Genomic DNA, 144179 nt, shown 5'->3' on the forward strand with positions numbered 1-144179 from the left:
TCTCTCTTTATGAAGCTGAAATTCTGCTCTTTTAAATGAAGTCATTTATATAAAAAGCAACTATTCTCAGTTGATGTAATCTGTATGAAGAGAGAGAGATGTCAGTATTTTCCCTTTCACCTCATTACAGCGAATGACGTGCTAATGTGACCCCGCCCACTGAGAGCGCGTGCTATTCAAACACTAATGTGAAGCAAGCCATGAAAACGCCCGCATCGATAAAAACATACAGTTTATTACAGATCTAACCTTGTCCTAACCTTTCGTCTTGCTGCGCAGTGAGGAGATCCTGGAAAAATGTTACCTTACAGTTTCGTTTTGAGGAGCACGGATTCAGCTGATGCAGTAAGTCATTTATTATATGTGCTTTGTTCTAATCGCGTTATTGAATAGTGTCTGTAAACTCAACAAAGACGCATTTAAATATCAAATGCGCGTCTTATAGGAAGGAATTCACAGACGCGCGCGCCGTGCGTTAATTTACTTTCGCTTACATTGGAACAAGAATCTCATGTGGCATCCTTACATTAGTGAGATAACATTAGTTATGTATAAACAAAAAGAGTGTTTAAATGTGATTCGGGTGTGTGAACGAACGTTCATTTAGTTAGACTGTTAGAGTTAGTTTCTTCCCATATTATTTTCTTTTCAAGATGTTTTAAACTCTAATTCTGAACCAATTCTACATGGCCCATTTGACCAGGATTTTTTTCCAGGTATGACTAAAAATGAGTTTTTGACTTTCATTTATTATTTGATTTTATACACACACACACACACACACACACACACACACACACACACACACACACACACACACACACACACATATATATATATATATATATATGAAGAGTTCAGATGCAAAAGCCTCTAAGTGCCATTTGAAATTCTACTAGAATGGTCATTTTTATCAAGCTTGTATATATTATATAAGTTCAGTAATTTCACTTAAATTGCAATGAAGACTACCTATTAATTGTCATTTAAGTGAAATTACTGAACTTAAATATACAAACGTGATAAAAATGATCAGAAGAATTTCAAATGGCACTTAGAGGCTTTTGCATCTGAACTTCACATATATATATATATATATATATATATATATATATATATATGTGTCTTTGTCTCTCTCAGGTGAGAGTTATATTATTAATGAATGGGTTGGCCTGTTCACGACCATTCGCATATTTCCTTGGCAAAAAAAAAAAAAATGTTTTTCACAATATAACCCAATTCACAGTTTTATGTGAACGATAAGGAGAATGATTTTTTTTAGATCATTGTGAAGAAAAAACCCTAGGCAACAACATCCATTAGTCAAAAGTCTTGTGGACGCATATTTCGTTTGTGTTCTGTGGCCTTATTTCAGAAACTTTCATTTTTAGTTTTTACAATAACCACACATAGCCTAAACAATATTCTCTCAAAAATACAAACATGTACAAACATGTTGCCCATACATCGCCCTGTTTCTGCTAAATATAGTGTAATTTCACCTGTGCCATTAATATGTTTATGAGCAGCTGAAAAAAAAACACAGATGTCAGGGCATGTCAGAACCTCTCAATGACCCCAAATACACCTTGGTCCCCAGGGGGTTAATAATAGATGACATCATCATATTAGAATGTTTTCTGAAGGATCATCGAAGACGTAATGATGCTGAAAATTCAGCCTTTTAAATTGTTATAATATTTCCCCATATCACTGTTTTACTTTTTTGCAAATGCCTCGCACAGGAATTGAATGAGAAATATTGTGATGTGTTTGTTCCCAGAAGAAAACTCAAGGCGACAATCGAGGCATTTGAGGGTTTCAGAAACAGCACTTACTAATATAGAAAATCCCTTTGGAGTGATTTTGTACTTTGCAGACCTTTTTCATTCTCAAACAGCAACATTACACACTAAAGATATAACAGTAGTTAAATGGTGATGCAGGAAGTGTTCCTTCACAGTCACAGTAGTTGGCAGTCCTGTGCTGATGCATAGTCTTTTGAAATGACTGGAACAAAGAAGGCAGTGGTCAGTGATGTGTCTGGCTTATATAGGGTCTAGTTGGCTTTAGTTTGTAGTCTGGGATGATGCCGGCAGCGGTCTGTGAAGTGTTCATCACTGTATGGCTTGTGTAGGCTGTAGTTTGCAGTTGTCGCTCAGCAACAGATGAGGTGGGAGTGGGATACGAAGCTGGACCGAATCAAACTCTCATTCACTTCTGGCTCAGATCTGTTATCTAACGCCCACTGTTCACGATCCAATCAATTCAATCAAGTCTCTTGTTGAATATTCTGTTTCGCTTGGAAATACAGCACGTTATGAAAGTCAAATTGGGTTGTGAATGCCGCTTCATGTTGACTTTAAAGTAGCCGGGTTAAGTTGTCAGCTAAAGTCTTATGTGTGATTAGGTGAAATCAGGTAGTATTGGCATTGCCATGATCCAATCATTTCCTGCTGTCTGTCATTCCAATTGTATCAGTTCTGCAGCAGTCTTGAGTTCTTTGCAAATCTCTGATGGCAGATCTGTAGTGAGTAAGCGCTGCCGTCCTATTGCCAAGCTGATGAATTTGCCACACAATTCTCTTTTTGATGTCGAGTGAGGACGATCTGCCATGTTGGAGAAAGTATGAAAATCCTGGCAATCCCATTTTATACCTCTTTTCATAATCCTCCAGATTTGAATACTCTCATCCTCTGTTTATGAAATTCACCTCGTAGCTCTCGCACTTGCTCTCTTCTCTTCACGGATGATGTTATTGACAATTTCGACGTGTCTCCCTCATCAGACACATCTGCCAAAATAATTAAACACTTAGTGATGCAGACACTAAATAAAGCATAAACGCAAATGTTCTCGAAGCAAAACTAAACATAATGACAGATAGGGAGTCTTCTTGCTTTGAAGATCGCAAATGAACTATTGCTGTGTTTTAATGGTGCTTGCTATTAGGAAAGCATTTCTATTACTGTTGCTCATCTGGAACAAGTCTATGTCTTTAAGTGTTGCACTTCAGCAGGTAACTTGATGCACTTGTGTCACACATGAATTATACAAATCCGGCAGCTTTTTGAAGTGAAGGGTGCTATTACATGGATGAATTATGCATTCTGAATTATAATGTAAACCTGATGGACAATAAAATGGCTGAAAGAAAAAAAAAGAAACTACATGATAAAAACAAACTATAAAAAAGAAAAGAAAAAGAATGCATCTACATAGTATAGTATAGTATAGTATAGTATATAGACTGAATGAATGATTCAATTACGCCCTCATAAATACTTCACTTGTTTCGTTACTGGATGAATCAGCATTTTTTTTTTAACAAATCTCTTGAATAATTCAATGACAAATCATTTTTTTTAACAGCGACATGTAATCATTATTTGAAGCATTACGTTACTTTCAATCATTGTCATTTTGAAATGAGATTGCGTATGTTTTTTAGGGCTGTGACTATTAATTGCGATTAATCGCATCCAAAATAAAAGTTTGTGTTTACATAAAATATGTGTGTGTGTGGTGTGTATAATTTATTTGTATAGATAAATACACACATATGCATGTATATATTTAAGAAAAAATGTGTTATTAATATGTCAAATATTTATATTTATGTATAATATTAATTTTGTATAAATATATATTAAGTATATGCAAATATTTCTTAAATATATACATGCATGTGTGTGTATTTATATTGACCATTTTGCAAGATGTACACAACACTGGTCCAGAAACACTTCTTGTTTCAGTTTGTAACTGTTTTCTTTATTTCACATGTAAAGAAAACATCTTAAAGATGTTTGTTTAACTTTTTGATTCAGTTTTTTATGTTTTGTTGGTTGTACTTTATCCCAGCTTTCATGTAGTGTTAAAAAACTAAAAACAGGAAGTGCTTCTGGACCAGTGTTGTTTACATCTCGCAAAATGGTCCATATACAAAATAATTTTACAGACTACACACGTCACACATATATTATGTAAACACAAACTTTTATTTTGGAGGCGATTAATCGCAATTAATCGATTCACAGCCCTAGTTTTAATCAAGATATTTTCGATATTTTAGCGATTAATCGTGCAGCTCTATTAAATACTGTGTACTCACATAAAAAAAAATTGTTATATATATATAATGCACTAGTTCATGTTGTTTGGCTAAACACTTTGCTGCTATTGAGGTGGGACAAAGCATGTATATGTATGTACACAATAAGAGTATTGTATCAAACGATTAATTTAAATGTTAGTAAACGGTAGTTAAAGACACTTAATATAAAGTGGGACTGAGAACAACTTGAATTGACAAACACATTAAAAATGATCCGGCTGCAAGAGAAGCATATGGCAAAAAGAAAACAGAGGTGGTGAATCTTGTTTTGTAGTTGTTCCATTTTTGCTATGCATTTAATGTTTTAATGAATGCATTTTTGATATATTAATTTAAAATTCTAAGCTGACTTGCATATCAGACTGATCTCACGAAGTAGCGTGTGTATGACACGCCAATTCGTATTTCCATTTTTGGCGTGCTATCAAGACGCATAATCGCCGTTCAGCGTGTTTATGAACGCCGTTGACTTAACGTCATATAAATATGACTTACCTCAACCCCGTCCCTAAACCTAACAGTCACTGGGGTTAATGGCATTTATGACTGTTCCCTTACCATCCTAGGAAAAAAAAAGATATGACTTACCTCAACCCCATCCCTAAACTTAACCGTCACTGGCCTGGGGTTAATGGCAATTATGACTGGAGATTTGACTGCGTGTACGGAGACGCGGAATGACGCGGACGTTAATGGCGTACGCATACACACGGATACACACGGATAGCTCAAAATGCGTAGAGATAACACGCCACCTGACTCGAAAGTGGCGTATATGTTTACGCAAAAGCCATGATGTCATGTTGTGCATATGATTCTTTTTGCATCAATATAAAACATGAACGATTGTGATGACATGATTTAATCTGTTTTTGATCAATTTACTACTTTTGAAACAAACTTTTGTATTTCATTTTTTGTGTAATTGAAATGCAAAAAAAAAAGGCATTATTCCTTAGCATCGTAACTCTATACTTTCACTTCTACACATAACCGATCAGCAAACATCTAATAACATACCAAACAATCATAGCATTAATTTGATAATACTAAAAACACCCTGAACGCGTTAGCAAATGGTGATGGTGTGTTTTGTGCTGTTCTAATCTTGTGATATCAAATACATCTCTCATACCAGGCCAGTGATTATTTTTGTGCACACTACATGTCTTGCCCCCTTTTACATTGTGTTTCCTTTTAATTTTTTATGGGAAGATGTGAGGCGGATTGAGCTAATATGACAAAAAGTTTGTTTTCGAATGCTCTTGAAAGCCCATTGTATCTGCAAACAATCTCTGTTTGTGTGTCTGGACCCGTATCTGCCTCTGCTCCTCTGGATGTTGTTTTATTGAATGAGGCTGTAATACAAGTTGGACATCCTGTGAGGATGAAAGGGAGGGGAATTACAGGGCAGAAGGGAAGGACACCTGGGGTTGTGCCTGTGAGGAATAACCACTGGATGCAGCTGGCAGCACAAAGCCAGCTGGGTCCTGACATCTCAGGACAGCAATAGCCCTGTGGAGCGCGTCCGAGTCTACTTTGAAAAAATGGCCCGCTGTGAGAAATGCCACACAACAAGCCGAGTTCCTTCTTCACAGAGTAGGACGGGTCAGAGAGCGTACCCCTGGAGGGAAAGGGCTTATGTCGACGGCGAGGAGGAGGGCAACGCTCAAATGAAAGACAGAGAGAAAGAAGTCTTTATTCGGACGAACCCCAGGCCAGAAGAACCGCATTTAGATTTTGAAAAGTGATTTGAAAGAAGTGATGCATTTCAAACTCAAGCAGAGTGGCTGAAATAGCGCTTGTGTGTTTAAAAAAACGAACAAATCGAATCTTTCGGTATTTGCATCAGACCAAGACCAGGGACCGCAAAAGCCTGTAACTAATGAATATACATCGTTTACACTTCAAGATAATGCTAATGAGTGCTCCCCTTTTAGTGCATAATTAACTTGGATGCAGCATGCTCTTATTTACACATTTGTCATGCTTCAGTGCATTAACACAAATCCATGTGCTCATATTTCCTTGAACAACAACAACATAAATAGCACCTGTTGCTCATGGGAAACATGTAAAGGAGTAATACAGGCGCAAACTGGTGCAAGAACATGAACGATATTGAATGGAAATGGTATTTCAGGTATTTTAAATATTTTATCGGTAACACTTTACAATACAGGTGCACTAATGCATTAATTCATGCTTAACTAATGCACCAATAATCATGAGTTAGTGTATAACTCATGAAGAACTAAACTATTAATTAATGATTACTGCATCAGCAACTAATAAAGAGTCTATATGATTAATAGATTAAGTAATACATGAATTGCTATTAATTCAATGTGTCATTGTGTATTAATTCCTTAATAACATATTTTATGGACTAATAGTGTAAAATAATGTGTTAATTACTACAATTAGTCAAAGCTATGCACTTCAACTTCCAGTTGTCTGCTTTAATTAATCATTAGCTAATAATTTGCAAAGGTATCATTGTGTTATGACTTTACTTGTTGGGGCACATCATTATTAACTAGTCATTTAGTAATTGTAATAATTTGCACATGAATTTGCATTAACAATAAAGTAAGTAATCATGTATTAATGCATATTAGTGTACCTGTCATATTATCTGGAAGTTGAAATACAAGGCTTTGGCTCATTCTGGTAATTAACATATTAATTGACACTATTAGTTAAAAAAATAGTTATTATGGAATTAATCCACAATTACATATTTAATTAATAACAATTCATGTATGAACTAATACATTAACCTTACAGACTCTTAATTAGTTCCTAATGTGGTAATCATTAATGGATAGCTTAGACAATCATTGGTTACACATTAATTCAGTATTATCTGTGCATTAGTTAAGCATGAATTAATGCTTATTAATGCACCCGTATTGTAAAGTGTTACCCAAATGTATTTTTTTGTAGGGTTTGCTGCATTTTTTTATTTATTTGTTTATTTTTGCTGAGCATTTTATCTATGGCTGTTTACATTCAAATTTTGAATTAAATTTATGTGCCAAATTGGAATATTGAATAAAGCACCGTCTCTGCTCTTCGCGGATGATGTTGTCGTGTTGGCCCCTTCATGCCAGGACCTTCAACATGCACTGGGACGGTTTGCAACCGAGTGTGAAGCGGCTGGGATGAAAATAAGCACCTCCAAATCCGAGGCCATGGTCCTCAGCCGAAAAAGGGTGGCTTGCCCACTTCAGGTTGGTGGAGAGATCCTTCCTCAAGTGGAGGAGTTTAAGTATCTTGGGGTTTTGTTCACGAGTGAGGGAAGGATGGAACGGGAGATTGACAGACGGATCGGTGCAGCTTCAGCAGTAATGCGGTCGATGTACCGATCTGTTGTGGTGAAGAAGGAGCTGAGCCGTAAGGCAAAGCTCTCGATTTACCAGTCAATCTACGTTCCTACTCTCACCTATGGTCATGAGCTTTGGGTCATGACCGAAAGGACAAGATCCCGGATACAGGCGGCTGAATGAGCTTTCTCCGCAGGGTGGCTGGGCGATCCCTTAGAGATAGGGTGAGAAGCTCGGTCACTCGGGAGGAGCTCAGAGTAGAGCCGCTGCTCCTCCACATCGAGAGGGGTCAGCTGAGGTGGCTCGGGCATCTGTTCCGGATGCCTCCTGGACGCCTTCCTGGGGAGGTGTTCCGGGCACGTCCCACTGGGCGGAGGCCCCGGGGAAGACCTAGGACACGCTGGAGAGACTATGTCTCCCGGCTGGCCTGGGAACGCCTCGGTATCCCCCCAGAAGAGCTGGAGGAAGTGTCTAGGGAGAGGGAAGTCTGGGCATCTCTGCTTAGACTGCTGCCCCCGCGACCCGGCCCCGGATGAGCGGAAGAAGATGTGTGTGGCACCGTTATCATACAGTAAGCCGACGGGAACAAAATCGTCACTTCCTGATAAACTGGTGCTAAATATTACTAAGAAAAAATGAGCCCTATCTCATGAAAGTTCGTATCTATTGCACAAATGTCATTCTTGTGCCATTTAAACGCCAAAAACAGTTTTTGCGTGTATATGGTACGCATTTTTCGCATGCATATGATATGCACTTTATGGCGTGTAAAACGCACGAACTCCCCATCCCCATCCCCCTCCCCCCTAAATCTACCCCAGGGTTTTTTAATGCGTAGCATATGCACGCAAAAATCTTTTTCAAAAAAATGTTTGCCGTATAAATGCCACGAGAAATGACATTCATGGTATAGATACGCATTTTCATGAGACTGTGTTGGAGAAAATGGAAGTTGCTGCAGTAGGAGAAGCCACTGTATAGAATAATTTTGTATGTAATTAATGAATTCGTCTTAGACGTCTTAGACGAAACGCAATAAAGTTATCTTGCTTTTAAAGACGGTGTCGTTTAGGAATGCTGTTGTGTAAAGCCCAGAACACACCAAGTCGACAGTCGGCCATTGGGCAGTTTTTGTGCGTGGGCTGACTAAGTTTCCTCGGTGTGTTCTGCATAGTTCCGTGCCGTCGGCTGAAAATAGTCCTCGTTGGCTTTGTTTCGCCCGATTCAACATGTTGACCGTCGGGGAAAGAGATAACTCTGATTGGCTGTTCGGCTTAGTGAAAGAGTCAGTGCACGAGAATAAAAGCCAAACAGCAAGCAAAGAAGTCAAAACGGTTTAAGATAGAAGGCTGTTCTTATGTTATGTCATCTTACCTGAGTGTTTCTTGGCGAATATTTCAATATTAACATGAGCGGAGTGGAATATAGACTGCGTTTAGCAAGATTGATATTCAAAATGGTAAGCACGCGCTGTTTTGTTTACGTTATGTGTTTCTGCAACCGGCAGCGTCGGTTTTCCTTTTTGAATGACGAATCTAGACTAATATAGAATCTAGACTAATAGAATATAGACTAATATATGTGCAGAAATAGACAGTTGGCTCATTAAACGCATGCGCAGAACACGCATTCTAGCTGACAGTCGCCTGTAGTTCTCTCGGTGTGTTCAAGTGCAGCTTTTTACCCCGTCGAGAGCGGACGAGAGGCGACAACACAGTCGGCTTTCATCAGCGCTAGTTCGTCAGCGTCGGCTTGGTGTGTTCCGGGCTAAGAGAGTTCTGGCAGGGAATTATCCTGAACCAATTTGATGATAAAACTTGGCACAGGCATTTCAGAACAACCAAAACAGTATTTCAGATGTTGTGCAACGAGATCGGTCTACTGGTTATGTCGTTCCATAGTGTAAAGATATGATTTTTTTTCATGTGCATTGAGGAATTTATTCGGTAAATGTGTTTCCATAGTAATTTTTTTTTTTTTATGCGCATTTTTTAAATTTATGCACATTTTGGGATTTTCATCCAGCATTTTCTTTAATGCGAATTATGAAAATGTGCAAAAAATAAGTTGATGGAAATGTCACGGGTAACGATTATGGAGGTGGAACCTTTGCGGCGGAACTTTTGATTCTGGTCGGAGTTTCTTTATTGTTTAGTTTTCACATCAATATGCTGTAAAAAGATTAGTTATTTGTAGGTTTACTGTACTGCCCTCCACAGTTACAGTGTGTATCAGTGCAATGCCAGTCACAAAAGTTACATTTGGACTGTGCGGTGTATAGATTCAGAATATGCCGATGTATTCATTTACTACAAGTATGCTGCTAGTACAGGCTCACATTTCTTTTCCTGTTGGTTCTTTGCAGTGTTGGGACATATGCTAGCAAAAGTAACCAGTTGATTTGCCAAATCACTTCCATTTGTTTTATTAATAAAAGATTTTGGAAGTAAATTCTTTATGGGTCATCATAAATACTTCGCCTTAAAGCTACACTGTGTGATTTTTACCCCCATCTAGCTGTGAAAAGGTATATGACCATCCAGTGAATATTAGTTTCTGTTCCTCTCAATTCCGATTTCGTTTTAACTCCTACGGTGGCCAATGTAGTCCAAGATTAACATGGCTTCCAGTTCGACCTCGTCCATGAGTGTTAACCGAAACGTAAACGTGAAAGGCGAAGCTTGAATTAACGGGTATGTTCCTCTTTGGCTAATGTACTTTCAAGATGGAGGGGCAACATGGCGGCCGACATTAGAACCCCTTTCCCGTATGTATTTTCAATGGCATATTATACACTCACGAGAATACTTTATTACTTGAACGAAGTAAATATACATTAATGAGCACATATATTTTTTGAAAGAACTGAGTGTTTTTAGCCAAGAATAAACTAAAAGAGTTACACAGTCAGTGTAGCTTTAAAAGTACCAAATAGTAACACACCCATAGGCTAATCGATTTAGCATCGCATTGCAGCCCTCTGAATTGTAATTGTATCGAATCGTGAGGTGCCTCTACCAACTACTGGCCTGGCATGAATAATACAATGTTTTTAGTCGTGTTTGTGGATCCTCGTGAATGTGGTTTGTTTTGACAACGCTGTTGCGTGTATGAGAAAAATGCAAGTACATCGCTTTAGTACATCGTTGTCGTGTAAACGTACCCTTAGGTTTAAGCTGAGACATCCGTGTCTTTAACCTCTACGTGTTCTGCTACTTGGTGATCTAAGATTTCTTGGCGTTATTATTGTAGTTGGGTTTACATACGTACATGTTTATGCAGACGCTGCACAATGAAAAACTAATTAGCAAGCTCCTTAGCTTGGAACCGTTTCTCAAGTTGAAGTATGAAGCACATGGAAACCATCAGCAGTGAGCTGTCCAAATCTGTTAGCGCTGTGAAAGCCATGAGCGCCCAGGAGGGAGATTGTAAACCAGAGTGACTGACTGCTCCTGTCCCGTGGAGCTGATGGAAAGCTCATTTGCACAACTACCCAGACTTTGCTGACATAAACACAGAGACTAGTGCCACAGAATTGGCCCATGAATGTCATGCGATTGAGACACTGTCTCACGTTCCTTCTGAATGGCTTAATTTTCTCGAAAGTTCAACAAACCATTCTTGAAATGTTCTTCCAATGGCGGACATTTGTCATAAAAATCCCAGCTGGGAGATCACAAGCTTTTCCACGGTTCACAGAAGGTACACATCTTTTTTTTTTTTTTTTACTGTGAAATATTTTATTAATTCAAGCCAATTCAGTTTCTAACTAATGGATATAGGCATCACACTGTTCTGTTTTCTTCTTTACGTTTGAATAGAGACCCATGGAGGTTAGGAGGCGATTGTATTCCATTTGCAGTATTTTGGGACACAGCAAGGCTTTGGGTTTTTTTTAGCACAGTAAATGGATTGCTGGCCTCCCTCTCATTCATTATTCTGTTCTCTCAACAGTGGCTGGAGACCTTTGGAATATGTTGACATTTGCGGAAGTTGTCCAACCCTATCCAATTTTGAATCCCAGACAATCAAAATAAAGCTGTGTTTTTCTCGAAAGAACTGGAGTGTGCCCGCACAGATGATTTCATCCACACGGGCCGGGCCATAGCTGTCCCAATGAGACTCATGAAGTGTGAAAAGGCGGCTGGTCATTCAGTGTGAACTTATCTGGCTTTCTAATTCATCATCAACAGGTTCCTTGTTAAATGAAGCTAATCTTTTTTTCCTGCTTGGCATTTTGAAGTTGGGCGATGTAAAAGGAGGAACACTGAACAATTACGTTTAACTGATTCTGGGAGTCTATTTAGTAGGTCGGCGAGATATTCCACAAAGATAAGATATAACTCTCTTCTTGTCCTCAGGCAATCCTTTTACTGGGTTTTATGTTGAACAAAAGGTCATTCATGAAGCAATCATTTCAGAAATGTTTGGCCCACCGCAAAATTAACATGGAGCTCCAAAGCGGCAGTCCTTTGACTCTACGTTTTTGACTTCCTGTTCAGAGGACACCAATGAACCAATGAAAATGGCATGACCAGTTCAGTAGATGTCACTCTTGACTGACGAACAATAAGCTGATGTTAGCAACTTAATCCTCTCTTCATCTGAGGCTGACTACAAATATCTGATGCTGAAATATATTATAGATTTTTACATTTTCTGTGGAAAATTTGTGTTTTTTCCTCTACGCAAAACTCACGATCACGATGCTAAGATGGCAGTTGGTTATTTACTGCAAGTCTACAGTAGTTGTTCACCATCATTAGTATTACTTGACTTTGTTGATCTATATGGCGAATACAGAGTCATGTTTTGTTTGTTAGTTAGTTCAGTATGGATGGAATGTACATCTGAACCTGTTTGGTCTCATTAAATTGGCTCTTTGAAAAAAGGCAGTCGATTAAAGCCCACCCTGATAATAGCACAAAAGCAGCCGTTTTTTCTTTGAAATGAATATCTTTGTATGCCGTGCTTAATTTCCACTAATGAATTACTATTGTGAGCTCACTTCAATGAAATGCACTGGCACTTTCCTATAAAGTCACCTTAATTAAGGATGCTTTGTGCTCTGTGACGTCCTGCTAACCACAGAGCGCACCTGATAAAGGACTATACATTAAAAAAATGACTTAAAAGGTTTTAGATATTTTTAGAAGCTTTGGGGTTTTATTATTCACCAACCTAAAGGCACATTCATTAGCTTCCTTCCTCTGTAAAACATGGGTATTGATTGATGTCGGAGCCATTTATGGTCAAAGCGATTGCTATGTTCTTAAGAGTAATTGCTGCAGTCAATAATGTGAATAATGTTTGGACCTGATACTGATTACAGGGTTAAGTTAAGGACTTGTGTGATTTGTAAACTTTGACCAACGTCGACTTTAGGTCAGGCAAAATTCAGTAAATAAGAACTTCTTTTCAATTCATGTGTGTAAATTTGAATTTAAAATTTTAAGGTAACCAGGCTAAGTTAAACCAACAATTTTTTTGTTCATTGTTAATTCATTTTATCAACCTTATTGTATAGTGTTATTAATTTACTGTGGATTTAGGCATACATTGATCATAAAGTTTGCCCGGATGTTCAATAATGATATGAAATTGTAGTGACATACAAAAAAATATATGACCAAATAAGTTATAACAACATATATTTTTACATTACTTTAACTCACCAAAATAAGTTAAACAAACTTTTTTGTAAGTTATGCAAGATTCAACTTTTTTTTAAGTCAGTTTAATGTAATTTAAGTACAAATTATTTAGATAGCAAAGTTGATTGTACTTAAAGCTACACTGTGTGATTTTTACCCCCATCTAGCGAGGTAAAAGCGGTATATGACCATCCAGTGAATATTAGTTTCTGTTCCTCTCAATTCCGATTTTACTCCTACGGTGGCCAATGTAGTCCAAGATTAACATGGCTTCCAGTTCGACCTTGTCCATGAGTGTTAACTCAAACGTAAACGTGAAAGGCGAAGCTTGAATTAACGGGTATGTCCCTCTTTGACTAATGTACTTTCAAGATGGAGGGGCAACATGGCGACCGACATTAGATCCCCTTTCCCGTATGCATTTTCAATGGAATATTATACACTCACGAGAATACTCTATTACTCGAACGAAGTAAATATACATTAATGAGCACATATATTTTTTGAAAGAACTGTTTTTAGCTAAGAATAAACTAAAAGAGTTACACAGTGTAGCTTTAAATTTAAGGCAGTGTTTGTTTTTAGTCTAATCAGTGTAAAAAAATATTGTTGGTTTAACTTAAAAAAGTAAGTAACCTGGTTGCCTTAAAATTTTAAGTTCATTGAAATGGAAAAAGTGAGTTAAAACAATGAAGGAGAATGATTTAATCATCAGAAACTCAAAATTATATGTTATCTGAACTAAATAAATTATTTAAGTTGATTTGACAAAAGAATAAATGTTGTGATTACTAATCATGAAAAGATTTTTTTACAGTGTACAAATTACACAGAAATGTTTTTTTTTTTTTTTCAATTTCAATCCATTTTAATCCCTGAAATACAAATCTACATGTACATCCTTTCTGTCAGGAATTTAAGTGGAATTTAAAAGGAATTCTTCCTTCATTACTGAATAAAATCCTGTTGGAATCGGTCAGATTTCACGGCTGCTTTGCATTCGGAGAATGACCCACAAGACTCCTCTTGTCCCAGCTCCACAAGAACAACCATTTTGTCATCCTTATGGGAGTTTCTCTTTCCTGTCTCACTAATGGACATACCTTGGGGAGACTTTAGATCCCCTTGAGGTGTTTTTAAGATCAATGGTGAGACTCCACTTGTATTTATTAAGAGAAGGATCAGATATCTCATTAGCATACATGTTTTCAGAAGAGGCTGGTGTGTTTCTGCTACAGATTGGCTCTGCCCTGCAGTGAAACTAATCACATCATTACATTTTCCACTTTGAACCGCTCTTTCCTCTTCGATTTCAATTGATTACACATCAAAACGTCACACAGCAGATCGGCTTTCACATGCCGTCTGTTCTGCTGAAATATTTGCTGAAAATTCTGCAAGGATGTTTTCTCTTTCTACAGTGAATCCTTCAGGATTGCTGAAGAAATGAGATGATTGATATTTGCGCTGTGTTGCTGGAAGCGTCTTTCCATTCCTAACAGTACAGCACATGCCACAAACTTATAGATGTGTACATTCACTTACTCACTTGGGGCTCTGATTTGGACTCCAATAAAGGCCTGTCACACATGCTTTCTGTATTAAACACTCACACGAGAGAGCTGTCGGCTCGCATGTCAAACCCGTTCATTCTCATATGCACATGCATGTGGTGAGTGACATTTCTATTGTCTTCTTTCTTTACTTAAAAACAATCACATGCGATCAAACCGACAATTATGCAGAGTGACCTTTGGGAAAGTGGAATGACAGTTTGATATTGTATTCATATATTCATGTTTTAATAATCAAGATCACATCCCAATGGGCCACGTTGATTGAATTAAATGGGATGTAAATAAGATTTATTTGATGGAAAACTACATTCTGTGTGCATCTAATGCCTGCTAACATAATCTAGATAGAAGACTGCTAAAAGATGTCCAGTGCTCACTTCGTTTATTAGGAGTCTATAAATTCTGCAATGCAATTATAATAAACCAGCATTGGTTTGTGTTCACATTCATAAAAAAAATGGTCAATATGAACAAGATTGATGTTCAAATTAAATTTCCTTTGCATGATTAATAGAAAATGAGAATGGGGATGGTTGTAGCTTTTTACATTAACTTCTGTAATAGTTTTTTTTCCCCCTACATTACTTAACATCATTTTCCCTCTTCCTCTGCTATAAATTTCAGTGTATAAAGATTGCTGTTGATGCAGCTTACCACTACAGAACAAGACAGTACATAGAGTAGGCAGGTGTGTTGTAACAGTTTTGTGCATCGTTTTATTTTGGTAGATTGTTCGAATTTATTTATTTTTTTATCCCAATTGACCAGCATCAACGTTTTAACTTCACGTTACAGAAACTACATTATTTGTGGTTTATTTTATTGTTTTTTCCCCCAAAAAAAGGTCAGACTTTATATTTACTTTGAAGTTCAAAATAGATTTTGACTCCTTTTGAGTTGCAGACTTTTGAATTTCACTTTTTATGTACACATTGGACCCAAAGTATAAAATATAAAAAAGATAATTTGATAAAATCATCTTTTTGTCTACATAGACACATTCATTATACCCAAATTTAGGGCTGTCAAACGATTAATCGTGATTAATCGCATCCAAAATAAAAGTTTGTGTTTACATGATATATGTGGGTGCACTGTGTACAATTATTTTGTGTGTATGTGTATATGTGTATATATATATATATATATATACACAGTATATATATATATATATATATATATATATATATATATACACAGTATATATATATATATATATATATATATATATAAATACACACACATGCATGTATATTTAAGAAAAAAATATTTATATATAAAATATTTATATTTATATATAAATCTCTATATATAAATGCAGTATACACACGAAAATATTTCTTAAATATATACAAGCATGTGTGTGTATACACATGCTTGTATATATTTAAGAAATATTTTCATATCAGTAAGAGAAAAACACCAATAGAAGACAAACACTGGACTGCAGCTGGTTAGTGGGAAACTATATTTATTTATTATCCAGAATGTATACTTGAAAAGAAAATATATTTATAGGAACATCTCAGCAGGTTCAATAGAGAGAACATGATTCATTGTTTTAATCTATTGACATAGCCTATAGAAGGTTTGTGCGTGACGCACAGTGAGTAGCAAAAAGACTGAGCGGCTATATTTGTTTTCAGCGTGAATGCCGGCGAAAAACAATCACAACTCATATAAAGCGGGAAAGAAGTTTGCGATTAACTGTACAACTACCGACAAAACTGACAAAAAATCGGAGGTGAATTTTTACAGACTGCTATAAAAAGAGGAGCAAATGGATCGCTGCAGTTCACAGAAACAACTCGACTCCAGTAAGTGAAAGGTGGATTTGCAGTTATCATTTTGTGTCAATATGCTGAATTTATGTGTAAAACCATACTCATATATTTTGTATTGTTATATATATTAACAAATCATCAATTAAATATTAATCATTGCACATTCTGTTTTTTTTAATTGAATGTTTTTTAAAGCTACAATACCTAAGATTTTATGCCGCTAGAGGGCGCTACATTCAAAACAACAACAACGGCTTTGCTTGATGACGCCGTGGAGGAACGCGGAATGATGGGAACTGTTGTTTTCAACTCCACCGTGGATAAATCAGTCAGACGGGAATCGAAAGTTCGATTTCTATAACTGTTGCGTTTAATGACATGCTTGTTTTTCATTAAACTGAAATAACCGCAAGAAAAGTAAGGTTTAAAAGTAAATTAGTTTAGGGGAGAGCCGGGACAGTTGAAACACTTTTCAGATAAACGTCGTTTTCTAAGATACAGCCAACCGTTCACATTCCGAGAAGTATTCGCGGTGAATTTGACCTTACGATTCACATCATATGCATAGACAACAAGACATTCTAACAATAACACTAATTTTTTTGCATGGTTTACTGACATGAAATTTGAATACACAACACGATGTTACTCACCTGTCAAGTAAAACACATGCAAGATCGGCGTCTCTTTCTAGTTAATGTTAAGAGTTTTTCACAAAGTTCTCTCTATTTAGGAAATGCCACACCGATGTTGAGCTGGTTTTATTTCTCTCGTCCCAAATTCTTCTTGGGTCGTTTGGTTGACCCGTTCGTTGATGTTTGCGTTCATGAGACTTGTCTTTGTAGACAGAACCAGGTGCAATCGCTAAAGAATAATTGTGCTCCATTTCATAACAAATGCGCGAAACAAGCTGACGTTTGTTGCTTGATAGACGCTAACACACAACTACAACTTCCGCATTTGTCCAGGACTACACGCAGTACGAGCGGAAACCGAGGTAACGCGGATATGACGCGATTTACTGGCGACTCCCAGCTCAAACGCCCCGTTTCCTTGGTTAAAATCTCAAATTTCTCGCGATTTAAACATTGATTGAAACATTTGGAATATTGTAAGTTATCATCTTAACTAAATATATAACACTGACCTTGTTATTTTGGGATATTTTAATGCAAAAATCTTAGGTATTCCACCTTTAATAAACACTGACCAAAAAAAAAAAAACTTATCACCCGAATTTAGACCTACCTGTTGTATTTATGTAAAGCTTTCCTTTAGCCTATGTTTAGGTCTATATTGCTTCAGGCAAACATAAATGTCAGGCAACATAATTCCTGGCTGCATGTCAATATCCATGGATCACTGGATCTTTAGTAAGTTGTAAGGAACACTATATTGAGTCCAACATTTAGATTAAATTGATAAAATTGTTCGTTTTAGTCGCATTTTCGCAGTGTCCTCTATTAAGTCCAGTCACGCAGCAAATCTTTTGGCCCTCAGTCAGGCTGAGGGGGGTTGTTCCGGCGGGAAAGTGACATTCCCTCTGTTACCATAAAACGGATGTAATAATCTGCATTCTCATGTCTGTAGGTGCGCTGAACACTGTAGTTGTGCAAGTAGTCAATTTCCAGGATATCTTCTATAATGTGAGGCATTAAACACGCGGGAGTCTGATGTCTATTAACCCTCAACCCTTAGGGCATAAGAACTCTATCCCAACCTCAACAGGAACTAGGGCTTCACAATTTAAGCCAAATTTTATATGAATATATCAATTAGAAGAATGGGAAGATTGTTGGGGCATGTTGTGTCCCAAATGAATATTAAAGTGACCCAAACTTATAGCAGATACAGAGCAGCATTTAATGCAAAAAAAGAAAATGTAAATTGCAAAATATGATTTTCTTTGATGACTTCTTAGACATCAAATCTGTCGACTCCGTCTGGCACAGTAGGATATCTGTGTTCAGACTTCAGATTTAGTCTAGATGTACACTTTTCTCCCTGTGGGCTCATTCAAAACATCTAAGAAAATCAACTGCACAATCTATATGGATTCCCAGATCTTACAGAAAGTTGGCAGGGACATGAGCTGGAGACATGATTAAAGCTGCTGTCTGTGGTCACACTCAGAGAGCCACACAGGCTGAACAGACAAATACCTCAGGAAACATCGAGCGTTCATTTCACATAAACCCGTTTAGTGTGACACTGGATAAAGCGACAGATGATTCTGTTTAATTCGGCAGACGTTCTTTGACACTTTAGTGAGTTGTGTTGGTCAGGGCTGTTGGAAATGCGGCTTTTTTTTCATGCGACCTCAATGACACTGACATTTCCTTCACTTTGTGAAAGGTTTCTTCTCTCTCCAGAGAGAAGATATAAAATAAACCCCCTTACTTAGCAGGCTGTGGTTCATAAGCAGCTGCACGCTCTACTGGCTGAGGCAATAGTGACTGGTTGCTTTCTGTTGGTTGAACAACCCCTCAGGGACAAATGGGTCTTGTGCAGGTCACTTTTCCCCAACCAACTGTTCAACTTGAGGGCCATATGGACGTTTTAGATTGAGAACCTTAAATTGCCCATGTGTTGGCTTCATGTAGTGTTGACTTTGGGGGTCAACACTGCTCCAGGTACTCCTGTCACTTGTGATTGTTATTACACCCTCATGTTGTTCCGTTACCTTTTTTTTTTCCTGTGGAACTCAAAGGGAGATGTTTGTCCAAATGTTCATGCTGCTCTTTTACAATTAAAGGTGAAAGTGGACTAAGGCTTGTCAAACTCAAACTAGCATAAAAAACCTAGCATAAATTGAAACATGACCCTTAATGCCTGGTTCAGATTACACGATTTTGTTGCTTCACAACATCACGACAAAAAGACTAGCGATTAGTAGGGCTGGGTATTGAGACAAATTTCACAATTCGATTTCGATTCACAAGCTTGCAATTCGATTCGATTTCGAATCGATTACGATTCGATTAGATTCAATATCGATTATTTTGGATATCAGTTACAATAAATGGCAAATTTTCTCAAGGAAATCAAATCTCTTAACTAATGCTGTAAACTATGGGGGTCTAGTTTTAGCCTACTAGGCTTCATTAGCCTAATATGAAGGTAATAATGAACTGTTTTGTAGCTATACAAACACTTAAATTACACTTTTTTTATTTTTATATGAAGATTATATGAAATATAAACATTTAAATGGTGGCTGTCATTAACTTGCCAGATTTATTCAAATATGCATTAAATATGGGTTTCCTGAGGTAAATATTTATGACGATGACATTGATTACAAGCTGTTTAAATGACGTCTTTCCACGGTTGAAACGCTGATTGAGCGAATCAATGTGACATGATACGGATTTCGATAAGTTGTAATCTTTTAACACACTTTCAGATGCTCATTCATGTTTATTTCGCGCTGTGACTGGTATTATTAAGCCGGAAGAGAGATCAGCACTGCTGCTTCTCTTGAGCCACAGCGCCAAAATGTTATTTATGTTTTTGAATTTCTAAAGAAATTGGACGTAATTTGAAAATTGAGACTTTGTTTCACATCAATAGTAACAAAGGACAAAGATTATTGTGATTTTTTTTTGGATGCGCGCAGCTACGATACAATGTCCCATTCATTCAAATGAAACAGGATGACTAATCGATTCTTGAGATTTAAGAATCGATATCGGTTCGTAAAAATGAGAATCGATTAATATCGAGAAATCGATATTTATTACCCAGCCCTAGCGACTAGCATGTTTATTTTTTTTAACGGTCCATTTTACATGTTTGAGGTTGACCAATAGGAGCACAGAAGCTTTTCCGTACACAATTTTCAAAAATGGCGAAACGAAAGAGAGACGATGGTGCTAATGTTAAAACTAAAAGTAAAAATATATAAGAAAACAATATTTTACCTCAAGTTCTCTTTGGAGGATTGACAAGCCCATACTGTCCTCTTCGAGCAATCCTGGAATGTGTCCATTGTCGGGGTTTCCTTAACTTTTTTTAAACTTTTTTCTGTCCGCTTCATCCATTGTTTGTTTACGTTCATTTCTGGAAGTCATTCGCTACTAGTTTCGCCTTCTCGATGACATCACGCGAGCCGTTAAAGACGGGATGCGATGACTGGTCAGGAAGCAACATGTAGTCTGACTTGTCCGTACAAGTCGCGTACTCTGACACAGTGACTATCGTAACAGACAAAAAAAATCGTGTAATCTAAACAAGACACACTACAGTTCAAGTCTTCTGAAGAAATACAATAGTTTTGTGTGAGGAACAAACCAAGGAATTAAGTCTTTACTTGCTGAAAATTCTTACGTTGTTCTTCTCAAGTCTCATTTGCACAACATCAGTTTCAAGACACTCAAAGCAGTATCTTTTGGCTTTTTTTGGGTGTGGCACATCTTTTGAATTTCACAACATCTGAATTTATGCAATTGCATATGATATATCATGGAAATATCGTATGGAAGGATGGAAAGGTGTATCGCCAAACATTCGTGCCAAACTGAAGAGTGATATCTTCTTGTGGTGCGTAGATACAAAAGGAAATCAAAAATAAGAAAATACGAGATCCGCACAGGAATATAGACCAAAAAGCCCACAGGAATTTATTGTCCAGAGGACATAAATAAGTGCAAAGTGCAAAAAGTTTTCTGGTTCAACCCTTCATCGGTGACATGTGAAATATCATATGGGACATTTTTCAACTTTTTAACAATCTATATGTGTTTTTTGTTGAGAATCATATTAGATAGACCAGCCATTTATGAGAATATTGAGCTAAATTTTATTCAAGTTAATTTACTTGCTACAAATGTGGATGTTGACTGAGGGTTTTCATTTTACGGCAACTGTTCATCTGAAGATTGCCAGAAACAAACTATATTGGCGTCATTGGTTAATAATTCCATCATCACCAGCTGAGTCTGTTTCATACGTTTTTTTTTCTTTCAACCTGACCATTAGACCATCCCAGAGCAAACACCCAAAGCCTGAACACGTGGGGCATCTGTCTGTTTGGGAGTTTGTCTGTTTGAACGTCTGGGTCTCGGGTTTTTGTGAGCTGTAGGCTTGATCCAGCAGGCCTTCAAAGCCACGGCTCTGTGGTAAGTGTTGGCAGAGTTGTGTTTTGCACTGCTTGTACCCTATCTCAAGCTCACTGCAATGCACACACTCAGGAAACCACTGAATTATAGATGTGGAAACAGGAAATTCATTCCTCCCGTAGCCACTGTCACATTTAGACCTTTGACCTAATCAATTAGCCGGGCTAAAGGCAGGGTTCCTCTGTCGCACAAACATCATTTTGGAGAAACGACTGGTCACATTTAGTAAAGTGAAAAACAAAATACCAGCTAATTTAAATTGCTTGAACCCCAAATGGATGGGTTAGATCTGAATCGCTGTAATTTCTTCAACGTAGATGTTGAACATTGCATGCTTGCATTTTTAATTGAGCATTTCACGAGCACAGCTATATCAATAAATTAACAGTTAATGTAATTCCTAGAGATTTGCAGGGCGCATTTACACACGTGGAAGCAGAACTTTTCTTTAAAAGGCATTTAATAGGAAGGTTGGGAGAATCAATAAGCTCTGAATTTCCTATCTGATTTGTTTTTGTGCCACTAAAAAGAGAAGCCTGTCATTCTACAGTCCAGCTAATTTAAAATATGTTATAATATACTTATGTTGTTCCAAACCTGAAATGACTTTGCCTTCTGTGAAACACAAAATGGTAAATCAAGCTTATAAAGAATGTAAATCACCATGAAAGTATCATAAATCTAGTCGACACAACTTGTGCACTATATTCTATATAAGTCACTGATAAATATCCTGTTAAATGTATGGTTAAAAAACTGGCAGCTGATTGCCAGACATTCACGGTATAAAAAATACAGTAACAATGTTTCCAGTTTTACAGGATGCATGCATATTATTAGGGCCTGAGCACCAATGGTGAGAGGACCCTATTGTTTTTGCTCTGTTTATTATTATTTTTCTTCTCTTAAAAGAATTGCTTTTTAGAGGGCCTAAACATGCCCCAAAACTCAGGAAACTTTGCACACGCTTCAGAAGTGGTGAAAATGAACTTGTTATATGGTTTTCATTATTGGGTGGGGCAAATTTACCTACCCAATACCTACAAAAAAGTCTCTTGGAGCATAGCCCCAAACACAACAGGAAGTCAGCTATTTTAAACTTCCTCCTAGATTTTGTGCATTTTTTTGTAATTTCCTGATGTTGTACTTTAACGAACTCCTCCTACAGTTTTGATCTGATCCTCTTCAAATTTGATGAGTGTAATCTTAAGGCCTTTGCGACGTTAAATTGCGAAGATCTTGAGTTTTCGTTAAAGGGTGTGCCCTTGGCGGCCTGACAAATGTACACCCAATTTTAGCCTTTTGGTGATTTGTGTATGAATATGCCATATAGTTCAATATTGCTTGCAGTTCCGATGTTTCTAGGCAACCACAGACAGCCTGCAGTAACTCAGGCATACAATGTCCGACCTGCCCCAAACTTCACATATTTGATAAGAGTCCTGTCCTGAACACATGACCATGCTCATATTTGGTTTTAGCAATAGCGCCACCTGCTGGTAGCAGGAAGTGTGCAAATACAAATCATTTGACATAGTCCTCCTGTATTTATTGTCATTACATACTGCCCACCGTGCTCTGTTTTCCTAAAACCGCCGAGTGGTGGCGGCACGGGTGCGAGGGCCTTTTTCATCACTGGTTGCAGCTTTAATTATTATTATTATTATTATTATTATTATTTGTTTAACCTTTATTTTACCAGGTTTGCCAATTGAGAACAAATTTTCATTTATAATGGCGACCTGGCCAAGAATATGTGTGCGAAAAATGTGCAAGACAACACAGAGTTACATAATAAGTACACAAAATACAGGAGTGCAAATTACACACAAAAAAAACACACAATAAGAGGATACGGTATATGTGGTTCCGTTGAGCAGCGTACATAAAACATTAGTGAATATGAAGAGTTCAGATGCATTTTAAATTTTATTCTTGAATGCTAATTTTTATCAAGCTTGTATATTTAAGTTAAGTAATTTCTCTTAAATTGCAGTGAGGATTACCTATTAATTGTCATTTAAGTGAAATTACTTAACTTAAATATACAATCTTGATAAAAATTATCATTCTAGAAGAAAATTTCTAATGGCACTTAAATGTTTTTGCATCTGAACTTTTCATATATATAATTTTACTGGATATACAAGGATTAAAGTGTGTCTGGATGTAGATCATTGGATGCATTGATTGTATAACTGTAATTATGGGAAAGAGCATTTGAGAAATATCTGGGCAACGAGAGTAAATACAAGAAAATCAGCAGATATACCAATAGTGTAGGTGAAAGATGTCCACTGTGCAATGCAGGACCTTTAAAGAGAGAAGTTAAAGATAGCAAGCAGGTACATAGATCGGACAGGTGTTCAGAAAGGAGTAGTTTAAAGTCAACTGGTGATATGAATGTTTCAAGTTTTAGGGGTTTTTTTTGTAGTTCATTCCAGTCGTTGGCAGCTGCAAACTGGAAGGATTGGCGGCCAAATGTTGTGCAGGCTTTCGGAATGCCTAAGGCTATATTCCTACTAGATTGTAAACTACAAGTGCAGAGCAAAGGTAATTAGACAGCTTAAGTACATGTGAGACTTGGAAATAAGCTGGTACCAATGAGTTAAGCGCCGAGTAGTAAATGACGGCCAACCGACTAATGCATAAAGCTTGCAGTGGTGGGTGTTGTAAGGGGCATTTGTAACAACACGTATGACGCTATGGTAGATCACGTCTAGTTTTCTCAGCAGAAGTTTTGAGGCAGTTCTATAAATGACATCGCCAAAGTCGAACATTGGAATGATAGTCATTTTCGCCAAAGCTAGTTTGGTAGCATGAGTGAAGAAGGTCCTATTGTGGAAGAGGAAGCCGATTCTAGATTTATTTTTAGATCTTAGTTTGTTGATGTGTGGCTGGAAGGAGAGAGAGCTGTTTAACAAGACACCTAGATTTTATGTTTCAACATATTCTAGCTCAGACCCATCCAGCGTGGTGATCCTTGGTAGACAGGCAGGTGTTGGCAGTGATCGATTGAAAAGCATAAAATGTTAAAATACTTACTTTAACAAATGTTTTTTTTTTTACCTTAAAATATAGTCTACCAATAACAAGCACAATATATATATATATATATATATATATACACAAGTATTGACCATGTTCCTAAAACATGGTCAATACGCGTATTTATAGCACTGTTTACAACACTAAAGTAATGCAATAAACATCAACTAAATGACATAAAAGGTAACACAAAACATACATTACTGATAACAAAACTAAGAAGAAACTAAATATATTTTTTTTACTGTAAATTATATGGTATTTCATAGTTTTTACTTGTAAAAACCCGTCATTTGACTGTGTATTACATATTTTACAGCTACCATATTACAGTATAGTATGGTAAGGTAACTTACAGTTAGCCAATTAACTGTATTACATATTTTACAGTTACTATATTACAGTATAGTACAGTATGTTAAGGTAACTTACAGTTAGCCAATTAACTGTATTGCATATTTTACAGTTACCATATTACAGTATAGTATGGTAATTTACAGTTAGCCAATTAACTGTAGCATTTGTACAGTATCTTGAAGAAAGGTATCTTTTTTCTTTTTTTATGGTGTACAGTTTCATTATTCCCTTAAGTATATCTCCCCACAGCTTGAAAAGGAATAAAGTTATGCAGGTTTAGAACAACATGAGGTTGAATAAAAGATGGTCACCTGGTAAACTATCCCTTAAAAGAATCAGTCCTTCAATGTAACATTTTCTCTATCTCTATATGGATGGGTAGATGGGGTCAAAACCTGCCAGATTCAGGGACCAGATGTGAATCTCCAATCCATTCCCATCTGCGGGAGTTCTGGCGGTCATGTTTTACAGGGAAATAATACGATTTTGTAAGCCTCGTACAGCTATGCTGCTTTGAAAAGCTGGACAAACAGTTCTCAAATGACTTAGCCGAATCAAATGGCCCTCTGTGGTTTAAATGATCCACCCCTGAAATGTTTAACAGTAGAATGGAGAAACTGGTTTTCCATCTTTTGGAAGGATTCTGAGTCCATTATCTTTACTACTGTATGAATACTTGGCATAATAGATCAAAGCAACTCTTACCACATCAGACACTTGACCACATGTCATCGACACATAGAAGTTGATCTCATAAAAAACACAATTATTTATGAAATATTGTGAGTCAATAAACCCGTTCTTAAAAGTTGTAAGGCTCAAGTTCAAACAGCTTTGCATTACAGAAATAAATTACGTTTAAAAAAACAACAACATTGCAATAGTTGTTTATTTGTGTACTTGTTTTGGTTTTGTTTCATGTTCTTGTTTCATGTCTGTCATGTGATCCCCTCTTCTAGTCATGTGATCCTGCCATGTGTTCCCTTGTCTTATGTGTCTATGTTCTTATTGGCTCATTGTATCATTGTGCACAGGTGTCCCTTGTCTTGTCATTAGTCCTTGTAAAATTTAAGCCCACATGTTTACCTTTTTACTTTGTCATGGTTTGTTTCCCTGTAACCCCATGCCCATACTGTTTTTGGATATAAAATAAATTGCATTTGGCTTCTGCAACACATTTTATAACACTTTCAAAAACATAAAAATAAATCGTATAAAACCAATTTTTTTTTTCACTGTAGTGCAATCAGAAACTGCATGACGCATGCAATTCTAAACTAATGTATACACTAATGTATAACTTATTATATAATTCACGATATTACATTTTAGTTGAATTGTAGTTAATTTGGCTTTTTAACAATTGCATTGCACCTCAGAAACGGCAATTTAATGCATTTAAGTATTCACAAACTGCATGGCTTGAGGACTTTTTTATATTTAGATTATTTATAGGTGTGAACTGGACATTATCCTGTCCATTATGCTTCTTTTTCAGGATAATTTACTTTCATTATTCCATTGAGAGGAAATAATTAGATTATGAAAGATATTAAAGGTGAAAGGTGTCTGGTAACTCGGAGTGTCATCGGATCCATTTTCTTCCACTAGTTTTGTGATCTGGCAGTGATAAGCCATGCTTTACACTCAATTTCCAACCAAAAAAAATAAATAAATAAATAAATAAAACCAAACATTTGAAGCCGGAGTTTTGACGGATGGACTCACACCTTTGATTTCATTTAACTTTCATCATCCATTTATTTTAGTATAACAGAAGACTGGAAAAGAGTTTCATTCATAGAAACAGTATCCAAGCTGCTCAGGACAAATACGAGAGTCACAGTTGTCAATCCCAAAGAAGTGGTGCAGTTCTAGAGACTTTTAACAGTTAGGCTACTTATTGACGAGGTGCAGGACAGACACCACAAGCAAATGCTCCTCATTATTTATAATGTCTCATAGCCAAGCCAACAGTGTGAATAGTTTAACAATGAGGCTTCTGCAGGGCACGGCGGTACAAACTCAACACGCACACACACACCAACACCCTCCATCCAGATGCCTCTGTCTTTTTAGATATTGACTCACCTGCACACACTGCCGTTCTTGATTTTTTTTTTTTTAAATCTACTTGCTCTTGCAAACCAAAACACCATTAACAAATTTTGCGGACAGTGCTTATTCCTCCTGCTTAAGAGGTTTCACTTAAACTCACATCCGTTCATGGCTGCCCATCTATCTCCGTAGACACACAGACATTTTAATGGCTGCCTTGATATTTAATGGGTCCGGTCACGGAAAACTAAATATACGCATTTGGAATGATAAAACACATATTGGAGTGCAAAAGCAGCATGTAAAATGTTGAGAATAATGCATAATTTAGCCACGATGCCCTCCCTGGCTTCAAGGTAAAGTAAAATCCCTGTGGTGTGTATCCATGAAGATGTCCATGCACGTTTTGCTAAATTTTTGATGATAAACTGCCAAAAAAAAGCAAGTAGTCAATTCATGTAGTGAATGTTTTACACACAGAGGGTTTGAGAAGCTAACAAAATGACCGTTTGCTCACACTCCAGGATGGCAGACTCATTATAAAATGCAAATGTTATCTTCTTTCTTAAACCAACATCAGTGGAAAGCATTTTGTCAGTTATCAAGTCTATTAAAAATGGTAAGCGTAAAGGTAAAAAAAAAAAGACTCTGAAATGTCTTCAAGCAATAGAATAAGACTACAAAGCCCAACTGAGCACACAGCGGTCATGCCAATATTTATTGTGATTTGAATACTAGCGGATTGGATTTTGCTATTTCAATTACCTCGCAAAGAAAACAGATTGTTTCTGTATTATTGTTCCAGTGTTTATTTTGCACCCTAGGCTTTATTCCCAACCTCCTGGACCTTTTGCCCTGCAAACTGGTTTCCCCTAATTTGTGTAATTAAGTGCACTGGTAAAAACCCCGCAACTACCCGTCACAGCTGTGAACCATGTCAGGTCGGGTCAGTCGCTCCACAGCGACCGATCCACTGAGATGTCCTGCGGTCAGTCCTGTTTCAGGAAACAGCGCCTCATGAGACTGCCTCTAGCAGGTCCTTCCCCGCTGTTTTCCCACACGCTGCTGAAACACATCTGATAACTTATGGACTTTAAAATCCTTGGCTGTTGACTCAGGTGCCATCTGATTATTTTTGGCCACCAGGGGTTTTGGTGAGATCAGTGATAAATGTTAGAAAGCAACCTTTTCACCCCCTGTAAAGAGCCAAAGAGACAGCGAGAGCCCCGCTATAAAACCAAACTATTTTATGAATCTAGCACCCGACACAGGGATGGGAATCCGATCCGTGGGACGTGACTAATCTTTCATTAAAGGGGTGATAATGGGTGAAACTTTAGCAGCTATAAGAGGAAAAAGGGCAGCTTTAGAGGCTCCTCAAGGCATCTATATATATAGGAGACACTGGCGCTAATAGTCACACTTTTTACTCCGGTGAAATATTTCTCAGGGTAGGCTTGTTTTTATATAGACACTTACTTTCTTTATAGACACATGCCTTGAAGTCTTGGCTATGAAAAAGCTTTCAACATTTTCACTGTTAGCACTGGGGAAATATCTGCTGCTGTTTGTTGAACACATTTTGAATGGGGCATATTGTCACACTATGCGATTGGTTTCCAACAATTATAGGATTTCCAGCTAATGTTAAACTGTAAACAAATGAAAAAAAAAACAGCAAAAGTCTAAAATGCAACACATCAAACCATGATTTTGAACAACAAATGTTGTAATTAATAAATTGCGTTGAAACAGTGGTGTAGGGTTTACTTTAAAACAATGTAGTTTATGTTTTATTTACTTTGAAAAAGAATTTCTCGATGGTATATTGAGAAAACAAAACATAAAAAATGAATTGCTTACTGTTGTATTTGCTTCCCACCAAAATAATGTCACTTCCTGTATGATGTAATTTAATTTGTCTTTTGTTGGTTAAAGGAAATGTACAGACTAACACGGTACAATTATTACAAATTAAAATAATGTTCCCAAATCAAACATGTATGAAAATTGCTAATGCTATTATTGCAGCATCTGAAGACAACATCGACTCAAAACAGTGGTGAAAATTATATCAAAAAATAATAAAATTTGGGTTTAATGTTACATCCAATATATAAAAATTAATACATGATAAATGTCGTGAAAATGTGCAGTATATGTAAGCAGTATGACCTGTGTGTGTTTGTTTGTTTGTAAACGCATACAGTATTTGTGATTATGTGGGTCTGAAAGGGAGACTAACGACATACAGGACCAATACATTATAACCTATTCTGCCATTGTGGGTATGACTTGAGCCATCTGTTGTGGTTGAAAGTGAGAGGTCGATTACGTATGCGGCAATCCCAGCTTGGAATCTCTTGGAATTGAAACAATCCTTGCTTGTGGCAGGTGTTTAATGCCCTCCTTCTAACACATCTCAGCCAAAGTAGAGGCTGAAGGGAAACATTGTTCCATTTTTGACCATAAAGGCACTTTAATAAGCTCAGTGATGGTGCTGCATGCTACGCGTTAAAAATAAATGAAAACAATTGTTTGAAAAAGAATAAAATAGACAGCAAAGGATTCAAGAAGTGCATACTGATTATTCCAGCACATTCTCATCCTTTGGCGTCATATAGGTGACGCAATATGACATTTTGTCGAAATACTACGCACATGGCACCCTTTAGCTTCAATATAACACCCACTGTTGTGGGTAGGTTTAGGTCTCATATGGCTGGGTTTCAGTTAACACAGTCTCATCCCAAAAAGTCCTATAACTGACGTCTTGGGACGTTTTTTGACCATACGTCAATATCCGCCTTTTTAGGGCCCCCTTAAACGTCGGTAGATGGCGATCCCGGGCCGTCATACAACTGACGCTTTACCTTTAACGTCAGTTAGGTGACGGGTTAGGTTTAGGGTTAAGTTTAGTCTGGGGTAGAGTTAGGATCCCATAACCTCATCTACCGACGTTTAAGGGGGCCCTAAAAAGGCGAATATTGACGTATGATCAAAAGACGTCCCAAAACGTCAGTTATATGACGTATTGAGATGAGACCGGGTTGTTTCATTCACGTGATTATGATGACGTGCGGAATTCAGATGGAGGGCAGGGAGTGAAGAGCGCAATGGACGAGATGGAGGAAAGTACGCACTGTACTACTTTACACGAGAAAGAAATAAACAAAAAATCAAACATATGTTAGACGTGATCCTTACGTTATGAAGAGGAGCGATTTTTCAACTGAATTGAAAGATTTTCCTGCCATCGAGTCGGTAGATACCAGCAACTACCTCATCTTGCAGACATACTTTGACTTTACAAAGTTCGGAAACATTACACGTTAAACATAGCCACTTAAGTTGTATTAACTCACCTTTGACGAAGTGTTCACTGACGTTACACACACACGCGCATTTTCCCATTCGGTTCCTCCCGACCGCAGACATAGGTTTGCAAGCCGTTTTTCCAGAGTTTTCCGATCAATTTCTTGCATTCCCCCCCTTATGAACAACAACTTTTGGTACACTATTAAAACTCCTCGTGGTTTGATCGATTCAAGTAACTATAAATGACTCAAAACACAGGCATTTTGAGTTTGTAGCAGTGCTTTCTAAATATAGCAAATCACTTCCTGCCGTCCATTTCTATTTCGCGCCATGGCAACGCAGTGACGTTATGTCATATGAAAACAAGCTATTGACGATAAAGGATGCCAATTGGCTATATGACGTATATGTGCGTAGTATTTCGACGAAATGTCATATGGCATCACCTATATGACGCCAAAGGATGAGAACGGGCTCATTGTGCTCGATATATACATCTCAAACAATCAGTGGCTTCTTTGAGTTTTGATGAAAATGTGCTTTGAGGGAGCAGCCCCAGTGTGTCTGTAAATGATGCAGTGTAACGACATCACTGTCAGGGGGCAGGAAGAATAGCCTATGAGCCCTTCAAGTGGAGTCGTCGGAAAAAATTGTAATTACAAGTTCTGAGCACATGAATGACTGAACAAAGTTTGAAAGTTATATTTACGAGTGGAAAGCTTAGAAATCTAGATGATACATGAGTCGATTTGAAAACACTAATCTTAAAGAACAAGTTTGGTATTTTACTGTTTTAAGGTTTTACTGTTCGGTATGTTACTGTATTTTACTGCCCTGTTTTAAAATCGTTTCTGATGAAACACAATGGTTAAGATTGTTTTGCTGTCCCAAGAATTTTCAGTTTCTACAATGGTAGCATAGGTGCACAGGGACAATCCTTTATACAACGCATTAAACTTTAGTTTACAAAGACGTGAAACTCACTGAGTGGTCTGGGGTGTTCACTGATATGCTCACACAAAAATCGCTGCAAAAGATGCTTTCCAACAGTTTTTTTTTTGTAGTTTTTGTCCAACTCCATTGACTTGTATTGAATGTTCTGTGATGTCTGTTATTACTCCGCTGCCGGAAACGGAAATGGGGTTGTTTGTATTCTTTCTGTAGTGTTATGCAGTCGCAGTATCGTAGGCTACACTATACAAGTGGTTTGCTTGCAATTGGCAAAGGTGCATTATCGCCACCAACTGGGCTGGAGTGTCTATTATTCAACCTCTCAACGGAAGAATGTCCGGCTGTGAGGCGTTCGGAAAAATAGGTCTACAGTTTTACAACGAATGGTAAAACACCTGTTGGAAAGCATCTTTTGCAGCGGTTTTTGTGTGAATCACAATACTTTAATCACAATAAAAATGGTTTTGTTTTGTTGTTTAGGCTACTTCTGTTATGTGTTTCCGACTTGAATGTGTGACAAATCTTAATATCACGTCATTTCACTCGCTATCTTTGAAACACCATTTCAGTCGTGCAAAAATGGGGAAACATACAGTACATTTCTCCAAAGCTGTTGACCAAAGCTTACGATTAAATTTCATATTCAGTCGCAGTGTTGTTTCTTATGCTCAAATAGCATTAAAAAAAGCATATTATTGTATAGAAGGTGTGAATTATTCCGATTGGGTGTTTGATGTCTTGCTCAAACGCACCTTAGTCGAACCTGCTGCCTTCAGGTTACAAGTCTCTCTAACCATTAGGCAAAAACTCCCCTTCTTTAAGTTAGCATGTTGCTAAGCTAACATCATGATACTTTAATAGACCTTTCTCACAACTTCCGTATTTGGGACCGGAAATACGCAATTGTCGTGGTAATCTTCTTCCGCTCCATATTCATAACAGATAGCGCCGCAGGCAACTAGTGAGAGTTGTTGCGTACAGATCTTTTTTGTTATTCCCAAAAGCAGCCATACCTGTCGTTTTCATTCCTTCCCTCGTCAGTTCCCTGTCGATGAAGTTCGACGGAAATGGATTCAGGCAATCTGGCGGGATGTTATTGATCCTGTGATCTTCTGTACTTCTCTCATGTCAGCATTCACTAAGCCGTCATTGTTTATGTTTATTTTTTATGTTTTATGATTTGTGTATTTTGAAGTAACGTTAGTTCATGCTCAACTTTATTAAGATATTTGTATCCAGCGGAATAAGCACATAAAAATATACACCACACTATAAAACAAGATAAGAACACACAACAGTGGGCTACATATAAATTTAAAATATTAATATATACCATTCTGAGTATTTAACAATCTGAGTGTACAAGGGATAAATTAATATTTGTATAAATTGTTCTTCATCTTTGATCGTTCTATACCAACAGCAGTGCAAAAAATTCATTACCCCTAGAGGATAACTGTTGAATAAAACTGACAGACTTCTTTCTGGTATTCACATCAAAATGCAGTTTATTGATAATACTCCCTAAATATTAATAACTTTCCACACATTCCACCTTCTTACCTTTAATGAACGTATATTGGGAAGAATGAGCTTCAGTTCTGATAATATCATATCTTTGGTCTTAGATACATCAGCTGCAGACAAGCATCACCACAGCATTTTACAAAGTCATCAACAACTGGACCATGACAAGTTTACATTTTTTTGAAGTTTTGAAGACTCTCTGATCAATTTTCTCCTCCCAGAGTAGGTTTTTCTGATGTGTCGACAGTTGACGGGAACTCCGTTTCCACAACGATTACGTATTTACGTTTTTTGTGAAAAAGGTCTATAAGCTTAAATAGACACAACACAGACATATGGAGTAAAATAATAGATTTCATTACACTTTTCCCCTCAAAAAAGGTCAAAATTACATTTAGAATTGACTCCAATGACACTGCCAGTTTTGGTATAACACATTGTTGTATTACTACAGCTGGTATCTTGTTCTGTAAAGTAGAGTAGACGTAATGAGAGTAGTTGGCATTATGTAATTCTCATATTAGTCCAGGCTCAATCTTCTTTCACACCTGGCTATGTAGAACAGGAGGTCTGCGCTACCTTCACAGAGATGTAGAGGATTAATTATCTATCACAAAGCAGAAAGCTCTGAGCAGACGGAGTGTCTCTTAGGAGTGTCTGTGATGCTCAGAGCAGCGCTCATCTGTTTATTCTTTATTTTGCGGCACCCTATGTGGTCGGCCACGGGTCAGGGAAGTCAGAACTCTAGGAAGAAAGAGACAGACCACACAGAGGTAAATGATCTTCACCGCACTAAAAAAACAGACCCATCAAAAGAGCCTTGCAGATTTGTGCTTTCAGAGCATTTAAACCAATTCGAGTAGAGTGAGGTCAGCTGTGTCGTTTTTTATACAAAAAATATTTAATAATTCTCTATCCCTTTCCAAAGTTTTGCAGCACATTATGTTAATTCTTTTATTTCATTTTTAATCTCGATCCTTGATCAAAATAATTCCCTACAGCCATCAAGGTTGCAGGGAAATATGAAATGTTGCTCCTTTGTAATTTTCACCATTTTGTTGAGGCTCAGGGTTGTTTGCACGACACCATTTTCAACTTAAAAAGCGTATGCGTTTTGGCCGTTCATTTACATGACGGGAAGCCTGAATACACAAACCTTGGAAAATGGGATTCACAGTGCAAGTTTTTGAAAAAAATCATGTGACATTGAGTAATGGGCTGCGTCCGAAATCACATACTCTAATTGAGTAGGTGCTTATTTTAGTATTACTTCACAGCCGCTAAAAAAAACGATGTTCTACTGTATAGTACTGTGACTGTGTGAAGTTTGAACGCAATCAGGAAATTTACCATGTTATTATTGTTGTGTGACCTACCAGTGTCTATTGTGTTTCACTGGCATTCACAAATCCTTATCGTGGCCTCATGGAATAGTAAAGTGTCCATACGCACACTTCAGAATCTTGCCTGAAGTAGTAAGTCATACTCTTTACTGTGAATTCGGACATACTGCTTTTGTCACGTACTGTTTTAGCCTTCTATATAGCGGGGAAGTATGTGATTGTATTGGTCACACGACAAAAGTGGCGTGCAGTTTGTGACTCAGCTTATAAAATGCATACAAAAATATATACTCTCTTTTTTGTGTGCATTATACATTTTTAAATTAGAATTTGCTTTTAAATCAACAGAACTTAAAAAGTTTATATATTTAAACACACACACACACACACAGTATAAAAATGTAAAAACTGCCAACTTGTCAAGTCTGGTTTTCAGACCAACAATGCTTATGGTATTACATGCCACTGCGGTCTATATTAAAACATTTTTTCTACTGATTTTATTGCTTTTCTTCCCTTCAGAATATACACACAGGCAGTTATGCTTTTTTATGTTTATTACCTTGAAATCCACTTATAATTGATTCAAACTGTCAGTGCTTTCTTACGACATCTCTCTATCTTTTCAAAAAAGTCCACCCCGATGTCTACTATCACCCATGTCATGACACATCCAGATCCATTTCGATCCTGAAGGAGCTTCAATTTAAACAATAGAGCACACTCTCATTCCAGAGAGCTCACAGCTGCAGTCAGTCCTGTCATCAGCGCGTGTGAACCAACGGACTGCAATGAATGAGATGGATTGATTATGTGACCCCCTTCTGACCAGTGCTCAGTCATGTCTTTCTTCACCTTCTATATCATGGTTCCCCCAACAAGCATATATATTAGTCTGTCTATGTTTGTTTGTGTGTGTGAAAAAGTGTTTGAGTCTCTAACGCGGCGCAATGGTGTGAAAGTTGCGTCAATGCTGAAAATAGAAGAGGTTTGTTTAGCGGCAGGAGAAGTGGTAGGTTATGACTCTGTGGTGTCGGCTTCTAGAATGAATAATGCCATAGTGATGTTTATGAGCTCGGTGGATAAAGCCAATGAATTGGTGGAGCGTGGGTTAGTGATTAATGGTGTTTTTACAGCCGTGCTTCCGCTTTCAGTGCCGTCGAAAAGAGTAACGTTGTCGAATGTGCCCCCTTTCGTGAAAGATGAGTTCTTAGTAAACATGCTATCTCGCTATGGAAAATTGGTTTCACCAATCAAAAAAATTCCACTTGGAAATGTGAATCCACTCTTGAAGCATGTTGTTTCCTTTAGGAGATATGCATTTATGGTTCTAAAGGATAATGCTGAACTGGAAGTATCATTTAATTTTCGAATGGATGATTTTGATTACTTGATTTATGCAACAACGGATAAAATGAGATGTTTTGGATGTGGTAGAGTAGGACATTTGGTGCGTACATGCCCAGATAAAGGTGAAAATGATGGGTTGACCACAGGTGAAGAGGTTCGACCACAGACATCTGCAGAAGCGGTGGAGGGTTCCAAAGCTAGTGTGAGTGTTTCAAAGGTAGCAGAAAAAGAGTCAGACGTGGTTGGGGTTGTTGATGGGAGTGTGTCTGAGATTAAAGACTCTAGACTTTCTGTGTCTGAAGAACCAATGGAAGAAATGGCTGCAGCTGTAGAAGGTGAAATGCATGGTGATATAAAATCATCTGAAGTGGTTCCTGATGATTCTCTCACAGAAAAAGTAAATTCACAGTCTTTTAAAGTGCCTTTGAAAAGAAAAATGAGGGGTCATGGTAGCGTGAGTTTGGTGAAAAAAGCAGGTACAACGGAGATGTCAAATGGAGAGGAAGATGAAACTGATGAAGATTCATCTGGTTCAAGTAGTGTTTATTCTCAGTCGGATTATGGGTTTCGAGGTTATGATGTTCAAAATATTAAACAGTTTTTGAGAATTACAAAAAATAAGCGGAACGTAAATGCTGAAAATTATTTCCCGAATGCTCAGTTGTTTGTGGAAAGGTCACGTGCTTTAATGAGCGAGGGGTGTTTTACTGATAGAGAGGTGTACCGACTGAAGAAAATTGTGAGAAAAGTTAGCATGGAAGTAGGAAGCAATGATGGTGTTTAAAAAATCGGATTCCATGGTCCCTGTTGCGATGCTGGTATGGGGCTTTTTGTTGTGGTTTATATTACCAAGCATGAGTAACATCAATATTGCATCCCTGAATGTGAATGGTGCAAGGGATAGCAAAAAAAGAGCGGAGATTTTTGAGTTGGCTATACAAAAAAAGTTTGATGTTGTGTTACTTCAGGAGACCCATAGCGACTTAAAAAATGAAGTCAATTGGGCCATGGAATGGGATGGCCTTGCTGTTCTGAGTCATCATAATTCACTTAGCGCAGGAGTTGCTGTTCTTTTCTCAAAAAATTTCACCCCTGTTTCTTATGAAGTGGATGAGATTCTAAAAGGAAGAATTTTAAAAATTAGAGCTGTTGTTGAGGATAAAGTGTTTGTTTTGATGTGTGTATATGCTCCTACTGTAACTACAGATAGAATAGTTTTTTTAGATTCTTTATGTTTGGCTTTACAAGAGGTCTCAAATGATGATATTTTAATTCTTGGTGGTGATTTTAATTGTACTGAAAAAAATATTGATAGAAATCACATTGAACCTCACATGTTGTCACGTAAAAGGCTTATCCAACTCATTAACACACACGAACTTAGTGATGTATGGAGAACATTTCATCACAATTGTAGACAATATACATGGACTCATGTTCGAGATAATATTGTGTCTTTAGCAAGGTTGGACAGAATATATTGTTATAGTCATCAGAGTAATGTTTTTAGAAGTTGTAATATTTTTCCAGTTTCATTCTCTGATCACTGTATGGTTCATTGTGCTGTTTTCCTGAACTTTGTAAAACCACAGAGTGCATACTGGCACTTTAATAATGCTCTTCTAAACGATAAAGATTTTAAAGATATTTTAGAATTTTTTTGGAAGGATTTTAGAGACTCAAAGTCAACATTTAGCTCATTGCAACAATGGTGGGACTATGGAAAGGCCCAAATTAAACAGTTAAGTCAACAGTACACAAAAAATATTACTGCAAATTTAGATAGGTCCATGAAAGTGTTAGAAATGGAAATTGTACAGTTGCAAGAGCAATTAGAAACTAATGGACAATGGAATGTTATGAGGGATATTTCGGAGAAAAAATCTAAGTTGAATGATTTTTTGGAGACAAAAGCAAAAGGGGCTTTGATAAGGTCACGTTTTTTAAATGTTGACCAAATGGATGTACCATCTAAGTTCTTTTTTGGCCTGGAGAAGAAGAATGGTCAAAAACGTTTTTTTCATTCATTGAGATCCGACTCTGGGAGAATGTTGACTGATGTTAATGAAATACGCAAACGAATTGTTAGTTTTTATAAAGAGTTGTATAAATGTGAGTTAAAAGATGAACAAAACATAAGTAATTCTTTTTTTAAAGAACTACCCCAAGTTTCTATAGAGTCTAATGGGGATATTAGTGGAGAGCTACGTTTGGAAGAGCTGGAAAAAGCACTCCAGAGTATGGCACTGGGAAAGGCCCCAGGTATAGATGGGCTCACTGTCGAGTTTTTTAAAGCTTTCTGGTCCGTGGTGGGGGAAGATTTGCTCGAGGTTTTAAATGACAGTTTTACAAATGGTCATTTGCCTTTGAGCTGTCGTAGAGCTGTCCTTACCCTTCTACCAAAAAAAGGAGACCTCACAGAAATTAAATGTTGGAGACCAGTGTCAGTGTTGTGCAGTGACTATAAGATCCTCTCTAAAGCCCTTGCTAATAGACTTTCAGGGGTTCTAGAGCAAGTGATTCAGTCTGATCAATCATATTGTATCCCGGAGAGGTCTATTTTTGATAATATATCGTTCATACGCGATATTTTTGACTTGTCTAAAATGAAAGGTTTTGATGTTGGCCTAATCTCTTTAGATCAGGAGAAGGCCTTCGATAGGGTGGAACATCAATATCTTTTAAAAACTCTGGAGGCTTTTGGTTTTACTAAAGAGTTTGTGGGAAAAATTAAGATTTTATATAATGACATTGAAAGTATCCTTAAGGTTAACGGTGGCTTATGTGCTCCTTTTAAAGTGGAAAGAGGTGTAAGACAAGGCTGTCCTTTGTCAGGTATGTTGTACTCTATTGCAATAGAGCCTCTTTTATGCAAGATTAGAGAAAATATAAAAGGTGTAAGTTTACCTTTTTCAGGTAAAACTGTTTCACTATCAGCGTATGCTGACGATGTAGTGGTCTTAATTAGTGACCAAAAGGACATTGATACTGTGGTCAATATTTTAAATGATTTTAAAAAAATTTCTTCTGCTAAGGTAAATTGGGCCAAAAGTGAAGCGATTTTGGTTGGAAATTGGTCACAGGGCATACCGAAGCTCCCACACGACTTAAGTTGGTCTACGGGAGGGTTTAAATATCTGGGTGTATTCCTGGGCGATGCTTCTACTGTTAAAAAAAATTGGGATGATGCTTTTGAAAAAGTAAAAGGAAGATTGAATAAATGGAAGTGGTTGATTCCAAGGATGTCGTACAGGGGACGCACTCTAATTATTAACAACCTTGCAGCTTCTACTTTGTGGCACCGTTTAGCATGTGTGGACCCTCCTCTGAGTTTACTCTCTGAGATTCAGAAGGCTTTGGTTGATTTTTTCTGGGAAAGATTGCACTGGGTATCCCAAAGTGTACTTTTTTTATCCAAAGATGAAGGAGGGCAGGGTCTTATAAATGTGCAAAGTAGAGTTGCAGCTTTCCGAATGCGTTTCATACACAGACTTTTATATGGTTCATCCACTTCAAGTTGGAAGGTTGTTGCTTGTGAGATTTTGAAGGAAATGGGAGAGTTAGGTTTTGATAAATCTCTCTTTTTGATGCATCTCCCAAAGATGAATGTATTGAAGGCACCAATTTTTTATCAGAACATTTTTAAAGTCTGGGATTTGTTTGATGTGAAAAAAGTTCAAAAGTCAAGCTTGTTCTGGTTACTTCAAGAACCACTGATTTATGGAACCCGTTTTGAAAATGTGGTGAACAGTTCTAATTTTCCTGCAAACACTGGACAATTAATTAAAGCAGGAATTACAACATTGGGACATTTAGTAAATGTTGCAGGACCGGATTTGGACAATGTTGAGAAGACAGCAGAACAATTGGGAGTTAAATCTCTAAGGGTGGTTCATCAACTTTTATTGAAGTGGAGGTCAGTTCTTGAAGAAGAGGAGTTGAAAACCATCAAAGATTTTTGTGGAGGTGTAATAAGCCCAAAGGAGGATGACCCTTTCCATACTTTAAGACTGTCACCAAAAATGGATGAGTATGAATGTATTTTTTTGGAAAAGAAAGATGTTTTTTTCAGTGTTGATCTTTTTAATGCGAAAGATGTGTATAACAATTGTGTGAAAGTTTTTAACAGGAAAGTTTTATATAATAGGAGCGATACACCTTGGCGTAATGTCATTGGTCTTAGTAGAGATTTTAGACCGCAATGGAGAGCACTATATAAGCCACCGTTACCTAAGAGAGCGGGTGACATACAGTGGAGGCTATTACATGGAGTTATAGCTGTGAATGCTTTTATTTCTGTAATAAACCCAGAGATTAGTTCTGATTGTCCTTTTTGCTTGCAGAGAGAAACCGTTTTTCATGCTTTTATGTATTGTGATAGATTAAGACCTTTATTTATTGTTGTAGAGTCATTTTTTAAGGCTTTTAATGAAAAATTCTCTATGCAAATGTTTATATGTGGGTTTAAATATGTAAAGAGAAAGGCTTCTGTGTGTCAGTTGTTAAATTATGTGTTGGGCCAATCAAAAATGGCAATCTATGTGAGTAGGAAGAATAAGATTGAAAATAGTTCTGGACAAGATGTACTGGTGGTTTTTACAATCTGATTAAGTCCAGAATAATTACAGATTTCAATTTTTTCAAGGCTATGAATGATTTGTCATTGTTTGAAGTGAAATGGTGTTGTGGAGAGGTATTGTGTTCTGTGCATGAAGGGACACTAATTTTTGCTACCTGTTTACAGTAAAAGGAGTATTTTTATGGGTTTATGTATAAATAGCAGAGTAGAGTTTTTGTGTGTGTGTGTTTTATAAAATGAGACCGATGTAATGAAATAATGTTAAATTTTTAATTGTAATAAAATGTGTTTTCAAATTCTAAATTCTCTCTCTCTCTCTCTCGCTCTCTCTCTCTCTCTCTCTCTCTCTCTCTCTCTCTCTCTCTCTCTCTCTCTCTCTCTCTCTCTCTCTCTCTCTCTCTCTCTCTCTCTTTCTGCTCAGAGTTTGATCTTCAGTCAATGAAATCTGACTCTTCATTCACTCGTGTTGTAACCCTCGGAGGAAACAAATGTCAATAAGAGATTATGGAGCAGATGGAGAACTTCCATTAGCGCTTTAATATTATTTCAAGCTTTATTCTGACGTCCTGATTGACAGTTTGGCACTTGGCGATATTGCGCGCGTGGCTTGCGTGTAGTCTACAGACGTTAGGCTCTCATGTTTGACTGTTTTACGTGTCTTTAACGTGTTGAATTGATATGAAAACAGGACGGCTTTCCTCTGTCGGCAACCTCAGAATATAAAAGAGACAGATTCGCGACATTTCGAGCCACTTCTCTTCATATACGTGCAGAAATGGGTCTTATGGGAATCTACCTGCTTCATCTCAGCTTTGCCGGTAGGTGATGTGCTGCACGCGCGTTTTATTTTCTGTACTTACCAACATCAGAAAAGCTGATACAATGCTGAGAGTTTATTTTTTAATTTATTTTTATTGGCTGTTCATTGTGCACTATCTTTTAGCACAGTTTCGTTTGATTAATGAGAATTAATTCTGAATAAATATAAGCACGATAACCTGCATGCTTTCTTCTCATTTGGATTTATGAATACATTATGTCTTATTAGTCAGCTAATGAAGTGTTTGCTCAAGTGTGAAAGGTTACTGCTTCTTGGCATTTGTCCTAACAGTCAAACATTACTCATAATAATGTGATTTATAAATGGGCTGTGTTTTAATAACCCACTAAAACTAAGTTTCAATTGCTGCCTATAGTAAAATCAAAGAGGTGGCAAAGTCACAACCTGTAGACGTCTAATAAGATCATTGCACTTTTTAGACCACTTTGAATTTAAGGAAATAAGTAGTTGTGTGAAGTTAAAAATGACGAGAACAAAGATATTATTAGCCTATGTTATCATAAAATGACAATGAATGCATGTAACACTTAAGAGAGTACAGTCAATAGAAGATTGACATGTAAACTCTGTTCCTTTATAAAGGATGCAATGTGTTGTCAGGAACCTCAAATTTGTAGCCTCAGTTGATTGAATAGCTTGTGTGTTTTAGCAGATTGGATTTGTGCACAGAATGTCTCTTTGTTGCTGTTAATATAATTAGATTTCAGGTATACTGTCTTTTATGGATGTGTGTGTCTGTGCGTGTGTTTGATATGAATGAGAGGATATGTGCATTATAACAAGTGCATTTGCATGTTTTGAAAAACTGATTCACAGATGAAAGGTTTGAAAAATGAATTCACAGATGAAACCACATGAAACGCGGCCGTTCCTTTGAAACAATTGTATTGTCCATTAATATGGCAGTGTGAAAATTTATTTATTTATTTATTTATTTTCTGGCTGGACTGGATTGATGATCATTGGCTGATTATATTATAGATTTGAACACTGATTTAAGAGTTCAGAGCATATGGCATTTAATAATTGGTTTTACATCTTTTTTTTCTATTAGCTATTTTATTTTATGATAAATTATTCAATATCCCTCTGTCATTCCAAAGTCTATACAGTAAAACATGCCAAGCTGTTGTTAAATCCCTTGCATCAAGCAGTTAAGTGACTGATCACTTAAGTTCCTAATAAATATCAAGAAATATTGTTGAAATCATCCCAATTAAAAACAATCTAATTCTGTAGAAGCAGATTTATATATAAAACACTCTTGACTTGTTTTAAAGAAGCATTCATGACTTTCATGCTTATTTCCATTTTTAAACATAAAGTATGTTTGCAAATTGTTTAATTCGCAAAATGTAATTAAACTAAATGAATTAATTATAAATAAATTTGTAAAATGACCCTATGATGGGTTCATATATGAAGTGCCTGATGTAAATCTTTTACGTTTCTAAATATATTTTTTTCTTTAAAGAGTGATACATTCATATGCAGCCAATTGGTTCTGAAAGTATTCCTATTCATTTTCACTGCATTTCAAGTCATTGTTCACAAAAAAATCTAAACCTTGAGCCAACCCAACCAGCTCTGAATCACATTATAAAATATGATTTGAAACCTAAAAGTATTTAAATATCAGGAAAAAAGACAATACTGTATATGTGACATATTTTACTGTTCATCATTATGAATGATAATTGAATTTATATAGTGCTTTTCTCGGCACTCAAAGCGCTTTACATATGGAAGGGGGGAATCTCCTCAACCACCACCAATGTGCAGCACCACCCGGATGATGTGACGGCAGCCATATTGCGCCAGAACGCCCAAAACACACCAGCTTACTGGTGGAGAGGAGACAGACTGATGAAGCTGTTTAGTATATATGGGGATGATTAGGAGGCCATGATGGACAGAGGCCACTGGGCAAATTTGGCCAGGATGCTGGGGTTACACCCCTACTCTTTCGAAAGACATCCTTGGATTTTTAATGACCAGAGAGTCAGGACCTCGGTTTAACATCTCATCAGAAGGACGGTGCTCTTTGACTGTATAGTGTCCCCATCACTACACTGGGGCTTTAGGACCAGCACAGACCACAGGGTGAGCGCCCCCTGCTGGACTCACTAACGCCTTTTCAGTATTGAGCAGTATTGTGGTTTTCCCAGGAGTCTCCCATCGAGATAATGACCAGACTCAACCCTGCTTAGCTTCTTGGGCAACTTCTTGGGCGTCTTGGGTGATATGGCTGCTGATACAACTTACAAAAACAATAGTAATTTATTATTCACTATTCATTATTATTTTTAGTAATATTGCAAAAAACTACCATATAGACACATTTATGCATTTGGCAGATGCAATGTTATCAGTTCTTGCTTTCCCTGGGAATCAAACCCATGACCTTGGTGCTCTACTGTTTGAGGATATATATATATATATATATAATTTATATCATGATAATAAAAAAAAAAATTATATCATGAAACGTGATCACAAACCATTTTACTTTATTGTAATGTGACATGCCAAAATGCAATTCAATATTCAAGGAAATTTTCCTGGATTTATCAAAAAAGGGAATTTTTACCTCACAAAGCCAACTGTTACGCTCTATTAGTCCAGCATCCATCCTCCGTCCAAAGTTCTTTTTTATTTTCCGAAGTTCCATTGAGTCAAGTGCCGAATCTGATTCCCCATTTTAAACATCAATCAAGACCTGTCTACCTTTCTCAAATCCTACATATACATTATGTGAACATGTGAATAGAGGACTTAGCTCCAGTTCCGTAGGTAATTTCACTGTCACTCAAGGGAAGTGAAAGGCAGGCAGTTTGTCAGCGATTAGCCAAGGTGAAGATCGATTCATGCTCAGAGAGCTTGTAAATTAGGAACTCTATCAATGTCCATTAGCTCAGGCCATGACTGACATATGCTAATTCTGACCTTGTTGTTAACAGAATAATGCCATTATCAGCATTGACATGGACCAAGACCTGCAATTGATCATTTGTGGTTCAGGTTTTCAGAGCTTCATAGCTTAGGCTTACTGAAATATACAGTATAAAGCCATAATCAAACTGTAGGATTGTAGCCGACAGCTTAAAGTTCAGCCATTCTCCACCAGCCGACTGTTTCTCACTGTTATGCTCAGCAGTGCCTCTCTCGCTGTCTGACACCACATGCATAATCTGCACTCACACAAAAATATGATTCTTAATAAAATGGCTTTTTTAAACTTTTAGGCTTAAAGAAGTTGTTCACTTTAAAAAAAAAAAAAAAAAACTTTTGCTGATAATTTACTTGATAATTTAATTGTCCATGTCATTCTTTCTTCAGTCAAAAAGAAATTAAGGTTTTTGATGAAAACATTCCAGCATTTTTCTCCGTATAATGGACTTCAATGGGAACCAAACAGTTCGAGGTCCAAAAGACAGTTTCAGTGCAATCTTTTCCCGAGTCAGGTCGTTCATTTCGTTCGTTGAATGAACCAAATGTCACGAAAAATAATTTGTTCATTTTGATGAACGAGTTCGAACAGGAGAGTCATTATTCTCACAGAACAGAGCAAGACGACCATTTGAGCTTATAAAACTTAAACGTTGTTTTTTTTTTTTTTTAAATGACCGATGTGTTTCGCTTGATAAGACTCTTATTCATCGTTTGGAATCGTTTAAAGCCCTTTGAACAGTTTGCGGTTTGCACTGAAACTGTCTTTTGGACCTTGAACCGTTTGGTAAGTCCATTATATGGAGAAAATCCTGGAATGTTTTCATCAAAAGCCGTAATTTCTTTTCGACTGATGAAAGAATGACATGGATATCTTGGCTGACATGGGGGTGAGTAAATTATCAGCAAACGTTTTTTTTTTTTTTTTTAAAGAACTATTCCTTTAATTAAACAATGCCTAGAGGAACCATTTCAGGGTCCCTAAAGAATCAGTGAACAGTTCTTAAAAGATACATTTCTCTTACTGTTAAATAACCTTTTAATGATTGAAATACCTCCTATAAAGACCTTTTGTGCAAGGGAAAGATTCTATAGATTTTTTAAGGTTCTTCATAGATGCCAATAAAGAACAAATACTAATAAAGCCAAAATACCAATAAAGCCAAAATATTAAACTTATATATCATCCAAACAATATGCTATTGGCAAGTGTATCATTTATTTTTAAGTTTAAACCATATTGATTAGTGGATTCTAAAAGCACATCCTATCACTTAACTAACCACATTTGGTCTGAGATTAGTTTTGTGACATTACTGATGTTGTCAAACTAAACTATTAAACTATATGCCTGAACATTTCCTAGCTGATTAGAATGCAGAACAACTGGAATTCAGAAGTCTGACTTGAATCCCTGTTGGTTGCAGTGTTTAAGTGTGATACAGCTGTGTGTTAACAAAGTTGCATAAGCAGTGATGGTAGAGCATGGTATGCATTGATTTTATCTATATGACAAATGTGTAGGCCATTCAATGTGACAGACTAATGCTGCAAACTGCATAGAACTTGCACAGAGTACGTCTCTCTATTTTATTTTATTTTATTTAACAATATTTCACAGGAAAAAACATTCATGAGTTCATTGTCATTGGTGGTGAAGAAGCTGTTCCAAATTGAACTTTCACGAAATGGCTCTGAATATTAATGGTTGATTTTCTCTGGTGAAAAGATACTGTAGTCCTCACATGCAATTTCTCTGAAAATTAGTAATTATTTAAAGTTGGCTTTGAACAAACCCTTAACTCACGTAACACCCTGCCCCATTTGTGCTGCAGATATGAATGAATTGTGGAGCTTGTTGAGGAGACGAATGCTATTACCTTTCTGAGAGTAATGAGAATTATGCCTGATGGATGATAAAACTGGTGGAAAAATCAACATACGCTCATTTGAAAAAGGTGCTTCTACATACATTTCTGCAAAATTCCAAGCTGAAATGAACACTAGAAGCAGTAAAACACCAAACACTTTAATTCCTTTTCATGCAAATTATGATTATGGGGCAGATTGATTTATAAAGACTTATTTTTGTATGGTTCCTTGCACAATACTAGGCCTATATTATGACAACAAAACATTTTTACCGTTGTCCATGATGTAAAGAAATACTTTGACATTTGCATCCCATAACCAGCTCCAAATGTATGACTCTTCTGACGTAGTTAATTTGCTGGGTAGCTCACCTGGTACAACATTGCACTTGTGATGCTAAGCGCCGCATACGAGTCCTGTGAAACACAAGTCGCTATAAAGATCTCAAAGACTTGTAGAAGCAGCTAAAATAACATGGATGCTTCAGAAAATGTGTTTTTATCGCACAATAGCTTTTGTTAACAACACTATCGGTTAGGTTTAAAGGGATACTCCACTTTTTTTTGGAAATAGGCTCATTTTACAACTCCCCCAGAGTTAAACTGTTGAGTTTAACCTTTTTTTTAATCTATTCAGCCGATCTCCAGTTCTGGTGGTACAGACTGATCTCATGAAGAAGCGTGTGTATGACACGCCAATTCGTATTTCCATTTTTGGCGTGCTATCAAGACGCATAATCGCCTTTCAGCGTGTTTATGAACGCCGTTGACTTAACGTTATATAAATATATGACTTACCTCAACCCCGTCCCTAAACCTAACCGTCACTGGGGTTAATGGCATTTATGACTGTTCCCTTACCATCCTAGGAAAAAAAAGATATGACTTACCTCAACCCCATCCCTAAACTTAACCGTCACTGGGGTTAATGGCATTTATGACTGGAGATTTGACTGCGTGTTCAGACACGCGGAATGACGCGGACGTTAATGGCGTAGACATATACGCATACACGCGCGGATAGCTCAAAATGCGTGGAGATAACACGCCACCTGACTCGAAAGTGGCGTATATGTTTACGCAAAAGTCATGATGTCATGTTGGGTGGTACCACTTTTAGCATAGCTTAGCATACATCATTGAAGTGGACATGTCCATTAGCATTTCTCCCAAAAAAAATTACCAAAGTGCTTCGATATTTTTCCTATTTAAAACTTGACTCTTCTATAGTTACATCGTGCACTAAGACAGACGGAAAATGTAAAGTCGCAATTTTCTAGGGTGATATGACTAGGAACTATACTCTCATTCCTGCGTAATACGGCAGTAAAGTTTCCTGATTATTACGCAGGAATGAGAGTATAGTTCCCTGCATATCAGCCTAGAAAATCGCAACTTTACATTTTCCGTCGGTTTTAATGCACGATGTAACTATAGAAGAGTCAAGTTTTAAATAGGAAAAATATTGAAACACTTTGGTCATTTTTTTGGGAGAAATGCTAATGGTCTTGTCCACTTCAATGATGTATGCTAAGCTATGCTAAAAGTGGTACCGCCAGAACCGGAGATCGGCTGAATGGATTCAAAAAAGGTAAAACTCAACAGTTTAACTAAAATGAGCATATTTCCACATGAGAGGAGTTTCAACAAAGAATCATAAAATCATAGCTTGCAAACACATACAATTCATTTGCATGCAAACATAGGAACAAGAAAGAAAGGGAATCTCCCATCTGCTCAGTTTCCTCGCTTATACTGTATGCTGTAGCAGACCTGTAATCTGCGTGTCGCCTTGGTCAGAGCCACTATATTCTTTATTGACAAGAGAAATTGCGTCCTCAGCCCTCTATGAAGAAGCGCCGAGCAGCGGGCAGGTGGGCGACACGATCTGGAGAGAGAATGAGGAGAAAAAGGGAAGGAAACAAAACAAGGGAAGGGAAACTCCTGCTCCTCTGCCAGATCGACTCGCTATATGCGAGACCAACGTGAGGCACTTTAATGTAGAACAACACACAGTGCTTTCGCGCCAGACTCAGATTGTGTTTTCCTGGGCATAGTTGGGGTGCAAACATGAGGTGGGAGCGGGGCGGATGCATGTATGGCGTGTCACATGTGCTTACTGCTATCCCCATAAAATGATTTTATGAAATATGTGTAACTGGTCCTTCTCCGGACGAACCAGTGCGCTAACAAGGACACTAAAGGCCAGGTGAGCGAGGTTTACTTGCTCAGCTCTCACTAGCTACTGTAGCTTCTGCTACATTATTTAAATTTTAATATTTATTTTATGTTTATGCAAGAGGGCGCCACCCCTGGGAGCTGGTGTCCCACGCAAACAGTTTACTCTGTGTGTAGGGAGCACGGTACTGTGCACAGCCCTGCTAATAAGTGTACATGTACAATGACCTTTCTGTATTTAGCATTCATACGATCAACAGCATTATGTGCTGCTATTATATATCTCATCTCATAATAATCGATCAAGCGCTTTCGTTGTCAGGCACTCCTCATTCACTGTGATGGTCCAATAATAGCCGATTGATTGCGGTACTTATTGGACTTACTTATCAAAATTGCCTTTTCACTTTCTTGGACACATCTTTAGTCTAAAAGTCAGAAGGGGATGTAACATGGGCTACCTATACTGCCATGAAGACTAAAATTTCATCTTTTAATATTATTTCATTATTAAATATTATGTATCTGTATAATTATTCTTTATTAGTTTTCATAATCACTGTATTATCCTATGGAGTTTCAAGTTTGAATGCATGAAAAGAACATATGTCAGGGGAAAGCTATATATTGCTTAGAGAGGTATGTGTGCCATGTAACATGTTCACTCAGCATAAATGTTTCCACTGATGAAAGTGTATCACAGATGTACATAACAAGGAAAGTCACGTACGTATGACATATACGTTCTAAGCTGAGAAGCTCAGAGCAACATGTTTGTTACCTTACAAGGAAGCTGTAAGTGTGATGTATACAAGCTCAATGTCATTGTATTGCCCTCAGAGAAACATGTAGGCATGACCGGGTGAGAGGGTAGAGAAACATGGAGAAACGCATAGACCTGGCATGAACACAACATCTTGAAGTTTCTCTCCTGACATATATATAATATATAATAAAACTTTCTTGGCAAGATAACTGGTGTCCGGTCCCGTAAATTGAATAATAACGGGGAAACACAAGAGGCTTTAATTCCAAGTCCACATGCCACCTCTATTCTGCTCTTACTCAAACCTTTAAAATGGTTCTTATGTTTAATTATAGATGCTCTAGACCCCGCAGTTAAGCGGCCACTCTGCCATTCATCTAACGTCAGTCAGTTTGATGGTTTTGACCTTTCATGCTGACATTGTTCAATTCTTCACATTATCATCTGCCTACAATTTTAAACTGTGATAGCTCCAAACAGTACATAATATAAGGAGTCAGATGGAGGTACAGTTGATAAATATAAGGTTCCCTGGTTAGGATTAATCTTAGTGGCAGGTCATTTAAAATGGTTGCTGAGCAGTGGAATGGAAATTAGCCCGCAGCCTGAAACACTGTGTGTAGTGGGATATTTTCTTGAAATAAAAGGTTAGATCACTTTCCCTACTAGTCCTGTTAAGAAATTCAGGAGATGGTTCCAGGGTTAGATGACTACGGTGTCCTCTGAGGGCCAAAGAGAGGCTCATTAGTTGAGTGACTGTTGACAGGTTCCCTGGCATAAAGAGATTGACAGATAGAGTGCTCTCCTGGCGGACATATACAATTACTACGTTTGCATAGACTGCCATGATTTGGGCCATTTTAAACAATTTTCACAAGACAAAATTGACATGTAGACAGGTAATTGGACATGAAAGAGTAGTAAACATCTAATGAATTAAGATGCGACAAAATGTAACTGACTTTCTAATGGCGGTGAGCACAAATTTGACATCTTTCACACTTCTAACCAACATTTTTTTTCACTTTTGTACAGTAGAAATGCTGTCATTGATTTTTTTTATTTTCCTATTGGAGAAAAAGGGAACGGAAAAATATGTCTTGTAGTTTCCATTCACCAGAAATGTTCATATTTCCTCTCTGAGAACCCTGTAAATATGAACAGATTCCATTGGTTACTAATTCACATGAATAATTATGTACAATTTCATTAATATGTTTTTGTACAATCTTCTTATGGCCCACTGACTTAGAATTAGGAAGGATCAATCTTTGTTAATTCTGGAACAACATTCCAATCCATCAATCAGATTTGAGGGACAAATTTAGTTTGTCAAATTTAGGCTTACAATCAGGGTTAGGTGCTTCTACATCAGTGTTATTCACCTCTGATGTGTTATTCACCTCCTCTCATCATTTCCCTCTGATTTTAGGGATAAGTTATGGGAAGGGGTAGTTATTTGTTGTCAGGAATGTTGTTCCAGGATAAATAAAATATGTTGACCCAGGAACACATCTAACTCTGCAAAATCAGGACGTACTAAGCTCTTACAGGAGCTTCAAGCCTACTATGTTTCGTAAAAATCATTTGAGCCATTCGTGTTGATGTCTCTGAAGAGTGCTGTTGATTTCAACAAGCGAGTGTGTCGGTTGTTCTTTTGGAAAGACTCTCCCAGTGCTGGTGATTTCTACAGTACAGTGAAGTGGTGGTCGCAAGCTTTGAGCTCTCAACTGCTGTTTTAACAGCAAGCATATTTTTGTGTTTGTGTGTGTTGACTGCTGGTTGAGGGCGAAAAAGTGAGTGCTTCACTGTTTTTCAGTTCACTGAATTCAGTGTTGACGAGGTCATTCCTGTGTGCTCCAGGCACTGGTGACGGGTCCCATTTCTGAAAGAGCAACATGGGTCCATTTGCGTCTTTTTTAAGATGCCATTCCATCCGTGCGTTTCTGGGTGTGGTAGGACTCTATCCCTGAGGGTGACCTGAGGATCACAGTGACGGGTGATCCGCCCGGCAAAGTCCCGTGGATCCCTCACTTCTCTTTTGCACCGCAGTCAGTGGAGCTCCCCAATAAGCGTGCTGGTCCCTCTGTGGTGGACCGTCCAGCTATCTCATTCGGGGTCCCTCCAGAGGACAGGATGTCCATCGCAGCATCGGACAGGGAGATGGGCTCAGGAGATGATGACTCAGCGTTGCTGAGCCGGATCCAGAGATAGCAGCTATGCTAAAAAAGGCTGCCAAGGCGGTAGAGCTCATGTGGAACCCTCCACCATGTCCCGAACCGTCTCGGTTGGATGGTTGGTTTACCAGAACGAGTTGGTCTGGATCTCAGCCCGCAGCTCCGGTTCCTTTCTTTCCTGAAGTGCATGAGGAGTTGACAAGGGCATGGACTGCACCTTTCTCTGCCAGAAACGGCCTGAGTAGCTCCTCCCCCCTCACTAAACTTGATGGGGAGCGGTGAATGGTTACGAGGCTATCCGTCCACTGGAGCGGTCCGTTGCGATGCAGCTGTGTCCAGTGACCGCTACCTCATGAAATGGGGATCCCCGTCTCCCCTCTAAGGCCTGTAAGTTCTCGTCCATTCTCATGGGCAAGGCTTACAGAGCCTGTGGGCAAGCCGCTTCCTTTCTGCATGCCATGGCGTTGCTTCAGTTTCACCTGGCCCAGTCACTCATGAACATGCACAAGGGTAGCACAGACCGTGAGCTCATGGGTGACCTCCGCACTGCAACTGACCTCGCCCTCCGGGGCACGAAGGTTTCAGCTTGCGTGGTCGGTCTGGCGATGTCCACCCTTGTGGTCCAGGAGCGCCATCTCTGGCTCAACCTGGTAGATATGAGAGAAACGGACAAGGTTCGGTTCCTGGACTCTCCCATTTTCCAGGTGTGGTTGTTCGGCGATGTGGTTGAGAAATGTGCCCAGCAGTTCTCAGCTGCCCAGAAGCAGATGGAGACCATTCATCACATCCTCCCCCGATGACCTGCTAGTGCCTCCACCCGTCTGTCGGGGGGAGATTCTCCGTCTGCTTGTCGCTGAGGGTGTGGAGCCAGCCGAAGCAGGGAGCTTGGAGCCGGCAGCAGAAAGGCCACACAGGGATGGAGGACTGCTCTTGGAGATGGTCACCGACCACTCCCTTCACTCATAGGAGGTTGTGTTAGTTTTTGAAGTGAAGTTTTTGTGTTATGTGTGTGTTTGTTCCACCGCTGGTTCCCAAAAATGTGGAGCCACCGGGACCCATTTTCAAAGAAAGAGTAATTTCTCCCTTCCTGGGCTCCAAGAGTGTTAGTTGGTGTGTGTGACCTTGCAAAGCCTTGCACCCTCCAGCCTCCTCTTGTTCGCCAGCCGGCCCCTGGATATGGTTGAGGACGCGGCCCCTTTCCTCCACCTTGCTGCCCCACCACGGGTACGTCTGCCATCAGACTCGGTTGTGATTTCAGTTCGCTGGCTTCCGCCCTGGCTCAGTGATATTACTCCTACCTAGGTGTTAAGCTAAGATGCTCTTAAAGTTAGTGATATTCATCACACCTACGTGTTGAGCATTGCTCCTGTCCTGTGTGCGCACGTCACAGTCCTACTGGCGAAGGATGCGATGTAGCCTTTCCTCCAGCTGATATGAAAACTGGTTTCTATATATTTCATTATATTATATTTCCCGTATTTCATTGTACCTTAGAGTGGTGGGTTATGTCCATCTTGGAGTCAGAAGCTTCTGAGGACGCTTCATTCCACTATTCTTCTGGCCTGCTTAAAGGGGTGGTTGATTGCGATTTCACTTTTTTCACTAATGTTGCTGTTGGTGCATGAACATTATGTGCAAAGTTGCAGCGCTGAAAGTTCAGTGTAAGCAGAGATATCGTCTTTTAAAAATCAGAAAGTTTAATGCCTACAAAAACGACTCGAATGGGACTACAGTGGGTTTTATACGTAACTAACCCATACATTTGCATCAACCCTCTCTCCAGAATATGCAAAAAAGGGCATTGCCATATTTCTGCGACTCATCGAATGTGTGTTATTTTCACCCAGCTGTCAGGTCTTCTGTGTTTGGGTTTCCCACGGATGTTGTAGTTCGTCAACAATGGATACAATTTATGTTTGATTATGTTCCTGAAAATTACAGTCATAATTTAGGTCTCTGTGCTGCGCATTTTACGAAAGACAGCTTCCAGAATCTCCACGAATTCAATGCCGGATTCAACAAGAAACTGTTACTAAAGCATGTTCCAAGCAGTTAAAACTAGCAGTTTTAGTTTTAGATTTATCAAATGCCGCTGGCTTTATAGCCACTTAGTTATGCTATTTCGTGTCTACGACAAACACGTACAAACATTTTGGACCTGAATTTGTATATGTACTAATTTTGTAAATGTATTTTTCATTGTATATGTACTAATTTTGTAAATGTATTTTTCATGTATATATATATATATATATATATATATATATATATATATATATATATTTCATGTATATATATATATATATATATATCGCCGCTTTCTGGGTCTGATTCTGGCTCATACCAGAGACTGATACTGCAGTATCGATACATTATTTACATTTGACAGGAACACATATGCAACTTTCGCCCTTAAAGGTAATGGGCGTGACGTATCCGGACAACGTGCACTACACAGTTTAGCCAATCACAACACACCGGCCCAAACTAACCAAACTGAGCCCACTGCCTGTTTCTGGGGGAGTTTTTTTTTTTGTTCTTTCATTTGATAGGGACAATGCTCATTAATCAACAACAATTTAATTACATGCTGTAAACAAGCCAGAGTTAGCTACGCGTGCTAGTTTCCATCTGTTCTATCCCTAGCCAGGTCTTAGCAGGCTGCCTAAAATACAAAAGTCAATAAAAAATACACTATAAATTTAATAAATACAGTAGCAATATGATAAATACAACAGGAAATTTCAGAAACAATATAAGCATATATTACATCGGTTCATACAATCGCGATGGAAACCGGTCGTTCAAATGACAGAGGAGAAAGCGGCTTACAATAAAGTTGAAATTTATGAAAAATAAGACTTTTTAAAAAGAAAAATCACGAATACATGTTATAGTGCACCCCATAAACACAATCATGCAAAGAAAAATAGCAGTAATCCACCCCTTTAATTGTGCCGCCAACGTGCCTCACGACAGCTTTGGCCAGAGAGAGTAGAGACTCCATCCCCTGGTGGTCCAGCTGGGCAGGGACTTTCTCTGGGCCACACAGAAACATCTGTTTGTATCTCCGGAGTCCTCCCTCTGCCAGTTGTAATTTCTGTCTGAGTGGACATCCCTTGGACAGACATTGGCTCTCAGCTGGCCCCAGGGCTCTGCAGAAATGCATTCCCCAGTGAGCCTCCTAAAAAGCGTCTGCGATTCATTGTCGCCTGGCGCCCGCTCAAGTTCAGTGATGTCATCACACTTACATGCTGAGTGAAGTTCATCGCAATCAGGTGTTGAGCAGAAATGCTCCTGAAGCTCAGTGATCTTCACATGTAGTGTTGAGCAGTGCTCCTGTCTTTTGGTGCCTGTCGCTTGCACCTACTGTGCCAGGTCAGGAGTGGAGCAGGTCTTGATAGGTGCCACTTTTTGACCCAACCAGACCTTGCTCCCCTCGACAGACTTCCTGACTTCTCCTGAACACATTTTCAGGGATGGGACATGATGGTACCCACGTTTTGACCCCTGGAGATCCCGGGCAGGTCATACACTGGACACGGAGGTTCAGGTGGCTATAGCAGGAACATGTGGTAATTACCACATCACTTCTGTGAGCACCCCCTAGAAAGAGGTAGTGTGCTTACATATTAGAAGTGGAAACCTTTAGTTGAGCTCCTGATAGCTTTCAATTTTTCGGTGCTCTCTGTCATGCAAGTTGGGTGGAGTAGGCTGTTCCTCCACCCTCAAAATTATGTTGACACTGTCTTGGCACACATCGTGACGCAGAAGCATGGGAAGCACGTCCTGATCGTCAGATTAGGCAGAAATAACAACTGGCTGTTATTTCCACTCAGACAGAAATAACAACTGGCAGAGTGAGGACTCCGGAGATACAAACAGATGTTTCTTGCGCCCCTCTTTATCATCTTGGGCCTTATCTCTGATGCAACTGCAGAGACCACCTCTGAACCACTGCAGGCAGTAAGTTAAAAATTCAGTTAAAACAGTTCTTATGCTCGCACGGTCTCTACTAGAGGGTAGGTACTTGCTCACTTTCAGTCAACGAGATGTGTCTGGAGTTCAGGCCGGCTAACTCTCACGAGCTGAGACCCCGGCCTGGATTGTGCCCAAGGTTCCTACCTCTCCCTTATTAGGATCAGATGGTGAGCCTGCAAGCGCTGCCCAGGAGGAGGCAGACCCAGCCCTGGCTTTCTCTGCTTCATAGCGTTTAGACGTGTACAGAACGCTAGCCTTTGATCTCAGACCAGCTTTTATCTGTTAGATTTAGCAGAGAGGGAAAGCTGTTTCCAAGCAAGTCGACCCACTGATGGTGGCTGCCTTCAGTTTAAAAAAAAAAAAAATTCTGAGATGCTCATGTCCTCTTAGGTGTCTCTATAATGAATGTGTGCTCCGCCTGGGCGTTGACAGAGTGCTTTGCTGACAGATTCTAGAGTTGGGGGCTGGGTGAAACCTAGATTGAACCGCTGATTCTGTGGGCTCCCTTCTCCTGAAGCCATTTTCACCATGAGCCTGGTTCAAGTGTCTGCTTGCTGCGCCATTCCCCTCCTATGGACTGGTTATGTGCACCTTTCTACTCCAGTTGAGTTCCCTTAATACGAACCCTGTTGAGTTCCTCCACACCCCTCTGACATTGGGTGTGCGTAACGTCTGGTGTTAGGCCTACCACTCGTAAGCAGTGTGGAACCTGTGTTAGGCTGGGTTCATATGTTGCGGTCCCTACGGTGATCCCACATGTGTTGTCTTCCACGATATGGCTCCCTACGAGCCCGGGTCTTCCCTCAGCATCAGTCTCTAACACCACTGACCGGTTTGTCTCCCCCCTGTCATAGGCTGGAGCCACCCAAGTAAGATTCCATATGTCGTACTGCCTGGTTATCCGCCCAGTTCATATGTGTATTTTCCACGCTACCTCTCTCCAGGTTGGATGTGGCTTCTGCAGCGTCCCTTCCTTCCATTGTACGGGGAACGCTTTCCCAGTGTTCCTGTAGGAACAGTAGTGACTTCCCTGGCCTAAGCCCTGTCCTTCCCCGCCTTAAAATTGCTGGGGCATCAGGAGATTTTTGTCTAGGCACTGTAAGGTGGCAGCTTTAGTGGCGTTTCAAAGGTTATCCCCATTCAGTCGACTGTCGACTACGTCTGACGTTGTCAACCGAAAGGGAACGTTCTTGTTGCGTATGCAACCCACCGTTCCTTGAAGGAGGGAACAGAGTATGTATTCCCCGTGCCACTACTGCTGGACCACCACTGACTCCGGGTTACGCTCTGCTCCTCAGCGAAAAAGCAACTAGTGCATGCATCCACTTCCGTATTTATACCCAGGTGCGGGGGCAGAGTGTGTGTGATGCGATTCACGCACGCCAATTACATTGGCTCATTCAATAGTACTCAAAGAACATTGGCTCTCTGTTGCGATCCCCATTCAGTAGACCAGTGTTTCCCAAACTTTTTTTCTGGCGACCCACATTTTAAAGTCGATAAATCCTTGTGACCCAAAAAACATTAGGCCCATATAGTTCATAGCCTATATCACGAAGAGAATTTATGCATTAACAAAATATGTATGACCATTTTTTTAAGGTCATTTTTTAAGCTTCCAGTTAACTATTTAAAAGAGATACAGATATTTGACAAAGCACTTTTTTTGTTTAACCTGTTGTTGACAATATGCAGAGGTGAAATGAGAAAGGAAAAGTTGACAGGGCATCTCATTGTTTTCATATTCTCATAGTTACAGTGTACATAATTTACTATAATAATTATTATAGGCTTAAATTAAAATATTCTGACACTGAGACTTTGTAACCATGCATGGCTCACTACCACTGCATAAAAATGCCTAAACAGGCACAAAAAAAAAAAAAAAAACTACACAGACGATTAAATACATATTCCTCTACCCCCCTAATAAATCTAAGGCAATATAAATGACTATAACATAGCATTCAATATAAATATTCCACATTTATGCCCAAACCATGGTAAATTATTACATTCAGGCTATTACATGGTAAATGTTTGTAAGGGGGGTGATTAGGGCATTTAGTCTTCTAACTTTATTCATGTTTCTTCTATTTTTCTCATCAGTAGTGTTGGGAATGTTAAGACTGTTTCATCCGATTTAAAACTAGTTAAAATCATTGAGTGATGTGTGGTTTGTAAGAGAGAGGAGTACGTGTCCGACGCTTCTTAAAGGATGTCGCGCAACGCTGTTTAATAATAGTGTCTGGGACCGGGAGTAAACGCAACTCCTTTAAGCTTTGCGTTCCGTTATCCACTGGGCCGTGCTGCCTAGTTCAAAGTAAACTAGTGAAACGACTGAAACCAGCGCTATTTTGTTCTCTATTTGTTGTTACTTACCGAGAAACCGCTTCAGGTGAAAAAAATCCGAATCGTTTCAGACCGTTATGCACGCGCGTTTGGCCAATGGCCAATTCATGGAAAGGAAATAATCAAACCAACGAATGATTATTATCGCTGGTTCAGTCGACAGAAATACGGGACACACATAAAAACTGCTGAAATATTCGGACTGTAAACTTTTCTCTCAGGTCAGTCGGAGTGCTCATGGTACACACACAGTGCGTGCGTATAGTCATCAAGCTGCACGCGCCACTGCGTCCACGCGCATATCTAACCAAATTTAGCCGCGCGGCACCACCAGAAAATAGGAGGAGAGGGAGGTTGGGGTGCCCTCGGCCGTATGGAGATGATTGGCGGGCCGCACTTGGCCCGCGGGCCGCCAATTGAATAGCCCATATCTAGAGAGTAGCCTACAACACACTGAAAAATAGTGCTCGACTTGGCGACCCAGACAAAATCTCCCGCGACCCACGTGTGGGTCGGGACCCCGACCTTCGGAATGACTGCAGTAGACCATCGAATACGTCCTCTGTGCGTTGCATTCGGAACCAGGACGATATCTGCATTATTGTTGATTCCATTCTTTTTACCTTAAGTTTGGTTATCACTGCTCTCCCTGCTCTTATCCATGATAGGCTTCATGGATGGGCAAAGAGTTCTTGACCAGAACAGAACCATACTGCCAATCCAAACTGTATACTGAATGTCAGTCTTCTTTGACAGAATGTTGTTTTAATTGGAAGTCAAGTTTAAAATAGTTAAATGCATCTCGAGACTCTGTGTTCCATTCAGTTGCTGGTCCTAGAGAGGATAAAGTGAGTACAGAAGATATGGCACCTAATGTTATATTAAATACATAAATAAATGAAATATCTATAACCTTACATTGCACAAAACTATCAATCTCATAGGCTCCAATAAATATCAGCATAAAACTAGAATGATGTGCCTCGGTGTAACTTGAGCACTTAGAGCCACAAGGCTCTCTCTGCTCCCATGTTCAAAAGTTTATAATTAGATCAAAAACGTTGTGAGTGTGAGACATTTAGTTCACGACATCCAACAGTTTAGACCTTTTGTGCTGCAACTATTTATTGAAGCATTCATCTGACTGCTATGTTCTGACAGACGCCCGGGAGCGAGCAATAAACAGCAAGTCATAAAAAAAAAATCTCTCAGCAACACCTCACTAATAAACCTGTGGATTGTGCATAATAATGGGAACATTGATCACAACGGGCGGTTTGATGCCTGTCAGTGTCTTTCCATTTAAAGGAGATGGATTTGTTCAAAGGCTTCGCTTTGATGGTCATGGTTGTAGTGCTTTAAATGAGATGAATTCACAGACATAGTTCTCTGAGAGTGTTTTTCAATGCTGACTATTAGTACAACCCATTACCAGTGTGCAAACACACTTTAAAGTCAGGATGATATGAAAATTCACCTAATCTGTTTTCTAAGAGCATGTTACTGAACTTGTTGTAATCTCACTCATTTGATTAATCGAACATCCTGGCCCATCTCGACCTTTCTATCATATACAACAATCAGAGTATTTTGTAGACCATCTGTGGTGTCAGTAATAGTGCCGGATGTGGTCTGTTCTGCAAATATGAATGGAATGAAATAGGAACTTGAACTGTAATACACAAAGAGCTCAGATAGAAAAGGCCAGCAGTCTGAATATTGCACTGCACGTAAAGGTAGCCGGCTCCTCTGTTACTTTAAATAGAGGGCTTTTGCTGTTTGACAGTGTAAGTGGCAGTTTAAGGCAAACAAACAACTGTAGCCAGAGTCTGTGCTGAAGCCTTATAGTATGGTGAACAACGGGGGGCTTATGTATTTACTCAAGAGTCTCAGCAGGATCTTTGGGATTCTGCCTAGTTACAACTACAACATTATTTTTTATTTATTTTATTTTTTTTTTTACAAGGATGGCCACAGTGGTGGAATCTTTAGACTTGGACAAATTTTGTTATTGTTTTGATCTTTTCTGATTTTTTTTTTTTTTTTTTTACCTGCAATTAAACTCACCCTTCTCAAGGTTGGCATCATCCATGGACAGGTCTTCTTTTGTCAGACAATGACCAGGAGAGTTCTGTCTCTGGTTGGATCCTGAGGGAAATAATCTCTGGAATTAGATGTCAGGTCATTTTCTCACCAAGAGCCAGTCGATATTTCGGTAAAGAGTCTCAAGGTCTTTTCTACATGTTTTTGTTCCCCCTTTCTTTCTCTGTCTTGTGTGTGCGTTTGTCACACCAGGTTAAATCCATTGACTGATTCTTGCCTTTTTAGTTTTTCTCATGAAGATCTGTTGTCTTCTGAGCTTCCATGGAGTCCGTCTCCTGCATAGACTCCAACACAATCTTCAGCACATTCAAAAAAATTTTTTGACACACTTTGACAAAATTTATAGCAAAAAACCATTTTAATTGCATCTCAGTAGTGCAGGCCCTTTATTTATAATATTGTATAAAGAAAAAAAACTGTTTTGAGAGTAAAAAACATACTGTTTCACCGCCGAGTTGGACTGCCCTTCTCAGTTGAACTGCTCAGCACGAGTTACAAAGGATCCATTTGTTTGTATGACACACAAATCAGTTTTTGGATTGCATTGTGATGTCTACATTTATACCCCTCATATTTTTACCTTGGTGAATTAATGTCAGGAATATTCAACAACATGCTACATGGTGTTCTGGTGTTACGAGAAGTTCTCTCATACTGCGTAATATCTTATGAAGTGTATCTGGGCTGCGCCAGGGTGAATCATGCATTTCAGCACCCCAAGGATTGAACCAGAATCATGGTTCGATCATCTGAACAAATAATGCACATTCCTTCTGAAATCAGACTCTGAACTCGCAAATGTAGATCAGGACTCATGACAATCTAATTCTAAAATGGTGCCAACATGCCTGGGACTTAGAGGAACTTTTCGACACTTTTATGGCTTTGCGATCCTCGCACATTTTCGGACCTTTTTCGGAACTTTTTCCTGAAGACACCACACACACACATACACACACACACACACATACACAAACATTTTTATTAAAACCTATTATTTGAATAATTTTACTGAAAATAATACGATATATTTTTGTATGCCAGTATGTTTCTGCATTCATTGTTGCATAGTCAGAACTTTATAGCCTGACTTTATCACACTCATATTCAAGAGAGAATATGAGTCTGAAACTTCTCAGTTGGGCTTTGATTATGAGGCGTGTCATAACCGAACCAGAAAAAAAAAAAACCCTCTGCACTCAATTGGATAGCTAGTCGGTAGACCTACAACCAATCAGAGCAACGCAGTAAGTCAAATCCTTTGCATAGCGCAGTTTTCAAATACAGAACGTAGCCTAACTTTATTTATTTTAGAAGTTAAACAACGAGTGTTGCTTCTTTTACTTACTTCTCCATGAGTGCCACCAAAGGAGAAACCACAACGACCACAGGCTTTTCATTACGTCCCATCTCGACCGTCAGAGCCAGCTGATAAGTTGCACTTTTCCCGAATCATGTAGGAAGGACGACAAAAATATCTTTCCGATCGACAAATGCCTTGATTGCAGTTCTCTGTTTGTCTATTAAAATGAATGCGCTGTCGATTTATTTCACAAAAGACGCGACAGCGGAATCTATACATCTTAATTCTCCAGCTGCAGTCATCTTCGATAAGCGCTCTTTGATAACGTGATGATTACGTCCCTGCAGATCATCTGTCCATCATCGTATAAAGCCCGCCATGGCAATTTGATTGGCCCGATCATTTTTTGCCTGATCATAATTTCTCCTCAATGGATCGAGTCCAGACCGAACTTCCCGACCAAAAAATGTTGTGGGCGGAGTTCGGGCTGGCATCCAGGCTAAGAACTTTATAGTGTTGTTAGTGGAAATCTAAGAGCCTATTCAAGCTTAAGAATATATCTCTGTTTTTGCATGTGCCAAACACATCCTTCTTAGTATCGATGTAAACCGGTTAAATCGGTTTGCCTTAGCTGAATATATGTATTAGGTTATGGTAAAATGTATTTTACTATGTGGTACTATCTTTGGAGTGATTATGATCAAATTCTGACGCGGTCATGACAAGACAAAGGAAATCCTCCCCACCAAGGTTTTGTTGAATGTCATTGGGCAGGTTGCTACGAAAGAGGTGTAGACTGTTCTCCTTAAAGATGACGGTCCGAGCGTCTGCTCGCTCTGTCTTCTCTCCAGTTTGACCTTTCCTTTTAGTCTTATTTTGTTAAGTTTTGTTTTTCCTTTTCATATTCTACTTTGTTCATTTCCACAGACGAGTGGAATGAACTTAACGTAGCCTGAATTATTTCTGTCGTAACTTTTCGTTGAGGACCTTTAAACCTTTGTTGAAGTGCGCGCTCTGGACCCATCCGCAGACCACGTGATGCTCCGACGGAACGTGGCACACCCTGAAAGTCTATCTGAGGGATAATTTTTCATGACCAGCAAAATGGTCAGTTTGCTGGACAAAACAGATTAGTCGGTACTAAATTAATCCCATGGGGAATTGTCCATAGAATCGATCTATTTTAGACTATTGACATAATATTTAATTATACTTCATTGTGATTGATTATTGATAGTGCAATTGTTTGTTGCATTCAGTCGTTCATAGAGAACATTGGCAACTTATTCCCTTACGGGTAATTTTATAATTGTTGGCGATTCCCAATCATGTTTCGGGATTCGTTATTGACATCATATTCCCTGTATCTGAGCTAATAGGAGTATCTCGAGTATCCCTACACACACACTAGGGAAAGGCCAAAAATTATCCTTAATTGCCTTTGATTAGAATCTCATATGTCACTTACATCAGCAAGGGCCAGATTTATAATTCAGTCTATTATTTGTATAATTATTTTAAAATTAATAATTTGAATCATGTGATTTGTTTTTTACTCACCAGTGCCTATTTTACTAGATTTTACTTTGAGGCAAGTGTTGTTGTTTTTACTCTTTTTTTATTTTATTTTTTACTTTACTTACTTCAAATATTACAATAAATTACAACATATATACAAACTCAAATTAATATTAAATTATTAAAATATCTGATGTTATATTCCATGTAGAAATCCACAGTCATATTATAATAATAAAATCACAATATTCTCTCTTTTCATGTTTACTTCCATGCAAAGAGAGAGAGAGAGAGAGAGAGAGAGAGAGAGAGAGAGAGAGAGAGAGAGAGAGAGAGAGAGAGAGAGATGGAGAGCAGGGTAAGGAACTATGAGGACATCAGTGGTAGAACAGTGATGGATGCGGTTGTCTGATCTTATTGTAGTCGCAACACAGCGTTTATGACAGCCAGAATGAATGAGCTCCTCGTGCTGAACAGAACATACAGTACTCACATACTATGAATGCATTATGTTCCTTTTAATCACTTACTTTCATAAGCATAAATTCAGGTTCAATACCTATGGCATTTAATTAATAACAGGCAACTCAGATGTTCACATTTGAGAAGATGTAAATTACAAAACAGTAGCTTATCTGAAAGTGCAGGTACAACACAATGTACAATACTGCACAGCTTGGCTATACCACATGATATAGTTTCTGAAGATTTTAGTTTTAAATTGGCCAATTTTAAATTGGAAATTTAATGAAGTAATCAATCTGCTGTGGTGTGGCGTGGGACAGTGCTTAATGATTTGATAACTGGAAGGTTGTACTGTAGCTTCTAACACAGCAAGAGGTGAATCTATCACCAGCAAGAGCAAGACACTTAACCGGTTAAAGTTATAGTCATGTTCAAGCACTGTTTGATATTTTTTGTCATTTTTATAGGATAGGGAATTTCTTGCGAAGGCGGATATCTGCATTCAATGGGTTCAAATTAGTCTTGTGCAATTTGCAGATTTGCCACGTTGACCAACAAAAAAGCTTCTTGATTTGAAATTGACTTCTGTGAGTGTTGCTTCATCCATCACTATTGACAATAGAGACTTTTTTTTATTTTTGCTAATGTGACAGTACTTTAATACGAAAGATCTGAGGAATGTACACACTTCTGTTTTCCATACAGTAGAAGATCTACTTACGTTAGCATATTACCTACGTTACGTCAGAAGTGAGGGACTGATAGGGAACAACATAGTATTGCATATAGACTGAAGCCATACGTTACATCTCAACGCATTCTCACCCCAAGGCGTCACCTTTGACCATGCTTCAATATTTGACGTTTTAGGCGCCCTTTAGCGTCACTTACATGACGCGATCCTACGGCGTCATCTAACTGAAGCTAAAGGAAAGCGTCAGTTAAGGGACGCGGTTAGGTTTAGGTGTGGGGTGGGGGTAGGGTACACGCGATCCTAGGGCGTCATCTAACTGACGCTAAAGGGCGCCTAAAGCGTCAGATATTGAAGCATGTCCAAATACTTCCCAAGGCGTCAGTTAAGTGATGCCTTGGGGGTGAGAATGGGCTGTACATCTAGGGTGGATCTAGTTGGCAATAGTTTGTTTTCTTTAAACAAGAAAGACGCATAAAAGGTCAATGAACAACAATGAATTGTGTGTCTCCATGTTCATTCAGCAGAATTTTAGTTTGAATATAATTGCGGCCAAATTAAAGATTCTGTAGGATTCTGGAGAATCTGAAACCTGTGTGGTGCATGTCGAGTTTAACAGGTCAGACAAACCTTTTAAATACATTTGTCCTCGAGTTAAAGAAAACTGTTGAATGTTTTGGATGGCTACCTCTCAGTGCTTTGAAAATCAATAATTGAACAAATGTAAAGGCGAATGCAGTTGTAGGCCTAAGCGAAAAGCCAGCAAGTAGCTGTAAGAGAGTGAATTTGCATTTTCATTCAGCCCAAAGTAAAAATCGACCCATATTTTTACACAGCATACAGTACCCACAGTGTTGTAAATGTTGACAACATTCTTCAAAAGATCTCAAGAAACTCTTATTTGGAATGACATGAGGTGTGCAAATTATGACAATTAGATAGATACTGCTTTAAAAGGGTGATGAACTGAGAAATCAAATTTTCCTTGAGCTTTTGACATCTAAGAGGTCATCATATTATAAAAATATCCTGTAAGTTTCAGAACTGAAAACGTCCTTGTTAGTCCAATAAAAGCTTTTATTGACACCAGCCTCTGAAAACGCCTCGTTTTTAAAAGTGGGAAACTATGACGTCGAAGGGGTTAAAACACCACCCCCGCAGAAGAAGATCAACACCTACTTCAACCATGACTTCAACACGGCCGGTTTAGCCCCGCCCACTGATTCGCGCATTACACGCATAGCTAAGTAACATATGCCTACCTCGTGATGACAAACCGGATCAAGCTACCGAGGAATACAGAATATTGTGCAGTGCCTGGTTGTGGAAGAAGACAGTCGCTGCATAAGCTTCCTCTGGATTCCAATAGGACTGCATGGATAAACGTTATTTTTAATGACGTTCCAGCTGATGAGGGTAAAACATTGTCGTCTGTTCGCTTCATTTCACTGAGGATTGTTTTGTAAACAAGACTGGATTTGCAGACGATTAAGAGTAAAGAACGGTGCTGTGTCGTCTATATTGGATCTGACAGGAATATTGTGCTACAAACGGACTCTTGGTTGAACATGTATGGGCGAATCTGGTTGCCATTTGACAACATTGGACGTTTTCCCCCACGTACACCGACGGGTGAGTTAAACTCATTATAATATGCAAAACTGTTATCCACTCACAGCAGTGGGCGTTTATTTTTTCCAAGTCTTCAGTGCGACACGCCCATAAAAACCGACCGTTTTTCAGGAAGGCTCACAACTTGGGTACAAAATAGCCTATTACTTATTCATTTTGATGTTTTTGAATGCAAAAACCAAGCGAACGTCATAAGTTGACCTCAGACAACAATATAATAAAATTTTAAAAGCCAGTTCATGACCCCTTTAACTGTAAGTTGTTTTACAAAGCATTATTTTTTGCCTACACTGTAAAAAATTAAACTGTAAAAAAAAACGGCAGCTGTGGTTGCCAGAATTTTACCGTTAAAAATACAGTAGGAACGTTAATGGTTTTACAGACTTTGTAGCTTTACAGTACTAAACCGTACTTCATTTTCTGATAAAATGTTGATTTACCAACCTTTTGAAAAATTCATATCTGTTTTGTACCATTGTAATACACTGACAACCAACAATCATCCCAGCACTGATGAGTTACATGAACAATCAAAGCTCATCACAAGTAGACTTATTTCAACAAAAAATACATAAAATGTGAAGTGTCGTACAAGGAATTGTGGGAATTTACGTTTTTTTTACTGTAAATTATACAATGAGTTGTTCTTATTTCACTTTCAAAAACTATAAATGTAACGGTATTTTACAGTAAAATTATATCACAGTTATTTACCGTATATAGTACGGAAACTTTCTGTTAACCAATTAACCAATTTTGCACTGTAGCATTTTTAACGTTAAAATCACGATTATTTTTTTACAGTGTACAAAGCATTATTTTTTGTCCCTTGGCATCTTAATAATCCCCATATACTGATTGGCTTCATCACAGTCTCTTCTCCACCAGTAAGCTGGTGTGTGGTGGGCGCAATATGGCTGCCATCGCATCATCCAGGTGCTGCACATTGGTGGTTGAGGAGATTCCCCCTTCCATGTAAAGTGCTTTGATGTTGAGGCAAATTTGATATCCAAAATCATAATGAATTCAGAGAGCTCCAGGGGCATATATATATGACACACTAAATATATTTAAGCCTATATAGCTCCCTTCGGTTTCAATCATAGGTCTTTGGACACGGGGTCATGATGCTTTTCGAGAAATAAGCATTTGAGCCTAATCTTAAGTTCAATGGAAATGTCACAGTACCTCATATTGCGGCAATGATAAAGGTCTAAGGAAGTGCATGCAGTCTTATTGCCCAATGTTCCAGGAATGGAAACAACCCATTACCAGTGCAGTAGACGGAAACCGGCTGGAGGGCACCTGCCTCGCCGAGATGCTGCTGGATTTACAACATCTGCTTGAGTCAGCCACCTCTTCCTGCCATGTCATGATTAATACTGTCTAGCTGTGCTCGCTAACACGCTGTACACAACAATATTCTTCAGTCATTATTATGAAGCTTCATTTTCTAAATTACACTTCAGTTTAGTCAACTACTTTATTGTCTTTCACTCCCAGAGAGCTTCCGTTCAAGGTCATGGCACACAGAACCCTCATTTTGACGGTTATAGAAATGATTCGATTTTCTCAACGTAACATTTGCACATTCATTGATGGCATGTGCATCATCCCTGAGTTTTTGTGTCATTCTCCATGAGTGCTTGAGGGTTTCATTTCTTTGGAATTATTTATGCATATCACCGGAAAGCATGTTAGTCCATTATTGTGTCTCCTCCACTTTTGTCACAATATAACTGTTCTTGGTGTACACAATAATTTTGTATCTGTTGTAAATAAAGACCAAAGACCTTGCCTTGTACCATGGCTTGTTCAAGCTAAATTAGCTGGAGAAAGATTATATCAGTATGAGCAATTTAATTGACAGTTTAGTGTAAACAACAGTTTTTAAAACTAGTGGCGCAGAGCCTAAGACTTGGCTCTGGAGAGGGTTCACTCCATATTAGACCAATTTATACACTCTCTCACCCAGAGCCAATGGGAATTAGCTCTAACTTGAACTTAAACAGTCAAATGAAGCTGACGCCATTGCTGACATCCCTATATACAGTTGACCTTAGCTTGACATTAAAAAAAACCCTGCTAAGCTTCTTAATAGATATCTCAAGTGTACTGTAAATAAAAATCACAAATTAGATATTTCTAATAACTGAGTTATTTTCCCTAGACAGTAATTAAATTAAATGGAGGGCTAATGGAGCCAAAACACATTTGTCTTCACTGGAGTTAAAGAAGCTTAAAGCTACACTGTGTAACTCATTTAGTTTATTCTTAGCTAAAAACACTTAGTTCTTTCAAAAATATATGTGCTCATTAATGTATATTTACTTCGTTCAAGTAATAAAGTATTCTCGTGAGTGTATGATATCATATGCCATTGAAAATACATATGGGTAAGGGGTTCGCCATGTTGCCCCTCCATCTTGAAAGTACATTAGCCAAAGAGGGACATAACCGTTAATTCAAGCTTCGCCTTTAGCGTTTACGTTTGAGTTAACACTCATGGACGAGGTCGAACTGGAAGCCATGTTAATCTTTGATTAACATATAAGTTGCATAACAAATGCTATAATGACTTCTGGAAAGAGGTTAGAGGCATGAACAGTAATAAAGTATCTTTACCCGCAAATATTGAGGGTGTTAGTGGCTCAGATGCAATTTGTCAGATGTGGCGGCAATATTATCAAGAGCTGTTTAATTGTATTGGGAGGAATACTTTTGTGGTGAAAAAAATTGAGGATGATGAAAATGTGGTTATTAATTCAGAGGAGGTACAATCTGCAATATTGGGTTTAGATAATAATAAAGTGTGTGGGACCGATAAAATAACCGCTGAACATCTAAAATATGCAAGCACGAAACTTGTTCCCCTGTTTGCCATCTGTTTGACAGGTTTCTTAGTTCATGGGATTCTACCTGAATCTATTTTACCTGTATTACTGGTGCCTGTTATTAAAGACAAAACTGGCAAAATTAACAGCATGGACAATTATAGACCTATTGCCATTGCTAGCATAGTATCCAAAGTGCTGGAGAGAATCCTTTTTAACAGGATGGAAAAATATATTTGTACGACTGACAATCAATTTGGTTTTAAACGTCAACACGGTACAGATATGTGTATATTTGCCTTAAAGGAAATTTTAGACCATTACAATAGTCAGAATTCGACAACTTTTATGTGTTTTATCGATGCCTCTAAGGCATTTGATCGGGTTAACCATGCAAAATTGTTTAGTAAATTGCAACATAGAGGAGTACCAAAAGTGATTATAAGAATTTTAGTCTTCTGGTATGCACACCAGTCCATGCAGGTCAAATGGGGAGGCCTTGTATCAGAACCTTTCACTGTTGGTAATGGAGTTCGTCAGGGTGGTATTTTGTCACCTTTCCTTTTTAATGTCTATATGGATGACTTGTCTCAACAGTTAAATAAATGTAATACAGGATGCATGATAGGAAATACTCTCACTAATCACCTTATGTATGCAGATGATTTGGTAATCATCTGCCCATATAGTGCTGGGTTGCAACAACTGTTAAAGGTTTGCTCTCAGTACGGTGCAGATTTTAATATCAAATATAATGCAGGTAAGAGCAATGTCATGATAGTCAGAACAAAAGAAGACAGGAATTTAGTATTCCCAGTTTTCTTTCTATCTGGTACTGCCCTTAAAGTGTGTGAAGAGATAAAATATCTTGGCCATCATATTGCAAATGATTTATCGGATGATAAGGACATCAATAGACAGTGTCGTAAGATATATGGTCAGGCTAATGTGCTGGTACGTAAATTTGGCATGTGTTCTGCTTATGTTAAGGTGGCTTTATTCAAAGCATTCTGTACACCTCTATATACTGCCCACTTGTGGCGGTCGTACAGCAAAAAGAACATGCAGAGACTGATTGTTGCGTATAACGATGGTATGAGACTGCTTTTAAAACAACCAAGATGGAGTAGTGCCAGTCAGATGTTTGTAAATGTTGGTGTGCCTACCTGTACTGCCTTAATAAGAAATTTTATTTTTCGATACATGTGTAGAATTTCTGTCTCTGAAAACAGGATTATACAAGCTTTAGCCCATAGTAATTTTAGCTCTGTTAGGTTTACATCTAGACTGTGGAGACATTGGCGCACCTGTTTGTATATTGCAAATGAAAGGTAATGAACTTTGTATTTTATATTTATTTATTGCTTGTTGTAACTGTTTTTTTTGTTTTGTTTTTGTTTTGTTTTGTTTTTTGTACTATGGACCTTTCTTTTTGAGTCCTGAATAAAGTAATATTATTATTATTATTTGACTACATTGGCCACCATAGGAGTTAAAACGAAATAGGAATTGAGAGGAGCAGAAACTAATATTCACTGGATGGTCATATACCTTTTCACAGCTAGATGGAGGTAAAAATCACACAGTGTAGCTTAACTTCACAAAACTATGCTCAGAATTGCCCAAACCCTGTAATCTAGTCAGATTTAAAAAAGAATGAAATTATATAAAACATTTTTACATCAACTTCTTCCAAAATTAAACTGAGCTATCCAAATAGTTTTTTTCTGTAACTGTATATTCCTCCTGATGTTTCTCTAAAACATCTGATACAAAGGGCTAGATGATGAAACATAAACTCATTAAGTCTCCATTAAAAATACAAAAAGGTTTTCATAATCTATCAATATATCACAACTCTCTCGGACTCTAAAACAACTTTTCTTTTCTGCTGATGTAATTAAGGCCATGTGGGCGAGGTCAAAAACACTTCAATATCCAATTAAATTAAGAAATTTCAATTCAGTCTAGACCCATTGGAAAAATGTACTACCTAAATCTACCTATACATACAATTCAATATGCTTTCCAGCTGAGATGAACATTGCTGGTATAAGGCATGAACATTTTTTCTTTCTTTTTTACGCAAATTATGATTACAGGAGCAGATTATCGATTAATAAAGATGTATTTTCGTGTGATTGCTTGCACAATTCCTTACACTGTTGAGACCTATAATAACACTTTTACCATAGTATGATGTAAACTAATACATTTTGACATTTTTATCTGACGTTTCTGACTCAGTACCTGGTACAACATTGCACTTGCGATACGTAGTGGCAGCTACGAGTCCCGTGAAGTAAGAGTCATAGGCCCGGTTTACATCTGATGTGTTTCGATCAGTCTTATCACAAGTAGACAAGGGAGAAAATGACCCATTTTTAATTGGTATTTGAATGTGTCTTTTCTGTCCACTTTCAACCATTTCTTCATTTCATCCTGGGGTGCGTTTCCCATACAACGACGTAGTTCGCTGTTTCACTACCATAGTACGATGCATCGTTGGAGAAATCAACGAGCTAGTCACGACTGTTTCCCGAAACTCATTGTTGCAAAGTATCGTTCAACCACGCTGGTTTCGCACGTGGTGGAGTAGTAACTACTTTTAATGAAACTGTTTGAGATCCAATTAACGCTAGATTTGTTGATATAAATTACAGACATGTCATCTAAGGGACTATTTCTCAATGTTCTCAGTTGTTTTTCTTTATTACCAGACTCAATATGTGGCTCGTTCTTACATAGTAGAGCACGTTCGCACATGCGCACTCTTCAAACACGTTAGTTCAAATCTTTTGACAAACTAAAAGACGTAAATTCCATTTGTATGAATTCTAAATAAAAGGCACCGGTTGTACTGAATGTCAGCTTGCTTATTTTGCTCAAGATAAGGATTTATTACGTCCAAATGTCAAGCAATATACAGTAGAAACTATGCCTCTGTCGTTCAAACCACACAACTGTGCGATGCTATTTGGGAATGTCCGTTAGAACGATGGTTTCGGGAAACACAGACTCGTTAAAACTATGCTGATAACGACGGAACTTGCGACCATATTTGGCTAATGATGCTTTCGGGAAACGCAACCCTGATTTCTTCAGGGTCTATGGCTGGGTAATTTTTTTTTCATATCTTTCAATCTAATGGACAAAATAAGCTTGTGCAATTAAAATGTAAACATGTCCAGAGATGACGGAAAAGCAAACTAAGAGCATCAGCTTTCGATTCTGCTCTGACAGCTGTGAGACCTAGCCGAACGCTGTGAGTGTTAATTAGAAATCAAGAATGGTGAAAGAACACCATGCTTGGACGTTTTTCTTCTTCAAACTAAACTTGGGTCTTCATCGGCAATGTTTAAATCCCTTCTGGCTCGAAAGTGGACAAGTGGACAAGGTTTTAGACTATGTTTACACCTACATTTAGTGATCTGGGGTGTGTTTCCCGTACAACGACGTAGTTCGCTGTTTCACTATCATAGTACGATGCATCTTTGGAAAAATCAACTAGCTAGTCACGACTGTTTCCCGAAACCCACTGTCACAAAGTATCGTTCAACCACGTTGGTTTCGCACGTGGTGGAGTATTAACTACTCTTAATGAAACTTTGAGATCCAATTAACGCTAGATTTGTTTTATATAAATTACAGACATGTCATTTGAGGACTATTTCTAATTGTTCTCAGTTGTTTTGCTTTATTACCAGACTCAATATTTGGCTCGTTCTTACATAGTAGAGCACGTTCGCACATGCGCACTCTTCAAACACGTTACTTCAAATCTTTTGACAAACTAAAAGACGTAAATTCCATTTGTATGAATTCTAAATAAAAGGCACCGGTTGTACTGAATGTCAGCTTGATTATTTTGCTCAAGATAAGGATTTATTACCTCCAAATGTCATGCAATATAGAAACGATGCCTTTAACCACAGGTCGAGAGCTGTCGTTCAAACCACACAACTTGGCGATGCTGTTTGCGAATGTTCGTTGGAACGATTGTTTTGGGAAACAGAGACTCGTTAAACTATGCAGATAACGACGGAACTTGCGACCATATTTGGCTAACGATGCTTTCGGGAAATGCAACCCTGATTTCTTCAGGGTCTATGGCTATCATAAAAATCAGCTTTCGTTTCTGCTCTGACAGCTGTGAGACCTATCTGAACTCTGTGAGTGTTAATTAGAAATCAAGAACGGTGAAAGAACATCATGCTTGGACATTTTTCTTCTTCAAACTAAACTTGGGTCTTCATAGGCAATGTTTAAATCCCGTCTGGCTCGAAAGTGGACAAGTGGACAAGGTTTTAGACCATGTTTACACCTACATTTAGTGATCTGATCGACCAAAATGCATCTTAATATCAGAAACTGCAATAAAAAAGAGCTAAAAGACTTGTAGAAGCAAGCTAAAATGTCATGGTTGCTTTAGCAAAAGTGTTTTCATCTAACGTTTGTTTTTTTCTTTAGAGAGTATCATTTTAATAAAACATTGACAGATTCATATACTGAACGCGCCTTTAGCATCACTCACTGGATTTTTCACTTTGAAAGTGTCACGAAATTCGAAACAGAACAATATCTGTTGATCAAAATTGTACAGAAAACGTTTTTCCAATAAGCCTTGCTACAATCAAGTCCTGCCCTGCATGATTATTATTTAACTCAACAAAGAAATCATAACAAGTATGTTAAATAGTGCGAATGCTGTTTCAGAGCATTGAAGTTTCTCAGACTCACTTGCTGTCAATATCTTCTATCACACAACAGCTTAAACCTTAATATACCTTAATAATGAGCAGCTTTATTTCAGTTAATCATTATTATAATTAGAGGACCATACATATAAATAACTTTTCACAAGTCTCAGTACTTGTGGTGTTTGTTAATCCTTTGTCAGCACGGTGAGCGGTGATGAGACTCATTGGCAGTCGACTTGGCAGCTGAAAAATGCTTATGAAATGCGTGAAAACCTTATCTCCAGTATAAGTAACACGTTGCTGCAAAGGAGTGATGCCAGTGCCATATGTTTCAAAGAGTTAGAGAGGCATTTTGGAAAGTAGCATATGCACCTGCGAATGCACATTACCTGCTGTGGCAGAGAGATACATATGGTCTGTGGGCACCAAATGTGAAGTGGCAGAGAATCGCACTAGATGTTCAGCTGGGGTGAAGAGTCAACATATGGTGCGATGTTTCCACCACACTGCCTTAAGACTGTGGGATCATTTTCACTCTGCTTTAGATACTTTCTGAACTTCCTTGTTATTAAATCATCATTCTCTTCGAGAGCGAAATGCACTCTCCGTAGGCGTCAGTCTATACAGGATCCAACTGTCCTTTTACTGTCTCTAATGTGAAAGTTGGCAGATTAATCATGTTTTTTGCCAGTCTGAAATCTTTTAGCATCCATGTCTACTCTCTTCTATCCACTGCGTATGTACCATTAATTCAGAAATGGATTTTATCATCAAGAGATGAGCAAGAGGTCTTAAACACTCTAGCTGGATGTGAGAGCTCATTTAAAAATGTAACTGTACAAATCAGTCTCTGTCATACTTTGCGTTATGGATATATAGCACTGTGATTCATCAAGATGTACTGTTTTCTAGTTGCACCACATGACATTCAACAACCTGAACTAACCTTGCTTCGTCATAAATATTATATGATATTTTAAAAGACTTAGTCACACACCACCTACAGAGGTCCTCTCTATGACACTTTCCTGTTTTTATGTTGATTATACCACATGACTGAAGGCAAATGTTTTTTTCTAAGAAATAATTATTTTACTACGAATGTTTCGTCAATCATTACATATTCGCGTCTTTTGCGACCCGGATCTATATCTAACAAAGATGGATCTATACCTACCTCTCCTCATATGAACAATTACAGAATAATAAAATAAAGCCTATTTTGTTACCTTTATGTGCTGGGAAGAGTTCAGTTTTAGCAGATGTTTTATACCATCATCACTTTCCTCGTCAGAGCTCATTTCCCGTACATTCAGCATCTGGCTCATATTTGACATCTAAAACATATTCTCAAAACTAGCATTTTCAACATCAATATTTTGATAGCTGACACCAGATCCACCATCAAGTGACAGAGACACTAATCGCTGATTGCCAAATACATTTTAATATAGAAATTAAAAACTCATCATAGAAGATGTGTATTTAGCATGCACTTTTGTATTTCATATATATATATATATATATATGAAGAGTTCAGATGCAAAAGCCTCTAAATGCCATTTGAATTTTTTTTCTAAAATGACCATTTTTATCAAGCTTGTATATTTAAGTTCAGTGATTTCACTTAAATGACAATTAATAGGTAATCTTCATTGCCATTTAAGTGAAATTACTGAACTTAAATATGCAAGCTTGATAAAAATGGTCATTTTAGAAGAAAAGTTCAAATGGCACTTAGAGGCTTTTGCATCTGAACTCTTCATATATATATATATTAGGTATATATTAGGGCTGTCAAACGATTAATTGCGATTAATCACATCAAAAATAAAAGTTTGTGTTTATAAATAAAACGTTTGTGTATGTGGGTGCATTGTTTATAATTATTTTTAATGTATATAAACACACACACATGCATGTATATTTAAGAAAAAAATATTATTTATATATTAAATATTTATATTAATATATAATATAAATTATATATAAATCTATATACAGTATACATGAAAATATTTCTTAAATATATACAAGCATGTGTGTGTATTTATATCAAATAATTATACACAGTGCACCCACATGTAATCACAAACTTTTATTTTGGATGCGATTAATCGCGATCAATCGTTTGACAGCCCTATTTCTTATATATATATACATATATATATGAATTAACAAACTGATACATTTGTTAACATTAATTAACAAACCTTACATACATTGTTAATTAACAAACCTTACATACATTGTTAATTTATATGTAAGGAAGAAACAAGTCTATCTTTGGGCATAGTGATGTTGATGATGAAACAGACTGTGATGCAGTTGTAGAGTCGATGATCAGTGGGGCCAAATTTGGGCTAAAAATATTCACATTCTTTTGCCACTGCTGAAATCAGGCTTTTCAAGGTTCTCAAGCATTAGACAACACTGATTTTCCCTTGTATACCCCTGCAAAATGAACATTTCTCTCCAGATAATGCAAAGAGGGAGTCGTACCTCACTGATGGCGGGAAATGACATGACATTCTCACGTATGCTCAGTGTTCAGCAGATTTACACAGCCATAAGCACAAGGCCGATCCTAGCCATCTCTTGACATCATGAGAAAAATGAGATGGCCTTGCCGGTCTTCATGACGAGACGCCATGAAATTACCTACTGTTAAATCATTACAGTAGCTGTAAATTAAAGCCCAGTAAGGACAGATGAAGAACATTTATGGTATTTAACAATATAAAGGAGAGCGTTAAATAATACTGTAGCTTCCTATAGTTAAAGTCCCCGTGAACCGGAAGTTGCAAACGATTTTTCTCCAGTGCTGTGACGTATTTCCAAGTGAAACGGAATATTGAACAGAGGGCAGGGTTTTACTCTAGCGCTCCTCCTCTCCATCTCTCGCTCATAGCAAACTAACGGTTTGAGGGGAGTGGTTAAGCGTTTCCCCACCCAAACTGTGAAACCTACGTCATCAGAAAAAGAAACCGTTCCAGACCGGAAGTAACTTTTCAGATTTTGATTAAAGATTACTAAGGTAAAACATTTTTTTAATATATATTCACTTGCACGGATTAATTGTTCAACACAAGACTAGTAATATGTGCTAGCAAAGTAAATAGGTTCAATTTTGATTTCACGGGGACTTTAAGGAAGTAATTATAGCTGAAAAAAACAAAAAGTACAATGGTGCAGTTATGGTGTTGACTGTATTATATTTTAATATAGCATTGACGCACGGACACTCACACATACACAAACAAACATGTTGTTTTTCCATGAAATCAAAGTAATACTCCAAGGCACTCGAACTGTGTATACAAAAGTTAAAAAGCCTTTATTAGATCATGGCTTTAGTTCATAAAATTGGTGACAGATACACCTACGCGTTACGGCTTATGCCTTCATGTTGTTTTTCCATGTTTAATGGTGACTTTCCATAGACACAATGATTTGTATACTGTATTCTATCCTCTTACACCGACTAAAGCCTTAAATCTACCCATTACAGAAAACTTTTTGCATTTTTACATCTCACAATTTTACATATACAAGCTGTTTTCTTCATAGGTATCAAAGAATTGTGTCCCCATAATGTAGGGTTTACCAGGACACACCCACACACATAGGAATATGCAACGCATTCTCATCCTTAGCGTCATATAGAACGCTATATGACAAAACGGCGCTATACTACGCACATGGCACCCGTTTTCGTTAATATAACACGCGCTGTCATAGGCTTAGGTGTGGGGCAGGGTAGGGTAGTCTCATATGACACTAAAGGATTTATAACGCCTTGGGTTCGCGTGTTATATTAATGATAAAGGGTGCCATGTGCGTAGTATAGCGCCGTTTTGTCCTATAGCATTCTATGTGACGCTAAAGGATGAGAACGGGCTGGAATATGAGTTGAGAAACCAAGACAGGAGTGTGTTCGATTAGTTTCATACCTCAGTTTCATTACTGCGAGTGATAAAGATTTTTGGGGTTATCTCTGGGGTTTTTTTTCTGCGTAAGTGCACAATTTTAGGCAGAGTCTGACATCAGAAATGCCCAAAAAGGTTCAAAGAAATGGACAGACACAGATAGGTTGTATAGTTATGTTGTTCATATGCCCTGAATACCTGAAAGACACAGATGGAGATGGGTCTTGACATACTTTGCCCATCGCATAACAATCTCAAAATCTCTTTCCTACAGTGAAACACGCACATCATACAAAGCGACCTACAGATGACCTGAGTCAGTCAGTTTGTGTACATCAGACAAAGGCAAAAAGAGTCAGTAATGAGGAGCTCTTCAGTGCCTGCTGACAGTCTGAGCACCATTCATTTAGCTTGTCATATTTTTCGATCCCAAACAATACTCTATAATATTACTCTATAATTAGCTTGAATAGATGTTTTCGGATGTCTCACTATAACCTTCAGAAAACTCAACCAAAGTGCTTTGAATCCTTTCATTTTTCATAATTAAACTTTCTGAAATATGATTAGAAGCTCATTGATGAATGTGGCTGAGTGCTTTAAATGTTAACCCTTAAAATAGTGCCATGTTTAATGCTAGCTAAAAACAGCTTATCATATGCATGCAAAGTAAGCTACTTTTGAACATAATGATACAGCTATTTCCTGAGCACAATGGATGTATAAACTCACTTGATCAGTGCATATTTACATAGTCATGCCTGAATTCAGTGGATAATCTAACCAGACGTACTCATGGATTGTTTATTCTCTCGTTTCCTTCAGATTATCCAATTTAATTTTACACGAATGTTGTTAGAAGCAACGAAGCAACACTATTTGGACATGACGTCACCCCTGAAGAATATTTGACCATCTGTTATGGAGTTTTTTTTTCTCTGAAAGGCTTGGTAATTACATTATCTCACCGCATATATGCTGCACTCTCACGGCATGTATAGGCGAAAATAAAAACATTGTAGGTGCTGCTTGTTTTCGTATATGTATTTAGACTTGTGACTATTAGAGCGACCCCTCGTTTAACTATTTTTAAAAATCCAGTGAGAAAAAATTCAGTAGGGTTTCCCTTCAACCCTCTTTTTTATTAACTCCAGGAGCAGGAAATTATTCTTGATCATAATTTTCCCCTTACTTTCTGACCCGGCATTGATTACTGCATCGCCTCATTAATCTAGTTTTATTACAGCTTGCTACAATCAGTGTTTTCAGACAGTGAAAATGTATCATGACTTGGTAATTAAACAGATAAAAACAGGTCTGATATGGCATGTACACCATCCCATCGCTCACTAATGCGTGTTGAAGTTGCCACTGCATGTAGTTCTCTTTATGTCTGATGGCTGTTTGGCTCTTTCGCATGCAGTGAGTCGTGATAGAACCTGAGAAATGCGTGTAATCAAAGCCCTGTGGAATGCCATGCAATCTCAGGAGACGGATAACACGCTCTGAAACAACTCCATGCCCTCTATTGGATGACCTATAGAAGCTGTGATTGGTTCATCGTATTCTCTTGTTTCTGCTCTATTTATAGATGTAATCTGTTTCAATCTAGGTCCTTTACAATTGGTTGTCACCAAGAGCAAACTCAAAAGATTCTGTTATAGATCAGAGAAATAAATATGTATCAGCAGTGTTGGCTCGAGGAAGGCCAGATTTCAGTGAAACAACATACAGTATGTCTTGGCTAAAGCTAACAATAGTAAAACTGATCCAAGTAGTCTAGCTAAAAGTGTGGTCAAAATAAATAAATAAATAAATAAAAAGTTTCAGGGTGTGATAAAAATAATTTTATATTGCTTTCTTATGGTTAATTTTTTTTTTTTTATAAATGAAATGTCCCTTAAAGGAGAACTCCGGGGCAAAATGAACCTTTGGTCTAATAACACATTGGTACCTAGTCGACCGTTCTCTGAGATTTGTTTTCATGATAATCGAATGTAAAGAGTTTTATCTCTAAAAACTGTTTGGGGGCATATAATAATTAAAAAGAAATCGCTAATGAATGAAAACGAAGAAAATGAACACCGTTCATACAGTTCAGCTCATTTGGCACGCCGTTCGTGGTTCGACTTATCGAGTTTTCCAAATATGGCTCCTGCCTGTATACACGAGGTGAACTGTCTTTATAAAGTATCTTCTTATTAAACGGTCTGTACACTTACAAAGTTCTCAATGCTTCGTTTTGCATGTAGGTAACCCTTTATTATGTTACTGTGTTAGTGTGAGGCTATTTTGAGCCTTGTTAGTGGTATTAATTAGTGATTTCTCTTTACTTATTATATGCCCCCATATACTAGCATTATACGCTAAACAGTTTTTAGAGATAAAACTCTTTACATTCGATTATCATGAAAACAAATCTCAGAGAACGGTCGACTAGGTACCAATGTGTTATTAGACCAAAGGTTCATTTTGCGCCGGAGTTCACCTTTAAAGGGGTCATGAATTGAGAATACATTTTTTTCCTCAAGCTTTTTAGATATAAGATGTCATCATACTATAAGAATATACTGTAAGTTTCAAAACTGAAAATAATTTGAATGCCTGATCTGTGATCAGCGATTTCTGATTCATGTATACAGTCAGATGTTCTTTGTCTATGTGCCAGAAAATCAACCCAGTGACTAAATGATCAACTTCACATAGTTTCTCTCAGTAGGATGAAATAGTCTGTTATTTAAACTATATTTAAGTGTGGAAAGTGATCAAAGAACACTGCCTTTGCGATCGCTGGAACTGTCAATCAAACAGTGCGAGTCCATCAGTGACTTTAGTTCTGGACTCTTGCCAAAACTCCCGTTATAATCAACGACGAATCAATTATTCACATTGTATTTGCACTGTTAGTAATGATGAAAGCATTTGCTAGTGTGCAGAAATTGAGTTGCACTGACAAGATCACTGCATTCGTGCGCTCAACATGATTGGCTACAATGCTCATCACTGCAACCTTTAATGCCACGATCTAAGTATGATCCTATAGATCTAAATATAATGCTATAATCAGCACTTATCATGATTATTTATCCTTGAGAGCTGTAATAGTAAAAACGTGTTTTCGATAAAGTTCCATATGTAATACTTACTGTATGTAAGCTATTTAATGTGCAAAGATGTTACCCAATCACAGCCGTGGGCGTTTACACTGAAGTCTCACAGCAGACATGTCCCTTATTGGGTAGGAAAAATGCCTTTATTTCTAAATTATGAAATTTTTTAATGTAAAAATCCTCTTAACATTCTAAGTGCACCCCAGAAAACATTATAAAACCATAAAACAATCCAGAACCCCTTTATAATAAACCCCTGGTCAAATACTTCTTCATAATAAACAAAATGAAAGCAATAATTTGCATTAAAGGTTCTAATCTCGATGTTGTTTCAAATAAGTATTTTATAATTGAATATACATTTTAATAACTCTGGTCTTTATAAAATGTACTGTGACCATGTGCTTTGAATCTCTAAAAAGGACAAACAACATAAAAACTGCATATGATGATTTGAGTAAAGAACAGGTACTAGAAATAATAAACAGATAATAGAAACAATAACAGCACAAGTTAAGAATGACATGAAGGTGAGCTGTTAATCACAGGTTTGTTCATTTCATTTTGGGTTGAACAATCTTTTAATTGCTGCCACAGGCCCAGGTGTAGATCAACTGTGAGTACATTATGCAGCCTCTAATAAACAACCTCAAAACTATTAACTGCAAGACAGTTTTCTGCTTCTGATTTGCAATCTTTCTGGATGTTTTCTGCAGCCTGCTGAACAGAGCGGAGGTTGACAAAGATCTATTTGTGACAGACCTCTGAGAGTCTCATTAGAACGAGCACCAATCTTTCTCACTGATGGAACACTTGCCATACACATGGGCCTGCCATCTTCTGCAGCATTTGCCCTCGGTGCTGATGATCACTGTCAATGCTTCACATTCCCAGAAGCTGTATTATCAAGCACATTGGCTCTGCTCGTGATGATTCAGAGGTGAAAATGGAATATCAAGGGTTAACTGTTGAAAACGGATATGCATCAGGGGTCATACGATTAAACATTGAGCTCATCATTGCAGTGTAAACAGACTGCAATAATTAGACAGCTGGAATTTTTGAATAATCAGACACCAATAAATCCGCATGTAAACACCATTTTCCATGACCTGAATCCTTTCGTTTTTGGAAAAATAATCTAATTTTGATGTGTAAGTCTAATTAGGGAAGGTGGATTGCATACAGCAGTCTGCAACTCATGAAATGAATACATTTGCTGATAAATTTATTGCATTTATAATTTTTTCATTATTGTTTGAATTTATGTTGTTTTTTGTGAAGGATTGACTTATTTCAAGCTTCGAGGTTCTGTGTACTCTTCTGTAACAGTCCATCTGAAGGGCCCTTTTTTTTACACACAAATGGCAGTGACTAAACATATGACACCTGAAGAAGTCTGCATTAGTGGTCAGATGTGTTTCTAATAAATACAATTGTGGATTGGTTGTGAATAGAAAGAAAAGACGATTTGTCATTTGAGACCGTCATTTGCTGCGACCAAATGTTTCCTCAAAGGAAATTAGAGCCTTAGCGGTGTTTGCTAAGGCAAATATCTCTATTTGGATCAAATTAGGGTTTGGGGATTGAACATAACTATAATGTAACTCATCCTGCAGCATTTGTCCTACATTTTTGAAATAAATAGGCTTGTTAACTACTTGTTAACTAACCACCGGCAACATTTTTACAAAAGTTTTATGGCCCCCCAAAATATTTTGTTGTTTCAATGTGATCTTGCAATATATCAAAAGAAAGATAAGAACATCTGCTTTTACACACAAAAAAGTGTTTTATTTTAGCTTAATGTGTTGTTTTTTTATCAGCACTTGCATGTGGGTAAGGTTGATTAAAAAAAAGCAACATTCTGAGCAAAATGCTAAGAAAATCATGTTTTTTTTTTTTTGTCAAAGACTACATCCAGAATGCATTCAGAACGATGATCAAAAGACAAATGGAGTAGATCAAAGTTGACACAGTCCTGTAGTTCTTCCTGGGTCGACATTTCATTCAGTAACATTTGGCAGTTTTATATGCCGCTTTAAGAGATAGTTCTCCCCAAAATGAAATTTTTTTTCAGTAATTACTCAGGCTCATATTTTTCCAACCCTGCAAGACTTTTGTTCATCTTTGGAACACAAATTAATATATTTTTGATTAAATATGAGAGCTGGATCACTCCTCCATAGGCTTCTAAGGGACTGAAACTTGCCTAGAAAAGTTATTAAAGCTACACTGTGTAAATATTTTAGTTTATTCTTAGCTAAAAACACTTAGTTCTTTCAAAAATATATGAGCTCATTAATGTATATTTACTTCGTTCAAGTAATAATATTCTCGTGAGTGTATAATATGCCATTGAAAATACATACGGATAAGAGGTTCTAATGTCGGTCGACATGTTGCCCCTCCATCTTGAAGGTTCATTAGCCAAATAGGGACCGTTAATTTAAGCTTCGCCTTTCGCGTTTACGTTTCGGTTAACACTCAAAGATGAGGTAAAACCGGAAGCCATGATAATCTTGGACTACATTGGCCACCGTAGGAGTTAAAACAAAATCGGAATTGAGAGGAGCAGAAACTAATATTCACTGGATGGTCATATACCTTTTCACCGCTAGATGGGGGTAAAAATCACACAGTGTAGCTTTAAAGACATCGTTAAAATAGTCCAAGTGACTACAGTGACTCAATCTTAACTTTATCAAATGATAAGAATACTTTTTGTGCGCAAAAAAACAAACAAAAATAACGACTTTATTAATTTCCTTCCCATGTTACACTACGTGATCTCAAGCGCAGTGCTTCTGTGTTGTATGTCACACGTAGGCTCACTATGGCCGATGCTTGTCATGTGTGTGATGTACAACACAGAAACGCGGCGTCCCTTTAACACAATTCCCTTTAAACTTGCACCATTTTCAGCAGCCCAAAAACACTGTTTTCGTGTAAATGAATGGTCAGAACGCATAAAATGTTGTGCAAAGTGAAAAATAAATGTACAAATCCCATAGATGTGCAAAAAGAACCGACTTTTTTAGCAACACTCTTTCAAACACTCTTGACAACCTTTCAAAACACCCAAGCAATCGCGTAGTGACACTAAGCTACATTGAAGTAACTTTTGCAGGACATATTTCTTCAAAACATTTTAGTCTTTTAATATTTTTGTTTTTCTTTATAAAATAAGGCCATAAAGTTAGATGATTTGTAAACCTAGTGATTGTGCCAATAGGAGAGTTTAACATGCAGTCTTGTACACTGTACATTTGAAAGCGTTTAACATTTTAGCTAGTTCCTCTAACTGTTCATAAGTCGAAAGAGGGTAACTCAAGAGTTTGCACGATAAAGAGGCTGAATTCTGAGCTCAATTATTTCCCTGACAATCAACCATTAGAAGAGGACTGACACTGGCCCTGTGTTTTTAATGACATTAGTCCCTCAACCACACAACGGCCAGAAAAATTAGATGAGTCACGCTATTGCTCTCTGCTCAGTGAAGGACAATATGCTGATAAGTTAATTGCTACCATAATGAACCAACAGGTTATGTTGCTGCTGTAATGTCATCGTGCCTCGTCTTCAGATAAAAGTCTTTTGTTGTGGGGGGTGTTGAGGCTTGACAAACTATCGGTGCATATGAGAAGCTGTCGACACCTGATTTCAAATAGACTATATATTTTTTTAATTAATGCTTGTTTTATAACTCAGGAGAATGGCTCAAATTAAACAGTCACTCACTCTCCTCTGAATACAAAACAGAAGCGCCCCCGCATTTGTACTCTCTTGTGTTTTATATATCCTGAGGGTATGAGAGGCTTTTTGTCAGTCTTGTAAAATGACAGTGAGATTGCGTACATGTGGCAATTACGCCAGAATGGATTAAGTACAAAATCTGCAAGTGTAACAAGACTTTATTCTATTATTCATTCCAAATTTCATAATATATATATTTTTACTTTGTGTTTAAGGAGAATTTATCTCTATTCAAGCCACAAGGCATGCTGGAAGTGTAAGTAATGCAGCCTGCAATTGCATTGCCCTGCATTACTAGAGCAGCCTGCCAATTTAGACAAAACCATCATCCTTTCTCATACCATCCCTTTGTCTTTCCTGCAACAAGGATAAATACTTACTGTCAGAATCCAACCTCCCACCGTATCTAAATGACTGGAATGTTGCATTTCACCTTCCGAAGTGGTCAATTGTGTGTAACTAATTGCCATCTTTGTTTGTTCCTCCTTCACGAGTCTGTTTTAATGTTCTCTGCAGTCAGTAAATAAGAATATGTTGTTATGAGGTGTGATTGGGTGCATGCGCCCAAATTTTTGGCAAGCAGCCTGGAACTCTGTTGGCGCAATTGTTTGAAGAGAACTCTTAGTCCTGCAAGTGAACCTATCGACCAACTGTAAATAATTCCCAGCAAGGGCAATTGCAAGTTTTACAATGGATTATATTTGTTTTTTGATAGTCATCGTCCATGCAGTGTAGGTGTTTAGGGTTCAACTGGAGTGCAACACATGGAACAAGTGAAGAGCTCTTTTCCAAAACGCTATAAATCCATTTCAATAGTTTTCAGGAAAACTACATTTTTTACCTAGACCCACACATTTTGTGAATATTCAAATTATCCTGTTTAAATGTTTTATTGGTTCAGTCTGAACATTTTGAACAATAATTATTAAATCAAACAACAATATTGTTAATGATAATTTAAAAGTTAATTTTATTTTTTTCCAAAACGCTATAAATCGAAATAAACCTCAAACAAATAGTACCAATTTCAACATATGCATGAAAAAAACAAATTATTAATACCAATTTCAACATATGCATGAAAAAAACGAATTATTAAAAATGATCAATATATGATAACGATATTCAAAAAAGGGATGGGCACCCCTCCAGCACATGCACACACACACACAGGCTACATAACATGTGAGCAAAGCGGAGCAGCATGACGCTTAAATATAAGTTAACAAAAAAACAAAATAAACATTTCACATTTGTTTTTAATAATATTACATTACTTATTTTTATTATTTCATCTATGTTGAGTAGGCTATGAAAAGGGAACCGCATGAGATGAGTAAGATAGGATCAAAATTCAAAAGCTGCCCAATATCGGAAAATATTTGGAGTGCGTCAGACATGATTTTGACCACTTATTAAGTTTTGTTTTGTAGAAAGCTTGTAAATTTCGTTTCATATAAATTGTATCTTCATTTTAATAAATGTTTCATCGACAAATTGACTGGATTAATACATTAGAAGTAAATATCAGACAATATAATCAGGACACAGAGGCGCGCAGGTGAACCGGAGCGCGTCTCATAATATGAACCGAAACACCGCGATGCTTGCCTCACACAGGCCTGAGAACTAAGCTACAGAAAGCTTTAAATATCTACTTTTAAACAAAACAATTAAAAACTAAAATAAATTGGCAACTCTCTGCGTATGTAGGCTAATTCGAAGTATGCGTTTCTCTATGCGCGTTCACTGCGAAGATGGCGAGTAAGCATCATCAACTTTATCTTTGTTGCTGACACTGACAGAAAACACTAGTTTATTAATAAACAATTCAAATGTTTCATGCATAATCATTACTTTTGCCGGTTCTTTGTGGCAAGCTTTATGCATACGTTGAGATGCGGAATATGCAATTAAAAACGCTCATATGGTTTCTCTCCCATTTAATTAAATCAATATATGTGATTACTGATAATACAAATGGCTTAAATGATCTACTACTAGTCGACTAGAAAACTAGGACTCATTTTGAGGAATGAATGAACATAATAAACCTCTGTTCAGAGTGCCGCCGTGCTGGATTGTGTAGAGCGCTCATTGAATTTGAGGATTTATCGTGTTTAGGCTAAAAACAGGGCTGGTGCTTATCGTGGTTTGGAAAGAAACTGTATCTTGCAGTACATTTTAAACAAGGAAATATAGCGATTCGGCATGAAACGTTGATAGAGCAGTGAAAGGGTTCTGTCCGCAGCAGAATGACACGACAAACTCATTTTTTTTTTAAATGTCGTTTAACGCGTTTTGGAAAAGAGCTCTTCAAGTTCACTTTGATAGTCTGTTGTGTTAACTCTCCATAGAGCGCTACAATGCTGTTTCAGATTTTATAATCCTGCTCATGTTACCATAGAGTGATTAATGTTTAATGGCTTTAATTTTTAAGAAACATATGCTTGTACCTTTTGTTGTGTTCATAAGTGAATTGTGTTGTGACTGCTATTTTGAAGAATAACCAAATTCCTAGGTTGAGCCTGTAATTGTGAAAAGAGATCAAGTTGATATTACCATTAAAACGAGGACCGCAGCACAACAGATCAGCATTGTAAATGCCATGATTGAGTTGGATTTTGACTCTCAACCAACTTTTGTTTGTATCTGAATATTGTGTAATGAAATACACTAACTTTCAAAAGTGACTTTTTTTAGAAGCTAATACTTTTATTCAGCAAATGATCAGAAGTCACAATAAAAATATTTAGAAAGTTACAAAAAAAATTATATTTAAATTAAATTCATTTGAACTTTCTATTCATTAAAGGAGTAGTTCACTTTAAAAAAAAAAAAACTTTTGCTGATAATTTACTCACCCTCATGTCATCCAAGATATCCATGTCATTCTTTCTTCAGTCGAAAAGAAATTAAGGATTTTTATGAAAACATTCCAAGATTTTCTCCATATAATGGACTTCAATGGGAACCAAACGGTTCAAGGTCCAAAAGACATTTTGAATTCGTTCATTTTTAAGAACAAGTTCGAACAGGAGAGTCACAAGCGCGCATCACAGAACAGAGCAAGGCGACCATTTGAGCTTTTAAAACTTAAACTTTGTTATTTTTTTTTTAAATGAGCGATCGTTTCGTTTGATAAGACCCTTATTCATCATCTTGAATCGTTTAAAGCCCTTTGAACAGTTTGCAGTTTGCACTGAAACTGTCTTTTGAACCTTGAACCGTTTGGTTCCCATTGAAGTCCATTATATGGAGAAAAATCCTGGAAAGTTTTCATCAAAAACCTTAATTTCTTTTCAACTGAAGAAAGAATGACATGGATATATTGGATGACATGGGGGTAAGTAAATTATCAGCAGAAGTTTTTTTGAAAAGTGAACTACTCCTTTAAAAAAATCTAGTTTCCACAAAAACTGTTTTCAACATTGATGATCATAATAATAAGAAATATTTACAAAATTGCAAAATTTGCAATGCTTCATGGGATAGGTAGTTTATTTATCGGACTTCTAAAATGATTTTGTTTTAAAACAAAGTTTGCTTTGTGATTCATCTCAAAGCTGGTTGGTTGGAATCTGAAAATGCCCAAATCTTCCAGAACCCAAGTGTAGTCTCTGTTGTGCTCTATAGCTTTTAGAGCTGAGCAGCACAACACATGCATTCATAAACATGCAGTGACAAATCCTCAATCAGGCGGAATGAAATCTGATCTCAAAGCTGCGATCAGGTATATCTGAGGAAATGGCGATGCGTAAATGTGTTTGCAGGAGGTGATTTCATGTTTCTTTAGGGAACTGCATGCTTCTATGCCTTTGTGTGAGATTATGAGAGTGACATGCATGCCTCATGTGATGTCTGCAGATAAATCACCAGCCAGTGTTTTGTTGGAGGAAGTGAGCCGTTGGGAATGGGCATCTACTGACAAAATACATGATTAAAGGAAGGCCACCATGTTTCAATGCATCAGAGGTGCTGATTAGCATTGACTTTCCAGAGCTATCAGCATTATATTATAACGGCATTTACAAGACTCAAGGTCTATTTTATGTCGACCGTTAGAAGGCCTTAATGTATTTTCCATTCTGCTTGTGTCTGATGCATTTTATCTCATTTTTGGTGATAAAATACTGTTACTCGAGAAATAGTTTTTTTTTGTGTGTGTGTGTGTGTGTGTGTGTGTGCATGTTTATAGGAAACACTGAGACACCTTTGTTGAATGGATCAAGACCAGCCATTAAATACAGTGTTAGGAGAATACAGTTGACTGTGAATAATAGTGCACTTTTAATTATGGGTTTTCACAGATTGTTTGCCTGGAATTTTGTCACAGGGTTCCTATTCAGTTTGGAAAAGTATGGAATTTTATTTTTTAATTAAATTTTTTTTGAGTAATTTCCAATATAATTTAATATTTTTGTTCCCTATTCAGTTTTCTAAAACGTAAAATTAATAATAAAAAATGTAATTATCATAAAAGCAGAGTGTTTCCATGGAAAAGTTTACTGATCCTTTAGTGATTGTCGAAAACAGTTGAATAAATCCAAGGCACACTTTCATCACGCAAAACTCTTTATCTTTTTCCAAGCAAGTCTTTTTTTGCCATCTAAATCAGACGGTACTTTGCAGTTTGGTGTTCAATGAATATCAAACAAACCATGAATAAAGTATCAAACCAATGTTTCAGAGGTGAATATATGGAAGTTATAAATCATTTTAGGTTAATTCTCATAATGATGCTAGCCAGTTGTGCCCAATCCTGCTGGACTGTCCTGGGGTGCGTTTCCCGCACAACGAGGTAGTTCACTGATTCACTACCATAGTACGATGCATCGTTGGAAAAATCAACTAGCTAGTCACGACTGTTTCCCGAAACCCACTGTCGCAAACTATCGTTCAACCACGCTGGTTTTGCACGTTGTGGAGTAATAACTACTCTTAATGAAACTGTTTGAGATCCAATAAACGCTAGATTTGTTAATATACATTACAGACATGTCCTCTGAGGACTTTGTCTAATTGTTTTCAGTTATTTTGCTTTATTACCAGACTCAATATTTGGCTCGTTCTTAGGCTACGTTCACACTGTAGGGCTTAATGCTCAATTGCGATTTTTTTTTAAAATTCTATTTTTTTGAAAGGCCGTTCACATTTCCAATTAAATGCGACCTTTTGTGATCTCCTGTGTGAACGTGAAATGACCCAGAAGTGACCCGCATGCGCAGAAGAGTAATCAACGGTCAACGACGTCACTTGTTGTTTGCGGAATAGTTCTTTTTTTCCGTATGTTGCGAGCTTTTGTTTTATTATTATTATTGCCACAGCCCATATACAAACACAGACAACAATTATTTTATCGACGGGCAAAGTTTGCACATAAATGTAAGATTTTTCCGATCCTCACCGACCTCGTCATAAAACCCGTTTAATTGATAGTGCGCGTCCTCGGCGCTTTGTCACCGGCGTCCGTGGTGCGACACTGGTGGCTGGTGTTGCCAGATTGGGTGTTTTCTCGCTACATTTTAAGGCATGTTTACATGTGTTTTAGCCAGGTTTTCGCCTGGAAGGCTCTATAGAAATCTGGCACCCTACTGTACGAAGTTATACTGACAGAGAGCGCACGTTCACAGGCACCAGAATGTTCACAGTAATGTTCATCAGGCAGTAATACCCCAGATAGCAAACTGACATTGAATCAACATGGAAATATGACATCGAAACAATGTTGATCTGACATTGTTTTGCTCATCGAATTAACTTTGAACCAACGTCAGACGCGTCATTCTTTCCAAACTAACGCAAAATCAACTTGAAATCAACGCGTTGTTTCAACGTTATGAAAGCAAACCAATTTTCGATTTTCATTTAGCTTTGAAGAATGCCGCATCTGACGTTGGTTCAACGTTAATTCGATGAGCAAAATCAACGTTGTTTCAATGTCATGAGAGACGTCGTTTCCACGTTGATTCAATGTCAGTTTGCTGTCTGGGACAGTATGTTTATTTTGGGCGAACGTGAACTGTCATGTTCGCCCAAAATATGAACGCGTTCATGCACTATCGTTCATTGAACGCGTTCAGGCACAACACTGGGGAAGAGACTCGTCTTCAGCGGCCCATAACAGCGCAGAAACGCGTTGGAGTTAGCGTGTATTGGCTAGCTACAGGTGCGTGCAATGACGTGCGGGTCGGATATATGTGACCTGGCCGTTCAGATTGAAGTCGCATTTCAAAAGATCGGATACATATCGGATTTGGACCACATACCCAAGTGGCCTGGGTCGCATTTGAAAAGATCGGATCTGTGTTGTTCAGACTGTCGTGAAAAAATCAGATACAGGTCGCATAGGGGCAAAAAAAATCGGAATTAGGTCGTTTCAGCCTGCAGTGTGAACGTAGCCTTTAATAGTAGAGCACGTTCGCACATGCGCACTCTTCAAACACGTTACTTCAAATCTTTTGAAAAACTAAAAGACGTAAATTCCATTTGTATGTATTCTAAATAAAAGGCACTGGTTGTACTGAATGTCAGCTTGCTTATTTTGCTCAAGATAAGGATTTATTACGTCCAAATGTCATGCAAAATAGAAACTATGCCTCTGTCCTTCAAACCACACAACTCTGCGATGCTATTTGTGAATGTTTGTTGGAACGATGGTTTCGGGAAACACCGACTCGTTAAAACTATGCTGATAACGATGGAACTGGCGACCTAAAGATGCTTTCGGGAAAGCAGGATTGGGCACCCTTGATGTAAGCGCATGTTATAACATTGAGAAAACAAAAAACAAAACAAAAATATTTACAGATGACTACTATATACCAAATGTAATACTTAACATAAAGATGTATGAACCATTTATGTTTAAATATGGTCTGAAAAAGGCTACAGAAAGGTCTGGAATTTTGAAATGGAAAATGTAGGAACACTGTTATAAATTTGGAACGTGACATTTTCTCCCTCAAATTCAGCTGCCTTTTAATCAGGACACGTATCTTGATTATACAGTATGTCGGAATGCTAGAAGTGAAAAGATTTGGGGAGGAATTGATTAAATATGAAACTTTTTAACTATATTGAACAGCAGATAAAATATCTCTACTTTTCAGTGCTAAAGCTGCATTGCAGAGGAAGACGAGGACATATTTCCCCTGGAACTGACTTTTGGAAATTGCTTCTTTATCAAAACATTGTACAAGTAAATCTGTCTTTGCTCTGGGCTGTATCTCCGGTACACACAAATATGTGTGATGTGTTGCATTTAGATTGGAACAGTTGTGATTCCTACCATTTTTAAACACCTTAAAATGTTTTGCTGTCTCAATTTTCTAAGAGCAATTTATTTTCCTTTGATGTCAGTAAGTAGTTTTTGTGCCCAGTTGAGGAATTGTGTCTGTGCTGGTTTCTGCTAGTGCGTGACATCTTGTCTTTTCGGCATGTTTAAATCCCTTAAACTTTTGATTGGCTGCTCAAAATTTTATATCAACTCTTTCGGTTTTGTGTGCAACGAAATGTTTTTGTGTGAGTATCAAATTCTCTATCTTATTCCGTGTGAGTGACGTAAAGGTCAGGGATGTGTGGCTAGGCTGTCATTAGCCAGTACCTCATATTTGAGCTGTGAATTCACCCTCATTCAACATTCATGCTGTCTTTAAGTTTTAACGAACATTCATCATGCCTCAGGCTGCCCACATGCGTAAAATGTATCACTTGCATGACGCTGACAATTGGCAAACAGGTTAATTATGTGGGTCTTGCTTCTAAAAGGGTTGCTTTTAACTCTATAGACATATTAAACTGAAGTTAATATGAAGTGAACATGAAACAAAGTATTGCAGATCCTAACAAAACATTGAAAGCATTACACAAGAGCACTCAAGGTTAAGAGGTAATGGGCCAGATTTACGAGTGAAAAGTTCTACTCGTGATCTACTGATGACAAGACACAACTGGATCATTTCCATAACGACCAACACGTGATCAAAGCGCAAATGGGAGTGAAACGCAATCTACCAAAAGCAGCGCCTGGTTTAAGAAATGCTTTTTTTAGGGGCCAGAAAAGAATGCTTGACTAGCGCAAACCTTAGTAAATCACCTTGCATGATTTATTTAAATGCTCCCAGCCCGTTCTCATCCCAAGGCGTCATATACTGACGCTTTTGACATTTCGTCTACATCCAACGCACATGGCACCCTTTATTCACCATGGTCTCTTCTTTCTTCCTTTTCCCCTATTATTGTTCGGTCTGAAACGGCGCCTAGTGATGAATGGTTGTTGTCTGGGTGGAAATTCGGGAGAAAGATCGGTCCGGGAGATTTTCGGTTGGGCCTTTGAAATTCGTGAGTCTCCCAGAAAAATCGGGAGGGTTGGCATATGTGTGACGTGCAATAAGGTCAGCCACAAAAATGACCTTTTCAGCTCTTATTTTTCCATTGCATGTCAATAGTAAATCCTGACATTAGTTTTTTAACTCCAAAAGAGGGGTTGCGCTCAAAATGTCAACGGAAAACTGGTCAAAAGTAAAGTTAAACACAATGGATAATGTTGCAACCTGCTATCGGTTAAACAAACAGGTAGCCCCGCCCCAAACTCACACTATTGGATGTGGCAACATGCCAGTGTTTACTTTTGCTGCATATTAAACTGGGATGAGAGTTGGCATTGACAAAAATGACACATATCATCTAACAGTTTTCTCTGTTTGATTGTAATTAAAATGACATTCACATTTGTTGAACAACATCATTTTCTTTCCTCACGGGGAGTGTCTGTGAAGGTATAAAGGGGCTCTGTTGGTGGCACCCTAACAGACTCCATTAACTTTCATTTCCACTGTCATCCATTCTAAAGTGGGCCGTTAGTTTGGTGCATCAGGGTAACTGATCGGCTAATCTGTCTTTGATTTATGTGCAAGGAGAAGGGAGGACTTAGCACAGGGCTCTGAAGGAATTGATTACTGACATGGTTAATTGGCTAAACCCGCTGGTACACTAAGACAGGCTTATTGGAAATGTCAAATCAAGCACTTCATTTGCATTCATGATGTATGGTGTCTATTCTGGCTTCTGCCAATGCAGCATTAGCAGACACACTTTGCGATGGAGCGAGGCTGTGGTTTCAGACTACCGTTGAAATCTCGTAACTGACCATCTGTCTTTTCACTACTGCAGCTCTGTACGTTTATGGACACTTGATCGCAGTGTTGGTTCTTTGCATGCTCACTTAAAATAGCATGATGACGGTGAAGTACACTATGTAATTTCTCACACCATTATGTGCCTCTCTATAGTAATTAACTCAGTTACACTTTGTTATAAGGTGTTATTTTTACAGTGTAATGAATTACTGAGGAATATTAACCAACTGCATGTACTTACTATAGGGTTACAACATTTTGAACAAAAAGCTGAGAAAATCACATTTTTGTTAAAGAATACGTCTGGATCGGATTCAGAACGATGATCAAAACATAGATTGAGTAGATTGAGATCATCAACACCCCCGAAGCAGCACCTGGATCGACATTTCGTTTGGTAATGTTAGGCAGTTTTGATTCATATGGTGTTGAAAGTTTGATGATCAGGTTATTTTTACCTGCGCATAAGCAATGCTTTTATCGCTTGTTTCTGCTTTTTTTTTTTTTTTTCAATGTTTTGACCCGGAGATTCTCGATTCTTTCAGAAAACGCATAAAAGCACCCCCTACCATAAAACAGTGAAAACATTGATCGCCGGGAATTTCTGTCAATGGCAGGAAAGCGCTGTTTTCATAAATGATGGCAAAAACCCATTAATTGCAGGGAAAGAGTTAACATGAGTTACAGAGCAACAAAGTTACATTTTAGTTCTAGTTTTAGTTTAGTTTAGTTCATCAATCTTACAATTGGACTATGTATGCTAAACAATATATTTGTGACTTTTAGCATACCATTATTATTATTTTTTTTAAGGAATACTATTATTTTTTACAAAACTATGTTGTAAAGATGCATGGTATTTAAATTTGTCAAATGGCCCGGAAGTCTTACGTTTTTTAAAATACACACACTCTAAAAAATGCTGGGTTGTTTCGACCCAATTTTGGGTAAAATATGGGCAATCCCAGTCATTGGGTTAAAAATGTATTTTAAAAATGTAAACCAATGGCTGGGTTTGTCCATATTTTACCCAATTTTGGGTTAAAACAACCCAGCATTGTGTAGAGTGCATAAAAGTAACAGTAACTGTTCATTTCTAGATAGACAAGAGTTGCCAGCTTTACATACTAGGCTGAAGTGAGATTTTGAACACATGGGCTGAATAACATGTGCCTATTTGCCATCACATGTCAGCCCGTTCTCATCCTTTAGCGTCATATAGGTGACGCTATATGACAAAACGGCCAAATATTATGCATGGCACCCTTTATCGTTAAAGGGTTAATTCACCCAAAAATGAAAATTCTGTCAGTATTTACTCACCCTCATGTTGTTCCAAACCTCTATGTGTTTATTTGTTCTGCTGTACACAAAGGAAGATATTTGGAAGAATGACATTGTTTTAATCAAACAGATCTCATTCCCCATTGACTACTTACTATGGTAGTCAATGGGGAATGAGAGAAGGCAAAAGCACCATCTTTATATGACTCCAAGTTCAAGATTTTTAGTGTTTTGAAAATCTTGCCCTCTGGCAAAGCTCTCACCTCAATTCACATTTATCTGTATTTAAACTTGAGTAGGGAATGTCCAATACTGTCACTGTCGTCATTCAAGAATTCGACATTCATTTCAAGACAAAATGTCACGTTAGCTAACGAATAGTATTATTCCATTATATGTTATGACTTTGCAGCTAGCGTCATATTTTTCACCTTCACACATCTCTCTCCACTCGCCTACCTAAGCATCTGAAAAGAGATTGCATGAATAGGCATTCACTGGAACCCGGCAGGCAGAGAACATATTGGAAATACTGCATGGCCTGCAGGACTGCAAGAGTGTGAAGGACGGATATTGAGTGAAACATAGCTTCATTCAATAATACACACAACATATTAGTTTCTTCTGAAAACATCTTTGTTGAAATTGTTTTTCTTTGTTCGAACACATAGGGTCTTGAAGTATTTCAGGTTCAAAATACAGTAAGTTAAGCGGTGTTGCTAGCAGCTGTGTATGGTTCAAATCAGAAATGTGCAGGTTTCTTTGTTGTTGATCATCACTGATATTACTTCTTCTGCACAAAAATGTGTTGGAACTGTGATAGCGGTGAGACTGAACTTCTGCTTGTGTGTTACTATTGTAATTCAAATGCACCCACTTAATTTTTACTTAACTTTACAATTGGTGCACTAATGTGGATTAATTCATGCTTAACTGATGCACAGATCATTTTGAGTTAATGTATGACTCATGAAGATCTAAACCATTCATTAATGATTACTGCATCAGCAGATGAATTGATTCATTAATATTGTAAATGAATTGCTATTGATTAAATTTAGCTTCATGAAATAATTCCTTAACTTAATCATAATGATTTGCAAGGATATCATTATGTTATGACTTTTAATTGATTATCTGTGAATTAGTTATAAGCATGAATTGTTGCATATTAGTGCACCTGTAAAGTGTTACAAATTATTATTTTAACTATTTTGTTTGCCTATGTTATAAAGTACAGAACTTACTGGCTTTACATGCTGATGACATGCGCTGCTGATAACTTTGCACAGACAAATTTAGTGTGTGATTTTATAGTTTCATATTCACACATTGACTGCATGCGATGTGCCAGTAAATTAATTGCGACTTATCACATATATTTTCGGAGAAAAGCCCCCAAATTAAGACAAATTCAAACTGAACTGAATCTGAAATTTGAAACCCTAAAATGATTAACCGAAATAAATACAAACTAAATCTAATCTAAAACTTAAACTGAAAAAAATGATATAGATATATGCATGTTAACTTTTTTTCTTTTTAAACCAGAATAACAGTCTGTGTATATGGTGCATGCATAATCAGAATGACAAAATATGACTCTGTGGTGGTGTAATGGATTGTATTGTTGTATTGCTTAACATGTATGTTTCACATTCCAAGATACAAGTTGTAGCATTTATTTTAACAGCTATAGATAGATTTACTTTCCAACTAGATAGTGAATGACAGTGACTGATTTTAAATCACAAAGTCACTTAACCCTCAGGTGCTCTTCAATTTTTGAAAAAATTTATGTTTTGAAATGTTAAAAATCACAGCTTCATCGGAATGTTACGAAACTTGGTGACTTTTATTCCATTGGGTATGTGAACACACAAAAAATTGAGGTCATGATCCGAGCATGCTAAGTGGTCGTAAAAAAAATAGTCACACTTGTGCTCTTCGGTCAAAAATGACCGACCATAGGAAATGAATGGGAAATTGACAAAAACACAAAAACTTTGAGAATTTTTGTGTGTACAATCTACAAATCGGCCACGATGCAGAAAAAAAGTGCTCAGCGTTGAAGGGGTGACACTGTAAAACATCAAGAGTTCAAAACAGACATACCCACCCCTACGCACACACACACACAAAACATAAACACACAAAAACACCAATAAATTGTGATTAAATAAATCTGTTTTGAATATTTAAAAATCACAGCTTCTTCAGAAAATTACGAAACTTGGTGACTTTTATGGCATTGGGCATGTGAACACACAAAAAAATTGAGGTCATGATTCGAGCAATTTAAGTGGTCGTAAAAAAATGAGTCACGCTTTTGCTCTTCTGTCAAAAATGACAACCCATAGGAAATGAATGGGAAATTGATACAAAAAAAAATTCTCTGAATTTTTGTATGTACAATCTACAAATCGGCCACAATTCTAAAAAAAAAAAAAAGTACACCGCAAGAAAGGGGTGACACTCTACAACATCTAGAGTGCAAAACAGACACACCCACCAACACAGACACACACACACATACAAACACACTTTTATACACATACACACCAATACATTTTGATAACAAAAAGTATGTTTTGAATTTTTAAAAATCACAGCTTCATCGCGATGTTACGAAACTTGGTGACTTTTATGGCATTATGTATGTGAACACACAAAAAAATTGAGGTCATGATCTGAGCATGCTAAGTGGTCTTAAAAAAATAGTCACACTTGTGGTCTTTGGTCAAAAATGACCCCAAAAATGGGTTTGGATGGATCATTGTGATCTCTCTTTGTTTTTCTCCCACTACTGCTGATCCACTGTAGACACTGCATGTGGACCAAGTCCTGTCCTTCCCGGGCTTGGTACAAGAGGTCTTCTTCTTGCTCTCTGGCATCTGGCTGTTTTCCTAGTATCTTTAGCTGATGGCGTTGGACAGTTTGTTTATGTTAGTCCACCAAAATCCAAACAAAATGTAGTAAAGCTTGGTCCACTGTTTCGGAAAGAGAAGGGCCCGGTCATAAACTGGGCCCTGGAGTGTTTTGTTCACCACAAGATTACGTATATAGTGTATCTCAAAGAAACTGCGTCATTTGAAGAACCATAAACAGTTATATAGCCTTACACACACACACTGCGCTGTGTAACTATACTAAACTTGATCTTCATGAGTGTCAGATTTTTGTGTAATGAGGAAAAAATATGACATTCATCACGCCGTACAGTTCTAGTCATTAGAGCAGAAATGATCATCACACATTACAGAATCCAGTCTCAAGGGCCAATTGTTCAGGGCTTAACAAACAAGCTTTACTTCACTTCCATATGAATTAGTTCAAAAATGTCTCCCTCATGGCCACAATTTCCAGTCGTTAATGTAAATCTCGAATAAACAAAGACAAGGAATAAATTACACATGCATCAGGAACTAAAGTTAAGAAAGTAACGTCCCTCATTAATATGCGTCCTAGCCTGGTGGAAGGAGAGGACAGGTTTGTTTAATTGAAGTAATGAATTGTCTCATTGTGTTTGGTTTGATCAAACTGTGGCTGTTTTTTTTTAAAGACTATTCCCTCCCTAATCCAGCTCAGGCACTAATGTTGAACAATGCTCTAATAAGATATAGAAAGTCTCATTTTGCCTGCTGTCATGTTGATTTATTCTCATGTCTGTATTCATGATACATTGCCTTCCCTGCCTCCACAAAACTCTCTGCATATGGTTGCATCTGTCAGAAAGCCTTTGAGTTTTTTGGGAACAAAATACCAGCCCACAGGTTCTGCTATTCCCGACTGGGGCTGAAAAACATCACAAAAACATATACAGACAAGCACACAGATGGATGAAAAGCCATGTCAAAGACATGCAATGATGCTTTTCAACAGTGAGCTGGTAATTTGCTTTTCGGTCCAAACATGTGGTTGTGATTTTACTTCTTATTTGACGTTGTCATTAGTCCAAAACGCTAGCACGTGCATAAATCTGTTAGATGTTGAAATAATGTATTTTCTCATTTTGTTTGAATTTAGTTCAGAGCACTTTTCTCGTTGAATTTAATCAGGGGATTAACAGATGGTGTTGCAACCTGAAGTATATTTTATGTATCTGTCTGTATGTATTTCAGGAAACGTGTCACATCTATTCTTTTATTTAAATGCATTCATTCTGACTCTTTAAGCAATGCCTAGTTACATCCAGTATTAGAAAAAGTCATTTTGATTTCCCCAAGTAATACATAATGAATACGATAAAAACAAATGTGTTTTCTCATGCAAAATAGGTGTAGGTAATTGGCTAAAATATCTACCATTCGTTCCTAAATTTGAATAATATTTTAATTCAAAATATTTTGAATATGTATGACCCAAATGTATCGCAATCATGTTTGTCAGACATTTTCCAAACTTTTCTGCAATTAAAATTGAATATTTTGTGCTCTGTCAAAGTTATACTTCTCAATCTAGACAGGTACTGCATATACATGTCAATATACAATTCAAGTAAATATACAATTTACAAAGGGTTTACATAAGTAAACAAAAGCATACATATAAATATGTACAGACCCGGATAAGCAGGCTGTCGTTAGTAAAAGTGAATAATAACATTTGAACAGCAGATGGGATGTGATTGTATCTAATGAAGTGTAGGTGTTTGAGGGTGGCCAGCGAAACCTGATGGTTAATTGATAGGCGTTTTGTGTGGAAATGGGGATCTTTTTGAATGTTGGCCATTGTTTATGATGCTGCAGTACCACTTACCAGCCACTTAAACCCGTTGGTTGTTTGCTCTCCTAATGATATCGGTAAAGTACACTATACATATAAAACCAGATCCCTTCCTTATTAAATTAAGCCCATTTCCTTTAGCTTGGCAGGTACTGCTTTCTGCAGGGAGAGACTGTCTTATAGCGGGAGACACCTGTTCCAGTGATGAGACCTGCAGCCCGCGCCTTCGGACCCTTCGCCAATGCGTTGCCGGGAACGGCAGCATGAAACTCGGTCCTGGGGCCCGCAGTCAGTGTGCAAATGCTGTCTCTGCGCTGTTGTCCAGCCCTCTGCACGGCTGCCAGTGCAGACGAGGCATGAAGAGAGAGAAAAACTGTCTCAGCATATATTGGAGTCTCCACCAATCTGGAATGCATGGTGAGTAACACAACAATTCCTTTCTTTGTATTGGGGGGGGGGGGGGTTGATTGCGATTTCACTTTTTTGATTTTAAATAGTGTGTAATGTTGCTGTTGGTGCATGAACAGTATCTGCAAAGTTGCAGCGCTGAAAGTTCAGTTTAAGCAGAGATATCGTCTTTTAAATATCAGGAAGTATATTGCCTACAAAAACGACTCAATTGGGAATACAGCTGGGTTTTAGACGTCACTAACCCATACATTTACATCAACCCTCCCTCCGGAATATGAAAAAAATGGCATGGCCATATTTCTGCGGCTCGCCGAGTGTGTTGTGTTCACCCAGCTGTCAGGTCTTCTGTGTTCGAGCTTCCCACGGACGCTGTACTTCGTCAACAATGGATACAATTTATGTTCGATTAGGTTCCTGAAAATGACAATCGTAATTTAGCTCTCTGTGCTGCGCATTTTATGGAAGACAGCTTCCAGAATCCCCACGAATTCAATGCCGGATTCAACAAGAAACTGTTACTAAAACATGAAGCAGTTTCAACTTTAAAACCAGAGGCAGCAGTTGTTGGGCCACAACCTGTAAGTAGGCTAAGACTTAATCATTTTAAATGTATTTGCATGTATAATTCCAGACGTAGCCTTGTGTTTTATTTTTTTCAAATGCCAGCGCTGGCTTTAGCTCTAGCCCAGAATGAAATCTCACTGATATGTAGATTGTAAAAATATAAACCCATTTCACACTTTAAAGAACCCTTTAAAAATCAGGCACAGACAAAACATCTACTGTGATATAAGTATTTCAAGTGCATGTAGAAAGTTTTAGATTTGTAAGAATACACAGCAACTTTTGAATGCAGTCAAAGCTGTGGTGTATTGTAAATGGGATAGTTCTAACTACATCTGCTATCAAGTCACACCTTATGACATTGTAAATAAAACTTCATTATGCCTGTTTTTGATTAAAAACACCTAGTATTGAAACATAAAAACAGAATAAAAACAGTATTGCTGGACTCCACATGATTCCCTAATATTTATTGTTCTCTATAAAACATTTAATAAAGGATTTCATTTCTGAAACAAGGTGTTTGTTCTTGCAGGGCTTAACCTGGTAGAGAACTATCCATATGAAGCAGTGCAGAAAGGCTATGACTTTGTCCGTCTAGCCTCCATCACCGCAGGTAAGATCAATTTAATACAATATGGCAATTCACTGCACAACCTGACTTTTTAAATAACGCTTTAGTAATGCAAAACTGATATACTAAACAATGAAAATCCTCTTTAATGAAAAAGAATGTGCGTAGAATGTAATAGAATGTAAAAGAAACAATGTAAAACCTTGACGTACATGTGAAGGGAGAAAAATGCATTGCAATGGATGTAATCATAACATTTAATTTCAATATGTGTCTTTATCTAGATCCTCTTTGTATTGTGACTGATTAGAATGGAGCTTATGGGTTAGAAAAATACTTAATTAACAAAAAAAAGAACAGTTAGAAATAATTAAACAGACACACATGCACACTGGCAACACACAGGGACCCTATACAATAATCTTAACTTCAAATATCATGGTTCCCAGAACATCTCATTATCATGTGTATTAGCAGTGCAAATGTAACTCCAGTGTGGGAGAGTCTCAGTCGTTGTGTATTAGCGTTGCTCTGAAACTTGTTTTCATTGTCATTTCCTTTAGTTATACCCTTGTTGTTTCTCAGCTGTCTTGGAAATTAGTCAGTGTCTCGTTTGTTTGTTGAAGCTTTGTGTCTGGACTGGATTGTTCATCTCACAAAGAATCAACAAAGCTTTTATCTGAATGATATGGACAGACATTCTAGGCTCTTCTGTGATTATTAATGGCAATGAAATAAAATGATTTCTTGGAAAGATGTTTTTTACTGCTTTCCTTTTCATTTGTTTCATCTCCTTTCACATCAAGAGGCATTTCCTTTGGTCGTAATGAGTTGTGCCTCAGAGTAGTCTGCTTATTTGAGTTGTCTGAACATCTTACATTACCCCTGCATTTCCTTTTTTTCAGAACATGATGTTTTATTAACAAAGTTCGGGAGGAGCCCGTACAGATAACCATTTAAATTAGTGCGACAGATGGTGTATGTACCCTCTGTCCCTGCATCCCTCCACCACCCCATATCTTCAATCATGTACACTCTAAAAAATGCTGGTTTGTTTTAACCCAATTTTGGGTAAAATATGGACAAACCCAGCCATTGGGTTAAAAATGTAATTTAAAAATGTAACCCAATGGCTGGGTTTGTCCATATTTCAAAACAACCCAGCATTTTTCAGAGTGAACTGTTCAGATACTTCAGAGCCCTCCCCATCGAACAGCAGGCCAAATACGCATAATTATAAAAAAAAAAGTCATAATGACAATATGAGAAAACTGTGAATGCTACATATTCTAATCTTCATTATCATAATTTCAACTCTTTTCGAAACATTTTATTCTCAAAAATGAATTTTCGCAATGTTACAGTTTTATTCTCAATACTTTTAACATGCCACTAAAATGCAGTTGCAGATTTACAGCCTAGGCAGTGTTGCTAAAACTATTTGACTTTGGGTCTTTTTGTTTTCTATATTTCTTTTTAGTTTAAAACTAAAAAGAAATATAGAAAACAAAAAGACCCAAAGTCAAAACACTGATTTAATGAGCCAAATGTAACATCTTTTAAATATCAATAGAACCTTATAGCAATAGAAGACTGATCCAGCCAAATTGGTCTTGAAAAGAGGAACAAGGTGCTGCAAAGAACCATTGAAGTCTGATGTTTTGATGTATCCGACTCAAATCCATTTAGTTGTTTGTAGGCTGAACAGCAAAAAGCCTCACAGAGATTGACTGTCAGCACACATTCTTCAACTCTCATTTAAATACAAAGTTTCTCACAGTTTTGACGCTTTCCCAATTTGCTCCTTTCCATTTGTAGTCCCACAAAACCTTGTGCATTGAAAACGGCCACTCATCTCTACTCACTCTGTGCCGCTGTATGGTGATACTTATTCTGTCCCTTATGAGTCAAAATGTCAGGATGGACATGCAGTTTCACATAATATTTTCATCCTCTTGTCATATGTCTATACTGAACATTATTTAGCCAAACCTTTGACCTGTGCTATAATATTTGAGACCCGATCAGTCTTATCATGAACTTGGGAGCATTTGGACTTTAAGTGCTTTCACACTAGAACTTTCGATTAACAGTTTTCCAAACTCCCAAATCCGCTTCAGAAAGGTTGTCTGGTGTTGATTGGTTTTGTTGATTTGTGTACTTACATTATCCTATCAATGACATCATTACCTTGTTAACCTCAATTTCCGGTTATATTTTGAAGAAACCATGGAAACACCAAAGAGACTTTAATATATTATGTGATTTATTACAAAGGTGAGCAACTATTTGGAAATATTCATTGACAGAAAACCAATAATTGTTTTACAGCTTAACACAGTTAGTCTTTTTGTTTAAGTTCTTTTTTCTTGATTTACCATGAGTACAAAGGCGTCATTAAGCTACGTCTTTGTGTTGAATAAACGACCTCTAGTGGCGAAAAATTACATAGTGTGCCTTTAATGACGTGCGCCTCAGCCTTCTCCTGCTTTGTCATTACATGATGAGTTCAGATGCAAAAGCCTCTAAGTGCCATTTGAAATTTTCTTCTAAAATGATCATTTTTATCAAGCTTGTATATTTAAGTTCAGTAATTTCACTTAAATGGCAATGAAGATTACCTATTAATTGCCATTTAAGTGAACTTAAATATACAAGCTTGATAAAAATGACCATTCTAGAAGAAAATTTCAAATGGCATTTAGAGGCTTTTGCATCTGAACTCATCACATAGTAACAGGGGTAAACAGCTGCCACTTTAATGACAGAAATGTACAGCGGGTTTGGACCCAAATATACCGTGTAAACACAATCTAATTGTGGCAGGGAGTGGGAGGAGCAATCAGACCAAGTAATTAAATAGAGTGTGAAAGCACCCTTAGGCTCAATCCCAATTCACCTACCCCTTGTTTTCGAGTGTAATCCTTGACCCTTAAAACAGAGTTACAACATTTATTCATTTAGCTGACACTTTTATCCAAAGCAACTTACAAATGCTGTATATGTCAGAGGTGGCACGCCTCTGGAGCAACTAGGGGTTAAGTGTCTTGCTCAGGGACACATTGGTGTCTCGCAGTGGATTCGAACCCGGGTCTCTCAAGCCAAAGGCATGTGTCTTATCCATTGTGCCGGTGATCCACTGCGTCGGTGATGGCTCTGCTGTTACAGAGTTTTTATAGAATTTCTCCATGACAACGACTGACAATCAGCGCAGCTGCTCTTAACTTTGAGGAAACATGATGATTATAACATTCCTTCCTCGAAATGTATGTATTTTCTGATTCGGAAAGGGAATTTATTAATTTAAATGAGTATAGTATTATTATCAGAGTAAATAAAGTGCATGGTGATATCATCTGGCACTGAATTTAAATGTTTGCGAAGCCATCTCGCCGGTGTTTTGCGATGCATTATGTGAACTTTCTCGTAGCCCTCCGATTGGAAAAAATCTCAGTTTCGAGGGCCTAGCCCTACCCCTCGATCTCAACAAGAATCAGGACACCCTACCCCTAGACCTGAACTCGCAAAACCAAGGGGTAGGGCCAAGGGATAGGGGCAAGGGGTGAATTGAGATTGAGCCTTGGTCTTGTTTCAGATTTGAGACTGATTCCATAACTGCACTGTCTGAATCATTCAGACCCTCTTCAGGTCTCTGTCTTGCCTCGACCCTCTTTTTCTTGACTCAACCTACTCAAGTCTCGGCCTGGACTCTGGTCCCGACTACAACCAGGGCCAGAGGGGAGAAAGGTGGTGACGATTCGGCATTCCGATTTCCTCAACATAACTGGAACGCAATTTCAACCAAGGGGCACCCATAACACTGCCTTTGACTTTAAACTTTTGAACCTTTGATGGAGTAAAGTCTTGTCCAGTCTATTCTGGCCAATAACCACCCATTTAAACAGGTAGAGACTCTCTGACTGACACGTAAAACAACCAACCCAAGTTCATTTTGTTTTAGTTGGTGCTTAGGAGCAAGTGCATCTAAAATGAATCATAGCGCAGTAATAAAAAATGTGGCAAAAATAATTTATTCTCCTCGACTGGCAGTACAGAAAACCAATTTTGTCATCAGAATTTTGGTTTATACAATGAGGCTGAGACCAACTGGATATTATCTACACTGTGTGACCAAGCAGACCTGATTTTATCACTTCACTCAGTCCTAAAGATTGAATTTGAGAAACATTTGAATTCTCCACAGATTCCGAGGTCGGGATGACAACAGTGAACCGCTGCCTGGATGCGGCCAAAGCTTGCAACATCGACGATGTGTGCCAGAAACTGCGCACGGAGTATGTGTCAACATGCATCAAGCCATCCACCAAGTCGGGTTTGTGTAACCAATCAAGGTGCAACAAGGCCTTGCGGCGGTTCTTCGACCGTGTGCCTCCGGAGTACACCCACGAGCTGCTGTTCTGCCCTTGCAGTGACATGGCCTGTTCGGAGAGACGGCGACAGACCATTGTGCCCAGCTGCTCCTATGAGGGAGAAGATAAACCCAGCTGCCTCTCCCAGATGAGGATCTGTAAGGCAGACTATGTTTGTAGGTCAGTTTCGGAGGCCTCTCCTCTCTTTGAGCTTGGACGGGCACGTACCATGTGGGCGGCAAGATTAAAAAAAACTCACCTTACGTGCACTCTTTTCTCAGGGCAAAGGAAGCTGTGGCTTTTCTATAGCTGTCTAGAGCAAAGAGAGTACTCATGTATTACTGCAGATAAGAAAAGAGCATTTCTTCAAATTCCTTGTAATCCATGTCTGTAAAAATGCCCATTGGACAGTCAAGCTATGATAATGTTTTCGAAGTAAAGCTGCAAACCCGTGCCAGATAAAAAGTTAGAGGAAATCAGATTCAACATCTTCATCAATACTTTATTGGCATAATAATGACATACTATTATGGATCCCCAAACAGTATACAGCAGAAACTATGCATAACAGAAATAAAACCATCTGTTGATGATTCATTGGTATTAAAGAGAGGATCTAAACAAGCTTTGAAGGTTGTGAGGTAGCATTTTCTCCCTTCCAATAACAGATTAACTGACTCAGATGTCTTAGTGAATAATGTCAAGAAATGCAGCATGGAATGATTATGAGGATGACTATATTTATCAAAGTCGTTGTCATTATTTTGGCATTTAAATCAACTGGTCGCAGGTCACTGGCAGTGTCATGGAAATAAAAAGAGTGAATTATGAAAAATCAAAATATCTAAAATTAGTGAGTCTAAAAGTGGGGGAATATGCTGCCCATAATGTTTTTACTTTTGTATGTGAAAAAAAAGTTTCTGTTTTGGGATGTCATTTGATGTCCAGTTTATTTTAAAATGTATTGTGAAGTGAATCCAGTTGAGAAGCAGATTGACACCATGTTGGTGATCGTCTTCATGTCTATGTCAGTATGGCTGACACACTTATTAGGATGTTTCTGTCTACTTGGTTGCTGCCCATACATATAACAGTTGTGTCTGTTCTTCAGGTCTCGTTTGGCCCAGTTTCAGTATGACTGCCAGCCAGAAGAGCAGTCTGCCAGTGGCTGCAAGCAGGGAAACTATGCAGCATGTCTTATTGCTTACACCGGACTGATAGGTGAGTATTCTATAATTGTTCTGCAACTCAGTATAGCAAAGGATGTTCATGTGATTGTGGCTGTTTCTTTTTCGTGTACATTTAAATGGAGCAAGGCTTGTGTAATTAATTTAGAGTGTAATACCTTTGTTATTCATTTCCTCAAAGATACACAGGGACACCTGTGTGTCTGTGATTAGAGACTATAAAACTACCCAGGCACTTTCAAAGTCATGGAGAGATTGATTTCACTTCCCTATAAAACAGATTGAAAGTGATATTTTTTATGAGGCTTTTTGTTACCTAAACACTTTCTGTTTGTTAAGTTCTGCTTACGCTCATTTGATATATATTGAGCAAACAGAATCCCCTAAAATAAATTGCTTTTTTAAACAAAAACTTTTTATTCGACAAACATACTTTTGACAGGAAATTTGAAATATAAAATATTATTATATATGTATACTGTATATTTATAATTCATTCATATAAATATACAGTGTGTGCGTATATACTGTATGTGTATATATATATATATATATATATATATATATATATATATGTATGTGTGTATATATATATATATATATATATATATATATATATATACACTGATGATGTAATACTTCTCCTAACAAGGCTACATAGCAAGGTTTGGTAAATTAAAGACAAAAACAAAACGAAAAAAAAAAAAATAGCCCATGATTTATTCACCCTGAAGCCATCCTACCATCCTTTCAGACGAATACAATCGGAGTTCTATTAAAAAATGTAGTGTTAGAAAATATCCATATTCAAAACTTTATCGACTAAAATAACTAGATTCCAGCAGACGGCCATACACACTACTCCTACGTCATACATCATCAAGTGTTACTCTTTATTAACCTATGATGGCTTTAGGGTGAGTAAATCATGGGCTAAATTTAATTTTTGGGTGAACTATCCCTTTAAGATGGCAAGCAAACTATCACTTCTTGTAATCAACCTGTTGAATGCAGGAAAAATGGGTTTGAAAATGAAAAACGAAATGAAAAATTATTTGGTCCCCATGAGGAAAGCAGCCAATAAATCATACAAAATTGTGTTCTTTCTTTTTTTTTTTTTTTTTTTTTTTTTGAAAATGTAAAAATGGAAAGGTTTTTAGGATTAGGGGATAAAATATACATTTTGCACAGTATAAAAATCATTATGTTTGTGGAAATGGATATACAGTGTATATATGCTCTTTTGTGTAGTGATCATGTAATGGAAATCACAAAAGTCACCATTCTCACACAGGCCTTTTGGTATTGCAGGCAGCTCAATCACCCCAAACTATGTGGACAACTCCACATCCAACGTGTCTCCATGGTGCTCGTGTTCAGCCAGCGGGAATCTGAGAGATCAGTGCAAAGACTTCCTGAACTATTTTACAGACAACGTCTGTCTAAGTGAGTCATCTGTCTAAGTTAAATCATCTGTGTCAGCCATCATATCTGAGTCATGAACATCTGATATGTGACTGGACATTCCATGTGTAGTCTGGCATGTGAACTCTATGGTCATTGTTAGTCAACTAAGTAATATCAGGGCAGAATTACAGGCTCTCTTTTAAACCCTTTCAAAAGTTCTGAACTTTAAATCCAGAAATGAATCCCTATATGCATTAAAATAACGTGCAGATTTCCAAATGAAGGCCACGGCTGTTGACAATGAGGGGAAATGCATTTAAATTACTTTTAGCTGCCCATAAACTTTTTAATTCTTTAAAGTAGAAGTTTATATTAAAGTTGAATGTCCTTCACAGCAGCACAGAACAGTATCAAATCTCCTCTTGCTATTCACTACACCATTAGTCATACGTTCTCTGTTATAGTGGATCACATCAAACTAGTGTTCAGCCCCACTGCACAGAAAACCGAATTGCCAGCCTGCCTCCCTCACACGACAGAACATTTCAGAAATCCCCTAATCGGTCTCTCGCTGCTTGTATCCTGATTCTCCATTTGAGCAGAACTGCAACATTTAAAAAAAAAAAAACATTTGAGAGTGACATTTTTTCAGATTTTCTGTCTATGGTTTGTGTTGGAATTTATTCAGTAACAGGGTTTATCCATATAGGACTATGATAAGAATTGTTAAGATTAATTATAATAATTCTAGGGTTTGCCTTCACCTCACCCTTAACACCAAATTAATGTTCGTGAAATCTATGCTAACAGAATAAATGGGCTTTTGTATTCCAAATACAAAATTGCCCATTCTGGCAAAATTACACTTCTTGTAATCAACCTGTTGAATGCAGGAGAAATGGGCAGAAATGAAAATCTGATTTTTTTTTTGGTTCCCATGGGATCAAAATGTTGTGCACTTATTTACCAAAGGTGTCAGTGAAGAGCTTGAGAAATGAGACATGTGATGGAATGACATGTGATGAGGATCCATCATGCCTTGTTACCACTGTGCAGGCTGGTGGTGGTGTAATAGTTTAGGGGATGTTTTCTTGGCACACTTTAGGCCCCTTAGTGCCTTAGTGGGTATTGTTTAAATGCCATGGCCTACCTGAGCATTGCTTCTGACCATGTCCGTCTTTTTATGGCCACCATATACCCATCCTCTGATTATTACTTCCAGCAGGATAATGCACCATGTCACAAAGCTCTAATCATTTCAAATTGGTTTCTTGAACATGACAATGAGTTCACTGTACTAAAATGGCCCCCACAGTCACCAGATCTCAACCCAATAGAGCATCTTTGGGATTTGCTGGAACGGGAGCTTCGTGCTCTGGATGTGCATCCCACAAATCGCCATCAACTGCAAGATGTTATCCTATCAATATGGGCCAACATTTCTAAAGAACGCTTTCAGCACCTTGTTGAATCAATAGCCGCGTTTCCACTGCCGGGCTAGGGCTGGGCCAGAGCTAACAGCGAGCCGGGCCGAGCTAGTGGCCTCGGGCCTCAAGCACCAGGCTTGCGTTTCCACTGCCGGGCCAGTAGCCCCACAGCGCTGCCCCAGACCCCACCCCTAACACGCCTTTCAGGATCAAACGTCATAAAACCCAACCCATTTCAGCGGGTATTATGAATTAATTTATTTTTTAAATTAGGAAGATAGCATGTATATTAACTCAACTGCCGTAGTGGCTGCAATAGTGTCCCGAGACCAGTACAGGCGATTCTCCATTTCAAGCAGCGATTTTTTGCGCGATATAACAAGTAGGGCTGCGGGCACGTTTTCAAGTTATTCATTAATCGTTAACCGAGGCCCATCGGTTAATACTCGGTGTAGTGTGCGCGCCGCAATCTCGAGATACAGATTTTTTAACACCTTTAATAACTGATTGGACCCCATTTGAAACGAAATTAATTTATAGAAATAAAACGCAGCAAGTACGGAGCAGTTAAAGCCGCATTTCCATCACCCTTCAAACTGAAATTGCCAATTGAAAATAAGCAAAACGTCCATTTCACAAAAACTCCGTGTCTGCAAATAATAATAATAATAATAATAGCATCATCATCATTATTGTAACATTTTATTAGGCTGCATATGTAGAAGACGCCTTTATCCAAAAAAGGAACAGAGCACAAATAAACACAATATTTTTGACAAATATCAGCGCATATCCAGTGTGTGTGGAGCACGCACTGATGGCTGCGAGACGCCCATGTGAACAGTTTCATTGCATTTCTTTCAGTGGAAACAACTTAAAATACTCTTTAATTTCTGGTCATACAGAAAATAATAATACATTATTCGCAAATAAATTTATTTATAACAAGAAAACGTTGTGCTTTAACAATTAATCAAGACGCGCTTCATGATCTCCGTGAACTGAAGCGCGAGACCTGAAACAGCCACCGCATTCGAATTTGTTCGTTTTAAATTGGACATTTAAAGTTTTAGTCTACAGGGGTTATATCCTTTGTAGATTAAAGCTTTAAATGTCCAATTTAAAAAGAACAAATTCGAATCGAAAGCCAATATCTTCTATGTTTATGTAGCTTAATTTCTCTCTAAATGTGCATCCGGAGATGGAGATATGTTTTTAGCCGAAAATCATTTAGAAAACAATAGTTTATTAATAAACAATTAATGCCTCGTTATTTTATATTATTTTATTATCAGACACATTTATTATAGCCTATAAATCCCCCATAAATCCCCTTTCTGTACGGCTCTTCTCATTCAGCACTGCGGGGAAAATATCATTTCCAGGTTCTAATTTGGCCTCAGAAAACCAGTAAAATATATATATTTTTTCATATTAATTTGTCAAATATTTTAAATGTTTAAGGGGCAAAAAAATCAAACAAATATCTGAAAATTCGTCGATATGTAGCTATATATAGCCTATATATTGTTGCGCAGCATTTGGCATAGGCCTACAGTTCAAATTAAAATGTTATGCAATTTTAAACGGTTAATCGGTTAAACATGGACACCCCTATGTGCATCTTGCTTCAGATCATAACGTTCCATAACACCGATAAACTCCGCCTTTTACCTTGAACACGCCTCTAGCCCGAGCTGGCCCCCTCTGGCCCAAGGTATTCGACGGGCCAGAAATCCTGGCCGTTGGCCCTGAGGAAGCCCCGATCAAGCCCTGGAAGTGACAGTGGAAACGCGACTGGCCCTGGCACGCACTAGCACGGCCCGGCCCTGGCCCGGCAGTGGAAACGCGGCTAATGCCACGTACAATTAAGGCAGTTCTGAATGCGAAAGGGGGTCAAACACAGTATTAGTATGGTGTTCCTAATAATACTTTATGTGAGTGTATTTTCAAATAGCTGAATTTTTACGCCAGTCCTCAGTGTCACATGATCCTTCAGAAATCATTAAAATATGATGATTTGATGCTCTAAGGAAACATTTCTTATTACTATCAATGTTGAAAACAGTTCTGCTGATTAATTTTTTTTTTAATTTAAAAAGAACAGCATTTATTGTGTAACATAAAAAATGTCACTGTCACTTTTGATCAATTTAATGCGTCTTTGCAGAATAAAAATATTAATTTCTTTAAAAACAACAACAACAAACAAAAATCTTACTGCCCCAAAACATTTGCAATTCAACTAGTGAAATGTGTGAGTTTGTTTTCTAAAAACACACACTGCCTATATACTGTAGAAGAAACCCCCATGAATATGCAATATTTAGGTCATCTGTTGCAGTTTGCCATCTGATGTTGAGCAGGCTAGAGACATTTAAAAATGTGAAAAGCTATCTAAGTGCAAAGCTCTCTCTGATGTATGCCAGAAGCCGCAAGCATTAATGAATCTCTGATTGATATTCAGCCCCCTCTCAGTCACACTTCTCCAGTCCCGTTCCTGCGTTTCTGAAGGCCCTTATGTATTATATATAGCAATTCATCAAAACAGTCCATTTCGCTGCAATATTCTGCTCAGTCCTGTTCAAACAGAGATCTCTTACATGAAGCAACTCCTCAGACCGCCAAATGGCAGCTCTCGGAGTGAGCGATGTGAGCGGATGAGAGTGATGTTTGGTCAAGCCACTCATCTGTGAGTTAATGAGAGGATGTGGAGAGGCAGGTGCAGCCGTGTGGCCTGAGCAGAATACAGAGCGCCCGAAAGCGTCAAGCTCTTCTCAGTCCGGAATTCAAATAGGCGTCTGATAAACGACGCAGTTGCGATTGGAAATAGTGTCTGTTTCACTCAGAGCTGTGGATGTCTTGTCTGTTACATGAATAGGGAACGCTCTCCTGACGTTTGGGAATGGAATGGATTTCACGCCCACTCCCCCCCAACTGCCGCGGTTAAGTCCTGTGACGGACAGAGGGCCACGCCGGACGACTCCAGCGTTTGTCACCATGGAGACCGAACAGAACATTCTGAGCCCAGCTAAACCCACACAGGTGAGGGTTAGAGATGTAGAGCAATTTGGTTTTTGAGCTTCTAACTACTTTGATTGACGTGTGGCACCAAAGAAACTGGCTTTTTACACAATGAAGAGGTATTTCATCTGAGATGCTGAGAGATTGCAAAATTGGGCTGATTTCTCTAGACTAGAGCTTTATGCCCTTATAAAATGGCAAATGGGGATTCTCTTGCAGCAGCGGTCGGGAGCCTTTTTTGACCAAAGAGCCATTTGTTCATTTTCGGTTGATGCCGAATTTCGGTTGATTTTTACCAAAAGAGCCTTAGCAATATTATTAAAACACATAATTTCCCCCCCAATAACTTTGTTAGATCCATAGTCGACTAAAAACAAACAAATAAATATGCAGCAAACAATAAATCATCATTTGCTAAATGTAATTAATTGTGTGAGATTGACTTACCAAATGAGGAGCATCAATCCTCTTCAGAGTTTGTGCATGTTAGTGAGTGAAGAACAATGCACAGAGTTTGCTGTGTTTACATTAATACTCACTAAGGTGGACTTTTTTGACATATTTATGTGTATATTTGACCGCTTAAAGGGTTAGTTCACCCAAAAATGAAAATTCTGTCAGTATTTACTCACCCTCATGTTGTTCCAACCCCGTAAGACCTTCGTTCATCTTCGGAACACAAATTAAGATATTTAAGATATTAAGATCGCTCCTGCATACAGTCCATAGGCTTCTTGAGGGACTGGCTCTTGCTGTCCTCGAAAAGTCATTAAAGACATCGTTAAAATAGTCCAAGTGACTACAGGGGCTCAATCTTAAGTTTATCAAACGACGAGAACACTTTTGTGCGCAAAAAAACAACAAAAATAACGACTTTATTTCAACTATTCGTTTATTTCTCCCTCTGCGCGAGTCAGGTTACTAGTTTAATAGCGTAAGCTTCTGTTATTGTACGTCACACGCATCACACACACATGACCAGCGTCGGCCAATAGTGAGCCTACGTGTGACGTAGCTCTACGCAATCACACTACGTTAACTGACTTACAGGCTCATGGAGAAGGAAGTGATAGTTGAAATAAAGTCGTTATTTTTGTTGTTTTTTTGCGCACAAAAGTGTTCTCGTCGTTTGATAAACTTAAGATTGAGCCCCTGTAGTCACTTGGACTATTTTAACGATGTCTTTAATGACTTTTCAAGGACAGCAAGAGCCAGTACCTCAAGAAGCCTATGGACTGTATGCAGGAGCGATCTTAATATCTTAAATATCTTAATTTGTGTTCCGAAGATGAACGAAGGTCTTACGGGGTTGAAACAACATGAGGGTGAGTAAATACTGACAGAATTTTCATTTTTGGGTGAACTAACCCTTTAAGGCCAGGACACACAACCCGATCTCACGGGAATTTGTACGAATTTTACGAGGTGGCTACACTCGTATGAATTAGTATGATTTTTGCTAAATTGTACATATTTTACAAATTGGTCAATTCATGTGAATTCGTACGAATGACCTACCCCTGACCATCCGTATTGAAATGAAAAGAAAGCATGCTGAAAATTGGTGTGCACCTGGTAGGTCAAAAACATGAGGGGAAGCGTTAGGATGATACAACATCAGCAATTACAGACATTGGGATTAAATTTGTCAGAAGACCATTGACTTTGCCGACAAACAGTAGGTCATTTGCCCTGTAATTATTTCAGAGGTTGTGTGAGAAAAACACAGAGTTCAGATTCAGATGGGATTAAAATCACAAAGTATGTCAGTGAAACACACATTTCTCTAATGTGGGAAAACTAGGGAAAACTCTAATTACCTGGAAAACTAGTCCCGTCCAAATAGGGCAAAAAGCTCGGAGCGTGTGCACAGAAAGCAGTAGCGGTAGCGGCTTATTGCACTTTTAATATCAAGCACATCCCACTCTTTACTTTCTCATCATACCCCATTCTTTATTAAGTTTCTTTATTAATATCTGAAAGCTGCACAGATTATCATACGGACGTGAATATGACACATTTAAAGGGCATAAAATGTCTCTGCGGCAAAAGCAAAAGTCCCCTTTTGAAATTTTTCGAAATGTCTCGGCACTGCAGAGCACCATTTTTAATAAAAGGATGTGTTTAGTCCAGTCACTTTTGTTATTTACATTTAAATGTTCACTGCTCTTCTAAAAATCTGTATTTTCGCCATTACCACAAACAAGCCATGTAGCCTGAGTGCAGGAGCTCAAGCTTACCATAGAAATGTATGCGATTTGCCTTTGATTTCTGTCTTGACACTTCCGAACAGCATTGAATACACACTTTGGCTGGTACAACTTGACATATATTATTCTTCTAAGCTGTTCATTAACTTCAGTACAACAAAGGAATAGTGATTTTTCTTCAGAAAGCTGATCTCTAGAGATGTGTCTAATTTTTTATAGTTCATTTGTTGGTAAAGGGTATGGAAGCTTGTTTCTGCCACAGAAGATAAAGGTAATTGCGACTTTTTATCTCACAATTCTGACTTTTTCCTCACAATTGTGAGTTTACATCTCGCAATTCTGACTTTATTTCTCAAAATTGCGAGATGTAAAGTCAGAATTGCGTAATATAAAGTCGCAATTGCTTGATATAAAGTCAGAATTGCAAGATGTAAAGTAAGAATTGCTAGATAAAAAGTCGCAATTGTGTGTTATAAAGTCAGAAATGCATGCTATAAAGTCAGAATTGTGAGATTTAAACTATTCTGAGGGGGAAAAAAGTTAGTCTTTTTTCCCCCTTAGAATTGGCCTGATAACTCGCAATTGCGAGTTTATATCTCACAATTCTGAGAAAAGATGTCATAATTTCGACATATAAATTAAATAAATCGCAATTATGTGTTATAAAGTCACAATTGCGAGATATAAACTCGCAATTGTTAGAAAAATGTCAGAATTGTGAGATAAAAAGTCACACTTTTTTCTTTTTTCTGACTTTCTAACACGCAATTGTGACGTTATATCACGCAATTCTGACTTTATATCTCGCAATTCTGACTTTATATCACGCAATTCTGACTTTATATCTTGCAATTCTGACTTTTTATCTCCCAATTCTGACTTTTTATCTCCCAATTCTGACTTTATATCTCGCAATTCTGACTTTATATCTCGCAATTCTGACTTTATATCTCGCAATTCTGACTTTATATCTCGCAATTCTGACTTTATATCTCCCAATTCTGACTTTATATCTCACAATTCTGACTTTATATCTCGCAATTCTGACTTTCTAACACGCAATTCTGACTTTATATCTCGCAATTCTGACTTTATATCTCGCAATTCTGACTTTATATCTCCCAATTCTGACTTTATATCTCACAATTCTGACTTTATATCTCGCAATTCTGACTTTCTAACACGCAATTCTGACTTTATATCTCCCAATTCTGACTTTATATCTCGCAATTCTGACTTTATATCTCCCAATTCTGACTTTATATCTCGCAATTCTGACTTTATATCTCGCAATTCTGACTTTATATCTCCCAATTCTGACTTTATATCTCGCAATTCTGACTTTATATTTCGCAATTCTGACTTTATATCACACAATTCTGACTTTATATCTCGCAATTCTGACTTTATATCTCCCAATTCTGACTTTATATCTCGCAATTCTGACTTTATATCTCGCAATTCTGACTTTATATCTCCCAATTCTGACTTTTTATCTCGCAATTCTGACTTTATATCTCGCAATTCTGACTTTATATCTCGCAATTCTGACTTTCTAACACACAATTGCGACTTTATATCTCGCAATTCTGACTTTATATCTCGCAATTCTGACTTTATATCTCACAATTCTGACTTTATATCTCGCAATTCTGACTTTCTAACACGCAATTGCGACTTTATATCACGCAATTCTGACTTTATATCTCGCAATTCTGACTTTCTAACACGCAATTGCGACTTTATATCTCGCAATTCTGACTTTCTAACACGCAATTGCGACTTTATATCTCGCAATTCTGACTTTATATCTCGCAATTCTGACTTTATATCACACAATTCTGACTTTATATCTCGCAATTCTGACTTTATATCTCCCAATTCTGACTTTATATCTCGCAATTCTGACTTTCTAACACGCAATTGCGACTTTATATCTCGCAATTCTGACTTTATATCACACAATTCTGACTTTATATCTCCCAATTCTGACTTTATATCTCGCAATTCTGACTTTATATCTCGCAATTCTGACTTTATATCTCCCAATTCTGACTTTATATCTCGCAATTCTGACTTTATATCTCCCAATTCTGACTTTATATCTCACAATTCTGACTTTATATCTCGCAATTCTGACTTTATATCTCGCAATTCTGACTTTATATCACACAATTCTGACTTTATATCTCCCAATTCTGACTTTATATCTCGCAATTCTGACTTTATATCTCGCAATTCTGACTTTATATCTCCCAATTCTGACTTTATATCTCGCAATTCTGACTTTATATCTCGCAATTCTGACTTTATATCACACAATTCTGACTTTATATCTTGCAATTCTGACTTTATATCTCCCAATTCTGACTTTATATCTCGCAATTCTGACTTTATATCTCGCAATTCTGACTTTATATCTCCCAATTCTGACTTTTTATCTCGCAATTCTGACTTTATATCTCGCAATTCTGACTTTATATCTCGCAATTCTGACTTTCTAACACACAATTGCGACTTTATATCTCGCAATTCTGACTTTATATCTCGCAATTCTGACTTTATATCTCACAATTCTGACTTTATATCTCGCAATTCTGACTTTCTAACACGCAATTGCGACTTTATATCACGCAATTCTGACTTTATATCTCGCAATTCTGACTTTCTAACACGCAATTGCGACTTTATATCTCGCAATTCTGAGTTTATTCATATCTCGCAATTGTGAGATGAAAAGTCGCAATTATTTTTTTCTTTTTTTTTATTCAGTGGCGGAAACAAGCTTCCATAAAAGGGTAAGAGATCTGGCAAGCCACATGACTTCTTTGTAAAAGAGCCATAGGTTCCTGACCCATGTGTTACAGTAAAACCAGGGCTGCATGATTGAAAAAAAAACAAAAAAAAACAAGATTGTGATTTGGCTTAGTGCCATTACCAAACTTGCGATGACTGTATTTAATGAAGTCATCGCAAACTTTTAATGAGAAGCATTTAAAAAAAGAACAGGCCGTTGTCCTCTTGGGACAATTCCATGTTGCCCCTTAATTGGAAAGTTCATTTCTGACCCTGGTGTGAATATAACCAAACCTACATGAAGCCATTCATATTTCTGTTGGGTAATACAAATGTAGTCTAGATTGCAATTCCCATTGTAAACTAGACTGATGATACTTTCTCTTCTTGTTCTTCAGGACTCTGTAAAGGTGAGACTTTGGTCTGACTCCACTGCGTCCTTCGACACACACCAGAACTCTGCTCGAGCGTTTGCTGCGGCGTCGCTACCTGTCTGGATTTGTATCTTTCTTAGCATCTGTCTCAGCTGTAATGAGTAAACAGACTAAAGACTTTTAGGACATCTATTCTGACGGGCTCATGAGTTTGAACAGTCTGGAACATATTCAGCTACAGAGCTGAAGAAATCGGCCAAACTGGCCTCATTTCTCTAACACTGAAGTCATCGTGTTTTTTCTGTTTCCGTGGAACCGCCAGTAAAACCAACAGAATCTGAATTCGCAAGGCACTTTTGTAGAAATGAATGTGGTTAGTCAAACACAAAGGCCAGTGGAAAATGTACCTGTACATATGTACATAGCGTCACACAGAGTCAATATGAAACTGTGCTGTTCATTGAGAGTTTCAGTGTAGAATCATATATTTTTGTGGGGGTTGGGGTGAGAGCAAATTCAGAAGACTAGATTCAACAAGTTTCTAAAGCCCAAATTACCTTCCAGCACTCCAAAATCAATTCTTGATGAAATGTGGAGCGGAGAGAAATGAAGCTTTCTCTTCTGTCTTTTATAGTTCCTCATGCATCACTTCAACCATTTGGAGATCCCCTTGAGGAAAACAGGGATTTAATATCATTCTGTTCAACTTGACTGAAGAGAAGACATAGGCTATTTCTAATCAATAATGGAATGGTAATGCCTTTAGGTGGAAATAAACAATACTTTTCTCAAAGTTCATAGCACAAAATCAAATGCAGTATTTGCTATTTGGACATAAGCTACTTCAACTAAACAATCTTCAGACATTGACTTAAGACATTGTTCTGGCGTCATCACAGCTGATCTGCTTTATGTATAATATGGTGTGTTTATAAGGAATCCCGGTGGTTATGATCATGAACATTAGGGCTGATGATGTGGGAATGGGGTAGGAGAGGTGTTTGAGGGGTCCCGCTCCAGGCCCTGGTAAGAAAGCCCTTGGTATTTTAAAGGCTGGGAATCTCATTATGGAACATTCTTTGGTTCATCTTCATCATATGGCACTAATAAAAGATGCTGGTTCATTTAAAGCCTGATGTTGTTCCTTTGTGACCTTGAACAAACTGGCACAAAAATGTGGAAAAGTTATTCAGGTGAAGCTCCACACGGTGTGTGTCTTTGTCAAAAACATGCTTGGGGCCAAATGTGTGGAGAAACGGTTATTCATAGCGAGAAGAGAAGCTATAGAGATTCCATGTCCGACAGAGAGATGGTTTATGGCCAGGTAAATCAAGTGAACTGTGGCAGGGAGATTATTTGGATCTCAAGAAGGGAAGAACATTTTGTCAAAACATGAGCGTGCAAAATCCATTAATTCCACAAAGGTATTATTTGGGGGAACTCTATTATTTTTCAGTACCACAAAAAAAGTTCAAATTATTTGACTACCTTCTAATATAAAATAGTAAACAGATAAAAATGAAATATACTATGCTTTTACATGTATTCTTTAGTAAAATAAAATAAGTGTAATAAGCTCAGTACGCATAACCTAAAAATAAATCTGTTCGAAATTGACCAGTTTGGCGAACTATACTTTCTCTTCATCTATTGTCTCATTGGTAATGTTAATGATAAGCAGAGTGATGGTGTTCTAAACCAAATTATGAGTGAAATAACTCAAGACATTCAGTCAGCTGCTTTCATCATGGTCTGTTACCCAATTGCGAAGGATATCAAGATCCTCAGACCCACATGGGAAAATGCTGCAGCCCGTCCTGGCCCTGTGCCCAGCTATAATGGAGCTTTTCCATTCCAATCCTTTTTAACACATTTTATTGATTAGACCCCAGACACAGATATGGATTTCGTAAATAAAAAGGGCCATATTCAAGCAAAAAATTATGGTTTATGCTCTTTTTTCTTTTAATTTCCTTTTTCTCAAGCTCATTTCCCAGTTTCATTAGCAATCAGTCTTCATCTATTCTTTTTTTAGCCTACAAACCAGTAAAACAAGTAGCTACACATCACAGTCATACCTGTAGTAATTCAAAAAATCCTTGTATTTATGAGAAGTGTGCAATATTTAATAAATGTCCTATGTGATGTATTGTATACTCAAAATTTTTGTGGCTTATGTTTCACTAAGAGCAGACATTTAAAAAACAGGTGCAACGGCGCAACAAGTACACTGCATCATATTTTGGATTGGTTGCAAAATATTTATAATAAGCCCATATAATCACAGTTCTAGGAGAAAATCAATTAAATCTATTTGCTGAGGTATGTTAAAAGGAGTTCTTTTTTTTTTTTTTTTTTTAAAGAGCCAGAGGCCCCATTTCCAAAGGGCACAGTGCTATAATTCAACCGAGCACCTCTCCGGCCCTCATCCTTCCATTTTCAATCCCAGACCGTTCATTGATCCACCTGAGTGTAGACCCATATCATCACGCAGCGATCCATCTCAATATGATACCGACATCTCCATCAGAGGTAATCGTTGGGTACGTTTATCTGAATATGTGTTGAAATGAAGTATTCAAGCATGTTCTATCTAGACAGCGATCCAGTTAGAGATCTGGGACGCAATTTATTCTGAATAAACACCCTGTCACACTGAGATTATGTACAGCAAAGAGGATAATGTCATTTCACAGCTTTATTTATTTTTTTTTTAAATTAGCTAACTTTCCATATGTAAAATACAACTAAACATATTTTTTGAAAAAAAAATACTTTATACGCTGTATAATTTCACCTCTGCTTTAAATAGAAATAGGCTCAGTGAATATAAAAGGTGCAGGTTATCGCTGACATTTATTCTTTTAAAAAACGTGTAAATCCCTGTACCCTTTACTGTTTAAATCCATCTTTTACTTCACAGAATGAAATGTGAGTATTTCCACAGCATGGCTGCATTGGTTTCATTCATCTCACAGTGAAGATGTCAAAATACTTGGGGTTTCTCAGTCAATGGCTGGCAAAGGTGTCCAACCTTCTGTCATCTCCTGTCTAGATTATGGTCTGTAACCATTTCACGGTATTTACTATTTCATCATGGTATAAACACAAAGATGTAACGTGTCATCGCACAGAGCAAGGATCAGCTTCAAGATCTGAGTAAATCCTTGCTGATGCCATTTCTTTTTTAAATTTGAGAAGAACTTATATGAAGTCAAGCAAAATTGTAGTGACTAGGGACATACATTTTAAGGTTGGCCCCTTTTTTTCTTATGTCTGAATAAAAAAAAGAAAAGAGTTTTATATAGAGTTTTATGAGTTTTTTGAAAGAATTTTTAAAGTTTTTTAGAGTTTTATGAAAGAATTTTTAAATACGTTTTTGAGGTTCACTTATAATGTTAATAATATGAAAACAACTATACAACAACAACAAAAAAACTATATAATTGAAATTATATAGTTTTTTTTGTTGTTGTTGTATAGTTGTTTTCATATTATTAACATTATAAGTGAACCTCAAAAACGTATTTAAAAATTCTTTCATCTGGTGGTAAAAGGACTGGTTATGTAGGAGATTGTACTCTTCTATTATGTGTTTTTGTTCATACATGTCAGATTTTATGTTTGACATTTCATTTTGATTGTTTTGGAAAAAGAGCACTTGAGCACTTGGAGAGATCGTTCTGTTAGATGGTAAACATTTCACAATATTCATAACTTGTTCAAAAATGTCAGCTCTTAGTTGTCCGACTTTTTTTCTTTATTCCTGCTTGTACTAACAGAAGCTGAATATTGGCACTGTAATAATCTCTGTGGCATTCACATTTTTTTTCCCAAAGTTCATCCTCACCTATGATTATAAATCCCATCACAATCAATAAAACTATTCAGGGTTTTGAAACCTTTTGCCATTATAACTGCATCCTAGCCATGTCTATGTCTGTCTCCCATGGATGTTGTCTGTCTTTTTCCCAGTGGTGTGTTTGCATTCAAAGAAGTGACTCGCATACACAACTTTCATTATTTCCAAAGCCATCACTGGCGAAGAAAGAATTATAATCGATTTTTTTTTCCTCTCACTGCTGTAAACATTGTGGCAAAGCTGAAAGCAAAGTCATGCTGCATGTCAACTTAATTTTCCTGGGGTTTTTGTCTTTAGGGTAAAACAAACAGTTTTTTTTTTTGCTCAAATGCTTATCTGCGCACCCCGATATAAGTGCCCACGTTTAATTATTTAGACCATTGTTGAAATCACCCTGTGTTATGTGCTTTCTTGGAGTAGGTAATTAAAACCACACAAATTGCAAATGCAAAGAAAATGTGTGCTGCTTTCAATCTCTGTTGGCTAGAAAAAAAAAAATTACACCCTACATTAAAAATTGATGGATCTTTTAAAAGGGTTCAGAGTCTTATGACTTCTCATAGAATGATCCCACCAATATAAAGACTTTTATATTTCACCAGCCAAACAAAGTAAATGATCTGTAGATATACAAATATTAAGACCATTCAGGCTGTGATTGGATTTATAATAAAGAAAATATGTAAAATAATGGATTGGACATCAGCAATTTGAGATGATTGGAGACATCTGTGGACATTTCCAAATATATAAACATGATTGCAGTTGATATCTGTACAAGCTTCTACTTCGCTGAACTTTAAAGAGTACAGGAGATGAGCATGATCATCCTGACCCATGTTTCTTGTCATTTATTTCTCTAGAGAGTTGTGTCCTGCTGCCCAGCAGCCCTTCCACCTGAGACCTCAGGCACTTCTGCCCCATGCAGCCATTTCTATGCCAATCCACTGGAAAAAAAAACCATGATGACCCAATTTAACCCTGTTCCAAATCTGGAGTGGAATAGTAACAACAGGAAAACTAACAACCAGCATGAGTGTTATGTACATTATGGTCCATGTAGCTTAACAAGAACTGGTTTAGGCTATGTCAGAAAAGAAAATGTACCCATTTAAACTTGTTTTTATTATTGAGTTTGAGGTGTTTTATAAAAAATATCTAAAAAAATAAATATTTGGGAAATAGATTAAAAAAAATGGTGAGAAAAACCATTGGAACCAATTTTAAAATTGGTATCGGCAGGTCAAAATCAATGAAAATCGGAAATCGGAATCGTCCTAGAAAATTGTAATCGGTGCATCGCTAGTTAGAGAGTCAGACTGGTAAAACAAGGTTGTGGTTGCGATTCTCAATACTGGCAGGAAATGACTGAAGTGTCCTTGAGCAATGCACCGCTGTCCCAGCAAAATGTCTGCCCACTACTCTGGGGGTGTGTGCACTAACTTGGATGGATAATTGGTCTTTACATGTCACTTTACTTATTTACTGTATTTACTTATATTCACATACCCTGCTGTGCACGAGCATTGCTGTTCCTCAATTTGTGTTTCCCATTTGAGCGGTCAGGGTATGAGGCGCTGCTGTTTGCGCTGGGACTATAACGTTAGGCTTTAGCTTCAATTTTTAAGAAATTATTCTCCAATCGGTTGCATATTATGTCGTGAATATATCCCTCGAATGGAATCCTGCAGTCCCTTTTGTCTTGCTCTCTCAGATATTTCACTTGTTCGCCGAAAATTACTAATTATCTTATTGGGAATGTCGGAAACCGGTGCATCCACACTATAATAGATGTGCCAGCCGTGAAAGCTTGACAGGCGTAGCAACAGTAATTAGGGAGGGCTGGGCTTAGCGAAGGGTCTGTATATACAGTATGTATCTTCACTTTATAATACGGATCCAAATAATTAGTAAGTAATAGCTCACAGATGAAAGTGTTACTAGATACTTCTGTGGGAATTACTAATTATTTGGATCCGTATTATAAAGTGAAGATCATTGGAACTAACTACAAACCCAATTCCATAAAAGTTGGGACACTGTACAAATTTTGAATAAAAACAGAATGCAATGATGTGGAAGTTTCAAATTTCAATATTATATTTAGAATACAACATAGATGACATATCAAATGTTTAAACTGAGAAAATGCATAATTTTAAAGGAAAAATAAGTTGATTTTAAATTTCATGGCATCAACACATCTCAAAAAAGTTGGGACAAGGCCATTTTTACCACTGTGTGGCATCCCCTCTTCTTTTAATAACAGTCTGCAAACGTCTGGGGACTGAGGAGACAAGTTGCTCAAGTTTAGGAATAGGAATGTTGTCCCATTCTTGTCTAATAAAGGCTTCTAGCTGCTCAACTGTCTTAGGTCTTCTTTGTTGCATCTTCCTCTTTATGATGTGCCAAATGTTTTCTATGGGTGAAAGATCTGGACTGCAGGCTGGCCATTTCAGTACCCGGATCCTTCTTCTACGCAGCCATGATGTTGTAATTGATGCAGTATGTGGTTTGGCATTGTCTTGTTGGAAAATACAAGGTCTTCCCTGAAAGAGACGATGTCTGGATGGGAGCATATGTTGTTCTAGAACTTGGATATACCTTTCAGCATTGATGGTGCCTTTCCAGATGTGTAAGCTGCCCATGCCACACGCACTCATGCAACCCCATACCATCAGAGATGCAGGCTTTTGAACTGAGCGCTGATAACAACTTGGGTTGTCCTTGTCCTCTTTAGTCCGGATGACATGGCGTCCCAGTTTTCCAAAAAGAACTTCAAATTTTGATTCGTCTGACCACAGAACAGTTTTCCACTTTGCTAGAGTCCACTTTAAATGAGCCTTGGCCCAGAGAAAACGCCTGCGCTTCTGGTTCCCGTTTAGATATGGCTTCTTTTTTGACCTATAGAGCTTTAGCCGGGCAACGGTGAATGGCACGGTGGATTGTGTTCACTGACAATGTTTTCTGGAAGTATTCTTGAGCCCATGTTGCGATTTCCATTACAGTAGCATTCCTGTGTGTGATGCTGTACCGTCTAAGGGCCCGAAGATCACGGGCATTCAGTATGGTTTTCCGGCCTTGACCCTTATGCACAGAGATTGTTCCAGATTCTCTGAATCTTTGGATGATATTATGCACTGTTGATGATGATAACTTCAAACTCTTTGCAATTTTTCTCTGAGAAACTCCTTTCTGATATTGCTCCACTATTTTTTGCCTCAGCATTGGGGGAATTGGTGATCCTCTGCCCATCTTGACTTCTGAGAGACACTGCCACTCTGAGAGGCTCTTTTTATACCCAATCATGTTGCCAATTGACCTAATAAGTTGCAAATTGGTCCTCCAGCTGTTCCTTATATGTACATTTAACTTTTCTGGCCTCTTATTGCTACCTGTCCCAACTTTTTTGGTTTTTGTAGCTCTCATGAAATCCAAAAGGAGCCAATATTTGACATGGCAATTCAAAATGTCTCACTTTCAACATTTGATATGTCATCTATGTTGTATTCTAAATATAATGTTGACATTTGAAACTTCCACATCATTGCATTGTGTTTTTATTCACAATTTGTACAGTGTCCCAACTTTTATGGAATTGGGTTTGTAGTAATGACTCAAGTGTTACTACATGATCTAGTCATGATTTGTGCAAACGTTTGAGATTTTTGGTGAACTTTAGTATACTTTTAGAAAATGTCTTTAGTAATAAATGAGTAATTACTAGTTAGTTCCAATGATCTTCACTTTATAATACAAACCCAATTTAGTAATTCCCACAGAAGTATCTAGTAACACTTTCATCTGTGAGCTATTACTTACTAATTCGTTAATAAGAATTTCTTTTAGTTAATAGTAGTTACTAGATTGTTAATAAACTTTTTCAGTAGTTCTCTGGGAAGTATTAAACAAATAGTAATTATTGATTACTTAAAAGTGAGTGTGATGTACTCAACGTAGTCACAAAATCAGAAACCCTCCCCTCAAATTTCAATCACAAGTGGTCATGGCAGAAACATTTGTGAGGGATACACAACTTGTGAAAGATGACAGAATAGGACAGAATATAAATGTTGATACCAGGGGCAAACAGGACATTGGTCTTGATTTTACATGTCACAAGACCACATAAGGTCAATATTTTTTTAAATGTGGTGTTTTAGTCTAAGTCTATATGCGTTAAGGCTATCTATGTATTCCTAAAAGAAACTGAGAAATTCAGTATTCCAGGCAGATTTACCTGTAAGCAGTAGGCTGTATTGTAAGGGTTGTTTCCCTCCACTTTGTTAAGTCTGCAGAATTGCAGAGTGACTACAAAAAAAAAAACGTTATCAGTAAGATGGTATACAATTTTGCATTTCTTGTCTATTACCACCCTCTGCTACTTATACCAACGCCAAATAAACGCAGTTGTAATAGCAAAATATTTAGGAGGACGTTGCTATATTGACGATATTGTATTGTATTTGCAATGGGTAGCAATGCTGATACTGAATAAAAATTAGTTAGCACAGGTTATAATTGAGAAGGTTTAAAAAATAAGCATTATTTGCTTATGCTTACACTTGAAATGGTATAAAAATTGTATAAAACACAGTTAAATTGTACCCAGAATGTTACCTGAAAGATTGAAAGAGAGTGTGAGCGAAAGAAAGAGAGATGGAAAGCATGAGTTCAGGTAGAAAAGAGAGGAAAAGCAAAGCCCATAAGAAGAAGAGACAAAGAAGAGAAAAAGCCCAGAGAAAAGAAGAGTGTCCAAGAAAAAGAGAGCAGAGCTACAATGCCTGAATCCGAAATCGGCCCCTATACCCTTAAATATGGTTTTATTTGTGGGGACAGCCATTTGTTGTGGTGTTCGAAACCAAAGTGGACATTATTGAATAGGCTCATTCTATTCCACGTTGCACCGCAATAACGAGTGTACAACTGATGTACGCTCAATGGCTGTCCAGATTCACTCACTCCTTCAAGTGAACAGTATTACTGGACTAACGTGGGGAATAGTGATTGAGTGTTTAGGGTGTGATTACGGATTCTGCCAACCTTGTTTTATCCCTTCTTTGACCATGTGACATTCAAACTGACCAATCAGAAGATTATAGCTTTCCCCACCGTACTAGACAATTAGCAGACCCTGGATGTACACACATAAGAGCCAACAGGCCTTGATCACTATCAGCCCCTGTGTCTTTTGGAATTTCAAATGGCCCTTGGAGGGAGTTGGATCTGGAAAGCAAAGGATTCTCATCCTTACAATATCTTTAGATTTTGCCAAGTCAAACATTTTCTGCTTCCCGTAGTGACACTCGTTTGATGTTTGCGTACTTTATTTCAAACAAAGATTATTAGGTGTAATTACTCATGAAAAGACGTTTGAATTGTACATGTAGCAACCAGAATCACTGTTCATTCAATAAGTTTATATATGTGGAGTACAAGAAGATAGGTAAAAAAGATTTTGGTAAGTCGTTTTTGGTAAGTTTTGTTGGTTTATTTTGAGAATATAATATTCAATAGATGGAAAGAAAAGTGTTTTATTGTTATAAAACATGGATTTGTGACTGTAAGTGTCCAACGCATTCTCACCCCAAGGCGTCACCTTTGACCATGCTTCAATATTTGACGCTTTCCTTTAGCGTCACTTACATGACGCGATCCTACGGCGTCATCTAACTGACGCTAAAGGAAAGCGTCAGTTAGAGGACGCGGTTAGGTTTAGGTGTGGGGTGGGGGTAGGGTACACGCGATCCTAGGGCGTCATCTAACTGACGCTAAAGGGCGCCTAAAGCGTCAGATATTGAAGCATGTCCAAATGCTTCCCAAGGCGTCAGTTAGGTGACGCCTTGGGGGTGAGAATGGGCTGAAGTGTCAGTATAGAGAATGAACCAAACTACTGTTCAAAACAGACCATATTCAAAAAACCTGAAATTGATTGTGCTAAAACTTATTCCGACATAATACTTGTTTCCTGGAATTTAGCAAACTCAAGGTCAGATGTGCTGTTGTGCTCAATAACTGCTGAAATGAGGGAACATGGACCAAATGGAATCAGAAGGTGAGTAAAGAATATTTCAGCTCTTCAAAGGAGGGAACAGTGCTTTATTTGATGATTGTGTTGAAGTACTTCTCTCTCATTATGTAACTGCTAATTGGAATGCACTCTGGCACAGACTTGAAGAGACAAACAGGGTGAGAGATGTCAACAGTGCTCTTGATAACTGAAAGAGGCCCATACAGCCAATAAAAGCAGGAAGCCTTTGCGATTAAAACCATCCATAGATTGACAGTCAAGATGAGCGGCACTATTCAGATCGCTCACAGAAAATTTTGCAGGCAATTAAGGCAATCTATTTTGGTCTCTAAAAAAAAAATTCAGGCTCCATGTCTAACTCTAAGATATCTCTCTGATGTGGATAATTGATGTTAATGTGTCTGAATTTCAGATGAAAAAAATATGATAGCAACAGGTTATTTGGAAAAGATCATCAAGCTAACCATTAGCATTCTCAATGGCAGTTGCTCAGTTGCACCACAACAGAAGTATGCAGTCTGAAAATCTCCCATCTTGGATGGTCTTATAATTTAGCTTTTTTTTTCTTTTTCTTTCACTTTTAATGGCTGTGAATGGGAAAATTGGCTTTTTGGGGACATGGGGCTATATTCACAACAGGCCAATGATCCCAAGCATACGTAAGTCCTGGAAGATTCTACAGTGGCCATTACAGTCACCTGACTTGAACCCAATAAAACATCCTGGGTGGGATTTAAGGTGGTAGAGCGCAAAGCCAAGAATATTTCTGAACTGGAGGCTCGTCATGAGGAATGGGTTAAGATTCCTCAGATACATTGCTAGAAGCTGGTATCTGGTTATGCGTCTTATTTGCAGCTGGTCATAACAGCAAAATGATGTTCTACTAAGTAAAGCTTGAACTAAAGATGCTTGCAATGAAGGGTTTGAATAATTTTGAGACTGAAGTCAATTGGTCATTAAAAGTTGCATTTTCAGTTGAATTTGGGGAAACCACTTGAAACATTTGTTTGTTGTCAAAATGACTTTTGCTTGATTTGTTCGTAGCAAACTGCTGAAAAATGTCAAATTATCTGATATACGTATATAGTATAAGAGACTCATTAAGCTTGAAATACAGTCATGAGTGTCTGCAAGTTGGTCGCAGACCAAATTATACTGAATTTTAAAAATGTAATAAACAGTGTAACTATTTTGTTACATATTTTTTTCTGACAAATAATAATAAAAAGTTATTCAAAACTAGTGTTAAACTGACTAAGTTTGCCCTGACCTTTTCTTTTTTAAGTAAAAGCATGCTCACTAGAGTGCTGTATTCTTTGTGTATAATGCATTTAATATGTATTTTTGAATACATTAAAAAATAAGACAAAGGATGAGTCATGCCATTGACCCATAAAGGAACAGACTAAGTTTGTTAGTCGATGGTTGTGCCGGTATAGGCCTGGAATATGACTTGAATAAAGTGGAGAAGAGGATGTAGATATCCTGCCACGTGCCACACAGCTGATTTCTCTGATTTCTTACCTTTTTTAATTTGCCTGTCCTTTTATTTCAATCTGTCAACTCAAGAATTCAATCTCAGTTCTTTCTCTCCCTACTCACCATGCATAGCCATCCTCGTCCAGTCCATGTGGTCGGGCCGTATGTCAGTCAGTAAGCTGTCTATCACATGCGGTCCAGGCTATCCAGTCAGCCCTCCGGCATATACTCAGAGAAGCCTGGCTTTGCCTGATGGATTCCAAGCACACACCTCCCTCCAAACTTTCCCTCAGCTTACAGCAAGAGGCACTTCTGTCAGGAAAAAATAACGAGCAATGCAAACTCGCTTGACCTCCCTGCAATGAGGCAGATCCTTCTCCATAGACAAAATATGAAACAACACCAACTGCAAATGCAATACAATCTTTTTTTGATTTGTTTGTGCTTTTAAATATTTCCACAGATGCTGCATCTCTGAAGCCGTTGGGTAAATATTTCAGCATCACTCCTTTTTTGCCCAACATAACAGTATACTTATTGCAAACCTTACGGAGTGGGCTGCAATCAGACTTTGTCCAAATGCAATCAGTCAGGTGCTTCAAACACAATCAGGCGGAGATGTTAGCCATTAAGGTGCTAATAAGTATTCTTAACTCCTGTAAGACCCATGTAGGTACAACAGTACATATCCTTCTCAAGCCATTACAGTGCAATCTAGATACTCTCTATGCATACTGCAAAGCAGTATTATTTCTGAGCTGTGCATATGTCGATTTTTCCAGCCAGGATGAACATGGATACTGTCCAGCATGCTAAAACTGAGGTGCTCGGCCTTCCATTTGTTAAATAAATAAACAAGGTGATGATGAGGGAGGCAGGAGCATGAGTGCTTCTCATGATGATTCACCTAAATAACAAGCAAAGGAAAGTGCATTGGCAGGCATTTATAAACAGAAAACCAGAAAGTTTATGCTTCTCAAAGTGCAAAGACACTAGTTACTTTGCAAGCTCTTCTGAGTTATTGAGTTACTGCCCCCTGCTGCCCATCAGACACATCACATATGTTTTTGACATTTCTTTTTTGGGTTATTTGAACTGTAATTCCAACTGCAGTTATTGCACATGAGATTTTTGTGCTGGCCAATTGTATTTACATTCAACGACCACTTTAGCCTCTCCAGCCTATCACATGGTTAGTGAAATAAAGTGCTTTTGGGAACCATGCAACAATCTGAGTTCTCAACAAAAACATGCAGCAAGATGTTAATAACTCTCTTTTCCACTAATTCAACGTGAGCTATTTCCTTTGCATACTGGTCATGGGTTTTGAGAATATTTATGTGTTTTCCTCAGATGATGGTGCAAATTTTGATTGCAACATATTATTATGAATATCAGTGGTGCTTGAGGATTTTCTTGGGTTTCTAAAGGATGAATGTGACCAGTCGTAAATATAATGTCTTAAACGTCCATTTGCATTTAAAGAAATACGTCTTATTTTCTGTATCATTCTCATTCCCCATTTCATTTTAAAAGGTTACTGCGGAACTTCCTAGAATTCATATTTCGCATATGTGGCAAAATATAGGGTTGAAATATTTATTGTAATTTATATACTATTATAGTATTATTAGTAGGGCTGTGCAAAAATTAATTGCGATTAATCGCATCCAAAATAAATGTCTGTGTTTACGTACAATATTTGTGTGTGCTGTATATAATTATTTCGTATATATAAATACACACACATGCATGTATATATTTAAGAAAATGTGTTATTCATATATAAAATATTTATATTTATATAATATAGATTATGTATTTATATACAGTGGTGTGAATAAGTTTTGGCCCCCATGCTAAAGTTGCCTAAAAAGAGGAATAAAATATTATATGGATATAATATCCATCTTTTGGATATTGATCTTAATGCCTTAATTAGAAAAATGAGGAAAACTCCAACCTTTAAGGACACAAATTTTCTTTGTGAATGAATTATGTATCATAAATAAATAAATGTTTTTCCTTAAAATACAGGGTGCATAAGTCATTGCCCCCCTATGTTAAATTCCCATAGAGTCAGGCAGATTTTTATTTTTAAAAGCCAGTTATTTCATGGATCCAGGATAATATGCATCCTGATAAAGCTCCCTTGGCCTTTGGAATTAAAATATCCCCACATCATCACACACCTTCCACCACACCTAGAGATTGGCATGGTTTTACTTCAGTTAGCCTAATAGCTGGTTTGATTTGCATTGAAAGATGATCTTATGGAAAGTACCCCATGCCAATTCATTCAAACATTCCAAACGTTCACACTGCTGAAGTTTCAAGATCAGTTAATGTATGCTGAAGTTATAACACATTTCCTGTTTCACGTTTCTTGCCATAATTTCGTTTCCTTGCCACGGCCAAACCATTCAAGATATCAAAAATCCCCTCACATATTTTCATCCCCAATGACTTAACTTCAAGCTGACCGAGTTTCGTCGAATTTTGATCAGTGCTCTAGGAGGAGTACTTTAAATTCCATTGCATGTGTTTTAAAAACAACCCTAAATAGCTGACTTCCTGTTGGGCTGGGGTAAAAAGTAAGAGTGTGAAGTATATATGAAACGATGAGATCTACATGTGTACGGAGTTTCATATTATTACATGCAAGCATGTTTGATTTATGGACCAAGTTTTCGGACCCCGTTCCAGGGGGCGCTGTCGAGCCCCCCAGGTACCATCTTCAGCCTGGTCCTGATGGCCGCGGTTTCTGACCTGTGTGCAAAGTTTCAAGAGTTTTCCAGCACATTAAGGGCCCCAAAAGGTAGTAAAATAATAAGTACTAGAAAGGACCTTACCATGAGAGGAGACGACTGGTTGATGCCAAAAAGCAGCAGCAGAATGGAGAGAGAGGCTCTTGTGTCCATGTTGCCTCAGTTTGTGGAGATGTTCGGGGTGCTTCTTTGGTGAGATTTGATGCCTATGAGCTGTTCTGGCTGGACTTTATATTCACCTGAGTAGGTGGGTCTACTGGAGGATTATGGGTAGGGTCTTGGTGTCCAGAGTCTAAAATGTGTACCTTCAGGGAGGAAACTCTGACCTCGCCTGTTGGTCCAAAACTTTACACAATCATAAAATATAACTCAGCTTTTTTAACTAATTCCCTAAAATGGACTGTTGCTTTTGGACTGTTTCCTAAGACAGTCACAGAGGACAGCTTTTCTGTCTGGACTTTATATTCACCTGAGTAGGTTGGTTCACTGGAGGATTATGGGTAGGGTATTAGTGTCCAGAGACTAGTGTGTTTAAATAAAGGGAGTGCACTCTATGTTAAGTCCAAAGCTTTTTAAAATCAAGAGGACCCAAACTTGTTGAACTAGTTAATTGAAAAGCGGATGCACTACTTCTTAAAAAAAAGTGGTTGCCTTCATCTGTGCCAAGGATGTTCCTGGTCTGAATAAAAGACTCTGTTTCAACAACCCAGAGGAGCTTTTTGCAGAAGCTGAGGTACAATAAACATTTCTGGTCCAGACATATATCTGAATACTAAATTATTTCTATCTCAGATTAGATGTTTCAAGCTTTATTATCCATCAACAGTGATATTTTTTCTTGCATTTCAAGAAACTTTGTAATGATATGTCTTGTCTGTTTGCCTTTTTTCAGATCATCTGTTTGGGGCAGATTATTGGTGCTATTGTTGCTGAGACCAGACAACAAGCCAAAAGAGCAGCCGAGCAGGTGGCCATTACTTACCAGGACATCCAACCAATCTTTTTCACTAGGTATTTCTAAACAAATTTACATTTATGTAAGACATTTAAGTCTTTTATTAAAGTTTGGTCACAACATTTGTTTTTATTAAGGAGGCCATTGAAAACCAGTGCTTTTTTGACCCCAAAAGAAAACTGTGAAGAGGAAATTTTGGAGAAGCATTTGAGAAAGCTGACCCATATTGGGGGGGTTGTACAATTAATATGAATATGTAATTTGAATCAGATTCAACTCTGAATCTCTTTGTATAGAAATATTTTTTTTTAAACTGTAGCCTGACTGTCATACTCATATTCAGGTCAGAATGTGAGTCTTAAATTCCTCCATAGGGCTTTGATAATGAGACGTTCCTTAACCATATAGAACGCTATATGACAAAACGGCGCTACACTACGCACACGGCACCCGTTATCGTTAATATAACACGCGCTGTGATGGTTAGGTTTAGGTATGGGGTAGGGTAGGGTAGTCTTATATTACGCTAAAGGATTTATGAGGCCTTGGGTTTGCGTGAATATTAACGATAAAGGGTGCCATGTAGGTAGTATAGCGCCATTTTGTCATGTAGTGCTAAGAAAAGCCATGTTTCTAGATGACAGAGTATAGTTACACAAAAACAAAAACAATAAATGGGTGGAATCTAACACAATTGTGGTCTTTCTGTAGCAGCTTTTATTAAATGTTCACAAGCAACCCCGGCCATCTACAAGCTCATCGCATAGGCGCAACAAAGCAGAGTATCGCGTCCGGACAGTGGGACCAGACGTGGCAGTCACAGGCAAAGCTTTTGAAAAAAAAAAGAAAAAAAAATTGAGGACAGTTATATTGGCTAAGCTGAGGGCAGTCCCCACCGAGGGAGAAAGGTGTTCACCTCTTTTTAACACTAGAAGTGCCAGAATTCCAAAACTACTAGAACGGCCACAAGCGGTCATTTTGACCGTTAGATTCAAAACAGTGTTGATGAATAATTTTCGTAATTATTTTTGTCAACCACATTTTTTCAAAGACGAAAACGAGACGATAACTAAATAAAAACAAGGTTTGAATGACAAAGACTATGACGAAAATGTTAGATAGTGACGATTTGCGACGCGGTCAAGGCTATAATAATAGGACTCGCAGAACTAGTGAACAGCCCATGCAGCAAAACAAACAGCGCAGGACAGGGCAGCAGAGCTCACCACGATCATCCGACATGAATGGAACATCTGGATCCGCCGTGTCTGATGATAGCAGCCGTCTCTTTTTTCTTGATGTGGACTCTGACTCTGAATCACTCTCTGATGAGGAGGAAATGTTAACTTGCACCCAGGAAACGTCGCTGTCACTCCACCTCCGATTGTTCCCCTGCATCCGAATTATAGATAACTGTAGTCCGGTTTTATTTGCTTATTTCTGATCAACAACTAATGTAGAAATTATTATATGGCAAACACTGCTACAGAGGTGACCGGACGGACCATTCTGTTGACAGTTGAGAGAGAACACGATCAACCGCGGGATATTTAACAAAAAAATACCGCAAAATTCAGTGCGGTCAATATGACCGTCTATGGCCGAAATAGGTAAATATGTTCATTTTTTTTGTTTTGCCTTACGTTTACGTAACTTAATTTATATGAAAAGCATTTTAAATGAAAATACAGACAATTTTAGGAAAAGTCAGGTACCAGCAGGATTTTATTATTTTTTTCAACAAAGTTATTGTAGATATAAAATTCAAAACGGTCAAAATGACCGTTGTGGCCGTTCTAGTGTTAAGGTGCCCATTCTTCCTCGGTGCCCTCAGGGGCCCGTTCTGCCAACCCCGTCTTCATGCCAGGGTGCAGACGGTTCCAGCGAGCACCTTCTGACACTGAGGGTGGTCCCCTCCGAGGGAGAAAAGTTTTCACCTCTTTTTACGGTGCCCATTCTTCTAAAGGAGGCTTACTTCCACATTTCCATCCTTCCACAACACAGGAAGTTCCTGAGGTTTGCCTTCGGGGCGAGGCATTCCAATATAGGGTCCTTCCGTTCGGTCTAGCTATCTCCCCATACTTTCATGAAATGCACAGCAGTACTAGTGCCTCTGAGGCTTCAGGGCATTCACATTCTCAATTACGTCGACAATTGGTTGATTTTAGCTCAGACAGAGCAGGTGGTGGTTTGGCATCGAGATGTCGTCGTCCCGGTCCAATTCAGAGCCAATATAATGAATTAAATACTGAAATGGTGTAGCAGCATCACAGCATCTCAAGTTATAACAAGCTTTATTGTACAGAGGAAAAGGACTTAAATAAATCAGTAAAAAGTAAAGCGGATAGCAAGCGGATGTGGAAAATACCCTTGAGTATGTGTGTATGAGCGAAAGACTGAAACTGACCAATGTTGGATGACACACAGTTTGTCTAAATCACCACTCGGCCCCCTGAGTGATTGTCTGAGTGATTGCTTGCACCGAAAAAATCATCTTGATTCAGAGCTGCAAATTACATATCCAGATAAACAAATAAAACTACTTACTCATCCAAAAATACAAGCATACAAGTAAAACATCTGATCTTTATCACCTCTCTTCCATCTTTGATTACGTGTGTGTCAACCTTGTGGAAGAGCTCAGGGCTCGGGATTAGGTTCTATAATAAGTTTTATTCTGGACCTGTCCCATTTAAAGGACAACTTTGCCGCAAAATGAACCTTTGGTACCAAATAACAGATTGGTACCTAGTTGAACGTTCTCTGAGATTTGTTTTCATGATAATCGAATGTAAAGAGTTTTATCTCTAAAAACTGTTTAGCATATAATGCTAGTAAATAGGGCATAGAGTCATGAAAAATAAAAATCACTAGTTAATACCAATAACAAGCCTCAACATAGTCCCACACTAACACGGTAACATAATGAGGGTCCCTACATGCAAACCGAAGCATTGAAAACTTTAAGTGTACAGACAGTTTAATTAGAAGCTATTTTATAATGACAGTCCACTTCGCGTATACAGGCAGGAGCCATCTTTGGAAAACAGCCTCGGAATTACGTTTGTGAAATTTAATTAGATGGAAATGCATGAATTATATCTGTTTAAGTCTACACTGGCTGGGGAGAGGGAGGGCAGGAGGTTTTTCCGTCATTCATCCAGACCAATGATCAAGACTTACAGCTGGTGATGCAAACTAAAATCTCGCAATATTTGCTCTCTATATAAGAAATGATTGCAACGATTTACTGTGCACTTACTCAGTGGATAACTGTCCTATGGTCTTTCCGGTATCGAGTCGTCACCTCCAATTTATTTTCGGGACATGGAAAAAGTTTCAAGGAACTACAGCCTTGTTTATCAGAGCGGGGTAATCTTCAGACTGTACAAAACAGTGCACCTCTTGGTTGTCACGACTCAACAGCTCCAGCTCCATACAACACAGGCACTACTGTTCGGTATCCATAGCTTCAATGTCCGCAGGTTTCAGTTTCCCAAAGTACGAGGCTGTTTTGCGGCATTGACCACAGGTAGCTCTATCTCTCGTAGAGCTTCTGCAGCACTTCGTCGCATATCCCGGCTCGAAAAGATACGACTGTCCATCAAACATAAACGGTTCGCCGGTTGAATAATCCACCGTCTCTTTAGTGTGTATTTTAAGTCTCCTTTTTTAATAATTTGTATTTATTTATTTTAAATAAATAAAAAGTTAAAAAATATATATATTTTTTTATTATTTTATTATTTTCTCTGTTGCATTCAGTGCTTCTCTTATGTGCTTAGTGCTTTCTTCTGGAAACAACAGACCATTTGAGATTGCAAGCCACAGTTCAACTCACTAGGCACGGCGTTCGTGGTTTGACTTGTCGAGTTTTCCAAAGATGGCTCCTGCCTGTATACACAAAGTGGACTGTAATAGCTTCTTATTAAACTGTCTGTACACTTGCAAAGTTCTCAGTGCTTTGTTTGTAGGGACCCTTATTATGCTACCGTGTTAGTGTGGGACTATTTTGAGCCATGTTAGTGGTATTAACTAACGATTTTTATTTTTCATTACTCTATGCCCCATATACTAGCGTTATATGCAAAACAGTTTTTAGAGATAAAATTCTTTACATTCGATTATCATGAAAACAAATTTCAAAGAACCGTTGACTAGGTACCAATAGGGTTGGGTATCGAGAATCGAGTATCGATTGGAACCGAGACTAACTTTTCGTTTTTTCCGGAATCGTTCAAAAGTTAAAATTTCGATTCCTAGTTTCGATAATCACAGTCCGCCGAGCGGAAGAAGAAACCACTGAACAACACCAACGAAGAAGCGTCTACCGGAAGTGTTGGCATAACCACGCGAGTCGAACATGAGTACCTTACGTCGGCGATCCAAAGTGTGGCTTCACTTTTCTAAAAATAACGAAATCTCGGCAAAATGCAAAATTTGTGACAAAAGGAGTATTTTTACAGAAGGAGTATTTCCTTCAGAAAGGCCGTTGGTTAGCAAGGTTAGCTAAACTTTTTTGACCCTGCCTCTTAAAAGAATCGGAATCGAGAATCGTTAGGAACCGGAATCGAAACAAGGAATCGGAATCGGAATCAGAATCGTTCAAATTCAAACGATACCCAATCCTAGGTACCAATGTGTTATTAGACCAAAGGTTCATTTTGCGCCAAAGTTGTCCTTTAATGTTTGTTTTTCTGAGGCAGTGGTTGACATCTTCCTTGACTCTTCCTCTTTCTTCATTAATCTAGGATACAATATTTTTTTCCTTTTTGGTTGGCGTTTAGCCAGTGACCTCTGTTCATTTCTATCCATCATTGCCTACTTTTCAAACACAGAGCTCTTGATTGGCTCTTTTCTATTGACTGATTGAGGTCCTGCTGTCATTCTACATGTTTTGCCATCAGTGATTGATGACCCACCAATCTTTAACTTCCACTCTTTATGCAGAACTACACTGATAGCATCTTCCTTTGGGATATCTTCAATCCGTCCTTGTTTGGATTGAGTCATTGCAGCTTCGTTGCACTCGTGTTTGCTTTGTTGGTCATATCCTAGGGTCAGCCACGAGGTCAGAGTGTAAACAGGGGCTCCCCTGATGCCTCAGAGTTGCTGTTGTTCATTTTGTCATTGTGGAGGTCACTGGTAAAGGTGTAGATGTTATTAAAGCCTTTCAGCACCAGGCACATGCAGGATGCCAGTAACCTCTTCTCTTCCCGTCCTTCACTGTTTGTGTTCCTGACATGAATGATGATAACTGTGAGGCATGTTGAGCTGAAGTGAGCTTTTACTTTTCTAAACAATTACAATTACTATTTTCACCCGGGGGATGATGAAAAGGGGTGGAAATAAATGAAAGAACTTGCACTGGAAGAGTGACTCAACCATAACTAAATAATAAAATGGAGGGCTCTTTTAACTTGGGCCAGTCTTTTGACTTGACTTTAGCCACCTTGCAACCAACAATGAATACCATAACTGCATAGCAATGCACTAAAACATATTCAGAAAACCGTATGATGTTGTGCCCAATAAAAAATAGTTTATTGAGAGGTGGTTCAGGTATGGCAGCAGAACATTGAAGACAAATTCACAACTAATTCCTTCGAGATTTTCCTATGTGGTTTTATAACTTATGATTTATGTGTAAAATAAGGTCTGTGGTAGACATAACGTGACTATAGTTTGACGTTTTGTTCTACAACGTGAATTACATCAAAAACGTGAATTTTGAAGCAGTTATGTTGTTTTTTGAAAATGTACGTTTTTAAATATTAAATAAGACTGATTTTACTTCACTTTTATTTCATCCCATGCGGATTATATATATATATATATATATATATATATATATATATAGTAGCCAGCTTGCAGTTTGCTGATAATCCGGTAAAGTAAAATGCTCAAAACATCTCCTGAGAAAAATCACATGGTCAACCTAGTCTTGGCTATTTAATTTAGATTTAGTCTTACTTTCTTTACCCCGTCATTCAAGGCCAGGGCACTTTTTGTGCATTTCTAGAACTTTTGTTCCAAGGTAATGAAATCGACTGTGTTCCGATAGTTCTCATCTCAGCTCCGCCGAGAAAAAATAGACATGCCATTTCAAAAATCTTTCATTTGTTGTCAGAAATATGTTTTCAAAACAAATTCAACAAATTCAAATAAATGACTGCAGGCACATCAGGACCAAAACCGAGCAGGCTTATGTGCCGAGAATGAGCCCCGGAGAGCCCCGGATCAATTTAATCACTGTCTCTTACCTTATTGCTGTTGTTTAAACCATCAACAAAATGTTGCAACCTAAACAACATGTAGTTCAATTCTAATATCAGAACTTAAAGAAACGATTTCAACTTGTGATTCCAAAAAAAAAAAAAAAAAAATCTGCCCCCAAACATTTTAGAGTTTTCAGCTGTGATTTCTGGATAGGCAAGCATTCACATTTTCTTCAGACAAAGATTTGGAACAAAAATCTGGTTCAGTCTGTCTGTCTGTCTGTCTGTCTGTCTGTCTGTCTGTCTGTCTGTCTGTCTGTCTGTCTATCTATCTATCTATCTATCTATCTATCTATCTATCTATCTATCTATCTATCTATCTATACAGTATATATATATATATATATATATATATATATATATATATATATATATATTATCACGCATTTCAGACGTGATACTCAATGATGAAAAAAAAAAACCCAAAGAAAACGAGAATGAGAAAGAGAATGAGCCACCCTGCTCAACCCGTAAATAAATGCTTTGATCCGGCAGTTTTGTTTGAGTTCTTTAATGGTCTAGTGGTAGGTCTTTAGCCAAGCGTGTCAGAGGTTACAGGTTCTACGTTTTCTCTCTCTCATCAAAACTGAATATGTTCAACAGTGGTTACAGTCTATATCAAACAGGGACACGTTTTTGTGCATTTTATTTTGTGATTTCACCGGAATGAACAGTGAGTCTCCACAACTGCAATAGATTGAAGAGCTCGTCCGAGTGAAGACACTGTATCCATGACTCTGATAGCAGCAGACCTGAGTGCTCAGCTTGAGTTCAAAAACACATAGCTCTATATCTCTTATTTAATGCAAAAAATGATTGACCAGCATTTGGGTATCCAATTGAAATAATATATTATATAGGCCAATAAAAACCCTTGTATTTGGACCGGGAAAAAAGCACGGTTTCTGGAGAGCTATTCGTCCTCGCACGTCCTTCAGTGTGTATTTTAGTGTTGTTATCGAAGAACTTTGCCGTTATGGACATGGAGATTCGAGACGCTAAATTCACTGAAGATTCCGAAAAAATACCTGATGACGAGTGCCCATGCATCGCCACAGGGAAAGGAAAGGAGACAGCGTGCATTTTATAGAAACTTTGTTTGCCATCTGCAGTGATTTCGGCTTACAAGACTTAAGCCTCTAATCTCAAAAAATACATTATAGTAAATTTATGTGATAGTTGTTTTCATTTTTAATGTTGGGTAGACCTGACGATAATAAAAATATCACTTGTGTAACGGTCACAAGGTGGAGTGCCCTTGAGAGTCACCAGAGGGCACTCCACACCAGATTCATGTTTCACTCACAACTACATTTGCCAGAACTCACTGCCTGGACTCATCAGCACTCATCTCATTCACCTGGTTCTCATTGTCTTGTTCAGATCACTCAATAAATACCTTGTGCTCTCATTCACTCATTTCAAATCTGTTGCAATTCTGAGTGTTATCCTCCTGTGTTTGCTTCCTGTATTTTGACCTTTGGATTGTTTATCGTTGCTGACCCTTTTCTACCTGCCCTGACCCTGGATTGTTTCACTGGACTCTGATTCTCGCTGCCTGCCTCGACCCTCTGCCTGTATCTGGTTTGTCTCTGCCTTGTCTCCATTGCCCTGTTTGCTGATGTTTGTTCCCTGCCTGTTTGTCTTCTAATAAATGCTGCGAATGGATCCCATTGTGTCTGCTGCATCATAACAACTTGAAACATGAGCGGTGACAAGTACATATAAAAGACTTAGCACTGTAAACTTGTGCTCAAAGTTAGATTGTATGTCTTTGTCAACACATTGTTTTATTAGGGCCCAAGCCCTGAAAGGGCGAAGGCCCTATTGTTTTCCTTGCGATTATTTTTCTTCTCTATTATTATAATAATTATTATTTTACTACCTTTTGGGCACTTTTGGGGCCCTTAACGTGCTCGAAAACTCTTGAAACTTTGCACACGGGTCAGAACCCGCGGCCATCAGAGCCGGGCTGAAGCTGGTACCTGGGCGTGGCAGGGGGGCTCGTCAGCGCCCCCTGGAACGGGGTCCGAACACTCGGTCCATAACTCAAACACGCTTGCATGTAATAATATGAAACTCGGTACACATGTTGATCTCATCGTTTCATCTATACCTCGCGCTCTTACTTTTTACCCCAGCCCAACAGGAAGTCGGCTATTGAGGTTTGTTTGTAAAACGCTCGCAATGGTATTTGAAATACTCCTCCTAGAGCTTTGATCCACATTCGACGAAACTCGGTCAGCGTGAAGTCAAGACATTGAGGATGAAAGTTTGCGAGGGGATTTTTGATATCTCGAACGGTTTGGCCGTGGCGAGGAAACGAAATCATGGCGAGAAACGTGAAACAGGAAGTTTGTTATAACTTCAGCATACATTAACTGATCTTGATGAAACTTCAGCAGTATGTTCGCTGTAAGAGGACGATCACATGGATGTGACTATTGTGAGTCAAAGTTATAGCGCCACCAACTGGCAGCAGGAAGTGTGTCACTTTCAAAATGCTTTGATATCACCCTTTTATTTTTACCCGATTTGCTTCAAACTTCATATGTATAATGTAAACATACGGCAGATGTAGACCTGTGAATGGATTCTTGATATCTTTGAAGATGTTGCCGTGGCGACGCATCAAACTTTACCCTTCTTTTAGGATGCTTTTAGGATGCTTTTGAGACCCTTAGCATGCTTCAAAATGCATGAAACTCGACAGACACATCACATTTATTAGCCAGTAGACACGTGCAATGTTTCAGAAACGGGCGTGGTGAGGGCTCAGTAGCGCCACCTTTTGACAAAAGTAGGGTTGTTAGTTTTATCTACAGTTACAAAAATCGGTATGTATATTGTACTCCTCGAGCCGGACAACTTTCTAATTGACACTCATTAGCTAGGACCCACAGAAAGTCAGATATGTTTGTTTGAATGTGGTCTTGCTTAATCTGAGCCTACATCTCTGTTTTTGCCTGTCTGTGTATGTGTGTGTGTTTGTAGGGGGAGGGGTCTTAACCATTTCACTCCTGTGTGTATGGCCTGCATAAAAAATAAATGCCTTAAGCCTGGTATTTTTTTAAATAAGTTTTTTATTTTTTATAAGTAAAGGCATATAACCAGTTTAATTGTAGTGCATTAATAGTTTTATATAGTTTATTAATTAAATTAACTTGGTCCATAAACTTGATCTGAAAATTTGGTCCATAAATCAAACACACTTGCATGTAATAATATGACTTGAGTGTTAATCACATCATGTTTTCAGTTTGAATTTAAAATATATAAATTATGTAAAAAAAAATAAAGTTGATACAGCTGGAGCGCAGGCTGAGAATAGCGCTGTCATGACTGGATCACGAGATCATCAGTCATGCCCTCTCATACCTTACGCGCACACCACGCCCACTTACATCAGATCACATCAACATGTCAGCCGGAGGGATAACGAGGGTCGTCGTCGCTTTTGGATTCAAGAATTTCTTACAACAAGATGGCAAAAGAACAGCGCTTTGCAAGACATGCAACGTTAAGATCGCGGACAGTCAGATGACAACCTCCAATTTCGTCCGTCATTTGAAGAGCCATTCTGCCCACTGTGCCCAGTAAGTGCTTGTCAATTTGTTAATGTTATCTGGTTAGCTCGTTCGTAGTTAGCTAGCTAATAAGTTAAAGGAGAACTCCGGCGCAAAATTACACATTGTTACCTAGTCAACCGTTATCTGAGATTTGTTTTCATGACTGCCGAATGTAAATAGTTTTATCTATAAAAACAGTTTAGCCTATAAGTGACGTCCGACATTCTGCATATTGTGTTATTTTGTTAAGCCCCACTAAAGGCATAAAAAACTGTAAAGCACAATCAAGTTTTCACACTATATTCCAAGACTTCTAAAGTCATTCAATAGCTTAATGTGTGGTAAAATTAATATTTTAGTCTCTAAGTTAAAGTTAACGGAAAGTCATCTCGCCTCAGTCATTCTCCATGCATCAGCATTAGCGCGTCGCGTTCGGTTGCGACAGTAACACGACGACACTCTCTTCAAGATCAATGTTCCCAATATTATACTTTATTTGTAGATAAGGCATAAAGGTCTATGATTTGCATAAAATGACTATCTTGCTGGAGTGGAGTTTATTGCCCTTTAGAATACACTAAGCAGTGCTGCACGATTAATTATATCGCAGTCGTAATAGCGATCTCAAACCTATGCAATTATATAACGCAAAATGCCGCGATTTTATATGAAATAAACAAAGTAGGGCTATTAGCGCAGCATCTCTTCTTTTTTGTCATCCTTTGACTAGTGTTACAAGATCCCCCTCTTATTGGTTCAAATGCCTTTTCGCATTTTGCACGACAAGAAGTGAAAAGCTGCCTGTGAGTGCCCTAGATTAGAATAGATGAGACTCGCATAATGCGCATGCACTGACCGTGTGCCAGCCCAGAATAAACAGTTCTCTTTCGAGCTTGAACGAACAATAGCACACACAATTATGCCAAAATGTGATTTTGTCTAGTATCTTCATAACATAAGAAAAGTCTATGGACGAAAAGAGTTGTGCTATGAGGCGCGTGTGAGATCCGCGTCTCGGCAACGGGTGCTCTTAAAGGGCCAGCAGCGAATAAAGCGTTCTTTCAGTAAAGTTAAAAGAACAAAGGGAAATTAGAAAATTACTCACTGATCTTGAGTAAAGAACTTTTGTAGCTTTAATAAGGATTATTATATATATAATTTATGATTCAGGCAGCGCAGACTGTTTGATAACTTTATTCAATTTCTGTACCTGTTAAGACAGGAAGGGCACAGGTAAATATGTTTTTTATTATGGGTTTATGTGGGGATTGTTTGAAGTTCACTTAATTTAAAAGCTGTTATATATTTTTTTTAAGCGTAATAATTTTTTAAAAAGTTGATGGCTTTCAATTGATGGAATCACTGTAATGTTGGTTTGGTTGATGGTTTATTGATCATTATACACTGTAAAAAATTGCTGTAGATTCTACAGCAAAATTCTACAGAAATTTATTGTTTTATCATTTTACAAGTTATTACTGTAATTCGCAATGCATTATGGGTCAAACTGAGTATTACAGTTGTTTACTGTATATTTCCCTGTCAACTGTAAATTGATTTACAGGTAAGAGGTGTTTTCACTGTAGTTCATACGTTTTACAACAATTTACTGTGACGTGGCATGGGATTGCGCGGGCTGAATACATTTGAAATCTGGTGGACTGGAGCAGGGCAGGATCGAGTTGAAGATAAAAGGCACTATTTACTCAATTTTTGGTAAGTTAACTTAAATTTACGTCCATAAATATTTACAATCTAATGTATTACTTAATGAGCGATTCATATTTTGAACAGAATTCATAACATCGGCATGTCATTATATCATGCAATTATTGATCGACTTGTTAACAACTGCGTGTTATCAGGACATTTAGTGTGATGTAAAAGTGTTTGATTCCTATATTTTCCATCGAAACGTTACGTTTATTTAGTACAGCAATGTGTCTTTAATTTTAAATTTCTTGTTTCAGGCGAGGCAATCGCGACGGCGCGCGCTCAGTGGTGAGGCGATCTGAACTTACAAGCACAAGGTAAAACTATCTTAAATGTTATGGACGAATGCTGCCGTTTGTTACAGTTTTATTTGAATTTGCTCTCAAGAGAGTATTTTAGAGCATTGCAGTTTGCAAGACGACAGATCGGATCCACTTAAGTCTTGGTGAGAGTTAGCTTTCTTGACGAAAACATTGGAATAGGCTATATTAACATCGTTGGATGCTGCTATTTTCTCATTTATTTTACCAGTTTTGATTTCGTTTGATTTCGATTTTCGTATGAGAGCATGTAAAACCAGTGTTTAATAAAGGCCTGCATCATAACTATTTAACGCAAATCAATTTGCAGCGCACAATAGGTGCGTTCCATTCGACCGTAAGTGGACTGCGAAGTGGACTTCACAGGGTATTTAGCCATCTTAAGTGAGATTCCATTTGAAAGGGAACGAACATTTTCAGTTCGAAGGGCACTGCAAACGGCA

General features: G+C 37.9%; 1 protein-coding gene and 1 long non-coding RNA gene across 4 annotated transcripts in view; both read left to right on the plus strand.

Annotated features, from left to right (window-relative positions):
• Positions 1-219: 219 nt before the first annotated feature.
• gfra4b (GDNF family receptor alpha 4b) lies at positions 220-117891 on the plus strand. 2 transcript variants are annotated; one of them, XM_089134782.1, is made up of 8 exons: positions 220-345; positions 98559-98834; positions 99928-100008; positions 104171-104516; positions 105448-105557; positions 106835-106969; positions 111239-111402; positions 116786-117891. In XM_089134782.1, exons 2-8 carry the CDS (start codon positions 98681-98683, stop codon positions 116924-116926), a joined length of 1131 nt encoding a protein of 376 aa, XP_088990908.1. In that variant the 5' UTR covers positions 220-345; positions 98559-98680; the 3' UTR covers positions 116927-117891. The 2 variants fall into 2 exon arrangements, with proteins under 2 accessions (XP_088990908.1, XP_039504346.2); XM_039648412.2 differs by lacking the exon at positions 220-345 and adding an exon at positions 40541-40930.
• A 25433-nt stretch (positions 117892-143324) lies between these two features.
• The window catches only part of LOC148977528 (uncharacterized), a 2904-nt gene continuing 2049 nt past the window's right edge, over positions 143325-144179 (plus strand). For both annotated transcript variants that reach the window (XR_016169786.1, XR_016169785.1), the window contains exons 1-2: positions 143325-143419; positions 143674-143733. This is a non-coding gene — a long non-coding RNA (uncharacterized LOC148977528). The remainder of the gene's footprint in view (positions 143420-143673; positions 143734-144179) is intronic.

Source organism: Pimephales promelas, chromosome 9, assembly GCF_988280905.1.
Source record: "Pimephales promelas chromosome 9, fPimPro1.hap1.1, whole genome shotgun sequence".
NCBI classification, from domain to species: domain Eukaryota; kingdom Metazoa; phylum Chordata; class Actinopteri; order Cypriniformes; family Leuciscidae; genus Pimephales; species Pimephales promelas.

What these genes read in the sequence shown, in the direction of transcription:
- gfra4b (XM_039648412.2), top strand. Translation starts at nt 40,888, where the DNA reads ATGGGTCTTATGGGAATCTACCTGCTTCATCTCAGCTTTGCCG. An exon ending in AAGGCAGACTATGTTTGTAG is followed by an intron (nt 104,517 to 105,447) that starts GTCAGTTTCGGA and finishes TCTGTTCTTCAG; the next exon opens with GTCTCGTTTGGCCCAGTTTC. An exon ending in TACAGACAACGTCTGTCTAA is followed by an intron (nt 106,970 to 111,238) that starts GTGAGTCATCTG and finishes TTACATGAATAG; the next exon opens with GGAACGCTCTCCTGACGTTT.